At 49.5% G+C, this 108,195-nt stretch overlaps 1 protein-coding gene across 1 annotated transcript; it reads left to right on the top strand.

The window, feature by feature from the left end:
* The first annotated feature begins 6,950 nt into the window (after positions 1-6,950).
* haus5 (HAUS augmin-like complex, subunit 5) lies at positions 6,951-77,887 on the top strand. Its single transcript, XM_059958352.1, has 20 exons — positions 6,951-7,008; positions 13,922-14,013; positions 15,542-15,604; positions 17,643-17,675; positions 20,038-20,062; positions 22,168-22,282; positions 29,880-30,039; positions 30,512-30,602; positions 31,980-32,065; positions 32,778-32,835; positions 34,698-34,825; positions 36,959-37,037; positions 45,470-45,627; positions 47,482-47,644; positions 55,799-55,879; positions 56,528-56,673; positions 60,041-60,152; positions 63,173-63,311; positions 63,847-63,979; positions 74,662-77,887. The coding sequence occupies exons 2-20, from the start codon at positions 13,925-13,927 to the stop codon at positions 74,831-74,833; spliced, it is 2,031 nt and encodes a 676-aa protein (XP_059814335.1). The 5' UTR covers positions 6,951-7,008; positions 13,922-13,924; the 3' UTR covers positions 74,834-77,887.
* The last annotated feature ends 30,308 nt before the right edge of the window (positions 77,888-108,195 follow it).

Here is a 108,195-nt window from a genome sequence, read left to right as displayed (position 1 = left end):
TGACCCCTCCCTGTCTGTGTGACCCCTCCAACCCCTTCACCCTTCCGTCTGTGTGACCCCTCCAACCCCTCCGTCTGTGTGACCCCTCCAACCCCTCCGTTTGTGTGACCCCTCCAACCCCTTCACCCTTCCGTCTGTGTGACCCCTCCAACCCCGTCACCCCTCCGTCTGTGTGACCCCTCCAACCCCTCCCTGTCTGTGTGACCCCTCCAACCCCTTCACCCCTCCCTGTCTGTGTGACCCCTCCACGACCACCTGTAACCCCTTCACCCCTCCCTGTCTGTGTGACCCCTCCAACCCCTTCACCCCTCCTTGTCTGTGTGACCCCTGCAACCCCTTCACCCCTCCCTGTCTGTGTGACCCCTCCAACCCCTTCACCCCTCCCTGTCTGTGACCCCACCAACCCCTTCACCCCTCCCTGTCTGTGTGACCCCTCCAATCCCTTCACCCTTCCGTCTGTGTGACCCCTCCAATCCCTTCACCCCTCCCTGTCTGTGTGACCCCTCCAACCCCTTCACCCCTCCTTGTCTGTGTGACCCCTGCAACCCCTTCACCCCTCCCTGTCTGTGTGACCCCTCCAACCCCGTCACCCCTCCGTCTGTGTGACCCCTCCAACCCCTCCCTGTCTGTGTGACCCCTCCAACCCCTTCACCCCTCCCTGTCTGTGTGACCCCTCCACGACCACCTGTAACCCCTTCACCCCTCCCTGTCTGTGTGACCCCTCCAACCCCTTCACCCCCTCCTTGTCTGTGTGACCCCTGCAACCCCTTCACCCCTCCCTGTCTGTGTGACCCCTCCAACCCCTTCACCCCTCCCTGTCTGTGACCCCACCAACCCCTTCACCCCTCCCTGTCTGTGTGACCCCTCCAACCCCGTCACCCCTCCGTCTGTGTGACCCCTCCAACCCCTTCACCCCTCGTCTGTGTGACCCCTCCAACCCCTCCGTCTGTGTGACCCCTCCAACCCCTTCACCCCTCCCTGTCTGTGTGACCCCTCCAACCCCTTCACCCCTCCCTGTCTGTGTGAACCCTCCAACCCCTTCACCCCTCCCTGTCTGTGTGAACCCTCCAACCCCTTCACCCCTCCGTCTGTGTGACCCCTCCAACCCCTTCACACTTCCGTCTGTGTGACCCCCTCCAACCCCCGTCACCCCTCCATCTGTGTGATCCCTCCAACCCCTCCGTCTGTGTGACCCCTCCAACCCCTCCCTGTCTGTGTGACCCCTCCAACCCCTTCCGTCTATGTGACCCCTCCAACCCCGTCACCCCCTCCGTCTCTGTGACCCCGCCAACCCCTCCGTCTGTGTGACCCCTCCACGACCACCTGTAACCCCTTCACCCCTCCCTGTCTGTGTGACCCCTCCAACCCCTTCAGCCCTCCGTCTGTGTGACCGCCTGCAACCCCTTCACCCCTCCATCTGTGTGACCCCTCCAACCCCTTCAGCCCTCCCTGTCTGTGTGACCCCTCCAACCCCGTCACCCCTCCGTCTGTGTGACCCCTCCCTGTCTGTGTGACCCCTCCAACCCCTTCACCCTTCCGTCTGTGTGACCCCTCCAACCCCTCCGTCTGTGTGACCCCTCCAACCCCTCCGTTTGTGTGACCCCTCCAACCCCTTCACCCTTCCGTCTGTGTGACCCCTCCAACCCCGTCACCCCTCCGTCTGTGTGACCCCTCCAACCCCTCCCTGTCTGTGTGACCCCTCCAACCCCTTCACCCCTCCCTGTCTGTGTGACCCCTCCACGACCACCTGTAACCCCTTCACCCCTCCCTGTCTGTGTGACCCCTCCAACCCCTTCACCCCTCCTTGTCTGTGTGACCCCTGCAACCCCTTCACCCCTCCCTGTCTGTGTGACCCCTCCAACCCCGTCACCCCTCCGTCTGTGTGACCCCTCCAACCCCTCCGTCTGTGTGACCCCTCCAACCCCTCCCTGTCTGTGTGACCCCTCCAACCCCTTCACCCCTCCCTGTCTGTGACCCCACCAACCCCTTCACCCCTCCCTGTCTGTGTGACCCCTCCAATCCCTTCACCCTTCCGTCTGTGTGACCCCTCCAATCCCTTCACCCCTCCCTGTCTGTGTGAACCCTCCAACCCCTCCGTGACCGCCTGCAACCCCTCCACCCCTCCCTGTGACCGCCTGCAACCCCTCCACCCCTCCCTGTGACCGCCTGCAACCCCTTCACCCCTCCCAGTTGTGTGACCCCTCCAACCCCTCCCTGTCTCTGTGTATGACCCCTCTACCCCTCCCTGTCTATGTAACCACCTGTAACCCCTTCAGCCCTCCCTGTCTGTGTGACCACCTGGGACCCTTCACCCCTCCCAGTCTGTGTGACCCATCCAACCCCACCCTGTCTGTGTGTATGACCCCTCTACCCCTCCCTGTCTATGTAACCACCTGTAACCCCTTCAGCCCTCCCTGTCTGTGTGACCACCTGGAACCCCTTCACCCCTCCCAGTCTGTGTGACCCCTCCAACCCCTCCCTGTCTGTGTGTATGACCCCTCTACCCCTCCCTGTCTATGTAACCACCTGTAACCCCTTCAGCCCTCCCTGTCTGTGTGACCACCTGGAACCCCTTCACCCCTCCCTGTCTGTGTGACCCCTCCAACCCTCCCTGTCTGTGTGACCCCTTCAACCCTGCCTGTCTGTGTGACCCCTCCAACCCCTTCACCCCTCCCTGTCTGTGTGACCCCTCCAACCCCGTCACCCCTCCGTCTGTGTGACCCCTCCGTCTGTGTGACCCCTCCAACCCCTCCCTGTCTGTGTGACTCCTCCAACCCCTTCACCCTTCCGTCTGTGTGACCCCTCCAACCCTGTCACCCCTCCGTCTGTGTGACCCCTCCAACCCCTTCACCCCTCCCTGTCTGTGTTACCCCTCCAACCCCTTCACCCCTCCCTGTCTGTGTGACCCCTCCAACCCCGTCACCCCTCCGTCTGTGTGACCCCCTCCAACCCCTCCGTCTGTGTGACCCCTCCAACCCCTCCGTCTGTGTGACCCCTCCAACCCCTCCCTGTCTGTGTGACCCCTCCAACCCCTTCACCCCTCCCTGTCTGTGACCCCACCAACCCCTTCACCCCTCCCTGTCTGTGTGACCCCTCCAATCCCTTCACCCTTCCGTCTGTGTGACCCCTCCAATCCCTTCACCCCTCCCTGTCTGTGTGACCCCTCCAACCCCTTCACCCCTCCGTCTGTGTGACCCTTCCAACCCCTTCACCCCTCCGTCTGTGTGACCCCTTCACCCCTCCATCTGTGTGACCCCTCCAACCCCTTCAGCCCACCCTGTCTGTGTGACCCCTCCACCCCCCCCCGGTGTGTGTGACCCCTCCAACCCCGTCACCCCTCCAACCCCTCCGTCTGTGTGACCCCTCCAACCCCTTCACCCCTCCCTGTCTGTGTGACCCCTCCAACCCCTTCACCCCTCCGTCTGTGTGACCCCTCCAACCCCTTCAGCCCTCCGTCTGTGTGACCGCCTGCAACCCCTTCACCCCTCCATCTGTGTGACCCCTCCAACCCCTTCAGCCCTCCCTGTCTGTGTGACCCCTCCAACCCCGTCACCCCTCCGTCTGTGTGACCCCTCCAACCCCTTCACCCCTCGTCTGTGTGACCCCTCCAACCCCTCCGTCTGTGTGACCCCTCCAACCCCTTCACCCCTCCCTGTCTGTGTGACCCCTCCAACCCCTTCACCCCTCCGTCTGTGTGACCCCTCCCCCGTCACCCCTCCGTCTGTGTGACCCCTCCAACCCCTTGTCTGTGTGACCCCTCCAACCCCTCCGTCTGTGTGACCCCTCCAACCCCTTCACCCCTCCCTGTCTGTGTGACCCCTCCAACCCCTTCACCCCTCCGTCTGTGTGACCACTCCAACCCCTTCACCCCTCCGTCTGTGTGACCACTCCAACCCCTTCACCCCTCCGTCTGTGTGACCACTCCAACCCCTTCAGCCCTCCCTGTCTGTGTGACCCCTCCAACCCCTTCACCCCTCCCGGTGTGTGTGACCCCTCCAACCCCGTCACCCCTCCGTCTGTGTGACCCCTCCAACCCCTCCGTCTGTGTGACCCCTCCAACCCCTTCACCCCTCGTCTGTGTGACCCCCTCCAACCCCTCCGTCTGTGTGACCCCTCCAACCCCTTCACCCCTCCCTGTCTGTGTGACCCCTCCAACCCCTTCACCCCTCCGTCTGTGTGACCCCTCCCCCGTCACCCCCTCCGTCTGTGTGACCCCTCCAACCCCTTGTCTGTGTGACCCCTCCAACCCCTCCGTCTGTGTGACCCCTCCAACCCCTTCACCCCTCCCTGTCTGTGTGACCCCTCCAACCCCTTCACCCCTCCGTCTGTGTGACCCCTCCAACCCCTTCACCCCTCCCTGTCTGTGTGACCCCTCCAACCCCTTCACCCCTCTGTCTGTGTGACCCCTCCAACCCCTTCAGCCCTCCGTCTGTGTGACCCCTCCAACCCCTTCACCCCTCCCTGTCTGTGTGACCCCTCCAACCCCTTCACCCCTCCGTCTGTGTGACCCCTCCAACCCCTTCACCCCTCCGTCTGTGTGACCCCTCCAACCACTTCACCCCTCCGTCTGTGTGACCGCCTGCAACCCCTTCACCCCTCCGTCTGTGTGACCCCTTCACCCCTCCATCTGTGTGACCCCTCCAACCCCTTCAGCCCTCCCTGTCTGTGTGACCCCTCCAACCCCTTCACCCCTCCCGGTGTGTGTGACCCCTCCAACCCCGTCACCCCTCCGTCTGTGTGACCCCTCCAACCCCTCCGTCTGTGTGACCCCTCCAACCCCTTCACCCCTGCCTGTCTGTGTGACCCCTCCAACCCCTTCACCCCTCCGTCTGTGTGACCCCTCCAACCCCTTCAGCCCTCCGTCTGTGTGACCGCCTGCAACCCCTTCACCCCTCCATCTGTGTGACCCCTCCAACCCCTTCAGCCCTCCCTGTCTGTGTGACCCCTCCAACCCCGTCACCCCTCCGTCTGTGTGACCCCTCCAACCCCTTCACCCCTCGTCTGTGTGACCCCTCCAACCCCTCCGTCTGTGTGACCCCTCCAACCCCTTCACCCCTCCCTGTCTGTGTGACCCCTCCAACCCCTTCACCCCTCCGTCTGTGTGACCCCTCCCCCGTCACCCCTCCGTCTGTGTGACCCCTCCAACCCCTTGTCTGTGTGACCCCTCCAACCCCTCCGTCTGTGTGACCCCTCCAACCCCTTCACCCCTCCCTGTCTGTGTGACCCCTCCAACCCCTTCACCCCTCCGTCTGTGTGACCCCTCCAACCCCTTCACCCCTCCGTCTGTGTGACCGCCTGCAACCCCTTCACCCCTCCGTCTGTGTGACCCCTTCACCCCTCCATCTGTGTGACCCCTCCAACCCCTTCAGCCCTCCATCTGTGTGACCGCCTGCAACCCCTTCACCTCTCCATCTGTGTGACCCCTCCAACCCCTTCAGCCCTCCCTCTCTGTGTGACCCCTCCAACCCCGTCACCCCTCCGTCTGTGTGACCCCTCCAACCCCTTCACCCCTCGTCTGTGTGACCCCTCCAACCCCTCCGTCTGTGTGACCCCTCCAACCCCTTCACCCCTCCCTGTCTGTGTGACCCCTCCAACCCCTTCACCCCCTCCCTGTCTGTGTGACCCCTCCAACCCCTTCACCCCTCCGTCTGTGTGACCCCTCCAACCCCTTCACCCCTCCCTGTCTGTGTGACCCCTCCAACCCCTTCACCCCTCTGTCTGTGTGACCCCTCCAACCCCTTCAGCCCTCCGTCTGTGTGACCCCTCCAACCCCTTCACCCCTCCCTGTCTGTGTGACCCCTCCAACCCCTTCACCCCCTCCGTCTGTGTGACCCCTCCAACCCCTTCACCCCTCCGTCTGTGTGACCCCTCCAACCCCTTCACCCCTCCGTCTGTGTGACCCCTTCACCCCTCCATCTGTGTGACCCCTCCAACCCCTTCAGCCCTCCCTGTCTGTGTGACCCCTCCAACCCCTTCACCCCTCCCGGTGTGTGTGACCCCTCCAACCCCGTCACCCCTCCGTCTGTGTGACCCCTCCAACCCCTCCGTCTGTGTGACCCCTCCAACCCCTTCACCCCTCCCTGTCTGTGTGACCCCCTCCAACCCCTTCACCCCTCCGTCTGTGTGACCCCTCCAACCCCTTCAGCCCTCCGTCTGTGTGACCGCCTGCAACCCCTTCACCCCTCCATCTGTGTGACCCCTCCAACCCCTTCAGCCCTCCCTGTCTGTGTGACCCCTCCAACCCCGTCACCCCTCCGTCTGTGTGACCCCTCCAACCCCTTCACCCCTCGTCTGTGTGACCCCTCCAACCCCTTCACCCCTCCCTGTCAGTGTGACCCCTCCAACCCCTTCACCCCTCCCTGTCTGTGTGACCCCTCCAACCCCTTCACCCCTCCGTCTGTGTGACCCCTCCAACCCCTTCACCCCTCCGTCTGTGTGACCCCTCCAACCCCTCCGTCTGTGTGACCCCTCCAACCCCTTCACCCCTCCCTGTCTGTGTGACCCCTCCAACCCCTTCTCCCCTCCGTCTGTGTGACCCCTCCAAACCCTTCACCCCTCCCTGTCTGTGTGACCCCTCCAACCCCTTCACCCCTCCGTCTGTGTGACCCCTCCAACCCCTTCACCCCTCCGTCTGTGTGACCCCTCCAACCCCTTCAGCCCTCTGTCTGTGTGACCCCTCCAACCCCTTCACCCCTCCGTCTGTGTGACCCCTCCAACCCCTTCAGCCCTCCCCGTCGGACCCAGTTTTGGGGTTCAAGATTCAGGGTCACAGTTTAAAGTCAGGCTGGCTTCCCGATTCGGACTCAAGGTTCAGGGTTGAACGGCGACCGGGGTCAGAGTTCGGGGTCAGGACCCGTTGCCGCCACTCGGACTGAGCGCGCACGCAGCGGCCGCACGGCGCCGTGACGTCAGGCAGGAAGATGGTGACGAGGGCCGGGTGGTGCGCGTGACGTCAGCGCGTCGGGACCGTGGAGGAAAAGAGAGGCGGGAAAACAGGAGAGTGAAGAAGTGAGTGGAGGGAGGAGTGGTGGAGGCGGGTGGGTGAGAGAGGTGACTGACCCGAACCCCTCCCCTCTGATCATTCCTCCTCCAAACTCCTCTCCCCTCCCGTTCCCCGCACTTCTTCCTCCTCCATCTCGGTCAACACTCCCTCCTTCCGTCCCCTTACCCCCACTCCCTCATCCCTCCCCCTCACTACACCCCTCCCCTCTCCCTCTCACCCTCACCTCTCTCCCTCTCACCCCCTCCCTCATCCCCCCCTCACATCACCCCCCTCCACACTCCCTCCCCTTCACCCTCTACCCCCACTTCCCTCACCCTACCCCCACTCCTCACCTCCCCCTCACCCTCACCCTCCCTCACCCTCTCACCCTCACTCCCTCTCCCCTTACCCCCACTCCCTCATCCCTCCCCCTCACTCCTCACCCCTCCCCCACTCTCTCCCTCCCCACACCCTCACCCCCTCCCCTACCCCACACCCTCCCCCTCCCCCTCACCACCCACCCCTCCTCCCTCACCCTCACCCTCACCCTCACCCTCACACCTCACCCCTCCCCTCTCCCTCCCTCACCCACCTCTCTCCCCTTACCCCCACACCCTCATCCCTCCCCCTCACTACTCACTCACCCCTCCCCTCTCCTCTTCCCTCTCACCCTCACCTCTCTCCCCTTCCCCACTCCCTCATCCCTCCCCCTCACCACACCCTCCCCTCTCCTCTCCCTCTCACCACCCTCTCTCCCCTTACCCCCACTCCCTCATCCCTCCCCCTCACTACTCACCCCTCCCCTCTCCTCTTCCCTCTCACCCTCACCTCTCCCCTTACCCCCACTCCCTCATCCCTCCCCCTCACTACTCATCCCTCCCCTCTCCTCTTCCCTCTCACCCTTCACCTCTCTCCCCTTACCCCCACTCCCTCATCCCTCCCCCTCACTACTCACTCACCCTCCCTCTCCTCTTCCCTCCCTCACCTCTCACCCCTCACCCCACCCTCCCACTCCTCACCCCTCCCTCCCTCCCTCTCACCCTCACCACCTCCCTACCCCCTCCCTCCTCACCCTCCCCTCACCCTCCCTTCACCCTCACCCTCACCCTCACCCACTCCTCCCTCCCCCTCCCTACTCACCCCCTCCCTCTCCTCACCCTCTCAACACCTCTCTCCCCTTACCCCACCACCCTCACCCTCACCTCCCCCCACTCACCCCTCTCCTCACCCTTCACCCCTCTCTCCCCTTACCCCCACTCCCTCATCCCTCCCCCTCACTACTCCCCCTCCCTCTCCCTCTCACCCTTCACCTCTCTCCCCTTACCCCCACTCCCTCACCTCACCCCTCCCCTCTCACCCTCTTCCCTCTCACCCCTTCACCCTCTCCCTCTCCCCCATACCCCCACTCCCTCACCCTCCCCTCCCCCTCACTCCCTCTCCCTCTCTCACCCTTCACCTCTCTCCCCTTACCCCCACTCCCTCATCCCCTCCCCCCCCTCACTACTCACCCTCCCTCCCTCCCTCCTCACCCTCTCACCTCTCTCCCCTACCCCTCACACCCTCACCCTCCCCTCCTCACTCCTCACCCCCCCTCACTCCCCTCACCCTCCCCCTCACAACTCTCCCCTCCCCCTCACCTCTCCCTCTCACCCTTCACCTCTCTCCCCTTACCCCACTCCCATCCCTCCCCTCACTACTCACCCCTCCCCCTCTCCCTCACCCTCCCTCCCCTCACCTCACTCCCCTTCCCCACTCCCTCATCCCTCCCCCTCACTACTCACCACTCCCCTCCCTCTCACCCTCACCTCCCCTTCACCCCTCCCCTCCTCCCCACTACTCACCCCTCCCCTCACCTCACCTCCCCTCACCCTCACTCCCTCCCCCCCTCACTACCTCACCCCTCCCCCTCACTACTCACCCCTCCCCCTCCCTCTCCTCACCCTCTCACCCTCACCTCCTCCTCCCTACCCCCACTCCCTCACCTCCCCTCCCTCACCCTCCCCTCACCCCCTCCCCTCTCCTCTTCCCTCTCACCCTTCACCTCTCTCCCCTTACCCCCACTCCCTCATCCCTCCCCCTCACTACTCACCCCTCCCCTCTCACCCTTCACCTCTCTCCCCTTACCCCCACTCCCTCATCCCTCCCCCCTCACTACTCACCCCTCCCCTCTCCTCTTCCCTCTCACCCTTCACCTCTCTCCCCTTACCCCCACTCCCTCATCCCTCCCCCCCCACTCCCTCATCCCCTCCCCCCCACTCCCTCATCCCTCCCCCCCACTCCCTCATCCCTCCCCCCCACTCCCTCATCCCCTCCCCCCCACTCCCTCATCCCTCCCCCCCACTCCCTCATCCCCTCCCCCCCACTCCCTCATCCCCTCCCCCCCCACTCCCTCATCCCTCCCCCCCCCACTCCCTCAATCCCTCCCCCCACTCCCTCATCCCTCCCCCCCCACTCCCTCATCCCTCCCCCCACTCCCTCATCCCTCCCCCCCACTCCCTCATCCCTCCCCCCCCACTCCCTCATCCCTCCCCCCCACTCCCTCATCCCTCCCCCCCACTCCCTCATCCCTCCCCCCCCACTCCCTCATCCCTCCCCCCCACTCCCTCATCCCTCCCCCCCCACTCCCTCATCCCTCCCCCCCACTCCCTCATCCCTCCCCCCCCACTCCCTCATCCCTCCCCCCCACTCCCTCATCCTCCCCCCCCACTCCCTCATCCCTCCCCCCCACTCCCTCATCCCTCCCCCCCACTCCCTCATCCCTCCCCCCCACCTCCCTCATCCCTCCCCCCCACTCCCTCATCCCTCCCCCCCACTCCCTCATCCCTCCCCCCCACTCCCTCATCCCTCCCCCCCCACTCCCTCATCCCTCCCCCCCACTCCCTCATCCCTCCCCCCCACACTCCCTCATCCCTCCCCCCCACTCCCTCATCCCTCCCCCCCCACTCCCTCATCCCTCCCCCCCACTCCCCTCATCCCTCCCCCCCACTCCCTCATCCCCTCCCCCCCACTCCCTCATCCCTCCCCCCCCACCCTCCCATCCCTCCCCCCCACTCCCTCATCCCTCCCCCCCACTCCCTCATCCCTCCCCCCCACTCCCTCATCCCTCCCCCCACTCCCTCATCCCTCCCCCCCACTCCCTCATCCCTCCCCCCCACTCCCTCATCCCTCCCCCCACTCCCTCATCCCTCCCCCCCCACTCCCTCATCCCTCCCCCCCCACTCCCTCATCCCTCCCCCCCACTCCCTCATCCCTCCCCCCCCACTCCCTCATCCCTCCCCCCCACTCCCTCATCCCTCCCCCCCACTCCCTCATCCCTCCCCCCCACTCCCTCATCCCTCCCCCCCACTCCCTCATCCCTCCCCCCCACTCCCTCATCCCTCCCCCCCACTCCCTCATCCCCCCCCCACTCCCTCATCCCTCCCCCCCACTCCCTCATCCCTCCCCCCCCACTCCCTCATCCCTCCCCCCCACTCCCTCATCCCTCCCCCCCACTCCCTCATCCCTCCCCCCCACTCCCTCATCCCTCCCCCCCCACTCCCTCATCCCTCCCCCCCCACTCCCTCATCCCTCCCCCCCACTCCCTCATCCCTCCCCCCACTCCCTCATCCCTCCCCCCACTCCCTCATCCCTCCCCCCACTCCCTCATCCCTCCCCCCACTCCCTCATCCCTCCCCCCCACTCCCTCATCCCTCCCCCCCCACTCCCTCATCCCTCCCCCCCCACTCCCTCATCCCCTCCCCCCCACTCCCTCATCCCTCCCCCCCACTCCCTCATCCCTCCCCCCCACTCCCTCATCCCTCCCCCCCACTCCCTCATCCCTCCCCCCCACTCCCTCATCCCTCCCCCCCACTCCCTCATCCCTCCCCCCCACCTCCCTCATCCCCTCCCCCCCCACTCCCTCATCCCTCCCCCTCACTACTCACCCCTCCCCCTCACTACTCACCCCTCCCCCTCACTACTCACCCCTCCCCCTCACTACTCACCCCTCCCCCTCACTACTCACCCCTCCCCCTCACTACTCACCCCTCCCCCTCACTACTCACCCCTCCCCCTCACTACTCACCCCTCCCCCTCACTACTCACCCCTCCCCCTCACTACTCACCCCTCCCCCTCACTACTCACCCCTCCCCCTCACTACTCCACCCCCTCCCCCTCACTACTCACCCCTCCCCCTCACTACTCACCCCTCCCCCTCACTACTCACCCCTCCCCCTCACTACTCACCCCTCCCCCTCACTACTCACCCCTCCCCCTCACTACTCACCCCTCCCCCTCACTACTCACCCCCTCCCCCTCACTACTCACCCCTCCCCCTCACTACTCACCCCTCCCCCTCACTACTCACCCCTCCCCCTCACTACTCACCCCACCCCCCTCACTACTCACCCCCTCCCCCTCACTACTCACCCCTCCCCCTCACTACTCACCCCTCCCCTCACTACTCACCCCTCCCCCTCACTACTCACCCCTCCCCCTCACTACTCACCCCTCCCCCTCACTACTCACACCCCTCCCCCTCACTACTCACCCCTCCCCCTCACTACTCACCCCCTCCCCCTCACTACTCACCCCTCCCCCTCACTACTCACCCCTCCCCCTCACTACTCACCCCTCCCCCTCACTACTCACCCCTCCCCCTCACTACTCACCCCTCCCCCTCACTACTCACCCCTCCCCCTCACTACTCACCCCTCCCCCTCACTACTCACCCCTCCCCCTCACTACTCACCCCTCCCCCTCACTACTCACCCCTCCCCCTCACTACTCACCCCTCCCCCTCACTACTCACCCCTCCCCCTCACTACTCACCCCCTCCCCCTCACTACTCACCCCTCCCCCTCACTACTCACCCCTCCCCCTCACTACTCACCCCTCCCCCTCACTACTCACCCCTCCCCCTCACTACTCACCCCTCCCCCTCACTACTCACCCCTCCCCCTCACTACTCACCCTCCCCCTCACTACTCACCCCTCCCCCTCACTACTCACCCCTCCCCCTCACTACTCACCCCTCCCCCTCACTACTCACCCCTCCCCCTCACTACTCACCCCTCCCCCTCACTACTCACCCCCTCCCCCTCACTACTCACCCCTCCCCCTCACTACTCACCCCTCCCCCTCACTACTCACCCCTCCCCCTCACTACTCACCCCTCCCCCTCACTACTCACCCCTCCCCCTCACTACTCACCCCTCCCCCTCACTACTCACCCCTCCCCCTCACTACTCACCCCTCCCCCTCACTACTCACCCCTCCCCCTCACTACTCACCCCTCCCCCTCACTACTCACCCCTCCCCCTCACTACTCACCCCTCCCCCTCACTACTCACCCCTCCCCCTCACTACTCACCCCTCCCCCTCACTACTCACCCCTCCCCCTCACTACTCACCCCTCCCCCTCACTACTCACCCCTCCCCCTCACTACTCACCCCTCCCCCTCACTACTCACCCCTCCCCCTCACTACTCACCCCTCCCCCTCACTACTCACCCCTCCCCCTCACTACTCACCCCTCCCCCTCACTACTCACCCCTCCCCCTCACTACTCACCCCTCCCCCTCACTACTCACCCCTCCCCCTCACTACTCACCCCTCCCCCTCACTACTCACCCCTCCCCCTCACTACTCACCCCTCCCCCTCACTACTCACCCCTCCCCCTCACTACTCACCCCTCCCCCTCACTACTCACCCCTCCCCCTCACTACTCACCCCTCCCCCTCACTACTCACCCCTCCCCCTCACTACTCACCCCTCCCCCTCACTACTCACCCCTCCCCCTCACTACTCACCCCTCCCCCTCACTACTCACCCCTCCCCCTCACTACTCACCCCTCCCCCTCACTACTCACCCCTCCCCCTCACTACTCACCCCTCCCCCTCACTACTCACCCCTCCCCCTCACTACTCACCCCTCCCCCTCACTACTCACCCCTCCCCCTCACTACTCACCCCTCCCCCTCACTACTCACCCCTCCCCCTCACTACTCACCCCTCCCCCTCACTACTCACCCCTCCCCCTCACTACTCACCCCTCCCCCTCACTACTCACCCCTCCCCCTCACTACTCACCCCTCCCCCTCACTACTCACCCCTCCCCCTCACTACTCACCCCTCCCCCTCACTACTCACCCCTCCCCCTCTCCTCACCCCTCCCCTCTCCTCACCCCTCCCCTCTCCTCACCCCTCCCCTCTCCTCACCCCTCCCCTCTCCTCACCCCTCCCCTCTCCTCACCCCTCCCCTCTCCTCACCCCTCCCCTCTCCTCACCCCTCCCCTCCCCTCTCACCCTTCACCTCTCTCCCCTTACCCCCACTCCCTCATCCCTCCCCCTCACTACTCACCCCTCCCCTCTCCTCACCCCTCCCCTCTCTTCCCTCTCACCCTTCACCACTCTCCCCTCACCCCTCCCTCCTCCCACCCCCTCACCCATCCAAACCATCCTTCCTCTCCATCCACCCTTACCTCCTTGTCCCTCTCCACCCTTCCACTCTACCCGTCCCCTTTGGTCATTCCTCCTCCAAACTCCTTACATGTAACCCACCTCCTCTCCCCTCCCGTTCCCCGCACTTCGTTCCTCCTCCATCTCGGTCAACACTCCCTCCTTCTGTCCCCTTACCCCCACTCCCTCATCCCACCCCCTCACTACTCACCCCTCCTCTTCCCTCTCACCCTTCACCACTCTCCCCTCACCCATCCAAACCATCCTCCCTCCCCATCCACCCTTCCCTCCTTGCCCCTCTCCACCCTTCCACTCTACCCCTCCCCTCACCCCTTCACGCCCTCGCATCTCCTACCCCCCTCACCCAATCAACCCATCCTCCCTCCCCATCCACCCTTCCCTCCTTGTCCCTCTCCACCCTTCCACTCTACCCCTCCCCTCACCCCATCCCTCGCTCTTTCCGAACCTCACCCCCCTCCCCTCTCGCCATTTGTTACAGATTATGGAGGAGCCAGTGACTGTGCTGAGGAACTGGGTGTTGAAGATGGGTCGTCCCACCCGGGATTTGCCGTCGGATGCTGCTCTCCGCAAGTAGGCCCGATGCTAGGCTGTGTGTGTCAGTCCATTTATACACCCTCCACCCCACCTCACTGATATCCCCCGGGTTTGTGTGTCTGGGTGTCTCTCACTTTCTCCCCTTCCCACCCTCCTCTTCGCTTGTCTCACTACCTCTCTCCCATTCACCCTCCTTGCTGCTTTCCCTCTCTCACCCTCCCTATTCTCCGTAGGTGTCTCTCCCTTTCCCATGACATTGTGTGGTTCCTGGTCTTGATTATCGCTGGCGAAGGAAGTGCAGAGATAATTTGCTTCTTACCAGGACATGAGAGTGAAACCAGAACCAATGGCCATTGGTGTAATAAATTCGGTCTAGAGTTTGGGAGACATTTTTCAACTGGCCCTACTTTGGAGAGTGGTTCAGTTTGGAGGGGCGGAATGTGGGACCATTTCTCACAGGGAGTAGCAACAGGGTCTCAGCAAAAATGGGAAAGAGGAAGGTTGAAGGATTCCAGCATTCTGGAGTTTTGGGCAACTCTTCGTCCAAACATTTTGTATCTAGTTAATCCAAACAAATTAACTGGATCAGCTCAGATCAGAATTTAATGAAGGTTTGTATGATCAAAAAATGATTTCAATCTACGATTGAAATATCTGATGGGAATAGTTGTATGGATACCCCTACAAGTGGAAAGTTGCGCAGATCCACCTTTGATGGGAAAGTCTCAGATCCGTGCTGAAGCTTAATGTCAGTGAAATTCCTGTACTAATCTGCAGTTAATTAGCCGACCTGTGCCACTCTGAAAATCCACAGATGCTGGTGGTCTGAGCAACACACACAAGATGCCGGCGGAATTCTGCAGGCCAGGCAGCGTCAATGGGTCGAGGTTTTGGGCCGAAACCCTTCAGCAGGACTCGGCTTGTGTTCTTTTCCGTGGATGCTGCCTGGCCTGCTGAGTCCCTCCAGTATTTTGTGCGTGTTGCTACCAGTGCAACTGCTGTGATCCCATTCATCAGTGCTTCCAGCTTGTGGTGGCTTTGGGTAATGGGTAGGTCTCGGCATTCGCGAGTGTCCCAGGGAGCGCCTGTACTTTGATCACCTGCTGGGAAGCAGATGATTGAACGGTCCTGGTGATCTCCAGTGGCATGTTACCAGTCAGGTCCTGAGGGTGCAGGGCCAGGGAGTTTCAACCCGAAACCATTCGGGGATGGTGAACAAAATAGAGTAAGCAGGAGGTAAAACACCGGTGTGGAGGAGGTGTTGAACCCGGTGGGGTCATTGTGCTTTAGAGATCGGGCTGTCACAGTGCCTCCCTGCTCTGGCGATCCGGGTTTAGTCTTGTCCTACGACCAGGAGAGTGTGTGCGAGCCTGGGTGTTTGTGGAGTTTGCAGGTTTCATCTGGGTGCTCCAGTTTCCTCCCATGTCCCCAAAAAAAAACATGGTCTGCTGTGCATTGCCCCCTTGGGGTGTATGGGTGTGGGTTGGAACCTGCCAGTGCTGCTGGCAGGGTGTGTGACTGTCTTGAGTGAGCCTCTACCTGACTCTGCTGTGTTCTTTGGCAGCCTCTGCAGTGGCCAGGGCCGGGATATCTGGGAATACGTCGCAAAGCATGTCTTCCCGAAGGAGTGAGTGTTGGAACGCATCTCGGCGCTGGGGGTGTGGAAGGAGGGGGAGGATGGTTCTGTAGTTGGTGGATTTCTGTTCGAACCGAGCCAGCTGCCTCTCGGTTGACCATAAAAACATGTATTATCAGCAGGGATTGGCAATTTGGCCCATTGAGCCTCCTCCGATGTTCAATAAGATCACAGCCAATCTGGCTGTGTACTCAACTCTACCTACCTCCCTTTTCCCAGTATCATTAATTCCCCTGCTGTGCAAAAATCTATCTAACTGTGTTTTAAGTATATCTAATGGGGTAGCCTCTACTGCTTCCTTGGGGAGAGAACTCCACTGATTCATGACTTTGGGAAAAGCAGTTTCTTCAAATCTCCGTCCAAAATCTATTCCCCTGAATCTTTCGGCTCTGTCCACTAGCATCAACACGGGTGATGCCAACATGCTGAACAAACTGATTAGAAAGTCTGGCCCTGTTGTAAGAGTCAAACGGGACTCACTGGAGGCTGTGGTAGATCAAGGGTCCCTATGGAATATCAGACAGACATACTTTATTGATCCTGAGGGAAATTGGGTTTCGTTACAGCTGCACCACCAAGAATAGAGAAGAAATTTAGCAATATAAACCATAAATAATTAAATAATAGTAAGTTAATCGTGCCAAGTGGAAAAATAAGTCCAGGACCAGCTTATTGGCTCAGGGTGTCTGACAATCCGAGGGAGGAGTTGTAAAGTTTGATGGCCACGGGTAGGAATGACTTCCTGTGACGCTCAGTGTTGCATCTCAGTGGAATGAGTCTCTGGCTGAATGTACTCCTGTGCCTAACCAGTACATTATGGAGTGGATGGGAGCCATTGTCCAAGATGGCATGCAACTTGGACAGCATCCTCTTTTCAGACACCACCGTCAGAGAGTCCAGTTCCACCCCCACAACATCACTGGCCTTACGAATGAGTTTGTTGATTCTGTTGGTGTCTGCTACCCTCAGCCTGCTGCCCCAGCACACAACAGCAAACATGATAGCACTGGCCACCACAGACTCGTAGAACATCCTCAGCATTGTCCAGCAGATGTTAAAGGACCTCAGTCTCCTCAGGAAATAGAGACTGCTCTGACCCTTCTTGTAGAGAGCCTCAGTGTTCTTTGACCAGTCCAGTTTATTGTTAATTCATATCCCCAGGTATTTGTAATCCTCCACCATGTCCACACTGACCCCTTGGATGGAAACAGGGGTCACCGGTGCCCTAGCCCCCCTCAGGTCCACCATCAGCTCCTTAGTCTTTTTCACATTAAGCTGCAGATAATTCTGCTTGCACCATGTGACAAAGTTTCCCACTGTAGACCTGTACTCAGCCTCATCTCCCTTGCTGATGCATCTGACTATGGCAGAGTCATCAGAAAACTTCTGAAGATGGCAAGACTCTGTGCAGTAGTTGAGGTCCGAGGTGTAGATGGTGAAGAGAAAGGGAGACGGGACTGTCCCCTGTGGAGCTCCATAAAGGGTGCAGGGGCGATTTACCAGGATGTTGCCTGGACTAGAGAGGAAATGAATGAGGAAGGGTTGAGTAAGCCCGGTCTTTTCACTTTTCATCCCTCTTCACTGCAACGATGGAGGTGTGTAAGAGGCATCGGTAGAGTGAACAGCCACCTCCTTTTCCTAAGTTGCGATGGCTAATACTAGAGGGCATTCCTTCAACGTGAGTGGAGGGGGAAGCTTAGATTTCAGAGAGGTGGGTTTCATTTTAACAGAGTGGCAAATCCCTTGACCGCACTGCTTGGGTTGGTGCTAGAGGTAATACAGTCGGGACGTTTAAAAGGTGCTTGGTTGCAAGAAAGATAGAAGTAATGCGATGTGTAAGAAGGAAGGGTTAGATTGATTGAGGGGTAGGTTAAGTGGTGGGCGTATCATTGTGGGGTGAAGAGCCTGTACTGTTCTCTGTTCCTTGTTAGTAGAACTGAAACTGTTGTTGGGCCAGGTGACCCTAGACACTATGTTGGATGTTTGTGTGGCGTTAGCTTGCCCTTCTCATTACTTTCTGTCCCGGCAGGAAGGTGAAGAACGTGAAGGGGAACCTGGACTGGTATCCTTTGCATTGCTGACCCTGCATGCACTGCAGGGCTGTCGTACAACAGGAGGGAAGTATTTTCCTGCTGAGCCCTGAGCCGGGGATGGAAATCAATATAACCACAGGCGCCGTACATCTGAAATCAACTTTGGCGGGTCAGGCAGCGTCTGTGGTGAGAGTTGGAACCTCCCTCAGAGCGCTGGAAATAAAAAAAAGGATTGCAGGGAACACTCAACGGGTCAGGCAGCATCTGTGGAGAAGAGAAACAAAAACAAGAGATTCTGCAGATGCTGGAAGTCCAGAGCAATGCACACACAACATGCTGGTGGAATGCAGGTCAGGCAGCATCGATACAGGGGCAATAAACAGTTGAAGTTTCATAGAAACATAGAAAATAGGTGCAGGAGTAGGCCCTTCGGCCCTTTGAACCTGCACCGCCATTCAGTATGATCATGGCTGATCATCCAACTCAGAACCCTGTACCTGCTTTCTCTCCATACCCCCGATCCCTTTAGCCTCAAGGGCCATATCTAACTTCCTCTTAAATATAGCCAATGAACCGGCCTCAGCTGTTTCCTGTGGCAGAGAATTCCACAGATTCACCACTCTCTGTGTGAAGAAGTTTTTCCTCATCTCGGTCCTAAAAGGCTTCCCCATTATCCTTAAACTGTGACCCCACGTTCTGGACTTCCCCAACATCGGAAACAATCTTCCTGCATCTAGCCTGTCCAATCCCTTTAGAATTTTATACGTTTCAATAAGATCCCCCCCTCAATCTTCTAAATTCCAGTGAGTATAAGCCTAGTCGATCCAGTCTTTCTTCATATGAAAGTCCTGCCATCCCAGGAATCAATCTGGTTTCGGGCCGGGATCCTTCATCAGGACTGGGGAAGGGGGTGGAAACCAGATTAAGAAGGCGGTGAGGGGCCTAAAGATAGAAAGTGCCAGGTGAGGCCAGGTGGGTGGGGGAGGTGGCTGAAGTGAAAAGCTGGGAGGTGGAAAAAGGCAAACTGCCGGAGGAATCTGACAGAGCAGAGTGTACCATGGGAGAAAGGAAAGGAGGAGGGGTACCGGGGAGGTGATGGGCAGGTTAGATGAGGAGGTAAGAGGCCAGAGTGGGCAATTGAAGGGGGAGGGGAAAAATACTCAAAACTGGAGAAATTGATGTTCATGCCATTCAGTTGGAGTCTACATAGACAGGATGTTGTGGCATTAGGGTGGCTACAATTAGCTTATCTGGCCTAAAGTAAAAACGGGTGGAAGCACTTGGCAAGATAGGCAGTATCTGTCAAGAAGAGAAAGTAATTTTTTCACTACTAAAGATTATTATTATAGGTTTAGTGTCAGGTGTACTGAAGTCTGGTGTTTTGCGTACCAACCATACAGAGAGCTTCATTATAAGGGTGCATTGAGATAGTGCAGGGAAATGCAGAATAAAGTGTAGCAGAGTGCAGCACAGGCTGATAGTGAGCTGCAGGGGCCATGAAGACGGAGACCGTAGTCGAGTCCCTCTTGTTGTACTGGGGAATCGTTTGGTACTCTGATAATGACAGGCGAGAGGCTGTCCCTGAGATCTTGGATGAAGTGCAGGAAGAGGCCCGTTCTTTAACCTGGATGGGGCCAGACATCGCAGAGTGCTGGGTGTTGGCTCTGCAGACTCTTTTGATCACCTGGAGGGTGTTTCCTGTGGCAGAGAATTCCACAGATTCACCACTCTCCCACGGATTCACCACTCTCTGTGTGAAGTAGTTTTTCCTCATCTGTAGGGCTGGAGGAGTTCACAGACAGTGAGGGTTGCAGGGCTGGAAGGGGTCACAGAGATGGGGAGGGGTGTGGTGCTGGAGGAGATCACAGGCAGGGAGAGATGTAGGGCTGGAAGGGGTCACAGATGGGATGGGGAGGAGTGTAGAGCTGGAGGGGGTCACAGGGAGGGTGAGGAATATAGTGCTGGGGGGGTCAGAAATGGGGAGGTGTGTAGGGCCAGAGGGGTTCACAGACAGTGAGGGTTGTAGGGGTGGAGGGGGTCACAGATGGGGTGGGATAAAGGGCTGGAGCAGTCACAGAAATGGGGGGGGGGGTTGTTGAGCTTGAGGGTGTCACAGAGAGGGGGTGGGGTGTAGGGCTGTAGAGGGTCATGGAGATGGGGTGGGCTTGAAGGGGGTCAGTAAGGGAGGAGTGGAGGGGTATGTGCTGTAAGGGGTCTCAGAGATGGGTTGGGATGTTGGGCTTGAGGAGGTCACATAGGGAAGAGTGGAGAGGTGTAGGGCTGTCGGGGGTCACAGAGACAGAGAGGGGTGTTAATTTCAAGGACAAAGGCATTAATGATGACTTGTGATTGGTGTTCATTTCTTTGAGAATTCCTTGACATACGGTCCAGGAACCGTTACATGGAACATGCTGCGGTAAGTGAAATAAATCAGACACCAGGCTCAGCACAAAGGCCTCAACTTTACTGTTCCTGGTCAAGGAGGTTCACACTGTTACATCACACACTCCAGGGGTCAGACACAGAGTGAAGCTCCCTCCACACTGTCCCATCACACACTCCAGGGGTCAGACACAGAGTGAAGCTCCCCCCACACCGTCCCATCACACTCTCCCGGGGTCAGACAGAGAGTGAAACTCCCTCCACACCGTCCCCTCACACACTCCCGGGGTCAGACACAGAGTGAAGCTCCCTCCACACTGTCCCATCACACACTCCCGGGGTCAGACACGGAGTGAAGCTCCCTCCACACTGTCCCATCACACACTCCCGGGGTCAGACACAGAGTGAAGCTCCCTCCACACCGTCCCATCACACACTCCCGGGGTCAGACACAGAGAGAAGCTCCCTCCACACTGTCCCATCACACACTCCCGGGGTCAGACACAGGGTGAAGCTCCCTCCACACCGTCCCATCACACACTCCCGGGGTCAGACACAGAGAGAAGCTCCCTCCACACTGTCCCATTACACACTCCCGGGGTCAGACACAGAGTGAAGCTCCCTCCTCACCGTCCCATCACACACTCCTGGGGTCAGACGGAGTGAACATCCCTCCACACCGTCCCATCACACACTCCTGGGGTCAGACAGAGTGAAGCTCCCTCCTCACCGTCCCATCACACACTCCCGGGGTCAGACACAGAGAGAAGCTCCCTCCACACTGTCCCATTACACACTCCCGGGGTCAGACACAGAGTGAAGCTCCCTCCTCACCGTCCCATCACACACTCCTGGGGTCAGACGGAGTGAACATCCCTCCACACCGTCCCATCACACACTCCTGGGGTCAGACAGAGTGAAGCTCCCTCCTCACCGTCCCATCACACACTCCCGGGGTCAGACACAGAGAGAAGCTCCCTCCACACTGTCCCATTACACACTCCCGGGGTCAGACACAGAGTGAAGCTCCCTCCTCACCGTCCCATCACACACTCCTGGGGTCAGACGGAGTGAACATCCCTCCACACCGTCCCATCACACACTCCTGGGGTCAGACAGAGTGAAGCTCCCTCCTCACCGTCCCATCACACACTCCCGGGGTCAGACACAGAGAGAAGCTCCCTCCACACTGTCCCATTACACACTCCCGGGGTCAGACACAGAGTGAAGCTCCCTCCTCACCGTCCCATCACACACTCCTGGGGTCAGACAGAGTGAAGCTCCCTCCTCACCGTCCCATCACACACTCCCGGGGTCAGACACAGAGAGAAGCTCCCTCCACACTGTCCCATTACACACTCCCGGGGTCAGACACAGAGAGAAGCTCCCTCCACACTGTCCCATCACACACTCCCGGGGTCAGACACAGAGAGAAGCTCCCTCCACACCGTCCCCTCACACACTCCCGGGGACAGACAGAGTGTGAAACTCCCTCCTCACCGTCCCATCACACACTCCCGGGGTCAGACACAGAGTGAATCTCCCTCCACACCGTCCCATCACACACTCCCGGGGTCAGACACAGGGTGAAGCTCCCTCCACACCGTCCCATCACACACTCCCGGCGTCAGACACAGTGAAGCTCCCTCCTCACCGTCCCATCACACACTCCCGGGGTCAGACACAGAGTGAAGCTCCCTCCTCACCGTCCCATCACACACTCCTGGGGTCAGACGGAGTGAACATCCCTCCACACCGTCCCATCACACACTCCTGGGGTCAGACAGAGTGAACATCCCTCCACACTACTCAGGTCCATTATTGCATCACTGTATTGCAGGACATTAGTCTTTTGTAATGAAAATTGTTTTCTTCAGAGACATGAGACTACAGACGATGGAGTCTGGAGCAAAAAGAAACTGCTGAGGTAGTCAGCAGGCCAGGCAGCATCTGTGGGTGTTGATTTGAGGGCCAGGATCTGGAGGGGTGGTTTCACCTGAAGCATTGGCTGACCATTTCACTTCACGGGTGCTACCTGACCCACTGATCTCTTCCAGTGTCTCATATTTCCTGAGCTGGTTGCCTTTGCAATCATGATGTGCCGCAGCGCACTTTATCCGTGTCATTGCCTGTTCTCAGAACGCGTCTCCTGAGGAGCAGGAGAAGAAGAGATTGATGGACCTTGTTATCTCGTTGAGGGCAGACATCCAGGAACTTGATGGCATCTCTGACCCAGCGCAGCAAATGGCAGACGGTTAGTACCCATCACGAGTGACACAAAGCAGGTGAAAAACGGAAGAGGCTGTTCGACATGCTGACCTTCATAAGTCAAAGTGTACAGGAGATGTGATGTTATATTGAGGTTGAATGAAACAATGCTGAGGCCTAATTTGGAGTATTGTGTGTAGTTTTGGTCACCTTTCCACAGGAAAGATGTAGCTAAGGTTGAAGGAGTACAGAGAAAGTTTACATGGATGTTGCCAGGTCTGGAGGGCTTGAGTTATAAGCAAAGATTGAATAGGTTAGGACTTTATTCCTTAGAACACAGATGATTGAGAGATTTGATTGAGGTATACAATATATGAGGAGTGTTGATAGGGTAAATGCAAGCAGGCTTTCTTCACTATGGTTGTGTAGGACTTGCAACTGGTGGTCATGGGTTAAGGGTGAAAGGTGAAATGTTTTTGTGGAACATGAGGGGAAATTTCACTCAGATGGTCATGAGTGTGGAATGAGCTGCCAGCGGAAGTAGTGTATGCAAGCTCGATTTTAAATGTTGAAGAGAAGTTTGGATAGGTACATGAATGGGAGGGCTATGTTCCTGGTGCAGCTCGATGGACCTAGGCAGTTTAAATCACAGCAAGAGGCGGAGAGGGAGGAGGTAAAAGAAGCTCGGAGAGAATCGTTTTTTTTAAACTGATCGGGGCAAAGAGTCTAGACTGCACAGGCGCATAACGTAGCACACCAAAGGTTTAAATAGAAAGGCCGTCATATACAGCGGCCATCGTTGGGGTGGATTGAGGCAGAGTGGGACGGCTTTGGCTCAATCAGGCTTTGGTGAGAACAGGCAGAGGCGAGGTTGAACGGGGCACAAAGCGCAAGCGCGTGAAAGTCAGCCTCTGAGATCAGCGGGGAAATTTAAAAAGCGAGCAGAGGCTGAGTACGAGCTTCACTCCAGGTGAGGTAAGGCCAGGTAAGCTCCTTTAATTAATCTAATTAGATTAGGAGTAGGTAATGGAGGCAGCAGTTAGGACAGTCGAGTGCTCTGTTTGCAGTATGTGGGAAGTCAGGGCGAGCACAGCTGTCCCTGATGACTACACCTGCGAAAGGTGCATCCAGCTGCAGCTCCTGACAAACCGAGTTATAGGGAACTGGAGCTGGATCTGGATGAACTTCGGAACTTTCGGGAGGCAGAAGCAGAAATAAAAGGAGTTTCAGGGAGATAGTCACCCCGAGGAGTCAGCAGACAGGTAGTTGGTTGACTGTCAGGAGAGGGAAGGGGAATAGACAGGAAGAGCAGAGCACCCCTGTGGCTGTTCCCATCAACAATAAGTATACCGTTTTGGATACTGTTGGTGGGGACAACCTACCAGGGACAAGTTGCAGTGGTTGTGTCTCTGGCACCAAGACTGGACCCTCAGCTCAGAAGGGAAGGAGGGAAAAGAGGAGAGCAGTAGTGATAGGGGATTCGATAGTTATGGGGCAGATAGGAGGTTCTGTGGAAGAGATCGAGAATCCCCGATGGTCTGTTGCTTCCCTGGTGCCAGGGTCCGCGATATCTCGGATCGAGTACTCAGTATTCTCAAGAGGGAGGGTGAGCAGCCGGATGTCGTGGTCCATGTAGGGACCAATGACGTGGGTAGGAAGAGTGAGGAGGTCCTGAAAGGTGAGTGTAGGGAGTTAGGCACCAAGTTAAAGGACAGAGCCTCCAGGATAGCAATCTCAGGATTGCTACCAGTGCCACGTGCAGACGGGTTTAGAAATAGTAAGATAGTGCAGATCAACACGTGGCTGAAGACATGGTGCAGGACGGAGGGCTTCAGATGTATAGATAATTGGGCAGTTTTCCAGGGAAGGTGGCACCTGCTCCGGCAGGACGGTTTACATCTGAACTGGAGGGGGACAAATATTCTTGCAGGCAGGTTTGCTAGAGAGGCTCCAGTGGATTTAAACTAGATAAGAGGGGGGAGGCAAACCGGAGTGTCGGAACAGATGTATAGGAGAAGGAAGAAAATGAAGACAGTAAAGTTCTTTGTACTGTTAGAGATAAACAGAGAGGAAGAGGTGGAGAATTTCTTAAATGCATTTATTTTAATGCTAGGAGCATTGTAAGAAAGGTGGACGAGCTTAGAGCATGGATTGATACCTGGAAATATGATGTTGTAGCTATTAGTGAACCATGGTTACAGGAGGGGTGTGATTGGCAACTAAATATTCCTGGATTTCATTGCTTCAGGTGTGATAGGGTAGGAGGGGCAAGAGGGGGAGGTGTTGCGTTGCTTGTCAGAGAAAATATTACTGCGATGCTCTGGCAGGATAGATTAGAGGTCTCGTCTAGGGAGGCTATTTGGATGGAATTGAGGAATGGGAAAGGTGTAGTAACACTTATAGGGGTGTATTATAGACCACCTAATGGGGAGCGAGAATTGGAGGAGCAAATTTGCAAGGAGATAGCAGATATGTGTAGTAAGCACAGGGTTGTGATTGTGGGAGATTTAAATTTTCCACACATAGACTGGGAAGCCCATACTGTAAAAGGGATGGATGGGTTGGAATTTGTAAAATGTGTGCAGGATAGTTTTTTGCAGCAATACATAGTGGTACCGACTAGAGAAGGGGCAGTGTTGGATCTCCTGTTAGGGAATGAGATAGGTCAGGTGACGGAGGTTTGTGTTGGGGAGTGCTTCGGGTCCAGTGATCACAATGCCATTAGTTTCAATATGATAATGGAGAAGGATAGGACTGGACCCAGAGTTGAGATTTTTGATTGGAGAAAGGCTAACTTTGAGGTGATGTGAAAGGATTTAGAAGGAGTGGATTGGGACAATTTGTTTTATGGAAAAGATGTAATAGAGAAATGGAGGTCATTTAAAGATGAAATTTTGAGGGTACAGAATCTTTATGTTCCTGTTAGGCTGAAAGGAAAGGTTAAAAATTTGAGAGAGCCATGGTTTTCAAGGGATATTGGAAACTTGTTTAGGAAAAGGAGAGATATCTACAATAAATATAGGCAGCATGGAGTAAATGAGGTGCTCGAGGAATATAAAGAATGTAAGAAGAATCTTAAGAAATTAGAAAAGCTAAAAGAAGATACGAGGTTGCTTTGGCAAATAAGGTGAAAATAAATCCGAAGGGTTTTTACAGTTATAGTAATAGCAAAAGGATAGTGAGGGATAAAATTGTTCCCTTAGAGAATCAGAGTGGACAGCTATGTGTGGAGCTGAAAGAGATGGGGGAGATTTTGAACAATTTCTTTACTTTGGTATTCACTAAGGAGAAGGATATTGAATTGTGTAAGGTAAGGGAAACAAGTAGGGAAGTTATGGAAACTATGACAATTAAAGAGGAGGAAGTACTGGAGCTTTTAAGGAATTTAAAAGTGGATAAATCTTCAGGTCCTGTCAGGATATTCCCTAGGACCTTGAGGGAAGTTTGTGTAGAGATAGCAGGGGCTCTGACAGAAATATTTCAAATGTCATTAGAAGCTGGGATGGTGCTGGAGGATTGGCATATTGCTCATGTGATTCCATTGTTTAAAAAGGGTTCTAAGAGTAAACCTAGCAATTATAGGCCTGTCAGTTTGACGTCAGTGGTAGGTAAATTAATAGAAAGTATTCTTAGAGATGGTATATGTAATTATGGATAGACGGTCTGATTAGAAACAGTCAACATGGATTTGTGCGTGGAAAGTCATGTTATACAAATCTTATTGAATTCTTTGAAGAGGTTACGAGGAAAGTTGACGAGGGTAAAGCAGTGGATGTTGTCTATATGGACTTCAGTAAGGCCTTTGACAAGGTTCCACACGGAAGGTTAGTTAGGAAGGTTCAATCGTTAGGTATTAATATTGAAGTAGTAAAATGGATTCAACAGTGGCTGGATGGGAGATGCCAGAGAGTAGTGGTGGATAACTTTGTCAGGTTGGAGGTGGGTGACTAGTGGTGTGCCTCAGGGATCTGTACTGGGTCCAATGTTGTTTGTCATAAACATTAACGATCTGGATGATGGTGTGGTAAATTGGATTAGTAAGTATGCAGATGATATTAAGGCGGGTGCCATTGTGGATAATGAAGTAAGTTCTCAAAGCTTGCAGAGAGATTTAGGCCAGTTAGAAGAGTGGGCTGAACGATGGCAGATGGAGTTTGATGCTGATAAGTGTGAGGTGCTACATTTTGGTAGGAATAATCCAAATAGGACATACATGGTAAATGGTAGGGCATTGAAGAATGCAGTAGAACAGAGTGATCTAGGAATAATGGTGCATATTTCCCTGAAGGTGGAATCTCATGTGGATAGGCTGGTGAAGAAAGCTTTTGGTATGTTGGCCTTTATAAATCAGAGCATTGAGTATAGGAGTTGGGATGTAATGTTAAAATTGTACAAGGCATTGGTAGGCCGAATTTGGAGTATTGTGTACTGTTCTGGTCACCAAATTATAGGAAAGATGTCAACAAAATAGAGTACAGAGAAGATTTACTAGAATGTTACCTGGGTTTCAGCACCTAAGTTCCAGGGAAAGTTTAAACAAGTTAGGTCTTTATTCTTTGGAGGTTGAGGGGGGACTTGATAGAGGTATTTAAAATTATGAGGGGGATAGATAGAGTTGACTTGGATAGGCGTTTTCCGTTGAGAGTAGGGAAGATTCAAACAAGAGGACACGAGTTGAGAGTTAGGGGGCAAAATTTAAGGGTAACACGAGGGGGAATTTCTTTACTCAGAGTGGTGGCTGTGTGGCACGAGCTTCCAGTAGAAGTGGTAGAGGCAGGTTCGGTATTGTCTTTTAAAGTAAAATTGGATAGGTATATGGACAGGAAAGGAATGGAGGGTTATGGGCTGAGTGCCGGTCAGTGGGACTTGGTGAGAGTAAGGGTTTGGCACAGACTAGAAGGGCCGAGATGGCCTGTTTCCGTGCTGTTGTAATTGTTATATGGTTAAATGGTTCTGCAAAGACTAGATGGGCCAAAGAGCCTGTATCCGTGCTGTCCTTTTCAATGATAAGAGGAAGTCTCGGGCTTCCTAGAGTTCAGAAGGATGGGCTTTACTTGGAGGACTGGAAGCCTGTACCAGCTCTCAAAAAGATGACAAAGAGGAGATTTCCAGGGATAAGGGGCAATGGAAAATATCACGGGAGCTGGGCCGGTATCACATGCAGGTTAAAGTGGAGATTGATTTGTGTGGTGAGAATGGGGAGGAGATTTCAGGGCAGAGTATAGCGGGGTGAGGGAGAAGAATTGACCAGTGAGGGGGAGAGGTGAGGGTAATGTTTCACCATTGATTGTAAAGAGGGTGGGGATGCAGATCAGAAGAGGGAAACGATATGGAGTGGAGGGGTAGTTCTGGGGGGGGAGGAAGTGTAAGAGTGTGGAAGCTGTTGTGGAATTGCATTAGACTCTGGACGTGGAGGGGCTGCAGCAGAGAGGAGTGTGGGGCAGAGTGAATCACCTTCGGGGGTGGGGGGGGGGATCCTCACTGCCTGAAGCAGGTCCAGGAAGCTCCCAGAGAAGGCGGTGGGGTGGAGTTAGGGCAAGTGGGTGGAATGTCGGGACTGGTTTAATGAGTCCCCGCGCAGGATTGGGAACAGGCTGGCGTGCACTGTTGTAGAGGAGTGAGCTCCTGGCAGTGAGTGGGAGGAGGGTGGTAATTGGTATTGGTTTATTATTGTCACGTAATGCGATAGAGTGAAAAACTTGTTCTCACGCTGTACATACAAATCAGATCGTTACACAGTGCATTGAGATAGAACAAGGTAAAACAATAACAATTCAAAATTCATGATTTTTTAATATCATTTCCAGTAAAAACTGTAAAGGAGAACAAAATAGTTGTTACTCTGGATCCAATGCAGCACAGAAAAACCACAATAAATCTAAATACATAAGGAAGTTTATATGCAAAGATTGATTATGTGTCCTTAAAACGATGCTAGGTACACGAGTGTCTATACACGAGGTGACTGACAGGAAGTGATAAGGTCGTGGAGTTGGGCTGTGTAGGGGTGGGTTCGTGGGTGGAGATGTTGATCAGCCTTACTGCTTGGGGAAAGCTGGTTTTGAGTCCGGTGGTCTTGGTATACATGCTATGTTTGCCCTGATGGGAGTGGGACAAACAGTCCATATGCAGGGTGGGTGGGGTACTTCATGTCTCTGGCACTTTTCTGGACGTATGTTCTTGATGGCGGGTAGGCGGGGTCCGGTGATACATTGGGCAGTTTTGACTACCTGTTGTAGAAGGGGGAAATGGAGGAAGTGCCGTGCAGGTAGACAATGAGGTGCTCGATCATAACATGGTAGTTCAGGAGTTCAGCAGTCCATCATATCAAAACATTCAATAGTCCGATAACAGACGCTGACCCTGAGCCCGGTGGTATGTGCTGTCAGGCTTTTAGATTTTCTGCTCCTCAGCAGGGGGTTGAAAACAAAGTCTGGGGCTTGAGGGGTCTTTCATTACGCTGGATGCTTTACTGAAGCGGCAGGAAGTGAAGGTGCTGTTATGGACAGAGGCTGGTGTCTGTGACAGGCTGAGTAGGGAAGTGAAGGTGGTACAGGTTGACCTTCACTAATCCGGCATCATTGGGATCTGAGGAGTGCTGGATTAGTGAAAATGCGAATTACAGAAGGATCACATTAAGTAATAGCTGACCGCCTCGTCATACCTTTAAAATATCATGTAAGTTAGATAATAATGAAACAGAAATATTAAATGAGTAGCAAGTGAAATTTTAATAAAGTAATATACTGTACAGGCACGGATAAAATAAAGGGCACAGGTAAATATACAGGAATTAATTTATACAGAACAGTTGAGCACTTCCGCTTCTAAAGTGAGATGTTTAATATATCTTCAGGCAAAGTTACATGTCTGCAAGTGTGGGGTTGTCAGGATCATCAACATCTTCATCTTGAAAAATGAGTTAAGCATCAGGAACTGGTGCTGAAACTTGCACAACAGTTTCTTCAAAAACTGTTGATGTTGGTGGCAGCACATCTGGGTGAGCAGAAGCAGAAGTCGGAGAAAAGAGGTCCTCTATACGCCACATTTCACGCGACCGCCAGGCGGCCAGGGATTCGGCGCTGGGCTCTTCTCTCTTCACTCGCAGTTACTGAGGGAATCCTCATTAATTTCTTTTCCTCTGCTTAGTAATTGCTTAAATTCAGTGTGTTGCCATGTCTGATCTGAAGTCTTAGGCAGAAGAGAACGGAGCGCCCGCCAGGCGGACCGACCCAGTGTGCGCCAGCTCCTGTGCTGCTGATGAGTGAGACGGGCAGGTGCCGGGTGGTCACGCCTCATGCAAATTATATTAATAAATTCAGGAAAACAAGCAGGAGTCGCCCGCCTGTGATTACAAGAGTCTGCCAACACGTGAACAGATCTAGCGCAACCAAAACAATGCGCAGCAGATTGGTACGGTTGCCCAGGAAATTTGAGATTACAGTTGCGTGGAAAATTTGAAATCAGTGCTGGATTATTGAAGAAACTGGATTACAGGTGGTCGGATTAGTGAAGGTCGACTGTACATGGACAGACGATGGTTTCAGTGACAGGCCGAGTGGGGAAGTAGTGGTACGTGGACGGTGGGTGGTTTCTGGTACGGGGAGGGGAGGGAGATGCTGCTAATGAGTGCTGGTTCACAGAGCGAGCGGTGGTGGAGGTGCGGCGGAGACTACAGGACCTCAGGCAGCAGCACACGCTGTTGAAGGCGTACAGCCTGCGAGCGGCCAGTCAGAGGCAGAGTCTGCAGGAGCACAGCAGGAAGGTGGGCGAGAGACTGCGGGGGCTCTCTGAGGTCCGCAGGTAAGATGGGGGTGGGGCTGGCTCGGTAGGTCCACGCACAAGTTGTGCCCCCAGACCTATCTCCCTCTCTCGCCTTCCCCCTCCCTTTGTTGCTTACCCTCACCTGCCTCCCTCAAGGAGTGGTCATTATTACTGATTCACACCAACTTAATCTCCCTTTAACCACCTTGCTCTTAAGAGTGTAGAGAGCAGAGCAACAGGCCAAGAACACATCTTTGCAAAGTGCCTGTGTTGATCGTCAGCAAGGAGAACATATTCTTACCCACCCGCACTGGCTTCCTTCGCCCTCCTGTGCTGTAGGGGGTGGGGTACCTAATTGCCACATTTCCTCTGCTTGGCAAGATAAAGTGGGGGGGTGGATTTTACCTCAGTGTCCTAGGAACGGTTTAAGGTTCCTCCTGCACTTTCTGTGATGGAGGGTGTCCTAACCTGTGGACTGAGAGCTGACTGTCGGTCTCCTCCTCCACCGCAGTGCGGCCCAGCAGAGTGTCGGCCTCCTCCGGACCAAGGAAGGCCTGAAACATAGCGTGTGGCACCGCACGGGACCAGAGCCACGGGTACTGGTGAGTCCTGGGGTGGCATGGGGGGGGGGGGGGGGTGTTGAAGGACACAGTTTGGTTCTACAACTCCACGGGTGTGGGGGAGGGAGGACCACGCAGGGGAGGAGGGAGTGCCACACCGCAGAAGGGGTGGGGAATGGTCTGGCGGGGATAGGTCAGATCTGGTGAGAGTGGATGAGGGGTGGTTGAAGTAAGAAGCTGGGAAGTGTTTGGTGGAAGAGGTAAAGGGCTGGAGAAGAAGGAGTCTGATGGGAGTGGACCATGGGGGAAGGGGGAGCAGGAGGGCCACCAGAAGGAGGTAATAGGCAGGTGAGGAGAAGAGGAGGAGTAAGCGAGTAGCCAGAATAGGGAGCGGAAAGGGGAAGAAATTAGAGAAATTGATTTTCAAGCAGTCAGGTTGGAGACTGCCCATCAGAATACGCGGTGTTGCTCCTTCAACCTGAGAGTGGTGCCGTCTTGGCAGCAGAAAGGTGGTGGACAGACATGTCCGTGTGGGAATGGAAAGTGGAATTGAAATGGGAGGCAGCCAGGAGATGTTGCCTTCTGTGGCAAATTGAGCAAACGAGCTCGGCTTTGCAATCCTCCAATCTACATCAGGTCTCACTGTAGACGGGGCTGCACCGGGAACACGGAATACAAACGATGACCCCGACAGACTTGGATACTGAAGATCTGGAGGAACACATACAGAAGTGCTGGAGGAACTCAGCAGGTCAGGCAGTATCAATGGAGAGAAATGAAGAGTCGATGTTTCAGACCGAGACCCGCTGTCAGGTCTGGAAAGGACGGGAAAAAGCCAGACCAACAAGCCCTTCTCTTCTCACCTGCCCAATATGTCCCCAAGGTTCCTCTGGTGGACATGTCAGAATGGGACATGAATTGAAGAGACTGAGTTAGAGGGAGAGGACTTTATTCCTTGGAGCTAAGGAGATGTTACATATAGGTGTATAAAGTAAATTGGGACAGAGATGGTGTGAATCAAGAATTGAAGGACCCAGGTTTAAGCTGAGAGTACATAAATTTAGGAGAAACTTGAAGTGCAACATTTTTTTAAATATTAAGTGTGGTACATATATGGAATGAGCTGCCTGTTGAAGTTGACACAGGTATGATGATGACATATAAAATGTTGGACAGGTACATGGATAGGAAAGGTTTAGACGAATATGGGGCAAATGGAACTAGCTTGAATGGGGCATCTTGGTTTGTTTAGACCAGTTGTGCTGAAAGGCCTGTTTCTGTGCTGTGTGAGTCTGAGTTAAGGAGATAATCGGGAGCTCTAGGTGTGTCCTGCTCTCCGACCTTGGCTAAACGATGATTTTTCCCTGATCTCCTTCCTCCGTCCATCCCACTCACTCCATTTCTCCCATCAACCTTCAGCAAGACCTGCGGGCAGCGTGCTGCAGCCGGTTCCAGTACCTCAAGTCGCTGTACGATGAGAAGAGCAGATCGCCAGATAGTTGCGGGTAAAGAAAGTGCCCATCCTCAGTTTGTAGGGGGTCACAGTGATGGGGAGGGGTATAGGGGTTGGAGGGGTTCACAGGGACTGGGGGAGGTATAGGGGCTGGAGGGGTTCACAGTTAAGGGATGAGGTATACGGGTTGGGGGGGGGGGTTCCCAGTGAAGGGTGAGGTATAGGGATTGGAGGGGTTCACAGTGAAGGGGTGAGGTATAGGGGCTGGAGGGATTCACAGATGGGGTGGGGTATAGGGGTTGGAAGGGTTCACAGTGAAGGGGAGAGGTATAGGGACTGGTGGGGTTCACAGATGGGGTGGGGTATAGGGGCTGGTGGGGTTCACAGATGGGGTGGGGTATAGGGGTTGGAGGGGTTCACAGACAGGGAAGGGTGCAGGACTGGGGGGGTGGGGGGGGTCACAGAGATGAGAATGGGTGTCGGAATCGGAGAGGATCACATGGACAGGGTAGGGTGTATGAGCTGGAGTGGGTCACAGACGGTGATGTAGGGACAAGATAGGGTAATGTTAAGGGGCCAGTGGGGTTACTGATGGGGAGGGGTATAGTAACTGAAGGGAGTCACAATGGTGGGGAGGGGTGTAGGGACTGGATGGGATTATGCAACCAGGGAAGAAAAGGTCGGTAAAGTTTTGAGGACTTTTGTGAGTCATTCCATAGCACCTTTGATTCCTGAGGATTTATTCATTCTACCCCTGAAATCAGAGACGGAGATTCGAACAATCGGAGTTCCATCTATCAGCAATGGTTAAATCAAGTCGAGGTGAGTAGTGACCTGCACTCTGTCTCTCACACACTCACACTCTCAATCACGTGCTTCTCCTGATGTTTGCTCAATATGGTGAGAGTCTCTGCCTCCTCCTTCCCATCTGGGAATGCATTCCAGAGCCCAGTCCTTCTCTGTGTGGAAAAGCTCCCCCTCAGATCTCCTCCACACCTCCTCCTTGCCCTAACCTCTGCTCTTTTAGTTTTAGAAACTGCTGTGGGCAGTTGATCTGTTCTTCCTATCATTCGCTACACTTCCAAATGCCATCCCCCTCTTTCAGCCCCCTCTCCTGTGTCTCCTCATAATCAAAGTACTTCATCCCAAGCAATATCCTGGGGAATGTGCTGTCACCACCTTCCTGCAGCGTGATGTCTGGAAATGCACACCATACCCCTGACAAGTGTATGGTTATAGTCATATAACCCTGAAGCAGGTCCTTTGACCTGATCAATCCTTGCCAATGCAGATTCCCACTTAAGATGCTCATATGTGCCATTTTGTTTTGGCCTATATCCCTCTGAACCTTTGCTATTTATGTCCCTGTCCAGGCATGTCTTAAATGTTGTTACAGTGCTCCAACTGTTTTTCCGGCAGCTCGTTCCATTCGTTTACCACCTTTGGGTGAAAAAGTTGCTCCTTCGGTTCCTACCAAACCTTTTCTCTATCACCTTAAATCTATTCCCCATCCCTCAGAAAAAGACTGCTTGCATTCACTCCATTTATTCCCATGTGATTTTATGCACCTCTCATTCTGCCCTGCACCAGCCAACCTCTCCCATCCTCTCTTCATAAATCAGTTTCTCAAGTCCTGGCAACGTCCTTATAAATCTTCTCTGCACTCTTTCCAGCTTCAGGGCAAATAAAATTGAACACAATACTCCACGTGCGGTCTCATCAACGTTGTGCACAAGTGCAACATAACGTCCGAGCACCTACGTTCATTGCCCTGATAGACGAAGGCCACCATGTGAAATGCTGCTTTCACAGCCCTGTATACCAATGACTCCACTTTCAGGAAACCATGTACCTGTGTTCCTAGGTCCCTCTATTCTACAATGCTCCCAAGGGTCCTACAGTTCACTGGGAAAGTAATACCTTGACAGGGCTTCCCAAAATAGGATGCCTTGTACTTACCCATTCACCATTTCTTGGCCCGCTTACCCAGCTGACTGAGATCCCCCTGACAATCATCTTCACTCTCTGTCACTCCTTGACTGGATAAAATGAAGTGGGTACGTAGTGGTTAGCATGACTCTATTACATCTCAGAGAGTTCAGAGTTCAATTCCAACACTATTGGTCAGGAGTTGGTTTGTTCTCTCCATAAACTGTGTGGGTTTCTCCGGGTTCTCTAGTTTCCTCCCACGATGTAACGGCGTATTGGTTAGTAGGTTAATTGGTCATTGTAAATAGTCCTGTGGTTAGGCTGGGGTTAAATAGGTGGGGTTCCAGGCATTGCAGCTTGCTAAGCAAGAAGGACCTGTTCCTCATTGTATCTCCAAATAGATTGAATAAAAATTATTTTATTGCCATTGCTCTGCTGAATCGATGTTTCCCTATCTGTTTATAACACCACATATTGGTTTATTATTGTCATGTACTGTGAACAACTTGTCTTGCGTACGCTTCACTCAGATCAAATCATTGCACAGCTTATTGAGGTGAAGCAATAACAATGCCGAATAAAGTGACAGAGAAAGTGCAGTCCAGACAGACGATAAGGAGCAAGGGTCACAATGAGGTAGATCGTGAGCTCAGAAATCCATTTCAAATACTAGGGGTCAGTTTAGTAGTCTTAATAACAGAGTGGTTGTGTTTGCAAAATTTCTGCTTTATTTGTGTTTTTTTTCTGCTTAATAGAGAGCGCTGGCCGCTCATCCGCCGAAGCATATCCTGGCAGCGTTGGAAAGTCTTGCTGCAGAGAACGAAGAGGAACTTCTTGAGCTCTGGTCCAAGGTTAATGTGGCAAGGGACCTGGAAGAACTGAGGTAAGTTGCCTGTTACTGCCCCAGGAGACTGTGATGGTCAGTGTGGAGGGAGTTTCACTCTGTGTCTGACCCTGGGAGTGTGTGATGGGAGCTCCACTCTGTGTCAGACCACGGGAGTGTGTGATGGGACGGTGAGGAGGGAGATTCATTCTGTGTCTGACCCCGGGAGTATGTGATGGGATGGTGTGGAGGGAGATTCACTCTGTGTCTGACCCTGGGAGTGTGTGATGGGAGCTCCACTCTGTGTCAGACCCCGGGAGTGTGTGATGGGAGCTCCACTCTGTGTCAGACCCCGGGAGTGTGTGATGGGACGGTGTGGAGGGAGATTCATTCTGTGTCTGACCCCGGGAATATGTGATGGGATGGTGTGGAGGGAGATTCACTCTGTGTCTGACCCCGGGAGTGTGTGAAGGGACGGTGTGGAGGGAGATTCACTCTGTGTCTGACCCTGGGTGATGGGAGCTCCACTCTGTGTCAGACCCCGGGAGTGTGTGATGGGAGCTCCACTCTGTGTCAGACCCCGGGAGTGTGTGATGGGACGGTGTGGAGGGAGATTCATTCTGTGTCTGACCCCGGGAGTATGTGATGGGATGGTGTGGAGGGAGATTCACTCTGTGTCTGACCCTGGGAGTGTGTGATGGGAGCTCCACTCTGTGTCAGACCCTGGGAGTGTGTGATGGGACGGTGTGGAGGGAGATTCATTCTGTGTCTGACCCCGGGAATATGTGATGGGATGGTGTGGAGGGAGATTCACTCTGTGTCTGACCCTGGGAGTGTGTGATGGGAGCTCCACTCTGTGTCTGACCCTGGGAGTGTGTGATGGGAGCTCCACTCTGTGTCAGACCCTGGGAGTGTGTGATGGGAGGTCCACTCTGTGTCAGACCCCGGGAGTGTGTGATGGGACGGTGTGGAGGGAGATTCATTCTGTGTCTGACCCCGGGAATATGTGATGGGATGGTGTGGAGGGAGATTCACTCTGTGTCTGACCCCGGGAGTGTGTGAAGGGACGGTGTGGAGGGAGATTCACTCTGTGTCTGACCCCGGGAGTGTGTGATGGGACATTGTGGAGGGAGGTTCACTCTGTGTCTGACCCCGGGAGTGAGTGATGGGATGGTGTGGAGGGAGTTTCACTCTGTGTCTGACCCTGGGAGTGTGTGATGGGACGGTGTGGAGGGAGCTCCACTCTGTGTCTGACCCCGGGAGTGTGTGATGGGACGGTGTGGAGGGAGATTCATTCTGTGTCTGACCCCGGGAGTATGTGATGGGACGGTGTGGAGGGAGCTTCACTCTGTGTCTGACCCCGGCAGTGTGTGATGGGACGGTGTGAGGGAGCTTCACTCTGTGTCTGACCCCGGGAGTGTGTGATGGGACGGTGTGGAGGGAGCTTCACTCTGTGTCTGACCCCGGGAGTGTGTGATGGGACGGTGTGGAGGGAGATTCATTCTGTGTCTGACCCCGGGAGTATGTGATGGGATGGTGTGGAGGGAGATTCACTCTGTGTCTGACCCTGGGAATGTGTGATGGGAGCTCCACTCTGTGTCAGACCCCGGGAGTGTGTGATGGGACGGTGTAGAGGGAGATTCATTCTGTGTCTGACCCCGGGAGTATGTGATGGGATGGTGTGGAGGGAGATTCACTCTGTGTCTGACCCCGGGAGTGTGTGAAGGGACGGTGTGGAGGGAGATTCACTCTGTGTCTGACCCCGGGAGTGTGTGATGGGACATTGTGGAGGGAGGTTCACTCTGTGTCTGACCCCGGGAGTGAGTGATGGGATGGTGTGGAGGGAGTTTCACTCTGTGTCTGACCCTGGGAGTGTGTGATGGGACGGTGTGGAGGGAGCTTCACTCTGTGTCTGACCCTGGGAGTGTGTGATGGGACGGTGTGGAGGGAGCTTCACTCTGTGTCTGACCCCGGGAGTGTGTGATGGGACGGTGTGGAGGGAGGTTCACTCTGTGTCTGACCCCGGGAGTGAGTGATGGGACGGTGTGGAGGGAGCTTCACTCTGTGTCTGACCCCGGGAGTGAGTGATGGGATGGTGTGGAGGATGCTTCACTCTTTATAGATGACTAGATGAATGAGTATGCCCGGCTGAAATGAAACCATGGTAACAAGGATGCTCCTTCTTTCCCGCAGGTTTTCCTACTCAAGTTCTCATCTGCAGGACGTTTCAGAAGCCCCTCCCGTGCTGCGATCTGTCAAGTCCTTGCTCCAGGTAGCTTTCCCCGACAATCGTCTTACTTTATGTGACGGTGGGAGGGGTTGTGGTTCTGGAGGTTGTGGGGCTGTGGATTCACAGAGACTCTTCAGCCCACTTACACCAATCCCGTTTGCACTTGGTCCTGATACTTGATCACTGTGGTGAGAGTCTGTGCCTCCCTCAAGCCCTCAGACAGGGAGAGTTTGTCCTTGAGCCTGTTGGTACATTCTTTCGGGTGTTTGAATCTTCTGTGTGATAGGAGGGTGTGATTATGTTGGCTTCTTTATAGAGCAGTGAGAAGTGTAGACAGTCAGATTTCTGTGATATGCTGAGCTGTGTCTCACTCAGAATGCTGGAGAAACTCAGCAACTCGGGCAGTGTCTATGGAAGGGGTCAAACAGCCTGACCTGTAGGGATGTCACTTAGCTCAACTTTCTCAAACTAGAACTAATTTTCTGTTTCTTCTGTTGTGGGCAAAAATAAACGGAACAACATTAGTGGAGGTTGAGGGAAATGTAGTCTGAGGTAGGGATTTTTTGCGTGTTCAAGAACCTGGTGGCGTTGGGGAAGCAGCTGTTGTTGAACCTTGGGCTGTGCGTCTTTAGGTTCCTGTACCTCCTACTTGATGGCACCACTGAGAAGAGGGCATGACATGGAAGGCACGAGTCCCTGATGGTGGGTGTCACCTTTTGTGGGTCTTCCTTTGGTAGCGAGAGCTGTACCTATGATGGAATTGACTAAGACCCACCACTCACTGTAGCCTCTTGTGTCGCTGTGTATTGGAGTTCCCGTATCAGGCTGTAATGCAACTAGTCAGCATACTCTCTATCGTACATCTGTAGAGGTTTGATAGTTCTCAATAACATGCTGAATCTCCTTAAACTTCTAAGAATATTGAGCTGCTGGTGTGCCTTCTTCATGGTTGCCTCTTGAATGGATTCCTTGTATGTTCAAGATGAACTTTTGCTCTCTCAGTGCTCTATGTTGGGTCCAGGACTGGTTTTCCGAGATGTTCCTCAACCCAAGTTTCTTAAGCTTTCTCAGGAAGTAAAGGCGCTGGTGGGCCTTCTTGGGCAGTGGACTCTGCTTGGTTAGACCAAGTCAGGTAATTTGTGATATTCACCCCGAGGAACTTAAAGCTTTTGACCTGTTCCACCTGCGCACCACTGATGTAGATGGGGTTGTGTGGTCCGCTACTCCAGAGTGATCCAGAGTAGTTGCTGTACCAAGTCATGATGTATATGAATAGGATAATTTCTAATTTATATTGGTGAGTGTCAACAGGGACACCATCTGTCAGTTGAAGAGAGGCAATTGTCAATGGTTGGGAAAGGTGTATCAGCCTGGTATGGAAACACTAATGCTTGGGAATGGAAAGTGGTGAACAACCCAGTCCTTCCCAGTGCCAGAAAAAAGCATCATTTGTCATCAACGATTCCACCTCCACCCCAAGATCCAGGCCATGCCCTCTTCTCACTACTACCATTGGGAAGAAGGTCCCACACTACCAGGTTCAGGAACAGTTAGTACCCTACAACCATCAGGCTTCTGACTTACCTCAACTCTGGATGGATTCCACAGCCTATGGGCTTGCTTTCAAGGATCTACAACACATGTTCTCAGTATTATTTATTTGATTGTATTATTTACATGATTTGATGACTTTTGCACATTAATTATTTTTTTGGTCTTTGCTATGTATATTTTTCATGAGTTCTGTTGTATTTCTTCAATTTTCTGTAAATCCCTGTAAGAAAATCATCTCCAGGTGGTGACATGCACTCAGTGCCCACTTTGAGGTGTCACTTCATTTTTCAATCTTTTTTTTATTGATTTCCAAATAAAGAATATACAAATCGGAAGAGGAGTTTAACAAGTAGATAATATAAAAGACATATAAACAGCAATAGTAAAAACAAAAAGTATATATTATCAAAATCAAATAAGTGAAATATTATGTTGTTATATATACAATGGTACAAAAAAACTACAGCTCCTCATAACCATAAAAAAAATTGGCAATTTTATTGATAAGGAAAAACCCCCCACTAACTAAACTGAAACAAAAACAAAAAAAAAGAAAGAGAAAAAAGGAAAGAAAAGGAAAGATTGGGCAGTCCAATTGAGGATAAAATTAGAAAAAATAGAGAGAGAGAAAAAAACACATCCTTCCAGTCATCTCTGAACCTTCATGGAGAAGGATTTTCCCCAAAGAGAATTTAAAAAAAAATTAAATCATGTGAAAATATTGAACAAAGGTCGTCAGACTTGTTCAAAATTAAAGGATGTATCAAATGTCTGGCTTCTAATTTTCTCCAAGCTTAGACATGACATAATGGAGGAGAGCCAATAGAAAACAGAAGGTGGGTTAGATTCTTTCCAGTGTTACAAAATAGCTCTCCCAGCCAGTAAAGTTGAAAAAGCTATCACATGTTGGGCGGAGGCAGACACTTTGCTTGCTTCCTCTGGAATAATCCCAAAAATTGCTGTAAGTGGATTAGGTTGAACATCCATAACTATAACTTTAGATAATATTCCAAACACATCCCTCCAAAAATTATTTAAGCTTACACATGACCAAAACATATGAGTTAGAGTAGCCATTTCTGCATTACATATGTCACAGAAAGGGCTTATATTCAGAAAAATATGCGCCAATTTATCTTTGGGCATATGGGCCCTATGTACTATCTTAAACTGAATTAGGATATGGCGTGCACAGATAGTTGAATTATTGACTAAATAATAAATTTTACTCCATTGATTATCTGAAAGTGAATGTTGAAGTTCTACTTCCCAGGTAAGTTGAATCCTATCATTAGGCGACATGCGAGCATTCATTAGCTGTTTATAAATGATAGCTATTAATCGTTTTTGAAAAGGTTTAAACTGAAAAATAACATAAGCCAAATTTGAAGAGCAGGCCAAGGGGTAATTCGGTAAAAAATCACGTAAGAAATTCCTAACCTGTAAATACCTGAAAAAATGTGTATTAGAGATATCATATTTACCCATTAACTGTGAAAAAGACATCAAACAGTCTTGTAAAAACAAATCTAAAAAAAGTTTTTAATTCCCTTAATTTTCCATGTTAGAAAAGCCTTATCCAAAGTTGATGGTTTAAAAAAAGAAATTAGAATAAATAGACAATAGGTGCAGAAGTAGACCATTTGGCCCCTCGCGTCTGCACTGCCATTCTGAGATCATGGCTGATCATTCACTATCTGGCTGATCATTATCATTCACTATCAATATTACCAGAAAGTAAAAAATCATTTAATTCAAAAAAAATTCTGTGAAATTGAAACCAAATTTTTAAAGTATGTTTAATGATAGGGTTAAGAGCTTGTTTACCTATTCTGGAGAGCGAAAACGGAAGAGGAACTCCTAATAAAGAAGCTAACGAAAACCCCACTACTGAATTTTCCTCCAGCTGTAACCATGAAGGGTGATCTTGGTCGTCTATATCATAAATCCAAAAAGTAATATAACGAATATTAATTGCCCAATAATAAAATCTAAAGTTTGGTAAAGCCAGTCCTCCATCTTTTTTTGATTTTTGCGATAAAAGTTTATTCACTCTAGAGCTTTTATTATTCCAAACATAAGATAAAATCAAAGAATCTATTTGATCAAAAAATGTTTTTGGAACAAAAGAGGGAACTGCTTGAAATGTATATAAAAATTTCGGTAGAATAACCATTTTTATAGCATTTATTCGAACTATCAATGACATCGACATAGGTGACCATTTAGAAAGCGCCTGTTGAGTATATTCAACTAAAGAAGAAATTATACCTATATAGATCTTTAAAATTTTTTGCAATTTCGATACCAAGGTAAGTAAAATGTTTTTTGTCAATATTAAAAGGTATTTGATCATAATAATCAGAATAATTATTAATAGGAAATAATTCACTTTTATGTAAATTAAGTTTATATCTAGAAAAAGTACCAAATTCCATAAATATAGATAACATAGAAGGAATAGATTTCTTAGGATTTCAAATGTAAACTAATAAATCATCCGTGTATAATGAAACCTTATGTAATTTATCCCCTCTCCTAATACCCTGCACAGAATTAGAATCCCTAAGAGCAATAGCAAGTGGTTCTAAAGCCAAATTAAAAAATAAAGGGCTAAGGGGACCACCCTGACGGGTACCTCTATATAATCTAAAGTAAGGAGACTTTTGATTATTAGTTAAAACCACAGCTACCGGGGCATGATAAATCAATTTAATCCAGGAAATAAATCCTGGACCAAAATTGAACCTCTTCAAAACCTGGAATAGATAAGGCCACTCCACCCTATCAAAGGCTTTCTCTGCATCCAAAGATACAATGCATTCCGATTCTTTGGCTGAGGGGGAATAAATGATATTTAATTATCTTTGAATATTAAAATGTGAATACCTATTGTTAATAAATCCTGTTTGATCGTTTGAGATAACATTAGGCAAGATAGTCTCAAGACTATTTGCTAGAATCTTAGAGAATTTTAAAATCTACATTTAGTAAAGAAGTAGGTCTATAGGATACACATTCCAGTGGGTCTTTTCCTTTTTTTGGAATTAATGAAATTAGTGCTTCATTAAAAGTTTTAGGAAGGTTCTCAGAGGATGTGGAGTTGGTAAACGTTTGATGAAGATGTGGTATAAGCTTTCATGAAAGGTCTTGTAAAATTCTACCATATAACCATCAGGTCCCGGAGCTTTACCTAATTGCATAGAGGATATAGCTTGGCTATCTCCTCTTGTTTAATAGGTGCATCTAACATATCGGCATCTTGATTCGAAATTTGGGGTATGTTTAACCTTTGCAAAAATTTATTCATTGTCATAGTACTATCAGAGAATTCAGATTTATAAAGATTAGAATAAAAGTCCATAAATATCTTATTAATTTCATAAGGATCTCAAGTTTTTGTTCTATCTGGTTGGCGAATTTTTAAAATCGGTCTTCTGACCATCCCAGTCTTTAACTGACACTCTAAAAGTTTAGCAGATTTTTCCCCATGTATATAAACTAAACTTTTAGATTAAAAAATTTGCTGTTCAATGGGAAAGGTCAGAAGTAAATCATACTGTGATTGAAGTTCGACACTTTCTTTATATAGGTCTTCAGTAGGTTTAACTGAATACGCTTTATCTATCTGTTTAATTTTATTAATAAGCACTGACAATTCTGCTTCAGTTTTCTTTCTCAAGGCTGCTGAATATGAGATTATCTGTCCCCTAAGAAAAGATTTTAAGGTGTCCTATATAACCAGATTTAACATTCCTTCAGTTGTATTAAATTCAAAAAATATAGCAATTTGCTCCTTAATAAAATTAACAAAAGCTGGATCCTGTAACAATACGGGGTTCAATCTCCACTGTGAGATTTTCAGAAATCTATCTGAAAGCTTAAGGGTTAACTTTAAAGGCACGTGATCTGAAAGTGCAATGATGTCACACGTACATTCAATAACGGAGTTTAACAGACGTGTATCTAAAAAAAAAAGTAATCAATTCAAGAATATTTATGATGGACGTGTGAGAAAAAAGAGAAATCTTTATCATTGGGGTGTTTATATCTCCAAATATCGACAAGGCCATATTCTAATAAAGAGTTAATACAACCTGCCGCTTTATTAGGAAGTGACGGATTGGTTGATGACCTGTCAATCGCCGGATTTAAACAACAATTAAAGTCACCACCCATGATCAGCTTATATTCATTGAGATTCGGTAACTCTGAAAAAAGTTTCTTAAAAAAATCAGAATTATCTACATTAGGTGTGTATACACACACCAGAGCTACCTTTTGCTCACATAATAAACCAGTAACAATTAAATATATTCCAATCGAATCAGTAGCAGTATTAAGGTGTACAAAAGGGATTTTGGGGCTAAGAAATATAGAAACGCCTCTTGTTTTACTAACCGACAGTGAGTGAAATAAGGGTCCTTTCCAAAAGCGAAAAAATCTGTTCTCATCCTGTTTTTGTATATGATTTTCTTGCACAAAAATAATATCAGCATTCAGTGTTTTTAATTTCTTAAAAATCTTTTTACACTTAATGGGATGATTGACACCATTCCAATTTCAAGATATTGTATTGATTTTATTAACATTCATGTTTAAAATTGAGTTTAATATTGTATAAAAGAAATGTTACGCAAGTACAGATTAAACCAAAAGGCGCGGGTACAACCAGAGGGAGTGACACATTTACGAAAGAGAAATCCGTCAAAAGAACTGCCCAATCAAGAAAAGAACCTACTCTAATAGACCCCTCTCCCCTCCCCCCACCCAACAGATAGAAATGAAGGAACCAATAGGCTGGTCCCATGCTGCCTAATAACCTTTGACCCTGTTCTCCATCTTGCAGCTCCGTATAATTTAAAAAAAAGCAAAAATCCCACGGCAAGTAGCCATGATAAGAGGCACAAACAGAATTCAACTACTATAATGTTATGTCTAACATTAATAAAAACATAATCAACAACGGCCATCTTAGAATCAGCTAAAGTAGCTTAAACATATATTCAAAAGAAGGAATAAATCCGGGCGAATAATGTTATAAACAATATTCTTTCCCTCGAAAAAAATAAGAAGGTTAATACACAACAGGTCCTAAACGGACCACTAAAGTACAATACTATAAAGGTTCTCTACAAGACAGTTATATATGTACTCTTTATTAATAAGATAAAGAAAAAATTAAATTGACCACGTCCCATACCAGAGAATGAAAAAGTATAACTTAACTCAAAAGCTCAATAAATAACTCATACAGCAGATACTTCAAAATTGCCAATTGAGTAATCGGAGTAACTTTAATATTTTATTCAGTAGGCTTAACTTTAAGGTTTTTAATATACTTCCATCCCTCCTGAGGAGAGTAGATTCTCAATGATTGAGATTTTACAGGAAAAATTATCAGCTTTGCTGGAAAGCGAAGGGAGGGATTTAAATCTAATTTATACATTTCACTCATGATTTCTCGATATTTCTTCTTTTCGGCAAAGATCTCGGGTGGGTAATCTTCGACTATACGAATTTGTGTTGAATTGAAGAATAATTTCTGTTTCTGGCTTCTCGAAGAATAGCTTCTTTAGTCGTATAATATGCAAAGAAAGTACAACTGCTCGAGGACGTAATTCGGCTGAACGCCGAGAAAATGGAATTCTGTGAGCTCTGGTAATTAAAGGGCTAGTTTCGAGGGTCTCATTGAAAAGTGAGTACAGCATATCTGAAAAGAATTTTAACAGATCGCCAGCTTCAGTATTTTCAGGCAGTCACAGAATACGCAGATTCCTCCAATGCCCTCTACTACTAAATCAACCATTCTTTTCGTTTTAGATAGTTCCGAGGTAATTTCATTGATTTTCTTTTCCATTGAAGATATTTTCATTCCTTGATCTTTAATAGTTTGCTTGAATAGATGGTGCTCAGTCTTGATTCAGGTTGTAGTCTGCTAAAGTGTTTGAAGTTGAGAGTCCAAGTTTTCCAGAGAGTCTTGAATCGTAGAAATAGCTTTTTTGAGCTTCGTGTTTGAACCAGCCAGCTTATCAGTTTTAATATTAAGCAATCTGAATTCCGACTTCATGTCTTGTATTGAAGAAAATATTCCCGCTAGTGTAACAGGTTCCTCCATTTTCTTGGTTTATTCCATTTGCTCCATTTCAAGAAAAGTCTTGCCACTACGCAATTCAATACCAGAACGACTTTTTTCGGCCATTGTAATTAAGTCGTGAATCCTTCAGTAAAAATAATAAATCCTTCAGTAGAAGTAGTAAATCATCAAAACTAAAAGGGATCTGTTAGTGGGATATAAAATACAGTAAAAGAGAGAGCCACTAGGAATGCGACCTACTCCATATGCTGCAAGGTGGAGAATCCTGAGGTGTCACTTGTATGCGTGTATGTTTGTGGTCTTCTGCTGCTGTAGCCCATCCCCTTCAAGTAGTGTGTTCAGAGATGCTGTTCTGCATCCCCACTGTTGTAACATGTGGCTATTTGAGTTAGTAATTTTTCTGTCAGCTTGAGTCAGTCTGGCCATTCTCCTCTGACCTTTCTCATTAATAAGGCCTTCTTTCCCATGTAACTGCCACTCGCTGGATGCTTTTTATTTTTCACATCATTCTCTATAATCTCTAGAGACTGTTGTTCATGAAAATCCCAGGAGATCAGTTTCTGAGATACTCAAGTCACCCCATCTGACACCAACAATAATTCCACAGCCGATATCACTTAGGTTTCGTTTCTTGCCCATTCTGATGTTTGGTCTGAACAACTGAACCTCTTGACCATGTCTGCATGCTTACATGCATTGAGTTGCTGCCATGTAATTGGATGATTAGATATTTCCATAAGGAGACCACTGAGTGTCTTCCTGCTTTGATAATAAATTTGCTTTGAACTTTGTGTTATTGTTAACCGGACTTTTGTCTCTGCAGGAGGGCTGGCGAGATTGTGAGCTTCGAGCCGTGGAGAAGGTCAGGGCAGCAAGGAGGCAGATGCAGCTCAAGAGTCGTCTCCTAGTGCTGGGCCAGGAGTTCGAGCTGCTGTTGGAGGAGAGATTAGGACACAGCCCGGAGCTGCTGAACGCCACCAGGTAAGGCCCCTGCAGCCTAACCTTTCCCCATCAGCAGCCAGCCTTGCGCCTTCCCTCAGAGGGCTTCTGGGTGTCGGGGACCCCACCCTTCTCTGTAATCTCTACCCAACCCTAAACCCCTCCCTTCTCGATAATCTCTACCCAACCCTAGACATCTCCTCTGTAATCCTTACCCAACCCTAGATCCCTCCTGGTCTTTGTGACCCCTTCCCTTCTCAACCTGCTTCACCTCCTGGTATCCCTTAGCCATTCCCGTGTTTTCAAGCTCTGAGTTTTCCATTGTCCCACTGCATGGTTTTCCTGAGCTCCAGAGTTCTGCCCCGGAACTTGTGGCTCCCTTGTCTAGATTATCGAGAAGGGAGGGGTTTAGGGTTGGGTAGAGATTATGGAGAAGGGTGTGGTCTAGGGTTTGGTAGAGATTACATAGGAGAGAGGGGTGTAGGGACCAGAGGGGGTCAAGGAGATGGGGAAGGGGTATAGTAGACAAAGAGATTTATAAAGACAAGGGTTGGTGTAGGAGCCAGGGGTGAAAGTGACAAGGAAGGTTTTAGGGACTAGAGAGGACCATGGAGATGGGAAGGGGTATAGGAACTGGGTGGGTAGAAGGTGGAGAGTGCTGTAGGGGCCAAGTGTGACAGACTGAAAGGAGTGTAAGGGCCAGAGGTAGTAATGGAGATGGGGATTGTGTCAGGGTTCGAAGAACTGTCCATCACCTGAAGTCCTTTTGAACACCCATCTCCAAGGAACACAGAAGCAAACTATCTGGCCTCTCTCAATCCATACCACAAGTACAAGGGGAGCTGTGGGACCACACAATGCTGTCTGCAGTGACATTTGGTACCAGCCAAGTATGATTCAGCCGTAGGTTCATTCACAAGAAAAACTTTCATTAAGCATAAATGATGCGGAATTTTTATCTGCCTGTGATTCTCCTGTATCTCATTGCACCTGTGCATGGATGTGCATAAACAACTATGAATCCCACTGGGCATGAATTATATAGTAATATAATGTGGAAATGGGCCCTTCAGCCCAACTTGTTCATGCTGACCACTGCATAGTCTTCACTTTACAGCACCAGTCGGGCTCCATTTCCCACTGATGTCTGTACGGAGTTTATGTTCTCCCCGTGACCCTCCGGTTGCTCTGGTTACCTCCCACGTACAGGTTAGGGTTTGTAAGTTGTTGGCAAACTATGATGATGCCAGAAGCGTGATAACACTTGAGAGCTGCCACCCCAGCGGATCCTCGTACTGTTGGTCGTTGATGCAAGCAATGCATTGCACTGTGTGTTTCGATGTTGCAATGTTCATAGGATAAAGCGAATCTTTTATCTCAGTCTGATCCCAGATGCCTGCACTTGGCCCAAAACCCTATCCAAATGTCTCTTAAGTGCTGCGACCACTTCCTCTGGCAGCCTGTTATCCGGGTCATCATTACCCTCTGAGTAAGGTGCTTACCTCTCAGGGCTCTTTTAAATCTCACCCCTCTTATCCTGTATCTGTGTGCCGTCTAGTTTTCTATACACCAACCCTAGGGAAAGGACAAACTGCCCACCGCCACTATGGTTAACACCTTCACCACCATGTCTACTTGAGCGGCTGCTGTCCCAGGTCCCTCTAATCCATAACACTTGTCAGTGTCCTGCCATTTGCTGTACAAGTCCATTCCCCCCCATCCGGTTTGAATGTCCAAGCTGTGTCCCCTCACATTGATCCGAGTCAAAATCCATTTGCTATTCCTCAGCTCATCTCCCTGTCCCATCTAGCTCTTGGCCCACGAAACCGACATGGTTGTTTTTTTTTTGTTTTAAGTTAACCTTGCTGACTGTCATGTCTCCTCTGACCACTACAGGGAGCTCTTTGATCTGCAACTGGACCTGGTGGAGAGGCAGAGATACTGTCAGGAGCTGGTGGAGCAGGGGCACTTAATCAACAATGCCATCGTTGCCCGAAACCGGGAGATCCAGTCTCTTCAGCAGAAGCACAACCGTATCCTTGAGTTCCAGGGGCTGGTGGTAAGATGGGTCTTTCACGTTTCCTCCCCACCCCTGCAGTTGTGGCATCTCAATCAAATTTCTTATCACTTCAATTTATTGTTTTGAGACAGCGCTAGTGACTGTCTGTCGCATCTGACAGTGACAGGAAACGTGGGAGAGTTTTTAAAGCTATTGCACTGGGTCAGTTCCACTCTCTCACCCTCGGGAGTCTGGGTCCGCCAGCGTGAATAGTCATCTCAGCTGGGGTCTTCATTGGTTTGCAGTAGATGATCGACCTTTGTGCCTCATGAGTTCTGGCCGTTGGATCTCACTGTGATCTCATCCGCCCTGTCTGCTGGAGCTGACTTCACAGGCTAGGACAGGGCTGCCCTCACCTGATTTAGCCCGCCTGATGAAGTGGTGTACCGGGGTGTAAACTCTGTTGCACGCAGACTCTGTGCACTTGGATGCACAGGTGAGAACCAACGGGTGAGTGAGCTGCCCTGGAATGGACACGACAAACCCCTTCACCAGAGGAGCTACCCTTCCCAGTGGCAGTGGCATGTAACCTTAAAACTTGTACTGTAACAGAGAAAAGTACAGACTCACGATCAGTCAAGCCCTTCCTGCCTGCACAGCTTGAAACCCTCCCTCTCCGTGCCGATCTAAGAGTCTCTTAACTGTCCCTGCGGTATCGGCGTCTACCACCACCCACATGCATTCCAAGCACCCACTACTCTGCTTAGTAAAAACCCTTTCCTCTGACATCCTCCCCAAAATCTTCCCCCACTCACCTTAAATGGGTGTCCTCCGGAAATGGCCATTGTCACCCCGGAGAAAAGAACTGGCTGTCCACTCTGAATCTACACGTCACATCTTATACACCTCTATCAGAATCGGCTTTATTAGCACCGACATGTTGTGAAATTTGTTAACTTAGCAGCAGCAGTACAATGCATACTATAGAAGAAAAATAATAAGTAGATCGATTAGAGTATACATACATTATTGGATGGATTAAAATCATGCAAAAACAGAAATAATATATATTTAAAAAATTGAGGTAGTGTTCACGGGTTGAATGTACGTTTAGGAATGGCAGAGGGGAAGAAGCTATTGCTGAGTGTGTGCCTTCAGGCTTCTGTACCCCCTACCTGATGGTAACAGTGAGAAAAGGGCATGCCCTGGGTGCTGGGGGTCCTTAATCATGGATGCTGCCTTTCTGAAGATTCTTGAAGATGTTCTGGTTACTTTGTAGTCTAGTACTCAAGATTGAGCCGACTAAATTTGCAACCCTCTGCAGCGTCTGTGCAGTAGCCTTCTCCCTCCCCCCCCCCCCCATATCAGATAGTGATGCAGCCTGTCAAAATGCTCTCCACAGTACACCTCTAGAAGTTTCTGAGTATTTTTGTTGACAGAGCAAATCCTTTCAAACTCCTGATGAAGTATAGTCGCTGTCTTGCCTTCTTTATCGCTGCATCGATATGTTAGGACCACGGTAGGTCCTCAGAGATCTTGACATGCAGGAACTTGAAGCTGGTCACTCTCTCCACTTCTGATCCCTCTGAGGATTGGTATGTGTTCCTTCGTCTTACCCTTCCTGAAGTCCACAATTCGCTCTTTCATCTTACTGACGTTGAGGGCCAGGTTGTTGCTGCGGCACCACTCCACTAGTTGGCATATCTCACTCCTGTACACCTCTCATTTCCATCTGAGATTCTACCAATAATAGTTGTATCACCAGCAAATTTATAGATGGTACTTGAGCTATGCCTAGCCACACAGTTATGTGTATACAGAGAGTGGAGCAGTGGGCTAAGCACACATCCCTGAGGTACGCCAGTGTTGATCGTCAGTGAGGAGGAGATGGCATCACTAATCTACACAGATTGTGGTCTTCTGGTTAGGATGTCAAGGATCCAATTGCAGAGGGAGGTACAGAGGCCCAGGTTCTGTAACTTCTGAATCGGGATTGTGGGAATGATGGCGTTAAATGCTGAGCTATAGTCGATGAACAGTAGGTGTTTGTGTTGTCCAGGTGGTCTAAAGCCGTGTGGAGAGCCATTGAGATCATGTCTACCGTTTACCTATTGTGGGGATAGGCAAATTGCAATGGGTCCAGGTCCTTGCTGAGGCAGGATTTCAGTTTGGTCATGACCAACCTCTCAAAGTATTTCATCACTGTAGATGTGAGTGCTACCGGGTGATGGTCATTAAGGCAGCTCACATTATTCTTCTTAGGCACTGGTATAATTGTTGCCTTTTTGTAGCAAGTGGGAATTTCCACCCGTCAGTGAGAGGTTGAAAATGTCCTTGAATACTCCCGCCAGTTGGTTGGCACAGGTTTTCAGAGCCTGACCAGGTATTCCATTGGGGCCTTCTTCCTTGTGGGGGTTCACCCTCTTTAAAGAAGGCCTAAGGTCAGCCCCAGGACAGAGATGCCAGGGTCACCAGATGCAGCAGGGATCTTCACAGCTGTAGTTATATTCTCCCTTTCAAAGTGGGCATAGAAGGCATTGAGTTCATCTGGCAGTGAAGCATCGCTGCCATTCATGCTATTGTGTTTTGCTTTGTAGGAAGTAATGTCTTGTAAACCCTGCTAGAGTTGACGTACAGAGATGCCTCTCATCTTCCTTCCCTCCAAAGAGAAAAGCCATCGCTCGTGCAGTTCAGGCAGTATCTTGGGCTCTCAAGAGGTCTGTCTGATTTTTGCTTCCTAAACCAGCAGGTGGCGCAGTGGCATCAGCGCTGGACTTCGGAGTGAGAGGTCCCAAGCTTGAATCCGGCCGGCTCCCTTGCACGCTCTCCATCCGTGCTGAGTTAAGAGCTGGTGATCTCTGTATAAAAAACAACTCACCCGGCAGAAGGCAAAGGCAAACCACTGCTGTAACCTGTCACGTACATGATTTCCCAGTATGTCAGAGCGACGTGGAGGGAAATCGTCCGCCAACTGGAAATTCCAGATGCGACCTACTGACAACAAAACCTTAAGATGAGCTTCCTTCTTCCCCTTGACTAAATATTCCACATCTCTTGTCAACCTTCCTTCCTTCACCCCGCCAAATTATCCCTGCCACTGTGGGGTAGACCTATCCTGAACCCCATGCAAGTTCTACTTAACCAGCCTCCATATTTCCACTGAGCCTGTCTCTGCGTACATCAGTCCTCCATTGATGTTCCTAAATTCCTGCCTCATACCATTGTAATTAGCTGCTCTGTTTCTGCCCCCCCCTCCCCCCGCCTTTTGTTCCTGTCCTTGTCCATGGCTATGCTAAAGGTCAGGGAGTTGTGGTCACTGAGAGAGCTAACACACGACCAGGTTCACTACCCAGTACTGGATCGAGTGTGGCCTGTCAACATACTGTGTCAGAAATCCTTGAACATATTTAAAACTTCTTAGCCCCATCAAAACTTTTTGCACTAAGAAGCTGTCGATCACTATTAAGGAAGTTGACAACATGACAACAACCCTGTTATTTCTGTATCCTTCTACAATCTGCCTACTTATCTGCTCAGTGTCTCTGTTACTTTTGGGGGGGGGGGGGTCTATAGAATACTCCCGACAGAATGATTGCTCCCTTCCTCTTTCTGATTTCCACTCATGTTGACTTAGTAGATGATCCCTCTGCAACGTCGTCCCTTTCAGCAGCTGCAGCACTATCCCTGACGCAATAGACTTTTAACATCGTGAATCAGCGAGTTGTTTATGTCTCCCTTCTTGCTGTGAACCGGAGACATCTTTTTCCCTAATTAAGGAGAGAGAGGGGGATGTGGTATGTCGAGTTATCGGGTGAACGAGTAGTCTTTGATGTACTGCAAGTCTGTCTTTCTTGATGCTTTGCTGCATTCTTGAGTGCTTAGTGGGGGGACCAATGCTTTTTTTACTGGTGGGGGAGGGGGCTTCATTGCTACTGCTTATGTGTGGGAGGGGGAGCTGGGAGGGGTTTTGGAGATCTAACATTTAACTATCATTCATTATTTGGGGCACTCCTCTGTTTTTGTGCAAAGAAAAAGAATATCAGGATGTACATTGTATACATTTCTGTGACATTAAATGTACCTTTGATTAGCAATGGTACTCCCCCACCACTTTTACCTCCCTGTCCTTTTTGAAACATCTAAACCCTGGAACATCAAGCAGCCTTTCTTGCCTTTGTGACAGGCCACAATGTTGTAATTCCGCATACTGATCCATGCTCGAAGTTCATCACCTAGCACTTCTTGCATTAATGTCCAAGACAGCCATCAGGATATCTTCCATCTACTACCACCCTTAGAATTAATACTTTCCACACTATAAATTGACAAAAACAGAAGGAATACTGGGGCAGTGTTCATAGGTTCATGGACTTCTGAGAAATCTGATAGCGGAGGGGAAGAAGCTTTTCCTGAATCACTGGATGTGGGTCTTCAGGCTCCTGATGGTAGTAACGAGGAGAGGGCATGTCCCAGATGGTGAGAGTTCTTGACGAAGGATGCTGCCTTCTTCTGGCACCACCTCTTGAAGATGTCTGTGATGTTAGGGAGGGCTGTGCTGGTGACCGTGGGAGGAGGGTTGTGTCCGTGATGGAGGGGAGGGTGGTGTCCGTGATGGAGGGGAGGGTGGTGTCCGTGATGGAGGGGAGGGTGGTGTCCGTGATGGAGGGGAGGGTGGTGTCCGTGATGGAGGGGAGGGTGGTGTCCGTGATGGTGGGGAGGGTGGTGTCCGTGATGGTGGGGAGGGTGGTGTCCGTGATGGTGGGGAGGGTGGTGTCCGTGATGGTGGGGAGGGTGGTGTCCGTGATGGTGGGGAGGGTGGTGTCCGTGATGGTGGGGAGGGTGGTGTCCGTGATGGTGGGGAGGGTGGTGTCCGTGATGGTGGGGAGGGTGGTGTCCGTGATGGTGGGGAGGATTATGTCTGTGATGGAGGGTGGGTTGTGTCGGTGACGGTGGTGGGGGGGGTCATGTCCGTGACAGTGGGGGAGGGTCGTGTACGTGGCGGAGGGGAGGGTCGTGTCCGTGGCGGAGGGGAGGGTCGTGTCCGTGGCGGAGGGGAGGGTCGTGTCCGTGGCGGAGGGGAGGGTCGTGTCCGTGGCGGAGGGGAGGGTCGTGTCCGTGGCGGAGGGGAGGGTCGTGTCCGTGACGGTGGGGGGGGGGGTGTCGGTGACGGTGGGGGAGGGTCGTGTCGGTGACGGTGGGGGAGGGTCGTGTCGGTGACAGTGGGGGAGGGTTGTGTACGTGGCGGAGGGGAGGGTTGTGTCGGTGGTAGAGTTGGCTGAGCCTACAACCCTCTGCAGCCTCTTGTGATCCTGCGCATTGGAGCCTCCATACCAGGCAGTGATGCAGCCAGTCAGAATACTCTATGCCATATATCTGTGGTAATTTGCAAGAGTCACTGGGGGCATACCAATCTGCCCGCATGTGGGCTGTATCCCCTCCATTCCTTACCTGTGTAATTACCTCTTAAACACCTCTTTCGTATCTGCCATACCTGGCAACACAATCCAGGCCCCAACACTCTGTGTAAAATAAACACATGGTTTCTATAATGAGACATTTTGACCCTGGGGAAAAGATTCTGACTGTCTATGCCTCCATAATTTTATAAACCTCTATCAGATCTCCCCTCAGCTTCTGCTGCTTCAGAGAAAACAACCCAAATTTGTCCAAACCTGTGCCTTTTAGTTTTAGACTCCCTTGTGTAGACAGAAAGAATTCACACGAAGTCTGGGGTTCACCTTCAGAACAAAGTTCCTCTTTCTTACCAGCTGATGTCAACAGGGGAGCCACTTGTTGAATGGATGCTCCCCGTACAAAGTTTTCTTTATTCTTATACTATTTCTTAATCTATTTCCTCCCCTACCCCCACTATCTCTACCTGCCTTGCCCTGGATATGCACAGAGTCAGGTAAGACTTTTGCAGTGTTAAGCTTCAGCACCTATGCTTTATGTGAGCTGTGTGCAGTTCAGCTTTTACCCAGCTCTGGGTAACTAGCCCCACTACCTTGTGGGCAGCCTCGGGAGAGACGAACGCTGTGAGAGTAAATCCGGAGTGGAGCCCCTAGGGCAGCTGGACGTCATTGAACAGCCTCCCAGCAGCTCCTGCAGCCGAGCTGGTGCCAAACATATTGCTTCATAAGCTTTCCTTTGGACTACACCGGTGAGGCTGAGAGGGGATCTTGACGACTGGCCATTTCAGGATCTCCATACCTTCCGCCCAGGTTTGTGATGATGGTCATTATCACCCACCACCAACCAGGGAGGGGTAGCACCTCTGGTGAAGGGGTTTGCATGTCAATTCTGGGGCAGCTCAGTCACCTTTGGCTGAGTAACTGTTTGCACGTGACGACGGCTGCACCCTGATACACAGCTTCAACAGGCGGGCGAGGTGAGTGTAGTAGGAGGCCAGTCCCTTCCCTGGTGAGATAGGGACATGGCATGTGAAGTCAGCTTTGGCAGAGATCCCACGACCAGGGAGTTGGTTCTACAAAGCTGTGTAGAGAGGGAGGGACATGACGAGACGCAGAAGAAGTCCTGGTCGTCCACTGCTACCAAGGAAGACCCAGGTTGTGACTACTGCTCGTAACACTGGACCCGAACTTCCAAGGTGGAGAGTGTGGAACTGCACCCCGTGCAACGACGTTTCCATTTTAAAAACTCTCCCACACGGGTCCCCTGTCATCGTTCAAAATGACATACAACTCCTGTCCTGGAGTTTAGGAAGTTGTTGCTAGGCTAGTGGTTGAAGTGATGCAATCACTTGTCGAGTATGATGTTCTCCGAAAGGGTTGTTTGTTGGATGTAGAGGCCGATCCGGGATCCACATATTCTGGTGCAGCGTGGGCAAGAGTGAGCAGTTGTGTCAGAGTCTCCTTTCACAGCTTGTTCTTACGTAGCACAGCTCCCTCTTGAACAGATTTCCTCCAGGTGATCTATGTCTTCCCAGTTTTTAGATGTAATGCTGACTTCCTTTAGATTGATTTTGATATGATCTTTGAAGCATTTTCTTTGCCTTCTTGGGGCTCACTGACTTTCCGTCAACTGGAGAGTAAAGGATCTGTCTGGGTCTAGCTAGGCTGGTAACCAGGCATGAGTTCACTGTAGTTCACTTTAGTAATTTGTTATAGCTGGGGATGGTAATGGGGCCAGGCTTCCACTGTCCATTGAATCTCCCAGTGATGAGTATTGCAGACAGCCTCTGACGACTAAGTCCAGCTCCTGGCTTTCACCTGTGGCTTAGCAACTAAGCCTGGTAGAAATAGAAATCTACAGCACATCACAGGACCTTCAGCCCACAATGTTGTGCTGACCATGTAACCTACTCTAGAAGCTGCCTAGAATTTCCCTACCACATAGCCCTCTATTTTTCTAAGCTCCATGTACCTGTCGTAAGAGGCTCTTAAAATAAGCTACTGTATCTGATTCCACCATCACCACTGGCAGTGCATTCCACGCACCGCCACTCTCTGTGAAAAACTTAACTCTGATATCTCCTCTGTACGTACTTCCAAGCACCTTAAAACTTTGCCCCCTCGTGTTAGCCTTTTTTGCGGAGTTGCTTGGAGTGCTCTTTTGTCTTCATGGTGTAGTTTTCGCCAGGACACTAACTCCCCAGAAGTTGGACCTTCGAGATACAGGTGTAGTTTTACTACAATTAATTGAAACACTTTGACTGCACACAGTCACCAAAAACACATCTCCACTTAACTTAAAGCCAGTTAGTTGCACCAGCGCTGTTTTGGTGTGTATTTACTAAGTTATTTTGTATTATGCTTTTAATTAATTTAGATCACTTTGTAGAGATCTGTTTTCATTTTGACAAGAAATAGTCTTTTTCTGTTGATCAGTGTCACAAAAGCCTAATTAAATCCACTGTGATTAAATGTTGTAAAACAATAAAACATGAAAAATTCCAAGGGCAGTGAATACTTTTTTATAGGTACTGTATATATGTGCCTAAGATTTTTACACAGTACTGCATATGCTGAGGTGAGGAATCCATCCAGGGAACTATTCACAAGACTGATAACAGTACGATAGAAGCTGTCTTTGGGCCTGGTTGTACGTGTTTTCAGACAGGCATTTGAAAGGGAAGACTGACAGGATGCTGAGGACCCAGCTTGGCTGGACAGGGTACACAGTTAGTCTTGAGTCGATAATGCCTCAAGTGGTCTGCTCTCGATCTGTGATGGGCTCTAACTGTTCTGCTTTCAGGATGTTAAACAGGACCTCGTACGGGCTTTGGTGAAAGGGAACTCGTCCGCCAAGACCCACTTGATGTCAACACGGGCAGAGGTAACTCCACACCACCCCATCACACACTCCTGGGCTCAGACACGAAGTGAAGCTCTCTCCACACCGTCCCACCCCACCGTATACTCCTGGGGTCAGAAACAGTGAGGTTCCCTCCACTCTGTTCCAAAGCACAGTCCAGGGGTCAGACACTGTGAAGCTCCCTCCACACACTCTCGGGGTCGGACACAGAGTGAAGCTCCCTCCACGCTACCCCATCACAGATTCCTGGGGTTGGATAATGTGAAGTTCCCTCTACACCATCCCATCACACACTCCCGGGGTCAGTCAAAGAGTGAAGCTCCCTCCACACCGTCCCATCACACACTCCCGGGGTCAGACACAGAGTGAAGCTCCCTGCACACTGTCCAATCACACACTCCTGGGGTCAGACACAGAGTGAATCTCCCTCCACACCATCCCATCACACACTCCCGGGGTCAGACACAGAGTGAAGCTCCTTCACAAACTGCCCAGTTCCAGCTAGTTGACAGTTCCTCATTTCCACAGATCTGTTGCTGGTGGCCGTATCTTCAACTCCCCGGGCTCTGGATCTCCCTCTTTAGGCCAAGGCTGTCATTGGGTTCATGCCGTGGGTGTGTCAATCTCATGGGGACCCTGGCGGATCCATTCTCCTCTTTCATGTTGCAGATCATCTTGTTCAGGGACCAGGACCTACAACAGCACAAGGATATAGTCCGTGGACTGACCGAGCATCTGCGTGACTCCATCAGCCGTGAGCTGAAACTCTTCTCATCTGTCTCCCTGCCCTGCCTGGACCGCAGGCTCCTTCGCGGGTCAGTGTTTGCCCCCTCCTCGAGACCTCGAGTTCACACTGCATAGGTAGTCCAGTCACAGCTGGTTTGCAGCTCCAAGGTCCCAACCTCCAGTGAGGGCGTGTGTGTGTATCCCATCCCCCAGTGAGGGGCAGTGTGTGTGTGTCCCATCCCCCAGTGAGGGGCAGTGTGTGTGTGTCCCATCCCCCAGTGAGGGGCAGTGTGTGTGTGTCCCATCCCCCAGTGAGGGCGTGTGTGTGTATCCCATCCCCCAGTGAGGGGCAGTGTGTGTGTGTCCCATCCCCCAGTGAGGGTCAGTGTGTGTGTGTCCCATCCCCCAGTGAGGGGCAGTGTGTGTGTGTCCCATCCCCCAGTGAGGGGCAGTGTGTGTGTGTCCCATCCCCCAGTGAGGGGCAGTGTGTGTGTGTCCCATCCCCCAGTGAGGGCGTGTGTGTGTATCCCATCCCCCAGTGAGGGGCAGTGTGTGTGTGTCCCATCCCCCAGTGAGGGGCAGTGTGTGTGTGTCCCATCCCCCAGTGAGGGGCAGTGTGTGTGTGTCCCATCCCCCAGTGAGGGGCAGTGTGTGTGTGTCCCATCCCCCAGTGAGGGGCAGTGTGTGTGTGTGTCCCATCCCCCAGTGAGGGGCAGTGTGTGTGTGTGTCCCATCCCCCAGTGAGGGTCAGTGTGTGTGTGTCCCATCCCCCAGTGAGGGGCAGTGTGTGTGTGTCCCATCCCCCAGTGAGGGGCAGTGTGTGTGTGTCCCATCCCCCAGTGAGGGTCAGTGTGTGTATGTGTGTCACATGCCCCAGTGAAGGGGCAGTGTGTGTGTGTCCCATCCCCCAGTGAGGGGCAGTGTGTGTGTGTCCCATCCCCCAGTGAGGGGCAGTGTGTGTGTGTCCCATCCCCCAGTGAGGGGCAGTGTGTGTGTGTCCCATCCCCCAGTGAGGGGCAGTGTGTGTGTGTGTCCCATCCCCCAGTGAGGGGCAGTGTGTGTGTGTCCCATCCCCCAGTGAGGGTCAGTGTGTGTGTGTCCCATCCCCCAGTGAGGGGCAGTGTGTGTGTGTCCCATCCCCCAGTGAGGGTCAGTGTGTGTATGTGTGTCACATGCCCCAGTGAAGGGGCAGTGTGTGTGTGTCCCATCCCCCAGTGAGGGTCAGTGTGTGTATGTGTGTCACATGCCCCAGTGAAGGGGCAGTGTGTGTGTGTCCCATCCCCCAGTGAGGGTCAGTGTGTGTATGTGTGTCACATGCCCCAGTGAAGGGGCAGTGTGTGTGTGTCCCATCCCCCAGTGAGGGGCAGTGTGTGTGTGTCCCATCCCCCAGTGAGGGTCAGTGTGTGTATGTGTGTCCCATCCCCCAGTGAGGGGCAGTGTGTGTGTGTCCTATCTCCCAGTGAGGGTCAGTGTGTGTGTGTGTGTCCCATCCCCCAGTGAGGGGCAGTGTGTGTGTGTCCCATCCCCCAGTGAGGGGCAGTGTGTGTGTGTCCCATCCCCCAGTGAGGGGCAGTTGAGTGTGTATTCCATCCCCCAGTGAGGGTGTGTGTGTGTGTGTGTGTGTCCCAGCCCCCAGTGAGGGTCAGTGTGTGTATGTGTGTCACATGCCCCAGTGAGTGAGTGAGTGTGTGTGTGTGTGTATATGTCCCATCCCCCAGTGAGGGTCTGTGTGTTTGTGTGTTAGTGAGAGAGACAGATACAAACAGACACAGAACCCAATCACTGGCTTCTGGCCCATTGACACTACACTGGGGAGGAGACTAGATACATGCTGATGTTGATTAGAGACACAGCTTGCCCATGCTAGGATGCACACACTAGCTGCTGAGAGGGGAGGGAGGCATACTATATGAGCTGTAAATCATGGAGGGTGAGCTGTGGGAAAGGGTCTCTGTTGTCTCTCCTTCCTGTCACGATGAAGGGTGTCAGCCCAAAACAGTGACTGTTCATTTCCCTCTATGATGCTGCCTGGCCCGAGTTCCTCCAGTATTCTGAGATAACGTAGCTGTTCATTGGCGGCCATTGACGATATCAGAGTGAGCCCAGGAAAGGCTTGAAGTGCACCTGAATTGCTGGCATATGTCGTGAAACCTCTTGTTTTGTGGCAGCAGTACATTGTCGTTATAGTTTTTAAATTGTGGATTGCAATTAGAAGTACATATATAAACGGAATTAAATCAGTAGTGCTGAAATAAGAGAACAAAAAGTGAGGTAGCGTTCACAGATTCATGGACCGTTCAGAAATCTGATGGCAGAGGGAGAAGAAGCTGTCCCTGAAACATTGGTTGTGCATCTTCAGTCTTTTGTACCTTCTCTTGATGGTTGCAATGAGAAGAGGTGATAGGAATCCTTAATGACGGATGCCACGTTTTTGATCATTGCCTTTTAAAGGTGTCCTGGATTCTGGGGAGGCTGGTACCCGTGATTACAACTTTTTCTGATCCTGTGTAGTGGCCCCTCCTTAACCAGACCGTGATGCAACCGGTTAGAATGCTCTCCACAGTACATCTGTAGAAACTTGCAAGTATCTTTGACATACCAATTCTCCTCAAACTCCTAAAGGAATATGGCTGTTGCCCTGCCTTCTTTGTAATTGATCAATATGTGAGCCTGGGATATATCTTCAGTGATGTTGACACCCAGGAACTTGAACCTATTCACCCTTTCCGCTGTTGATCCCTCGATGAGGACTGGTGTGTGTTCTCTCGACTTCCCCTTCCTGAAGTCCACAATCAATTCCTTGGTCTTACTGACACTGTAGGCAAGGATGCTGTTGAGACTCCAATCAACTAGCCGATCCATCTCGTCACCTTTTGAAATTCTGCCAACAATAGCTGCGTCATCGGCAAATCTATAGATGGTGTTTGAGCTGTGCCTAGCCACACAGTCGTGGATGTAGTGAGAGTAGAGCGGTGGCTAAGCAAGCATCCTTGAGTTGTGGCAGTGTTGATTGCTAGTGAAGGGGAGATGTTATTTCTGATCCACACTGACTGTGGTCTCTGGCCACCTCTGGCATGTTGTTAAAGGTCAATCCCTCCCACTGATTGCACAGTTCAGGATAGGTCACTGTGGTCACTTTATATTCTGGCTCGTTCTACATTCAGGAACTGTCCCTCAACACTAACATGATGGGGTGTCTGAGCTTTCATAAGCTTTTGGAACTGACAGCTATATTGAATATTGAAAGGGTGAAACTGACATAGACTGACACCAACAGACATAGACACACAGATGAAGACAGGCACACAGACGGACACACAAGTCTCCTGAGCCAAGAGCAATATCCCTCGTTACCAGTTGCATGGGACGGGAGCTGCTGACTGTCTCCCTCTCCACCCCGTACCGCCCATCAGCACCCCCGGCTTCGCTGTGTTGATGTGTCTGCTTCTTCTCCAGGTCTCAGAGGGTTCCCGCGCACACCCTGTCAATCTACAGAATGGATAGCTCAATGAACAACCCACCGTTTTACTGGCGCCTCATGGATCTGCTTTCATTCCCCCTCTACAAGGTTCGGAAAAGCTTTATTAGATGAAGAGTGGTCTTATTTGTCGCACGCGCATTGAAACACACGGTGAAATGCATCGTTTGCATCAAGGTGCAGCCCGCGGGTGTCACCATGTTTCCAGCACCAATGTAGCATGTCCACAGCTTACTAGCCTGACTCGCCTGACCTGGGAATGTTTGAGGAATCCCGCACGGTCACAGGGAGAATGTACAACTCTTTACGGATAGTGGTGGGAATTGATCCCCAGTCGCTGGCACTGTAGTAGTGTTATGCTAACCACTACGTTACTGCGCTACATACACCAATGTCACATGTAACATTTTCTTCTTAAGCCCGTCGCCCCTGCTGGACCATAGGCCGCCAACAACGGCTCACCAGCTCCTGGGCCCACGGAATGTTGACCTGCCCCGTGGCTTCCAGTTTCACCACACGACTTCACAGGTCGTCCAGGTCAAGATCCTTCCTCTCCAGGGATGAGGATTTTGGAGCTTCTGTTGGTGTTCCTGTAGCTCTGGGCCCCATGCCCAACCCTCCTCCTTTCGCAGCTGGGCTTGGGACCATCAATTAGTTCTGCACACCATCCGTACAGACTGCAGTACAACAATGTGGCGAGGGAATACATGGGAAAAGCTATATATGCGGAAATAGAGTCTCTGAGAGAATGCAGTGCAGGTAGACACAAAATGCAAGCTCCACCAAGTTAGATTGTGAGGTCAAGGTTGCATCTCATCGTACTGGGGGACCATTCGGGAGTTATAACAGTGGGTTAGAAGCTGACTTTGAACCCGTTGGGTACCTGCTCTCAGGCGTCTGTATCTTTTGGCCGATGGGAGGCGGGAGAGGGAAGAGTGTGCAGAGGTGTCTTTGATTATGCTGGCTGCATTACTGAGGCAGTGAGAAGTGTAGAGAGAGTGCACGGAGTGGGGAGGCTGGGGAAGCTAGTTTCTGCTCCAGAACTGTGTGGTTATTATTAACGTGCCAGTATTGATATGGAGTTAGAATGTAGATTATTATTAACGTGCCAGTATTGATATGGAGTTAGAATGTAGAACAGTACAGCACAGGGACAGGCGCTTTGACTCTCCATTTCATGCATATTCATCTAGGAACCTCTTGAACGCCTCTATCATATTTCCCTCCACCACTGCCAGTCCCGACAGCACATTCCAGGCATCCGCAGCTCTCTATACCTAAATAAACTTCTCCTTTGAAATTACCCCCTCTCACCTTAAGTGCCTCCCCTCTGGTGTTAGACATTGAGACCCTGGGGGGAAAAAACTGACTGCCTTAACCTATGCTTTTCCTAATACTCTAATTTGTGAGTATCGTAATCTTATAAACTTATCAGGTCTCATCACAGCCTCCACTGTTTCAGAGAAAGTAATCCAAGTTTGTCCAACCCCACCCTCTCCACATCCTTTCTGTAATGGGACAACCAGAACTGAATACAGTACTCCAGATGTGACCTAACAAGGGTTTTATAAAGCTGCAACGTCACTTACTGACGAATGAACTCAGATCGTCAACTAATAAAGGCAAGCATGCCATATGCCACCTTAACCTCCCTTTCGACCTGTGCAGCCGAAATTAGATGAAGCCTTGCACTGGAACACTGATGGAATAGGTAGACAGGGTGGTGCAGAACACACTCTGGCCTTCATCGTTTAGGGTAATGAGTACAGGAGTTGGGACGTCATGTTTCAGCTGGACAAGGCATTGCCGAGACCACTCTTGGAGTTTTGTGTGCTGTTCTGGTTACCAGACGGATGCCATTAAGCTGTAAAGGGTGCAGGAAAGATTCACAAAGATGTATCCCGGACCATAAGATATAGGAGCAGAATTGAGCCATTTGGCCCATCGAGTCTGCTTTGCCTTTTCATCATGGCTGATCCATTTCCCCTCCGTCCCAACCTCCTGCCATCTCCCCATATCCCTTCATGCCCTGACTGATTAAGAATCTATCAACCACTGCCTTAAATATATCCAATGACTTGGTCTCCATAGCCACCTGTGGCAATGAATTTCACAGATTCACCACTCTAACTGAAGGAATTCCTGCACCTCCGTTCTAAATGGGGCTCTATTCTGAGGCTGTGTCCTCTGTTCTCAGACTCCTGCACCACAGGAAGCATTCTCTTCACACCCACTCTATCAAGGCCTTTCAACGTTCAATAGGTTTCAATGAGGTACCCATTATTCTTCTGAGTTCCAGTGAGTATAGGCCCAGAGCCATCAGATGCTTTCCATATGATAAGCTTTTCGATCCCAGAAGCGAAGGGGGCTAATAGACTTTCATAAAGCCATGAGGGGCTAGAATAAGGCGGATGGATGGTCATTGACTTTCCCGCCAGGGTAGGGGAGTCTAAAACTAGAGGGCACAGGTTTAAGGTGAGAGGGGAAAGATTTAAAAGGAAAGTTTATCCACACAGAAGGTAATGGGTTTCTGGAACAAGAAAGTAAATGATCAATGATTAACAGCATTTGAAAGACTCTTGAACGGGTTCATGCTTAGGAAAGATCTGGAGGGATTTGGGCCAAACTCGGCAAATGGGACTGTAAATCAGGAGTGTGATGAGATGCAGTTCACTTGCCTGGGTGGAGTTAGTTCTTGCACTCCACATCCACCACGTTACCTGGCCTGCACCTACAGGTCAGGAGTGTGATGGGGCACTCCCTACTTGCCAGGGTGAAGTTAGTAGTCCTTGTGCTCCACGTCCTCCATGTTACACAGGCAAATGGGACCAGGTCACCTGGTCAGCGCAGACAAGTTGGGCCAAAGGACCTCTTTCCCTGCAGAGAGACTCACTCTCAAACACACATGGGGGAGGTCCCTGACTCCCCACCCCGAGCAGGGCACTGAAGCCCATCTCGTGGGGATTTCGAGGGCAGGATGAATCAGTCACGGAGGTGGAGTGGGAACAGGACCTTTGAGTGCCAAGAAATAGCATTTTGTCTGGAAGCAGGCTGCAGGACGTTGGGGTCGAGAGCCTGGACTGACTCTCTGGGATTGCCCTCTTCCACAGGCTCCTGAACACCTGATTGATGAGGCAGCCGAGAGGAAGATGGAGAAGGAAACCCTGCAGACACTGCTAGCCCAGCAGAGAGAGGCGCTGGAGGCCGTACAACAGCGGTGGGCAAACCTGTCAGTCACTGACACCCAGGGTGAGTCACAGCACCAGGCCAGGAGGGAGGGATGCGGTACCCCTCACCTGCCATTCCCAGTGATCCCCACCTGGTGAAATCCTGTTACTGTCACTCAATGCCCTGACATGGGGCAAGGGGTGTGTGGTATTTGGTGTCTGACGGCTGGGATGAGTGATCACTGGTTTTGGAGATAGGAAAGGGGTGAATCTCTGACCCTGCGACATCGAGATTAACTTTATTTCCCACCAACTCTCCCAGTGAATTTCAGTTCCTCCCAGTTCCTCCAGTGAATTTTGACAGGAGATGGATCTGATCTGGATGCCTTGTGTTTCACCCCCCTCGCCACCACTCCTTCAGCACTCCTTCCCCCCCCCCCCCCCCATCCCACAGTGTGGCACTCTCTCATTTCCAGAGGGGTGAGGAACTGGGGTAACATTGATCCCTGTCAAAGCCCCGAATTCAGGGTTGGGAAGTGTTCGGGTAAGTGTTTCCCAGTGACTGGTGCGTGCTTTGCCCCTGCCTCGAGATGCTGATTAGTGTGCCCTCTCCCTAGCCCTGGTGGAACGTGTGCAGGAACTGGACGAGCGCTGTGTGAGGGAGACCATCCCAGCCATCCACAGAATACTTGAACAGTGCCAGCAGGCTCTCAACTTCACCCACACCCTGAACCAGGAGATCAGTGATTGGTGAGTGTCAAATTCCAGCTGTTACTTTTGCCACGTGGATTTCATTAGGTCAGGTTTAATTGTCATTCAACATGAATACAGTCAAACAAAACTGTGTCCCTCCAGGGCTCAGGTGCAAAACACAGAACCAACAGTCTTACACAGTACACAGCACATGTCAGTGTTGAATATTGTCTCCTAGCTGTCTACGTGATACGTAAGCCAGGGCAGTACGATATAGAGAATATTCCCATGTAGCAGGCTCCCCCTCTCCACCCAGGGCAGGGCAGTACGATATAGAGAATATTCCCATGTAGCAGGCTCCCCCTCTCCACCCAGGGCAGGGCAGTACGATATAGGGAATATTCCCATGTGCTGCCCATGTAGCAGGCTCCCCCTCTCCACCCAGCTGATGAATGTAAAACAATGTTAGTCAGCATGCAGTGCAATGTAGGACTACCTTAGGGACTCCAGCTTCAGGTTTTTCTCTCAGTTTACTTCTGAAGCCTTCTCTGTAAGTGGGTATAGCCGCAAAGCAGTGGAGGTTTGAGATCAGAGTTTTACTCCTCCAAAATGAGCTGCCAACCACAGCTGGCGAGCCCCTTGTGCCTGAAGCAGCTGGTTTTAAGGTGCAAGTAACTCGCCTGTGCCCCTTCTGTTCTGCCAGGCTTGGTAACTGAGCCACACGCGAAGGCCAGGAGCAGGGCTTGGTTGTCAGAGGCTGTTTGAGCGGCATACACCATTGGGAGCATTTAATGGTTCCTTAAGGGAAGGGGGGGGAAGAGGGTAAGCGCCTACGTATAATTACAATGGGTAGTTATAACGGGGGGGGGGTAGAGGGAAGTGGGGATAAGCTTTCACGTGTACGTTGTTATAACTGGGGGTGGGGGGAGTGAGGTAGGGATAAGCTCCCACATATAATTACAATAGCGACCTGCAACCCCAGGGTACGCTGCCTCCAGGCCTCTAATTCTTGGCCCTGGATCCTCAGACTTGAGGATCTGGGATCGTCAACCTCTGGCTCCTAGTCTGGCCACTGTGCCAGATGTAGACATAGTATTAGGCTGTTCAACCCATTGAGTCTTCTCTACTGTTCGAACACAGCTGATTCTCTTTTTTTCTCTGTCCTATTCTTCTGTCTTCTCCCTGTAACCCTTAACCCCCTTATCAATCAAGAGCCCATCAATCTCTGCCTTAAATACCCCAGTGATTTGGCCTCCACATCTAATGAATTCCACAGATTCACCATCCTAAACAAATCTTCCTCATCTTTATTCTAATGGGACATCCTTTTGAGGCTCTGCTGTCTGGTTCCCATTGGAAACATCCTCTCCGTGTCCGCTCTATCCAGGCCTTTCGGTATCCGGTAGGTTTTAGTGAGATCCTTTCCCCATCATCCTTATGAACTCCAATTAGTACAAGCCCAGAGACGTCAAATGTTCCTCATACATTAGGCTCCTTATCCCTGGGGTCGCTTTTGTAAACCTCCTCTGGACTTGTTTACACCTGCTGGCTGATGGGGGTTGCCTTTTTGAGGCATCAAATTTTGTCCTCGATGATGGGAAGGCTAGTGCCTTGTTTTTCTTTTTGCACATTACGTGTTTGCTTTTTTTTATATATAATGTTGAGTTTCTTTGTTTTGTGGCTGCCTGTAAGGAGACTAATTTCAATGTTGTATGTAGTATACATACTTTAAACTTTACCCACGATGGAGCTGGCTGAGTTTACATCTTTTTTGCAGTTTTTTCCGATTCTGTGCAGTGGTCCCTCCGAACCAGACAATGTTGTGACCTGTCAGAATGTTCTCCATGGTATATCTAGAAATTTGCACGAATCTGAACACATACCAAATCTCCTCTGCTGTGGTCAGCTTGGACCAGTTAGGCTGCCGGGCCTGTTTCTGTGCAGCATTGACCCTCTCTAACACCAACACATCCTTCCTTGTATCTGGGCCCCAGAAATGCTCAAAATGCTCCACTCGACTGGAGCACACGGAGCAGAGAAGTATCGCCATTCTGTTCCCACCCCCACCCTCCCGGCTGATACTCAGAGATAGTCCATCCCCTCAGACAAATCCCATTCCCACTCTGCTCAGCTCCCTCTCCCCTCACACACCCATTAACCATGACCTTGGCGTTATCTAATTTTAGGTCTTCACAGAGGGGGGAGGGAATCCTGGACTCCGGGGGCCGATACCACACTTCTAGGGTTTAAATCCCTGAGGAATGTGAGGACACAGCTGTCACACCCAGGGTGTGATGTGGAACAATTCATAGGAGCAAGGAGGTGTAACTTTTTTTTGAGCTTCTCAGGATCATGGCTAGTGTGTTAGCATAACACTTTACAGCGCCATCTTTAACTCTATGTACCATCTCACAGCCCACCTCTCTTGGAACATAAAACACTGAGCACAGGAATGGGGGAATGGGGGGGGAGGGCTTTAGCTATGTCCTTGAATTTCCCACAATTACACTGCTGCCTCTCTGCCCTGCCCTCTGAGGACAGCACAGGAACTGGCGATTCAGCCCACAATGTTGCCTAAACCAATCACTGCTGCTGATGCGATGCCCGTTCCCTGCACGCCCATGTGCCTGTCTAACAGCTTCTTAAACGCCTCCGTCTTCTCTGCCTCCACCACCCCCTGGCAGTGCATTCCAGGCACTCCCCACTGTTGTGTAAAATCAAGCTTGCCCCATCTCCTTTGAATATACCCCCTCACCTTAAGTGCATACCCTATAGGGAAGGGTATAAGGGTAGTAGTAATCTCAATTTGCTCAGACTAATTAATCTTCTGTACCTTCTGCCCGATGGGAGAAGGGGGAATGTCCAGGGTAGGATTATGATGATGCTGGCTGTTTTACTGAGAAGTGTAGACAGTCCATGGAAGGGGAACTGTTTTCTGTGATGTGCTGAGCTGGTCCTTTACTCCCTGAAGTTCCTGTGGTCACGGGTAGAGCAGCTGCAATACCAGATAGGATCCTTTCTAAAGTTAAAAGTTTGAAGTAAGCTTATTAAAATGTGTTCTGTATGTAACACTTACCCAACAGGCTGGTATATGTCTCGGGGAAAAAGGAGATCCAGCCACTCTCCAACCCACCTCCCGTACACACAGGTGCTGTGAGAATCGAGTTAATGCCTCGCGCCCACCAACAGTATCAAACCCACAACAAATACCGTTATGAAATACACTTTAAAGAGTTTACTAAAATTAAAAAAATAATAGGCAATACAATATATATACAAGGAAAAAAAACAAAAGGTGCCAACTTATCAAAGTTCAGTCTGTTTCGTGCACTCGTTGGAGCTCAATCCACGAACCAATCGACCCATCCGGCTGTCGCACCTGGGACCACCCCGGTGGTCTTACGAGCAGTCCAGCACACGTCCACCTTCTTCAGTGTCTTCCTCGGCCTCTCCCAAAAAAACCCGCGAAAACCCCTCCCCCAAGTTCCCAGCATCACAAGACATAATGACATTCCCCATTGATTAACAAATGAATACAATTACCATATCAGCCATTCTAAAGTGAAACTTTGGCTAGAGAAACACTTATCCGACAAAGAAACATTCCTACTTGTAACAAACCAAAGAGGCCATTTTGAGTAACATACCCAGGACATTGTACATTCTCTCCCCACCAGCAAATGTCATGCCCTCATGGCATTACTAGAGGTCCCCAAAGCTTCTTGCAACACACAAAACCCAACCCAGGTGCAGAAGGCAGTGACATAACTACCCAGAGCAGTAGAAATCACACTCGGTTCTCCCGGTACCACATATGTCAACCGCTCCGGGGGCGCCTAATCCTCTGAGATCTCCATACCCCTTCTGCCCCACTGGGCTCCCTCTTCATGTCGGACACGTACTTTAGATGGGACTTCCCGGGAAATTCACCCACTCCACCTCCAAAACACACGTCAATGGGCAACCTCGCTTCCCGCCCAAACATCAGATAATAGGGCGAATACCCTGTAGCGTCATTGCGAGTACAATTGTAACAGTGAACCAGTTGTCTAATATGACGACTCCACCTGCTTTTCTGCCCAATCTCCAGCGTCCCGAGCATATCCAACAGGATCCTGTTAAATCTCTCTGGCTGAGGATCTCCCTGTGGGTGGTAAGGGGTAGTCCTGGATTTCTCAACCCCAAGCATAGTCAGTAATTCCTGGATAAGGCGGCTCTCAAAGTCCCGCCCCTGATCACTATGGATTCGCCTGGGAAGGCCGTAATGCACAAAGTACTTCTCCCATAACACCTTCGCCACTGTCGTCGCCTTCTGATCCTTGGTGGGAAATGCCTGAGCATAGCGAGTGTAATGATCGGTGATGACCAAGACATTTGCGGTGTTGCTGGTGTCAGGCTCAATCGACAGGAAATCCATACATACCAGGTCCAGAGGTCCCGCACTCTGCAAGTGCGACAGTGGAGCCGCCAACGCTGGCAGGGTCTTCCTCTGGATGCAACGATGGCATCCCCTACAGTATTCTTCGACGTCCCCCCTCATCCGGGGCCAGTAGAACCGGTCTTTGAGCAATCCATATGTCTTTTCCACCCCCAAGTGTCCAGAATCATCATGTAAGGCCTGGAGTACAGTCTGGCGATACTCCTCCGGCAGGACCAGTTGCCAACAGCGGGGTTGGTCTGGAGGCGTCGTTACCCGGTACAAGATTTTGTTCTTTAACTTCAACCGAGACCACTCCTTCAACAACAGAGGCACGCATGGGTGTTTCGCCTGCTCAGCCAACGCCGCATCCCCCTTCTCGACTGCTCTCCACACTGTGCCAATGCCCGGGTCATTTTGCTGAGCAGTTGCCACTTCCCCCGGACTCAGTTCCGGCAACTGTTTAGTCCCCAGTGCGGTCAGGTCACAGTAAACTAGGGGTATGGCGTCGTCAAAAACCCCCAAATGGTCCACGGCTCGTTCCAGCCTCCCTCTTCCCTCGGCCCTCACAGTGATAGCAAACTGACACATTGCCTTCACTCCAGGGGCAGGGACATTCTCCCACTCCTCGTCCCTCTCCTCCTCCCCCGGCTCCCGACGAGACAATGCATCCGCATCGACATTCTTGCTTCCAGGGCGGTACCTCAGGCTGAAATCATATACCGACAAGGCCGCCAGCCACCGATGTCCGGTGGCATCCAGCTTCGCCGAAGTCAAAATATAAGTGAGAGGATTGTTATCCGTTCTCACCTCAAACTTGGCTCCGTACAGGTAATCGCCTAGCTTGTCCACCACCGCCCACTTCAGCGCCAGGAACTCCAACTTGTGAGTGGGATAGTTTCTCTCCGATGGCGACAAGCTTCGGCTGACAAAGGCTACCGGTCTCAATGCTTTGCCATGCTCCTGGTACAGAACAGCCCCGAGACCCTCTCGGCTGGCATCCGTGTGCAGCACATATGGCTTCTGGGGATCGGCAAAAGCCAACACCGGGGCCTGGGTCAGTGCCCTTTTCAAAGATCGGAACGCCTCTTCACATTGATCATCCCGGACGAGCCCCCACAAATGTAACACTTACCCAACAGGCTGGTATATGTCTAGGGGAAAAAGGAGATCCAGCCACTCTCCAACCCACCTCCCGTACACACAGGTGCTGTGAGAATCGAGTTAATGCCTCGCGCCCGCCAACAGTACCAAACCCACAACAAATACCGTTATGAAATACACTTTAAAGAGTTTACTAAAATTAAAAAAATAATAGGCAATACAATATATACAAGGAAAAAAAACAAAAGGCGCCAACTTATCAAAGTTCAGTCTGTTTCGTGCACTTGTTGGAGCTCAATCCACGAACCAATCGACCCATCCGGCCGTCGCACCTGGGACCACCCCGGTGGTCTTACGAGCAGTCCAGCACACGTCCACCTTCTTCAGTGTCTTCCTCGGCCTCTCCCAAAAAAACCCGCGAAAACCCCTCCCCCAAGTTCCCAGCAACACAAGACATAATGACATTCCCCATTGATTAACAAATGAATACAATTACCATATCAGCCATTCTAAAGTGAAACAACCGCTAGAGAAACACTTATCCGACAAAGAAACATTCCTACTTGTAACAAACCAAAGAGGCCATTTTGAGTAACATACCCAGGACATTGTACATGTATATGTTTCAAAGGTACATTTAATGTCAGAGAAATGTATACCAGATACATCCTGAAATGCTTTTTCTTCGCAGCCATCCATGTAAAGCAGAGTATTGCCCCCAAGAATAAATGCCAGTTAAATGTTAGAACTTAGAACTCTGTCCCCCCAGCTCCCCTCTGTCCCACGCTTAAGCAGCAGCAAGCAACAATCCCCCCCCCTCCCCTCACCGGCAAAAAAAATGTAGTCACCCACCACCGAGCACTCAAGCGTGAGCAAAGCAACAGCGGGGGCAATTGCAGTTACCCCAGACAGGTACTTGACATACCATACCATAGGCTCTCCCTTCCTTATAAGGGAGAAAGGGGTGTCTCCGTTTCACAGCGAGAAGGGAGACATAACTAACAACTTGCTGGTTTACGATGTTAAAAGTTCATTACGTCGCTTTTTCCCAGCTCTGTGCCCAAAGATCTCGAGCCTCTGGGCACTCAGCCTTAGATCTTCCATCTCCGATGACACACCGACCTCTGATCCACACCTGTCTCCAGAGTCATGAAATCTCGGACATCGGAAGGCGAGTGAGGCTCCCAGGCTGCGCCCTGGAATAACAGCCATTAGTGAAACCCCGAGAGCAGGTCCCATTCCCGCAAAGAACTGTAGTCAGTGTGTAATTCCAGGTCAGGGTCTTCAAAAGAAACCTAAAAGGGGCAGAAAGAGGTATTAAAGATGGAAATAGAGCTGCTTCCGAAGATGCAAGCAAAGGAGTCACCGTTAGGTGCCATTGTCTCCTCCGATACCCTATACTATCCTGAGATTCATTTTCCTGGGCACATTTGCAATAGAATCAATGAGACTGAATCAATGACACAGAGACTGATAAACAACCAATGTGCAAAAGAAGACACTGTAAATCCAATAAGAAACGAATAATAGTAATAATAAATAATACTGAGAACGTGAGGAGTCCTTGAAAATGAATCTGTAGGTTGTGGAATCAGTTCCGTGTTGAGAGAAGTGAGAGAATTTAGATCAGAAGGCATAGGAGCAGAATCAGGCCATTCAGCCCATCTGGTCTGCTCCATCACTTCAACATGGATCATCCATTTCTCTCTAACCTCATTCTTCTGCCTTCTCCCTGTAACCTTTCATGTCCCGACTAATCAAGAACCTGTCGTCCTTACCTTACTAACACCCAATAACCTGGCCTCCAAAGTTGCCTGTGGCAGTGAATTCCATGGATTCCCCACCCACTGGCTGGGGAAATTCCTCCTCATCTCAGTTCTAAATGGATGTCCCTCTACTCTCTCTGGTCCTAGATTCCCCCACCTTAGGAAACATCCTCTCCACATCCACTCTGTCTACGTTAGATAGGTTTCAATGAAATTCCCCATTCATTCTTCTAAATTCCAGTAAAGGCCCAGAGACATCAAACACTCCCCAAATGATAATCCTTTCATTCCCAGAACATTCTCATGAGCCTGCTCTGAAACCTCTTCAACGTCAGCCAGTTTTAAATAAGGGCCCCAGAACTGTTCACAATGCTCCAAGTGAGTCCTCTTGAAATGAATGCTAACTTTGCATTTGCCTTCCTCACCACTGACTCAACATAAAAATGAACCTTTAGGGAATCCTGCACAAAGACTCTCAAGTTCCTTTCCACCTCAGATTTTTGAAATTTCTCTGCATTTAGAAAATAGTCTATGCTTTTGTTTTTTTTCTTCCAAAATGCATGACCACACACTTCCCAACACTGTATTCCATCTGCCATCTCTTTACCCATTCTCCTAATCTGTCTGTCCCTCTGTAGCCTCTCTACTGCCTCAAAGTTGCTTGCTCCTCCAGCGGTCTTTGTATCATCCATAAACTTGGCCACAAAGCCATCAATTCTATCATCCAAATCATTGAAATATAATGTACAAACAATGAGGTCCCAACACAGACCCCCGTGGAACACCACTATTCACCAGCTAACCAGGAAAGTCTCCCTTTATTCTCACTCTTTGCCTCCTGACAATCAACCAATGCTCTATCCATGCTAGAATCTTTCCTGTAACACCCTGGGCTCTTAACTTATTAAGCAGCCTCATGTGTGGTACCTTATCAAAGGCCTTCTGAAAATCCAAGTACACAACATCCACCATTTCTTTTTTGTCTATCCTGCTTGTTATTCAAAGAGTTCTAACAGATTTGTCAGGCTAGGTTTTCCCTTGAGGAAACCATGCTGACTACAGCCTATTTTATCATGTGCCTCCAAGTACTCCCTAACCACATCATTAACAATTGACTCCAACATCTTGCCAAACTCTTGAGGTTAGACTAACTGGTCTATAATTTTGTTTCTTCTGCCTCTCCCTTCTTGAAGAGTGGAGTGACATTTGCAATTTTCTATTCCTCTGGAACCATACCAGAAACAACTGAGTTTTGAAAGATCATTATAAATCCATAATCTCTTCATCCACCTCGTTCAGAACTCTGGGGTGTACACCAGCTGGTCCAGGTGATTTATCTACCTTCAGACCTTTCAGTTTCCCAAGAACCTTCTGCTGAGTAATGGCAACTTCACACACTTCTGCCCCATGACACTGTCGAACTTCCTGTGTCTTACACAGTGAAGATTGATGCAAAATACTTATTCAGTTCATCTGCCATTTCCTTCTCCCCAACTACTACCTCTCCAGCATCTACATTTGCATCTCTTTTACATATCTGAAGAAAGTTTTGGTATCCTCTTTAATATCGTTGTTTAGCTTACCTCCGTGTTCTATTTTTTCCTTCTTTGTTGCCTTCTATTGATTATTTTAAAAGCTTCCCAGTGCTCTAACTCCCCACTAACTTTTGCTGTATTATATGCCGTCTCTTTGGCTTTAACTTGCCAGCCACGGTTGTGTCATCCTGCAATTAGAATATTTCTTCTTTGGGTTGTATCTATCCTGCATCTTCCAAATTGCTTCCAGAAACTCCAGCTATTGCTATCTATGGCCAGCTCCTCTCTCATATCTCTGTAATTCCCTTTACTCCACGGTAATACTGATAATCTGATTTTAGCTTCTCCCTCTCAAATTGTAGGGTGAGGTCTTTCATGTTACGAACAGTAACCCTACTGTTTCCTTTACCTTAAGCTCCTTAATCAATTCCTGTTCATTGTCAATATAGAATAGCTGCAGTAAAAAGCCAACTTGTAGGTATTGTTCAAATTCTCTCTCTTGGGTCCAGCACGAACCATACTTTCCCAATCTTGCTTTGTATTGAAATCCCCCATGACATCTCCTCAGTTTCCTGTCGGAGCCGAATTCAGCTCCCAGGATTCCCATGTCTCACACAGCCCCTGGAGCCATTCTCTCTGCTCTAACTATGGATGAATGAAAATAAATTTACCAGAGAGGTACCTTGCCCAAGCCTGTTTTCACCAAAGCTTGATGAGCCAAAGCCTCCCCACTCCACTCACACAATGGCCGTTCTGCACATCCCTGCCTTATTTTTATTTGTCTTTGTTGATGCATGAGGTCTCAAGTGCTGATTCAAAGTACATTTGTAATCGAAGTACTTACGCAGCTTACAAACCTGAGATTAATCTTCCCAAAGGCAGCCACGAAACAAAGATGACCATGGAACCCATTCAAGGAAAAACATCAGAGACACCCATATGCAAAGGAAAAAACAAATTTGCGCAAATGTCAAAAAAAATTGAGAAAAAAAAACAAAGAGAAGCACAGCACAAAACACAACCACAAAGTCGCCTCTGGTCGCCTCACTATAGGAAGGATGTGGAAGCATTGGAAAGAGTACAGAGGAGATTTACCAGGATGCTGTCTGGTTTAGAGAGTATGCATTATGGTCGGAGACTAAGGGAGCTAGGACTTTACTCTCTGGAAAGGAGGAGGATGAAGAGGAATAGATAGAGTGGACAGCCAGCGCCTCTTCCCCAGGGTACCTGTGCTCAATACAGGAGGACATGGCTTTAAGGTAAGGGGAGGAAAGTTCAAGGGGGATATTAGAGGAAGGTTTTTTACTCAGAGAGTGGTTGGTGCGTGGAATGCACTGCCTGAGTCAGTGGTGGAGGCAGACACACTAGTGAAATTTAAGAGACTACTAGACAGGTATATGGAGGAATTTAAGGTGGGGGGTTCTATGGGTTTAAGGGTCGGTACAACATTGCGGGCCAAAGGGCCTGTACTGTTCTAAAGTCATCGAAAGAGTCCATGCGTATCCACCCAGTTCAGTCTAGCACTGATTCACTTGCTGTCTGCAGGCCACCCTGATCAAAATAGCAACAAGTAAAAGAGGTGAGCAGGAACACATCATAACATGAACTACAGAGTCCCATCCACAAACCGTGTTGATTAAACTTTGCCAAGACCCAGGACTCTGGCAGCACCCTCCAAAAACAGCAAGGAAGAGACAATGCAGGCACCTTCCCTTTGGGAGCAGCAAACAAAGGGGGGGGGGGAGAGAGAGAGAGCGTCACACACAAACACCTTCCTCCTGCAGCCGTGAGCAAGAGGTTGTCAGATGGCAAGAAATGGAGTTGATTATGGGGCAACATTGTTAAAGAGTGGGGTGAGGATTATGGTAACCCAACTGCTAGGGAGCACTGACCGCCGTTATCTCTCTCGCCCCGCAGGTGGGAGCAGCCAGCCCAGCTCTTGGTGCCCTGGGTGAAGAAGGAGGGGAGGAACGTGCAGGACTGGCTGCAGCGGTGGAATCAGCTGGTGCAGCGGAGCCAAGACTACTTCTGGGAGCTGGAGAGGCAGAGACCCCAAGCTGTCCGGGACCCCCGCCAAGGCGGACTGTAACCTCCACCCTGCCCGCCGTCCGCCATACCCCACTGCCCACACTCAGAACTCATCCCTGCCACACTCCACAAATTCTCCTTCTCTCCCCAGCAGGTTACGGCAGTGTGAACTGCCTCCCAATGGGGATGACTGTGTCCTGTGGTCCCGGCTATAAAGGGTTGAAGGCTTCAGGAACTCTGAGTGGATCTGGGTGAGTGGTGGTGAGGAGAGGGCTATCTGCTGCACTGCAGGACGTGCGAGCGAAGCTGTTTGAACCCATCGAGTATTTGAGAGATTCATTGTATGTGGTCTGTCACTCCCCCGAATGAGGACCCCAGACTTGTCCTTCGCCACTCACCCTCTGTAGTGGTGAGATGAGAGACCACAGGCGTTGGAACCAGAAGTAACACACTATCTGCCAGAGGCCCTCAGCGGGTCAGGCAGCATGTGAGGGAGGAACGGATGGAGACCCTCATCTGCATTGGTGGTGCAGAAGGGAGCTTGTCGGTTCGGAGAATGGAGAGAGGCCAGAAGGTGATGGATGAAGCGAGGAGGTGTAAGGCGATGGGCATACCAGCTAGTAGGTTAATTGGTCAGTAAGTTATCCCATGATGAGGCTAGAATTAAATAGATAGGTTGTTGGGCAGTGTGACTTGTTGGACTGGCGGGGCCTGTGTCATGATGTATCTCTGAAAGAATGAGTAAATTGGTGTGTGTTCCTCTGGTTTACATTTGGCCACTCCTTGGCATTGGAGTAATGGTGGGCAAGAGTTGGAATTGGTTTATTATTGTTATGAACCGAGAAACTGAAAGTTTGTCTTGCACACTTGTTTATACAGATCAGATCATTAAACCGTGCAATTAGGTAGAACAAGGTAAAACAATAACAGAATGTAGAACAGAGTGCAAAAGCCACAGAGAACATTCAGTGCAATAAGGTGCAAGGTCATTGGTACTTTGTGAGGTCAGGAGTTCACCAGTGTGGAAATGGAGTAGGGGAGTTGAAATGATGTGCAACTGAGAGCTGGGAATGGCTCTAGTGGGGGTGGGGGGGACAGGATCTAGGAGCTGCACAGGATGGTCGTCCAGTCTCACTATCATCGAGAAGGCCTCATCCAGAGAATACAATACAGCGGACGAGGTTGGTGGAGGTGTGCGTGAATCCCTGCCTCATCTGAGGGTGCCGTTCACCTTGGCTGTGAGGGCTGAGGGGAAGTTTTAATTACTTAGAAAGACAGTGTGGAACAGGTTCTTTGAGCACCTAGCATAATCACAGGACAATGTACAATGACCAGTTAACCCACTAACCGGTAACTGAGGGAGGAAACCCATGTGGCTCACAGGAGGAATCTATAAGCTTGCTTACAGTGGTTGCTGGAATTCCAATGCTCCGAGTTGTATGTGCCAGGAGTTAGGAAGTGGTCCCTGTGGAAGACAGTAGGGAGGGGGAGTTGCAGATGGTGGTGGGGGGCGGTAATGACGTGCTGGAAGGGGAGGCTATTGGGGTGAAAGTTGAGTGCCGGGGGAACCCTGTTCAGTTTGGAGGGAGATTAGGTGAGAGCAGAATCAGGGTAATGGCGAGAGCTTCAGCTGCAGGAAAGCAACATTTCGTGAATAGGGAAATCATTTCCGATATCCTGGAGTGGAAAGGCTTGCAGAACGGTACAGCACAGGAACAGGCCCCTGCAGCCATGATGTCTGTGCCAAAATAGATTAAATCCCTTCCGCCTGAGGGATTCCTATCCCTCCATCCCCTACATATTCATGTCTTATCAACACCTCTAACACGTCTTGTCTCCACCACCACCCCGGCAGCACATTCCAAAATCTTGCCCCGCACGTCTCCCAAACTTTCCTCCTCTCACCATAAAGATGTGCCTGTAGTATTTGATGTTCCAAGAATCAAGATTCTTTAATATCACTGCCTGTGCACGAGTGTAAGGAGAGCGACATAATTGTTACTCCAGTCCCGATGCAGTGCAAGGACACAGAGTTCAATAATATAAATACGTATGAAGCTGCTATACAGCACTGAGATGGATTGATGCTAGGCTGCACTTAAAGTCACTGATGGGAAATAAAGTAGTGGCGAAGGTGTTGATCAGTCTTACTGCTTGGACAAAGTAACTTTTTGAGTCTGGTGGTCCTGATGTGGGTGCTATGTAGCCTCCTCCCTGATGGGTGTAGGGCAAACAGACTGAGCAGGTGGGTTACCGGCCCTTTCTGCGTACATACCCACGATGGTGAGTAGTTTGGTGCCAGTGATGTGTTGGCAGTTTTGACTGCCCACTGTAGAACTCTCCTGTCCACCACAGTACAGTTTCCGTACCGCGCACCTACATTTTCTACTGCACATCTGTAAAATGATGTGAATATAGACGTGCAAGTCCAGTTCTCTTCAGCCTCCTCAGAGAACTCCAGAGGAGTTTTTTTGACTGCGTAGAATGTGTCCTGCCTGGGACCATGAGAGATGGTGTGTGATGTGCTCTCCCAGGAGTTTGAAACTGTTTACAGTTTCCACTGCTGTCAAAATGGCACTGGTGAATCATGGTGACGTATTGCAGGCTGCTTACTGATCTTGTACATGTACTTCTGAATTACTCTCTGCAGTCTTTAATTTCTCCTTAAGCAATATACTTTCGGACCGTCTTAATGAACCAGCGATTTCACGATCTTGTGAAGGTCTCGGCAGACTTGACTGTCAAGCATGCAGGTACAAATGGATGAAGTTACATCACCATGACTGACAGAGAGGGAGGAGGGGAGGGCTCAAAGCTGAGGTAAAATACGGAGGAATGAAACTCCCTCAACACAGCATCTTGCTAATGAAAGAACAGTCACTGGAGAACAAGATCGAGGACCTCAGGGCAAGATTGCTGAATCAGAGGGAAGTGAGGAATTGCACCTGTTGTGTATTTCATATGTCAGTAATATTTGAGTAATCTTGTAACAATAGTTCAATCTTGTTTCAATAATTGATTAGGTTATATATATTAAAAAGTGAATTACACATGTCATCACACTACCACATGATATGTATGCACCTTGCTCAAAGTAAACCCAAAGTTAAATTCATATTTGGGACTCCTGTATCATCCTTTGAATTAGTTTAATGTTTTGAAGTTACAATACATAATAGCTGCATTCACAGAGATATGCATCACACCAGAAACTGGACAGTACATCAGTAAGACCCAAAGGCTTCTCAGTACTGACGGACCAAACTGATTCGGAGAAGGCAAAATTTGGGGGTCTGTGTTACGTGATGAGCTCTTTGTGGTGCTATGATGCAGGAGTCTTGTTCCCCCAGACCTGGGACATCTGATGATTAAGTGCCAATATTTCTACTTACTAAGAGAATTCTTCCTTTGTGATCCTGACTGCAGTTTACATACAGCCAAATGCAGATATTTGATGTACTGAGCATCATGATTAGCAAACAAGAAACAGCCTACACTGACACCTTTCAGATCATCGTCCGGCTCTTCAAGCAGGCTTGTTTGAAGAAAGCTGCCCAATTATCATCAACATATCACTTGCAGCACCAGTGATCCCGAAGTGTTCGACAACTGCTATACTACGATAAGGAATACTTATCATCTGCAGTCTATTCCTAGACTACACTTCAGGAAATCTGATCACTTGGCTGTCCTACCTGCTAAAGAGCAAGGCTCCGGAGGGGAGGACAACAAAGAGGTGGCCACGGGAGGCTGAGGAATGGCTATGAGATTGCTTTGAGTTGGTAGATTGAGTTGTTCAAGGACTCGTCACCAACTTTATAAGAAACAGTTGCAGACGAGTGTGTCCCCCCACAATCATTCAGAGTCTTCCCCCAACCAGAAGCCCTGTATGAACCATGAGATCTGCGATCTGCAGAGTGCCGGATCAGTGGCATTCAAGACTGGCGACCAAGTTAAATGCAAGAGTTCCAGGTGTGATCTTCAGAAAACTGTCTCACATGCAAAGTGGCAATTCTGGACAAACAAATCTCTAAAGGATGCTGAACGGCTGTCCACGGATGCTGCCCAACCTGTTGGGTTCCTCCAGCTTGTATGTGTTGCTCAACAGCTGTGGCAGGGCTTGAATGCCATCACCTCCTACAAAGTGAAACTAGATGACAACAAGACTTCAATCACAGATGAGCTCCAAGTCTTTCATGCTCACTTCGACCATCAAAATGTGGAGGGACCTTCATGAACTCCCACAGCCCCTCATGACCCTATGAATTTGGTCTCTTGAGAGCATCCTTCAGGAGACTGAACCCATGGAAAGCATCTGGCCCAGTCAGGATAACTGGACAAGTACTGAAGGCCTGTGCTGATCAACTGGCAGGAATGTTCACTGAGATCTTTAACCCCTTGCTTTTGCAGTCTGAGATGCCCATCTGCTTCAACAGGCTTCAATTACTCCAGTGCCTGTGAAGACCGTGGTAACCTGCATCAATGACTATCATCCAGTAGCACTTACATCCACTGCAATGCTTTGAGAGGTTAGTGATGAAACATGTCAACAGCTGCCTGAGAAGCAACTTGGATCCACTTCAGTTAGTCTACTGGCCCAACAGGTTCATTGCAAATGCTATTTCAGTGGTTCTTCATTCAACCCTGAAACATTTGGACAGCAACGATAAATACACCAAGATGCTCTTTGTTGACTATCATCCATTCAAAACTAATCAATAAGCTTCAAGTCTTAGTCCTTAATAATCTCCTTGTGCAACTGGATCCTCAATTTCCTCCCTTGCAGACCCCAGTCTGTTTGGATTGGCAACATCTCTTCCACAATCTCTATCAGCACAGGTGCTGATAGAAAGCTGTGTGTTTATTCTTGCTGCTCAGTTTATGCTTATGACTGTAGCTAACCACAGCTCCAATGTCATATACAAGTTTGCTGATGACACCACTGTCATTGGCTGAATCAAAGGTGGTGACGAATCAGCATCTAAGAGAGATATTGAAAATCTGGCTGAGTGGTGCCACAACAATAACCTCTCCCTCAGCATTAGCAAGACCAAGTAGATGATTATTGATTTCAGGTGAAGGAAACGGGAGGTCAATGAGCCAGTCCTCATTGGGGGATCAGAGGTGGAGAGAGTCAGCAAAATTCCTTGGTGTTATCATTTCTGAGGATCAGTCCTCGGTCCAACAGGTTAATGCAGTTACAAAGAAAGCACAGCAGCATCTCTAGTTTTTCAGAAGTTTGTGAAAATTTGGCATGTTATCTAAAACTTTGACAAACTTCTATAGATGCATAGTGGAGAGTATATTGTCTGTTTGCATCATGGCCTGATGTGAAATCACCAATGTCTTTGTAAAATGCAATGGAACCGTCCAATCCACCACAGGTAAACACATCTATGTAGACGACTATTGCACATATCTATACAGAGTGATGTCATAAGAAAGGAGCATCCATTATCAAGGACCAATACCATCCAGGCCATGCTCTCTTCTTGCTGCTGCCATGAGGCAGGAGGTATAGGAGCCTCAGGACTCAAAACCACCAGGTTCAGTTATTACCCCTCAAACATCAGGCTCTTGAGCCACCTGGGATAACTTCATTCACTCCATGGGTTGTTTCCACAGCCCATGGACTCACTTTCAAGGAAAGTGAAATGTTGATATTTATAGTTTATTTAATTACTTCTGTATTTATTTATTATTCCGTCATATATAGGAGCAGAATTAGGCCATTTGACCCATCAATTCTGCTCAGCCATTTCAACATGGCTGATCTATTTCCCTTTCAGCCATAATCTCTTGCCTTCTTGCCATATCTCTTCATGCCCTGACTAATCAAGAACTGCTTCTTCTACCCAATAACTTGGCCTCCATAGCCACCTCAGCAATGAATTTCAGAGGTTCACCACTCTCTGACTAAAGAAATTCCTCCTCATCTCTGTTCTAAATGACGTCCCTCTATTCTCAGGCTGTGTCCTTTGGTCTTTGACTCTCCCACCATAGGAAATATTCACTCTATCAAGGCCTTTCAACATTTGATAAGTTTCAATGTGATCCCCCCCAACTTCATTTGGATTTTGGTGGGTACAGGCCCTGAGCTATCAAAGACTCCTCATGTGATAAGCCTTTCAGTCCCAGAATAATTTTCATTAACCTCCTTTACACCCTCTCCAATGTCAGCACAGCCTTTCATAGATAAGACATAAGAGCAGAATTAGGCCATCTGGCCCATCAAGTCTGCTCCGCCATTCAATCATGGCTGATCCTATTTATTTTTTTAATCTCCTCCTCAACCCAGTTCCTGGCCTTCTCCCCATAGCCTTTGATGCCATGTCCAGTCAAGAACCTATCAACCTCTGCCTTAAATACACCCAACAACTTGGTCTCCACAGCAGCGTGTGGCAACAAATGCACCATTCTTTGGCTAAAAAAAAATTCTCCGCATCTCTGTTTTGAAAGGGCGCCCCTCTATCCTGAGGCTGTTCCCTTTTGTCCTAGACTCTTCCACCATGGGAAACATCTTCACATCTACTCCATCTAGGCCTTTCAACATTCAAAAGGTTTCAATGAGATTCCCTCCTCATCTTTCTGAATTCCAGCGAGTACAGACCCAAAGCCATCAAACATTCCTCGTATGATAACCCTTTCATTCCTGGAAGCGTCCTTGTGAACCTCCTCTGGACCCTCTCCAATGCCAGCACATCTTTTCTAAGACTGTTCACAATATTCAAGGTGAGGCCTCACCAATGCCTTATGGTGGGACTCAGCATCACATCCTTGCTCTTGTATTCTAGACCTCTTGAAATGAATGCTAACATTGCCTTTGCCTTCCTCACCACCAACTCAACCTGCAGGTTAACCTTCAGGGTGTTCTGCACAAGGACTCCCAAGTCCCTCTGCATCTCAGATTCCTGGATTTTCTCCCGATTTAGAAAACTGTTCACACGTTTATTTCTACTACCAAAGTGCAAGACCTTGCATTTTCCAACATTGTATTTCATTTGCCACTTTCTCGCTCATTCTCCTAATCTGCCTGTCCTTCTGCAGCCTACCTGTTTCCCCAACACTACCTGCCACTTCACCAATCTTCGTATCATCTACAAACTTGGCAACAGAGCCATCTATTCCATTATCTAAATCATTTATATACGGCATAAAAAGAAGCGATCCCAACACCAACCCCTGTGGAACACCACTAGTCACTGGCAGCCAACCAGACAAGGATCCTTTTATTCCCACTTGCTGCCTCCTACCAATCAGCCATTGCTCTAACCATGTTAGTAACTTTCCTGTAATACCATGGGCTCTTAACTCGGTAAGCAGCCTCACGTGTGGCACCCTGTCAAAGGCCTTCTGAAAGTCTAAATATACAACATGCACTGCATCCCCTTCATCTATTCTACTTGTAACCTCCTCAAAGAATTCCAATAGGTTTGTCAGGCCGGATTTTCCTTGAAGGAAGCTATGCTGACTTTGTCCTATCTTGTCCTGTGTCACTAAGTAGTCCATCACCTCATCCTTAACAATTGACTCTAACATCTTCCCAACCGCTGCGATCAGGCTAACTGGTCTATAAATTCTTTTCTGCTGCTTTCTTCCTTTCTTAGAGTGGAATAACGTTTGCAATTTTCCAGTCCTCTGGCACCATGCCAGAGTCTAATGATGTTTGAAAGATAATTTCTAATGCCACTACAATCTCTAATGCTACCTCCTTCAGAACCTTAGGGTGCAGTTCCTTTGGTCTGGGTGACTTATGTACCTTTAGGTCTTTCAGCTTTTTGGCACCTTCTCTCGTAACAGTAACTGCACCCACTTCTCTTCCTTCACACACTACAACATCAAGCATACTGCTAGTGTCTTCCACAGTGAAGACTGATGCAAAATACTCATTTAGTTCATCAGCCATCTTCTTGTCCCCTGTTATTACTTTTCCTGCCTCATTTTCTAGCGGTCCTATATCCACTCTCATTTTTCTTTTATTTTTTAACATACTTGAAAAACTTTTACTATCCACTTTGATATTATTTGCTAGCTTGCTTTAATAAATCATCTTTTCCCTTCTAATGATTTTTTAGTTGATCTCTGTAGGTTTTTGAAAACTTCCCAATATGCTATCTTCCCACTAATTTTTGCTTTGTTGTATGCCCTTTGTTTTTACAACGGCTTTGACTCCCTTGTCAGCCACGGCTGTACTATTTTACCATTTGAGTATTTCTTCATTTTTGGAATAAACAAGTCCTGCACCTTCCTCATTTTTTTTTACCAGAACCGCATGCCACTGGTGCCCTGCTGATATTCCTGCCAGCAGTTCCTTCCAATTTACTTCGGCCAACTCCTCTCTCATACCACTGTAATTTCCTTTACTCCACTGAAATACTGCTACGTCAGACTTTATTTTCTCCCCTTCAAATTTCAAGTTGAAGACAATCATATTGTGATCACTGGTTCCTAAGGGTCCTTTAACCTTAAGCTCCTTAATTGCCTCCAGTTTGTTACATAGCACTCAATCCAGTATAGCTGATCCCCTAGTAGGCTCAATGACAAACTGCTCTAAAGAGCCATCTCTTAGGCATTCTGAAAACTCAATCTCTTGAGATCCATTACCAACCTGATTTTCCCAATTGATATGCATGTTAAAATCTCCCATAACATTGCTCTTCTGACAAGCCTTTTCTATTTCCTCTTGTAACCTGTGGGCCACATCCCAGATACTGTTGGGAGGCCTGTATATAACTGCCATCAACATCCTTTTACCTTTGCAGTGTGACCTTGGACATTCAGCTCCCAATAAGGGGCCCAAACTGCTCACAATACTCCAAGTGAGGCCTCACCAGTGTTTTGTAAAGCCTCAACATTGCATCCTTGCCTTTGTATTTTCATCCTCTTGAAATGAATGCTAACATTGCATTTGCCTTCCTCGCCGCTGACTCAACATGCAAATTAACCTTGCAGGAGTCCTGCATGAGAGCTCCCAAATCCCTTTGCACCTCAGGTTTTTGAATTTTCTCTCCAATTAGAAAATAGTCCATGCTTTTGTTCTTATGCCAAAGGGCATGATCTCACACTTCTCAACACTGTATTCCATCTGCCACTTCTTTGCCCATTCTCCTAATACGTTGAGGTCCTTCTGTAGCCTCTCTGCTTCTTCAGCACTACCTGCCCCTCCACCTGTCTGTGTATCCTCCACAAACTTGGCCACAAAGCTATCAATTCCATCATCTAAATCATTGATAGATAACATAAAGTGAAATGGCCGCAACACAGACCACTGTGGAACACCACTAGTCACCATCAGCCAACAATAAAGGGCTCCCTTTATTCCCACTCTTTGCCTCCTGCCAATCAGCCAATGCTCCATCCATGCTGGAATCTTTCCTGCAATACCACGGACTCTTTAACTTGTTAAGCAGCTTCACGTGTGGCACCTTGTCAAAGGCCTTCTGAAAATCCAAGTGCTCAATATCAACTGATTCTCCTTTGTCTATCCTGCTTGGTGTTTCTTCAAAGAATTCCACAAGATTTATCAGGCAGGATTTTTTCTTGAGGAAGCCATGCTGACTTCAGCCTATTTCATCATGTGCCTCTGAGTAACCAAAACCACATCCTTGACTATTGACACCAACATCTTCCCAGCCACTGAGGTCAGATTAACTGGCCTATAATTTTCTTCTGCCTCCCTCAGTTCTTGACGAATTGAGTGACATTTGCAATTTTTAAGTCCTCTGGGACCATGTCAAAATATAGTGATTCTTGAAAGATCATTACTACTGTCTCCATAATCTCTTCAGCCATCTCTTTCAGACCTCTGGGGTGTAGTCCACCTGATCCAGGTGACTTATCCACCTTCAGACCTTTCAGGTTCCAAAGCACCTTCTCCCTCATAATAGCAACTGCACTCACTCTGTCTCCTGACACTCTTGAACTTCTGACATACTACTAGTGTCTTTCGTGTTGGCACGTGGCCAAGTGGTTATGGCGCTCGTCTAGTGATCTGAAGGTTGCTAGTTCGAGCCTTGGCTGAGGCTGTGTGTGTATTTGAGCAAGGCACTTAACCACACATTGCTCTGCGACAACAGTAGTGCCAAGCTGTATGGGTCCTAATGCCCATTCCTTGGACAACATCAGTGGCGTGGAGAGGGGAGACTTGCAGCTTGGGCAACTGCCAATCTTCCATAAAAAAAAAACCCTGCCCAGGCTTGCGGACGGGAAACTTTCCAAGGCGCAAATCCATGGTCTATCGAGACCAACGGAGGCCTACTACTACAGTGTCTTTCACAGTGAAGACTGATGCAAAATACTTATTCAGTCTATCTGCCAATGCCTTGTTCCCCATTACCACCTCTCCAGCAATATCCACTTTCATCTCTCTTTTACACTTTATGTGTCTGAAGACAGTTTTGGTATCCTCTTTAATATTACTAGCTTCATATTCTATCTTTCCCTTTATGACTCTTTAGTTGCCTTCTGCTGGTTTTTAAAAGCTTCCCAATCCTCTAAGTTCCACTAACTTTAGCTCTATTAGGTGTCCTCTCCTTGGTTTTGACTACTCTTGTCAGCCATGGTTGTGTCATCCTGCCTTTAGAATACCTCTTTGTGAAGTACCTGCCTGCTCCTTCTGAACGGCCACCAGATACTCCAACCATTGCTGCTCCGCTGTCATCCTATAAATGTTCCCGTCCATCAGTTTTGGTCTGCTCCTCTCTCGTGCCCCTGTAATTCCCCTTACTCCACTGTAGTACTGATCTGACTGTAGCTTCTCTTTCTCAAATTGTAGAGTGAATTCTATCATATTATGAGCACCATTTACCTTAATCTCTCTAATCAATTCCAGTTGATTGCACAACACATAATCCAGAATAGCTGATCCCCTACCGTGAGCTGCTCTTAAAATCCATCCTGTAGGCATTCTACAAATCCCCCCCCCCCCCCCCGGGATCCAGCACCAACCTGATTTTCCTAATATTCCTGCATATTAAAAATCCCCGTGACTATCATAACATTGCCCTTTTTGTGTGCATTTTATATCTCCCTTTGTAATTTGTAGATCACATCTTCACTAGTGTTCCGAAGTCAGTATTTTACCGGAGTAGTTTCTTAACTCTACCCACAAAAATTTTACATCTTATAATCCTATGTCATTTTTTTCTAAGGATTTGATTTCATTTTATATCACCAGGGCCACCCCAGCCCCCTCTGCCTACCTGCTTATCCTTTTGATACAGTGTGATTTCCAGGAGCATTAAGCTTCCACTACAACCTCCTTTCAGCCACAGCTCACTGATGCTCACAACATCACACATGCCAGTCTGCAACTTCACCTACCTTATTACTATTTGTTTTTAATTTTTCTCTTTCTTTCTAGTGTTTAATTGAGTAAAGGTAAATATGAGTCTATCAGGCAGGAACTTGGAAGTATAAATTGAGAACAGATATTCTGAGGGAAATGTACAGAAGAACTGTAGCAAATGTTCAGGGGATATTTGTGTGAAGTTCTGCATAGGTACATTCCAGTGAGACAGGGAAAGGATGATAGGGTACAGGAACTGTGGTGTAGAAAGGCTGTTGTAAATCTAGTCAAGAAGAAAAGAAGAGCTTACAACAAGTTTAAAAAAAAAAGTACTGATAAAGGTCTAGAAGATTATAAGGCCAGCTAGAAGGAGTTTAAGAATGAAATTAGGAGAGCCGGAAGGGGCAAGCAGGATTAAGGAAAACCCCAAGGCATTTGACAAGTATGTGAAGAGCAAAAGGATAAGATGTGAGAATGGGACCAATCAAGTGTGACAGTGTGAACGTGTGTATGGAACCGCAGGAGATAGCAGAGGTACGTAACGAATACTTTGCTTCAGTATTCACTACAGAAAAGAACATATGAGAACATAAGAGATAGGAGCAGGAGTAGGCCAATCGGCCCCTCAAGCCTGCTCCGCCATTCAACAAGATCATGGCTGATCCAATCTTAACTCTAGTTATCACCGAATCCCACAAGGCAACAGTGCCAACCAACAGGGCACCATGCCGCCCATTTTATTTTATTATTCATCCCACCCATACCCATGTGATCACCCGGGGAAAAAAAAAACGATTTGCCAATTGAGGAGAAAAAATCTGGAAAATTCCTCTCTGACCCATCCAGGCTATCGAAAACTGGCCCAGGAGATCACATGGCTGATCTAAACCTTGCCTCATGTCCACTTACCTGCTCGCTCACCGTATCCCCTAATGCCACTTTTATCCAGGAAAATGTCTATCTCCGTTTTGAATTTATTGAGTGTAGTAGCTTCCACAGCTCTTTGGGGCAGTAAATTCCACAGCCCCAAGAGGATCTTGGCGACTGTAGGGATGACTTACAGTGGACTGAAAAGCTTCAGCATGTAGATATTAAGGAAGAGGATGTGCTGGAGCTTTTGGAAAGCATCAAGTTGGATAAATCACTGAGACCAGTGAGATGTACCCCAGGCTACTGTGGGAAGTGAAGGAGAAGATTGCTGAGCTACAGGCGATGATCTTTGCATCATCAATGAGGACAGGAGAGGTTCCGGAGGATTGGAGGGTTGCGGATGTTGTTCCTTTATTCAAGAAAGGGAGTAGGGATGGCCCAGGTAATTATAGACCAGTGAGTCTTACCTCAGTGGTTGGTAAGTTGATGGAGAAGATCCTGTGAGGCAAGATTTATGAACATTTGGAGAGGCATAATATGATTAGAAATAGTCAGCATGGCTTTGTCAAGGGCAGGTCGTGCCTTATGAGTCTGAATGAATTTCTTCAGTGTGTGACTAAACACATTGATGAAGGAAGAGCAGTAGATGTAGTGTATATGGATTTCAGCAAGGCATTTGACAAGGTACCCCAGGCAAGGCTTATTGAGAAAGCAAGGAGGCATGGGATCCAAGGGGGCATTGCTTTGTGGATCCAGAGCTGGCTTGCTCACAGAAGGCAAAGAGTGGTTGTAGACGGGTCATATTCTGCATGGAGGCCAGTGACCGGTGGTATGCCTCAGGGATCTGTTCTGGGATCCCCTCTCTTTGTGGTTTTTATAAATGACCTGGATGAGGAAGTGGAGGGTTGAGTTAATAAATTTGCTGATGATGCAAAGGTTGGAGGTGTTGTGGATAGTGTGGAGGGCTGTCAGAGGTTACAACAGGACATTGATAGGATGCAAAACTGTGCTGAGAAGTGGCAGATGGAGTTCAACCCAAATAAGGTTGAGGTTCATTTTGGTAGGTCAAATATGATGATAGAATATAGTATTAGTGGTAAGACTCTGGACAGTGTGGAGGATCAGAGGGACCTTGGGGTCCGAGTCCATAGGACACTCAAAGCTGCTAAGTAGATTGACTCTGTGGTGAAGAAAGCGTATGGTGTATTGGCCTTCATCAATTGTGGGTTTGAGTTTAGGAGCTGAGATGTAATATTGTAGCTATACAGGACCCTGGTCAGACCCCACTTGGAGTACTGTGCTCAGTTCTGGTCGCCTCACTACAGGAAGGATGTGAAAACCATAGAAAGGGTGCAGAGGAGATTTACAAGGATGTTGCCTGGATTGGGGAGCATGCCTTATGAGAACAGGTTGAGTGAACTTGGCCTTTTCCCCTTGGAGTGATGGAGGATGAGAGGTGACCTGATAGAGGTGTGTAAGATGATGAAAGCCATTGATCGTGTGGATAGTCAGGGGCTTTTTCCCAGGGCTGAAATGGCTAGCACGAGAGGGCACAGTTTTAAGGAGCTTGGAAGTATGTACAGAGGAGATGTCAGGGTAAGTTTTTTACGCTGAGAGTGGTGAGTGCGTGGAATGGGCTGTTGGCAACGGCAGTGGAGGCAGAAACAATAGGGTCTTTTAAGAGACTCCTGAACAGGTACATGGAGCTCAGAAAAATAGAGGGATATGGGTAACCCTAGGTAATTTCTAAGTTAAGGACATGTTTGGCACAGCTTTGTGGTCCGAAGGGCCTGTATTGTGCTGTAGGTTTTCGATGTTTCTGTAATGTCATAAGATATAGGAGCAGAATTAGACCATTTTAGAATTAGAATAAAAAGTAAATGGATCAGGTGTAGGGATTTTCAGGAGAATTGAGGCCCTGATTAAGAAAACAGGGAAGCAGATAGCAGGTACAGGTAGGGAGGAATAGATGAGGTGCTTATGGAGTATTAGAAATGCAAGAGACCTCTTAAAGGAATCAGGAGGGTTACAACAAGGCATGAAATTGCCCGAGTGAATGAGGTCTGTGACTAGTGGAGTGCCACAGAGATCAGAGCTGGGTCCATTGCTTGTCATCTATATCGATGATTGGGATGATTATGTGGTTAACTGGATCAGCAAATTTGCAGAAGACACCAAGATTGGGGGTGTAGTGGACAGCGAGGAAATCTATCAGAGCTTGCAGAGCGATCTGGACCAGCTGTGAAAATGGTATGTCTATCAAAATACTCATATATCCAGTCCCTTAGAATATGTTCCACTTCCTGAGTAAATACATATTCAAAAATATTCATTTAAGATCTCCCCCATCTCTTTTGCTCCACACAAGGATCACCATTCTGATCTTCCAGAGGAGCTCTTTCATCACTCATAATCATTTTGCTCTTAACGTGTCTGTAAAATCCTCCTTCACCTTGTCTGCTCGGCAGTGGCGTATCTAAGGTATGGCACGAGCCCTGGGTGCCACTTGAAGGGGGGTGGGGGGGGGGGCTCCACTGACCAGTTTCTATTAAAGTCAGACAAGCCATCCTCGGACAGTGAAAAAATAATTTTCTTCAGATGTGTGATCTGTCTTTGATTATCATGGGTGAGAAGCACCAGGACGGCCTTATTTCAGAGCATTGTGTACGAAGACCATGAAATGTTTCTTCACGAAGCAGGAGGAAAGTGGAGCTGAAGGACGGAAGAGACGAAAGTTGAAGGCGGAGGAAGCCAAGAAGTTGAGCAAGTTCTTCACGTCCTTCTTTGAAAAGCCCTGAACAAGTAGTTGGACATGTTCCATGGAATCGCCTGCACCTGCTACAAGTTTGTTAGAATCTGAAGGTGGATCAAGTACAAATACGTCACAAGCCGAGGAGGAAGTCAAGTCAGATAAATCCGAGCATGACGAGATTAAGAGTGAGGCTGCCACAGAGAACGTGGACATGACAGGAGGGGAAGACAATGGTGGTGGTGGTGATGTTGAGTTTATTGACGAGATTTTACCTGACAAGATTGAAGCTGACGACACTGAATCTAGTGAACTGGATGGTGTCAAAGAGCCTCGAATTGTCATACCAGAAGTGATTGAACAGCATAATATTGGACTTCTGAAGTTTGACAAGGATACTGGAAAAGTAATTCTGCCTGATGCGTTGAGAACAGAAATAATAAAGCTGGGTTTGATGTATTTCCAGAACAGTGATGGGCTTTCCTACCAACAAAAAAACTGCTCAAAAAAACTTGGTTCAAGAGGAAGTTGAGATATGGTCATGGTGAGGAAGTGACTCGCTCATGGCTGGTCTATTCCCCTTTTAAAAAGTCTGCAGTTTGTATCTGTTGTCTTCTCTATTCCTGGTCAGACCATCAATCCTCATTGGAGCAGGAAAGTGGATTCAACCAGTGAAAAGCACCTGAAAGGATAGTGTTCATGAAAATGCCAAGAATCATCGGGAATGCTTCACACAGCGAAAGAAATGGAAAGAAATTTAGCTGGAAACAGAAGTTATTGACACAATATTTCAGTCACAGATTAATAAGGAAAAGCAGAAGTGGTGTGATATCTTGACCAGAATCCTTCACTGCTTAAAATTCCTTGTGACTCAGAACCTGGCTTTGCGAGGACACAGGGAGTCACTTCAGCAAGACGATGACTCCAATGTGGGAAATTTCCTTGGCTTACTGAAACTACTGGCCATCTTTGACCCTGTCATAAAAGAACACCTCACTCATTTGGAAAGTCATCCTGGATCCACGTCTTATCTTCCACTGGGTGTCCAGAACGAATTCATCCACATGATGGCATCTACCGTTCCCCAGAGTTTACTGAGAAATATTTGTAAAGCCAAGTACTATGGTCTCCTGTTCGACTCGACTCCTGATCAGGCCCACCGTGAGCAGATGTCAGAAGTAATGAGGTATGTGGAAGTTGATTTTGAGAGTCCTTCCTTGGTTTTATCCAGATAAGCCAGAAGGATGCTGAGAGTTTGGTTGAAGACATCTTGAAACAGCTAGAGAAGGACGAAATAGAGCTACAAGATTGTCGGCCACAGTGCTATGACAATGCTTCTGTGATGGCTGGACACAGAAGTGGCGTTCGTCAAAGAATAAGTGAGAGAAACAACCTGGCAGTGTTTGTCAATTGTGACAATCACTCACTCAACTTAGTGGGTGTACATGCAGCCAAGCAGGATACAATGATGGTCACGTTTTTCGGAACCATCAAAGCTCTCTACGTGTTTTTCTCTCATTCAGCACAGTGCTGGGAAAAACTCAAAAACGCCATGCCTGCGATTGTTAAGTCAGAGTCTGAAACCAGGTGGAGTGCAAAGACAGAAGCAGTGAAACCCGTTAACAAGTACCTTGAGGAGATACTTCAAGTTCTCCAGGACATGATAGACAATAAAAACAAGACCAGTGAAACAAGAAGTGATGCAAGGCAGCTGTACAACCGCACGTTGAGTTACATTTTCTGATTTTGCTAGGATTTTGGAACAAAGTACTCATTTGCATTGACCGTACTCAAAAGAGGCTGCAGGATCCTGGCATGAACTTCCATGATGCTGCCCTGGATTTGAAAGCCCTCTTGAGATCATTTTTATGATGAAAGAGAAGTGTTGGTCAGTGAGTCACTCGAAGAAGGAGTTGGTCTCTGTCAAGGATGGAATATTGAAGTTGAAAGACGTCAGAGACGAAAGAAACGAATGGCTGATGACTGGTTTAACAGCTAGGGAGAAAATGGAAAGAGTCATGAAGGGAACATTCGACTGTCTTCACAGAGAAATGGACAAAAGGTTCACTAGTTTGCACGACACTGACGCCAAGTTTGGGTTCCTTGATGTCAAGGGACTGTTTTAAGGCACCAACAGTAATGACTTAAAGAAGAAGTGTGAAAATTTGGGCGAATTGTACAGCTCTGATGTTGATGGACAGCAGCTATATGAAGAAATTTTGGATTGCAGAATGTTGCTATCAAGGTGGGTCAACATGAAAATATCAAGACCTGAAGAGCTTCATGAATTTATTGTTCAATATGGAGATGAGAGCATCTTCCCCAATCTTCGCATTGCTATTCAGATAATGCTAACCATCGCAGTTTCCATCGCCAGACCATTCTGCAAGTTAAAACTAATACTTTAGTAATTGAGAGCCTCCATGGGTCAAGGCAGACTCTGTCATCTTGCTCTGCTGAGTGTAGAAAGAGAAGAAACTGAAAAAACTGACTTTGATCACATCATAGACCAATTTGCATCAGTGAAAGCAAGGAAGGTGCAGTTATAATTTTCATGTAGTGTCATAATTTGTTAATTAAAAGATTAACGAGCTTGACTTGTATTTTGAGCTGATATTATGGTAAAGTTATCCAAAAGATGGGTGTCAGATATTTGGACAGGGGCGCAATTTCAGTGCTTGCCATAGGCATTATTTTCCTTAGACATGCTGCAGCTGCTAGGGCAACCTTTTGGCTTCTTTTAACCCTCCTGATTGCTTTGTGTCCCTTTGCATTTCTTATACTCCATTAGCACCTCATTTGTTCCTGTCTGCTGTGCACCTCTTTTTCTTTCTCAGCTAGTTCCTCAATATTTCTTGAAAACCAAGGTTCCCTAAACTTGTTATCTTTACCTTTTATTCTGACAGGTACATACAAGCTTTGTATTCAACCAAAACACACGAAGTGCCGGTGGAACACAGCAGGCCAGGCAGCATTTATAGGGAGAAGCACTGTCGACGTTTCAGGCCGAGACCCTTCGTCAGGACTAACTGAAGGGAAAGGTAGTAAGAGATAGTAGTCCTGACGAAGGGTCTTGGCCCGAAACGTCAACAGTGCTTCTCCCTATAGATGCTGCCTGGCCTGCTGTGTTCCACCAGCATTTTGTGTGTGTTGCTTGAATTTCCAGCGTCTGCAGATTTTCTCGTTTGTACTCAACCTTTCAGTTTTGGAAGTACGCCTACCAAGTTCACTTACCAAGTACACCTTTGCCAGAAAACAGCCTGTTCCAATTCACACTTGCCAGATAATTTGTGACCCCATCAAAATTGACCTTTTTCCAATCTAGAATGTCAACCTGTGGACCAGACCATTTTGCCCCATATTTACTTTGAAACTAATGGCATTTTGATTACTAGATGCAAAATGTTCCCGAACGCAAACTTCTGTATCCTGCCCTGTCTCATTCCCTAATAGCAGATCCAGTATTGCATGCTCTCTCATTAGGATTTCTTTGCACTGATTGAGGAAACTTTCCTGAACACATCCAGCCCTTTTTACAATAGGAGGAGGCCCAGTCAATATGTGGAAAATTAAAATCATCTACTACAGCAACCTTAAGATGCTGGAAAAGAGTAGAGAGATGAAGGGTCTCGGACCGAAACGTCAACTCTTTACTCTTTTCCATAGATGCCGCCTGGCCTGCTGGGTTCCTCCAGCATTTTGTGTGTGTGTGTCTATAACAACCCGGTACTTCTTGCAACAGTCTCCAATCTCTTTGCAAATTTGTTCCTCTAAACCCCACAGTCTGCTGGCAGGTTTGAAGGTCTTCCACCCTTTGTCATTGGTACCTCTGCCTGCTCACCCTCCTATGTTAGAATACTGCGCACCCGATCCAAGATATCCTGGACCCTGGCACGCAGGAGGGAACCTTGTTCTCATGAACACAACCTCCTTTCTGTTCTCCTAACTAACAAATCCCCTCTCACCAAAGCCAGAGATCTGACCGCTGTGCTCACTAGGTCATCACCCCAATGGTATCCAAAGTTGTATACCTGTTGTTGAAGCGGATGGCTACAGGGGTACCCTGCCTTTCCCCTTCCTGACTGTCAGCCAGTCTCTTGTGTCCTGCACCTCTCTATATGTCCTATCTATCTCCCCGTCAGCATCCCTACTGATCCAGATTTCATCCAGTTCCAGCTCCAGCTCCTCAATGCGTGGTGTTAGAAGCTGGGTGCATTTCTCACCAGTGAAGTCATCAGGGACACTGGAGATGACCCTCCCTTTCCACATTGCGCAGGAGGACCATTCAACTCTCCAGCCTGTGCAAATATAGGGAAGGAAGCAATGACTAGTGGAAAAATAGTCAACCTACAGCTTTTTCACCTTCTCACTCACAAGCCTCTTCTCGCTAAAACCACAAAGAGCTAAAGCCTCAAATAGCCACTCTGACACTATCCGCTCTAATAGAGGATGCTGAGTCTGTGAAATCCATTGTCACAGACTGCTGTGAACTCCAAGTCATTTAAAGCAGAGTTTGATCGTTTAAAAAAAATCAGTAAGGGCATCAGGTTATGGGGAGAAGGCAGGAGAGTGGGGATGAGAGGGAAAATAAATCAGCTATGATTGAATCTTGGAGCAGACTCGATGGGCCAAATAGCCTGATTCTGCTCCCACGTCTTCTGACCTTCATGGACAAACAAACAGTGGGTTTGTCAAAACAGTGTTCTCTATCGGTAATTGGGATTAATGTGGTCATTGTGTCAGGGCAGCTGCACTTGGGCGGGTGTGTCCTGTTCCCCGCTCCACTCCCTCAGTAATCACCCGGGAGCCCTCAGTTTATCCGGAGGTCTATGATGGAGTGAGCCTAAGGATCATGGTACACGTCCCCTGGGAATGGGGGCTAATGAGCACCAGAGAGTGGTTATATCAGAGTGGTGTGTGGGTACCAAGTGTCGCAGAGGTTCTCTCTGTCGGTGATGGATGACCCACGAAGCAGCGTCCCAGTCAGCTGGGCATTGCCGTTTTCCTCCTTTGTTGAAGAGAACAAAACCTTTGATCACAAGTCCATCGGGCAGTGGTCAGCACACAACATCCCGCCGCCTCTGCTTGGTGGAGGTCGTGGGGCAGTTCCTGAGCAAACGGTCCAAACTACCTGGCAGAACGCTTCGTCTTGTTAACAGGACTAGAACGTAAAGGTTACACACAATTTCGTCTTTGATACATCTATTTTAATGCAAATAAAGTCTACTTTGCAAATATAAGAATTTCCTGGTGAAGTTAAGGGGAGCGGGAAATAGGGTCCCGGTGGATTTAAAGGGAGCGGGAAACGGGGAACAAACGGGGGTCCCGGTTGGTTTAGGCAGTGGGAAATGGGCTAGGATTTCCCCGAAGTCATGTTGAAAGGAGAAGTTAGCTGCCGTGGCTAACGGTCTCCGCCCAGGATTTCCTTTTTGTATTCTGTGACCGACACAGAGCTGGAGCAGCATCACTTGAGCAACGGCGACCATTGAGTTCACCACCATGTACAGAACCAGCCTCCCAGCCCTGGTTATCTTCTCCACCCTTCTAGGTAAGGCCATTCCTTCCTGTATGATACCATCCCTCCCAGTCTCTGTAACCCCCTCCAGCTCCTCCATCCCTCCCCACCTCTGTGACCCCTCTGGTCCCTACACCCCTCCGGTCTCTGTGACTCGATTTGGCACCTACATCCCTCCCAGTCTCTGTAACCCCCTCCAGCTCCTCCATCCCTCCCCACCTCTGTGACCCCTCTGGTCCCTACACCCCTCCGGTCTCTGTGACTCGATTTGGCACCTACATCCCTCCCAGTCTCTGTAACCCCCTCCAGCTCCTCCATCCCTCCCCACCTCTGTGACCCCTCTGGTCCCTACACCCCTCCAGTCTCTGTGACTCGATTTGGCACCTACATCCCTCCCAGTCTCTGTGGCCCCTACACTCCTCCCTAACAAATGACCTCATCACTCCTTTGTTAACGGTTGTGTCTTCACACCTCCTTCCTTGACGCTCTTCACTCCCTGACCCCCTCCCTCGATGACTGAAAGTTGGAATGCCAGTCCAACAGATCTGTGTCAGCACTGAATGAGACCATTGACCCCTCCTGGGGGAAGCAGCAGTGTCTGTGCCTCTGGCACTGAGTCTGGCCCTGTGTGTAGGGAACCGAAGAGGATGGCAGCGGTAATAGCAGGCACTACAGTCGGGGGACAGACAGGTGATTCTGTGGGTACAAAAAAGAAACACGGGTGGTAGTTTGCCTTCCAGGTGCCAGAGTTCAGGATGTTTCTGGACGTGTCAACAATATCCTGAAGTGGGAAGGAGAACAGCCAGAGGTTGTGATACATATTGGTACCAACGACATAGGTAGAAAAAGGGCAGAGGTCCTGAAAGCAGAATACAGGGAGTTAGGAAAGGGGCTGAGAAGCAGGATCTCAAAGCTGGTTCTCTTGGGATTACTGCCTGTGCCACGCAGCAGAGAGGGTAGGGATAGAATGAGGTGGCAGAAGAATTGGAGCAGGGGGCTGGGATTCAGACTCCTGGATCATTGGGACCTCTTGTGAGGCAGGTGGGACCTGTACAAAAGGGACGAGTTGCACTTGAATCCGAGGGGGACCAATAGTCTTGCGGGCAAGTTTACTAGAGCTCTTGGGAGTGGTTTAAATTAATACGGCAGGGAGATGGGAACCAGTATGATAGAGCCAGCAGGTTGACAAGTAGGTGATGGGTGTCATATGAATGTAACGAAGGACAAGCCAATGACTGGGTACAAATGCAGAGAGAGCACAGAGTGGAATTGTACCAAAGAGGCAAAATTCAAAAGGGTGAAGAAAGCAAGACTGAAGGTGCTGTATTTAAAGATGCGTAGCATTAAGAATAAGGTTTACAAGCTCGTTGTACGATTAGAGATCAGTTAGTCTGACGTTGTGGTTATCACGGAGTCATGGCTGAAAGAAGGTCATAGTTGGGAGTTTAACATTAAAGGATGTACTTAGTATGGAAAGGACAGGCGGGAAGGCATTGGTGATGGTGTGGCGTTGTTGATAAGAGATGGAATTACATCTTTAGAAAGAGGTGACATGGGGTCAGAGAATGTTAAATTTTGTGGGTGAAGGAACTGCAAAGATAAAAAAATAAACATTACGGGAATCATGTTTAGGCCTCCAAATAGCAGCCAAGGTGTGGGGTTGAAATTGCAAAGGGGGCTGGAAAAGGCATTTAATAAACGTAATGTCACAATTGTAATGGGGGACTTCAGTACGCAAGGGGATTGGGAAAATCAGGTTGGTGTTGGATCACAAGAAAGGGAATTTGTTGAATGCCTACGAGATGGCTTTTTAGAGCAGCTCATGCTTGAACCTACTTGGAGAAAGTATATCTTGGATTGGGTGTTGCGTAATAACTCGGGTCTTATTAGGGAGCTTAATGTAAAGGAACCCTTAGGAGGCCGTGATCATAATATGGTTGAATTCATACTGAAACCTGAGAGGTAGAAGCATCAGTATCGCAATGGGAATTACAGAGGCATGAGAGAGGGGTGTGTCCAACTGGACCGGAGGAGGATGACGGCAGAGCTGAGGTGGCTGAAGTTTGGGGAATAGGTCACAAGGCTCAGGATAGATATGTCCGACAGAAGAATGGCAGGGTAGGCAACTGTGGCTGACAAGGGAAGTTAGGTTAAAAGCCAAGGAGAGAGCATATAAGGTAGCAAAAGTGAGTGGGAAGTTGGATGATTGGGAAGCCATTAAAATCCAACAAAAGACAACCAAAAAAGCTGTAAGAAGGAAAAGATGAAATATGAGTGAAACCAGCCGATTTCAGCAGGATGCTGAAAGTTTCTTCAGATATATAAAGGGTAAAAGGGGGTTGAGAGTTGATATTGAACCACTGGAAAACGATGCTGGTGAGGTAGTAATGGGGACAAAGAAATGACAGATGAACTGATGGGTATTTTGCATCTGTGGAAGACGCTAGCTATATACCAGAGGTCCTTAAATGTCAGGGAGCAGGAGGTGAATGCCATTGCTATTACAAAGGAAAATGTGCCAGGCAAGCTCAATTTTCTTACGGTGGATAAGTCACCTGGACCAGATGGGCTACATCCCAGAGTCCTGAGAGAAGTTGCTGAAGAGATACCGGATGCATTGGTCGTGATCTTTCAAGGATCACTTGATTCTGACAAGTACAGCCTTTCCTCTTGTAGGCTTATCTACATATTAGGTCAAGAAGCCTTCTTGAACACACCTAACAAACTCCACCCCATCTAAACACCTTGCTCCAGGGAGATGCCAATCAATATTTAGGAAATTAAAATCTCCCACCACGACAACCCTGTTATTATTGCACCTTTCCAAAATCTGTCTCCCTATCTGCTCCTCAATGCCCCTGTTACTATTGCGTGGTCTATAAAAATCACCCAGTAGAGTTATTGACCCCTTCCTATTCCTAACTTCCACCCACAGAGACTCCGTAGACAACCCCTCCATGACTTCCTCCTTTTCTGCAGCCGTGACACTATCTCTGATCAGCAGTGTCACTCCCCACCTCCTTTGCCTCCCTCCCTGTCCTTTCTAAAACATCTAAAGCCTGGCACTCTAAGTAACCATTCCTGCCCCTGAGCCATCCAAGTCTCTCTAACGGCCACAACATCATAGCTTCCAGTACTGATCCACACTCCAACCCATCCTCTTTGTTCATAATACTCCTTGCATTAAAATAGACTCATCTAAAACCATCTGTCTGAGTGCGTCCTTTCGCGATCACCTGCCTATCCTCCCTCTCGCGCTGTCTACAAGCTTTCTCTACTTATGAGCCCAACTGCCTCTTCCTCTGTTTCTTCAGTTTGGTTCCCACCCCCCAGCAATTCTAGTTTAAACTCTCCCCAGTATCCTTAGCAAACCTCCCTGCCAGGATGTTGGCCCCCCTGGGATTCAAGTGCAACCCGTCCTTTTTGTACAGGTCACACTTGCCCCAGAAGAGGTCCCAATGATCCAGCTCAAGGAGCGTTTGGCAGCTTTGGACCTGGACTCAATGGAATTTAGAAGAATGTGGGGGAGGATCTCATTGAGACCTACCGAAGGGACTACATAGGGTGGATGTGTAAAGGATGTTTCCTGTAGAGGGGTATCCAGAACCAGAGGTCACAGCCTCCAAAATTGAGGGGCAACTTTATAGAACAGGGGTAAGGAGACTTTTTATTGACCAGAAAGTAGTGAACCTGTGGAATGCTCTGCCACAGACTGCGGTGGAAGCCAAGTCCGTGGGTATATTTAAGGCAGAAGTTGATAGTTTCCTGATCAGTCAGTGCATCAAAGGATATGCAGAGAAAGCAGGTGTATGGGGTTGAGTGGGATCTGGGATCAGTCATGATTCGATGGGCTGAATGGCCTAATTCTTCTCCTATGTCTTATGGTCTTCCTAAAGGTGCTGCAGGTGAATAGTCACAGGTGTTCTGCTGCTGTAGTCACAGCGACTAGGACTCGGTGACTGGGGAATTGACAAGGTCCTGTGGTCAGTTACCCAGTGGTTTGATACTATCAGGGCATTGGTTTGAGAACAGAAGAGAGAGAGGAAGTACCACATTTTTCAAAGAAAACAAGATGTCAAAACTGACTCCGATCAGTTCCACAGAATTTGTGCAAATTACACACTTCCCCTTCTCCCTCTGTGTCTGACCCCGGGAGTGTGTGATGGGACGGTGTGGAGGGAGATTCACTCTGTGTCTGACCCTGGGAGTGTGTGATGGGATGGTGTGGAGGGAGATTCACTCTTTGTCTGACCCCGGGAGTGTGTGATGGGACAGTGTGGAGGGAGCTTCACTCTGTGTCTGACCCTGGGACTGTGTGACGGGATGGTGTGGAGGGAGCTTCACTCTGTGTCTGACCCTGGGAGTGTGTGATGGGATGGTGTGGAGGGAGATTCACTCTTTGTCTGACCCCGGGAGTGTGTGATGGGACAGTGTGGAGGGAGCTTCACTCTGTGTCTGACCCTGGGAGTGTGTGATGGGATGGTGTGGAGGGAGATTCACTCTTTGTCTGACCCCGGGAGTGTGTGATGGGACAGTGTGGAGGGAGCTTCACTCTGTGTCTGACCCTGGGAGTGTGTGATGGGACGGTGTAGAGGGAGCTTCACTCTGTGTCTGACCCTGGGAGTGTGTGATGGGACGGTGTAGAGGGAGATTCACTCTGTGTCTGACCCCGGGACTGTGTGATGGGACGGTGTGGAGGGAGATTCACCCTGTGTCTGACCCCGGGAGTGTGTGATGGGACGGTGTGGAGGGAGTTTCACTCTGTGTCTGACCCCGGGAGTGTGTGGTGGGACTGTGTGGAGGGAGCTTCACTCTGGGTCTGACCCGGGGACTGTGTGATGGGACGGTGTGGAGGGAGCTTCACTCTGTGTCTGACCCCGGGACTGCATGTTGGGACAATGTGGAGGGAGTTTCACTCTGTGCCTGACCTGTACGCGTGAGTTAATCTGAAACTACGTTTGGTGTGTCATGTCTGAACGTTTTGGGTGATACTGTATATGGTTGAAATACTGGTGTAGGGTTTTGAATGAAGAGCAGTTTTTTTAAACAGTTGGGGAAATGAGTGAAAAGAGTGGTTGTAGAAATCAAGGAGAGGAGAATTTAATTTATTTAAGACTGGCTGTACATCACTACGATCCTATTCTTTTGGCATACACCCACCACCCTCTGCGTGAAGAAGTTGCCCCTCAGGATCCTGTTAAACCTCCCCCCTCACCTTAAATCTAATCCCCCAACCTTGGGAAGCAGACAATAGGAGCAGGCTATTCGGCCCTTCGAGCCTGCACCGCCATTCACTGGGATCATGGCTGATCATCCACAATCAGTACCCCGTTCCTGCCTTCTCCCCATATCCCAGACTGTGCACAGTCTCCCTATCTATGCCCCTGTGATTGTATACACATCTATCAGATCACCCCTCTTTCTCCAACACTCCAATAAATAAAGTCCCGACCTCTTTCCATAACTCAAGTCCTGGGACATCCTTGAAAGTCCCTCTGCACTCTTTCCAGCTTGTTGGTTGTCTGTTGTATCCAACAATGATAGTTTTTTTTGAAGAGAACAAGCCGTTTCACTGGAGCAGTTCTCTTGATCTGACAGTGGTATGGGTAACCGTCTTCCCTGTTTCCAGCTTAATACGAATCTTTCCAGTCTTAAAGTCCTTCCAGTTTGATATCTGGAAATATAACCCCTCAAAGTTTTAAGCTGCTGTGGACAGTGTGGAGGGTTGTCAAAGGATGCAGTGGGATATAGAATATTTACAGATATGGACATACGTGAGGTGCTGAGAAACCGGCAAGTGTCACACTTTGCGAGATCGAAGGATTGTTAATGATAGGACCCTTAAGAGTGTTGACGTAAAGAGAGATCTCGCAGTGCAAGTCCACAGCTCCCTGAAAGTGGCTGTACAACGAGGGAAGCCATTTGCTTTTATTACTTGTGGCATTAGGTTCCAAGAGTCAGTAAATCCCGTTGCAGCTTTGTAAAGTACGGGTGATCTGCCTTCTGGAGCTTTATGTTGAGTTCTGGTCACCCCGTGAGGAATCTTGAGGCTTTGGAGAGGGTGCAGAAGTAGAGGCTATGTCTTATCAGGAGAGGTCAGACAAACAGGTTGTTTTCTCTGGGGTGGCAGAAGCTGAGGGTAGATCTGATAGGAAGTTTATAAGATTGTGAGAAGCACAGATAGAGTACACAGTCACTATCATTTTCCACAGGGTCAAAATGTCTGACACCAGAGGGCCTACATTTAAGGTGGGCGGTGGAAGTTGAAAGGTGAAAGGCAAGTTTTTTGGAAAAGGAGGGCACAGTGGGTGCCTGAAATGCGCTGCTGGGGGTGGTGGTGGAGGCAGATTCGATAGAAGTGTTTAAGAGGCTCATAGGTAGGCACATGAACGTGCAGGGAATGGAGGGTTATGGAGATTGTGCAGGCAGAAGGAAAGTTCAAACTTTGAAGTAAATTTATCGTCAAAGTAGATGTAATAGTCACCATTTCCTGTGGGCATTCAGGGTAAATACACAGAAACACAAAACCATACACAAGATGGACAAACAACCAATGTGCAAAAGGCAACAAACTCTGCAAATATAAAAAAAATTAATAATAATAATCAACAATAAATATCGAGTGTGAATTGTAGAGTCTGTTGAGTGTGGGGCTGAGTGAAGTTATGCCGTCTGGTTGAGAGCAAGTTGCGCTGAGCACAGTGAAACACAGACATTGTGCGGTAAAAGGGCCGATCCTGTTCTGTGTTCTGAATACCCGGGGGCAAACACTGCGACTATTTTCACCCCTTGTGGTCACCCCAACAATCCCTTTTATTTATTGTGATACACTGTGGAACAGGCCCTTCTAGCCCAACACTCAGCGCTGCCCAGCTGCCCCCCGATTTAACCCCAGCCTAATCACAGGAGAATTTACAGAGACCAACTGGTACATCTTTTGACTGTGGGAGGAAACCAGAGCACCCAGAGGAAACCCACCACTGAACTGTTCCCACAATCTATGGACTCATTTTCAAGGTCCCTTCATCTTGTGTTCTCAATATTCATTGCTTATTTATAGATTGTTGTATTTTTATTTTTTCTCGGCTCAAGCTGGTAAAGCCTCAGGTTTGGACATAGCCAAACACACTCATTTCTCAATTACTAGGAACTTTCAGACTGTACTAGTGGTGTTCAGTATTATGGCTTTCTGAAGATTTACATAGATATTACTGTGTGGCCCTAATTGTTTAATGCTATTTAGGATGACTCCAGTTGTAGATATTACTACTGGGGCAACGTATACCCAGTCCATGTTCCATAGTCTTTCAACTTCCTCTTTTAATTCAGCATATTCCTGGCGTCTGTCACTTATTGGTTTCTGTAAGTTGTGTGTGTTTGGAATGGCGATATCTTTTAATAAGTTCTTGCTTGTTGATCCTGTATTATTATATCTAGAGGGTTATTATGGATTGTCCTTTCTGTAAAATGGATTGGTTGTAATATAACTTGTGCTATTCTGTCTCTAAAACTGGATCAGACTTGTATTTATAGTAAGGTATGATTTCTTTTATGGGTTTGTGGTTTAAAGCAAGATTTTGGTGAATGACGCTTGCCTCTTGATTGTGCCCATCAGCTTGAGTTAAACTGCTACGGGATCTTGTAATGAATTGGATTGTTTCTGATTAATTTACATTTACCTTCTTGAGCTTGTTGGTCTTTTATTCTGTATTTTCAATCATTTTTTTGTGTTAACCGCTTGGTCCTTTACTGGCACAAGGAACCCTTCTGTTTCTGGGAAGAGGTCTCCGACCCTGAGCCAGGCGTTTGATGCTTCCTTGTCGGCATTTGGTCTGCTCAGATCGTGGGGATGGTTACCTTCTTCAATAGTGATAATTTCCTCACTTTTCTGAGTTGTGCTGTCATGTACCTTTAGTGGTTGGGGTCAGAGTTAGTGTACTGCTTATCAGGATTGCATACGCCGGGGTGGAGAACCAGAAACTGTTTCCGCTGATGAAAATACATCCTTAGACAGCTTTATTCGACTCCCGTGTAGATCTTTAATGTCTGTTATTCCGCTTTGTCCTTCTATCCTAGCTAGTGTTAATCTGAGCACATTCCTGTCTACATAACCTTTTCTGAAATTTGTTACTTCAGTTCTTATTTTTGTATGTAGATTTTCCAAATCGTTATTGTTATTTTTTTAATGTTTGTATTTGGACGGTTTGTTGCCTTTTGCACACAAGTTGTCTGCCTGTTTCTTTGACTCTAATACAGTTACTGGATTTATTGAGTACGTCTACAAGAAAACTCTCAGGGTTGCATTTGGTGACATATTTGTACTTTGGAAATAAATTTACTTGGTACTCTGAAATTTTGGAGAAGGAACAGACTCTTACAGAAATTGTTAGAATTGAACTTTGAACTCCAACACGGTGAGCTGTAACAGTGTCACATTAACCGCTACACTACTGCGGTGTCCCGGAATTCCCAACAGAAGCAGAGGGAATGGAGGGCGTTGTGCGGGAATGGCGATGGGGAAGGGATTGTTGCTCTCCCCTAACCACTCTGGCTTGATTTCCTTCCAGGGGGCGTGACTGGATACGATGGTGAGTGTCAGTTTAATTTATCACCCGGAAAGCTGCGATTCACCTCCCCCACCTCCCATCCAGACCCTGTCTCTCTTCCCCTGAACCCGTACCCTCCCTCCCCCCCATTAACCCCCGCTGGATTCTACCCTCACCTGCACATTAACCCCTTTACCTCATCTTTTTGGAAACCCACAGGGAGGACGTGCACACACACACACACTCTCACACACTCTCACACACTCTCACACACACACATGTGCCAGATGTTGGATTTGAACCCACGAGCCAGGAGTCAGTGGCTCGACCCACACTGTGACTGTGCCAACCCAGAAACGGTGCTACATCTATGCAAGTAGTGCTGGAAGAGGCATGAGTTTTAATGAACTTTACAGAGCACTGGCTAGGAGGCAGAGTCAATTTGGCCAACGTGATTCTTTAACTGATCTACCACAGAAAACATCACGGCTTGGTACAGCTCTGCTCGTGACCACGAGAGAGAGAGAGTTGTGGACACAGCTCACAACATCACAGAAACCAGCCTCCCCTCCACGGACTCTCACCGCCTCGGTAAAGTAGCCGGCATAATCAAAGCCCCCACCCACTCCAGACATTCTCTCTTCTCCCCTCTCCCATCAGGCAGAGGACACCGAAGCTTGAAAGTGCAGAGTCCCCAGGCTAGAGGCCCCACTGTTTTAATGGTCCCCTATTAGAATAAATTGGGCACCTACCTCTTTATGACCTTGCACCTCACTCTCCCTGTAACCGTTACACTTTATTCTGCATTTTATTATTGTTTTCCCTTGTACTGGTGAACTGTTGTGATGAAATGGTCTGTGTGGATGGCAAAACTATACCTCAGTCCCTGTGACAATAACGAACCGATTTGGCAACTGTATTTGTGCAGCGTCAGGTTGCCACAGGACGGCTACTGGTATTGGTTATTGGTTATTGCTCCAGTTTCCTCCTACAGTCCAACGACACGTGGGTTATGCTCGGTAGGCTGTGGGCATGCGAAGTTGGCACGGGGGCATGGCGACACTTGTGGGCACATCCTCTGACCGTGTTGGCCGTTGTCGCAAACGATGCATTTCTCTGCATGTTTTAATGCCCATGTGACAATCTTTACAGTAAGGGGCATGTAGACCAACACCTTAATAGATAATGGGTGGGGAAGTACAGTCCCAGCGAATATGAATAGAGCTGGTGTATGTGGGCGAGGTCAGCATGGATGAGATGGGCCAAATGGTCTCTTTCTGTGCTGCACCCCTCGATAAATATCTGAATCAGAATACAAAGGAAGGGAGTTTACGGTACAGATTTATACAAAACTGGACCTGCCGTAGCTGGGGTATTGTGTGTAGGTCTGGTCACCTGACTGTGGGGAGGAAGTGACCGCTCTGGAGAGGGGGCAGAGGAGATCCCCCGGGATGGGGGAGACGGAGTCTGTTCTCACTGGAGTGCAGGGGACTTGCGGGGGAATGGGAGATTCCTGATAGGGGTGGGCAGAATCGCGACAGGGACAGACAGGGTAGATTGCAGGAAGCCCTTTCTTCACAGTGCCATGGCCGTTCAAGTGCCCATCTGGGTACACCTTCAGTTTTCTCAGGGTTTCTGCCCCCACCGCCCTCTCAGCCTCTGTGCTCCAGATTCCAGCTTCTCTCTGCGGGGGGAGTATCCCACTAGGGTCCCCTTCACACCCCAATCCTCTGGTTTTCGAAAGGAGGAGGGAGTGTGGCGTCTAGTTCCTGTGAATCTGCCACCCTGGCGTCTACTCCGACCATTTCCAGTCAGGTCGAGACAGCTGAGAAAGGGCTGGACTGAATGGGATCAGTGAACTAGGAACTGGATTATTTTTGACATGTGTACAGTGAAAAGCTTTTGGCTGCGTGCCATCCAGACAGATGATCAGCACTTCGAGCTCGGACAGAGTGCAGAACTGAGTGTTACAGTTAGACGGAAAGTGCAGTGCAGGCAGTCAACAAGATGCAAGCCCACAGTGAGATGGATTGTGAGCTCGAGGGCCCAGATGGTCGTATTAGGGGGCCTGAATCAGGTATCTTATCTGTGACGTGTGTCATTTGTTGTTTAGTAGCAGCAATACAGTGCGAGGCATGTTACAAACAGTAAATAGTGTGAAAGATGGTGCTGATGGTCCACGGGGAGTTCAGAGTCCTTTCGGTGAGGAGAAAAGGCTGTTCCTAAAACACTGAGGCTCCTGAATCTCCTCCCTGATGGCAGCAATGGGAATGGTGGGGCACCGTCGTGATTAGAATAACGCTTTACAGATCCAGCAACCGGGGTTCAATTCCCACCGCTGCCTGTAAGGAGTTTGTACGTTCTCCCTGTGACCGCGTGGGTTTCCTCCCACAGTCCAAAGATGTAGGTCAATTGCTCGTTGTAAATTCTCCCGTGATGAGGCTAGGGTGAAGTCAGGGGTCGCTCAGCAGCACAGCTTGAAGGGCCGAAGGGCCTGTTCCACGTTGTATCTCAATAGATATGCAGAATGGTGAGTAGGGGGCATGATGCAGATGGCGTGGGTCCTCAGCGATGGATGCCACCTTCTTGACTTACCATCTTTTGAAGACGTCCTCCATGGTGGGAGGGTTGTGCCTGTGATGGAGCTCGATGAGTCCACAAACCCTCTGCCGCTTCTTGTGACCCTAAACACACCACAGCAGGCAGTGACGCAACCGATCGGAATGCTCTCCCGGGTGCAGGTCGATGGGACGAGGCAGTTTAAATGATTTGGCACGGACAAGATGGGCCAAAGGGCCTGATTCCATACTGTACTTTTCTGTGATTCTATATAAGGTTAAAAATGCTAGCAGGAAGCAGTTGTGCAAACCTATGTGTTTGTAAATGGCACCTTGCAAGTAAGAATGTGTAGAAATACAGGAAGGAGAGAGAACCTCGCAGTGACAACATTGCCCTGAGTTTCAGTGAAATAAAAGAGCAGGCCATTGACTTCAGGAATGAGGGTGGATTACGCACCTCTGCCTGTATCTGTGGGCAGGACAGATCGAGAAGTTCAAGTTTCCTGCTGTGAGCGTCACCCATAGCCAGCTCCAGACGTTGCCACCAAGAAAGCTCACCAGCACCTCTACTTCCTCAGGAGGCGGTGGGAGTCTGGCGCCTCCCTGAAGTCCCTCACCGATGCATCACGTCTTGGCTGGCAACTGCATTGCCCAGGACCCTGCTGAGAACATCACAGAAATCAGCCTCCCCTCCATGGACTCTTGTCAGCTCTTCTCACTGCCACAGTGAAGCAGCCAGCGTAATATCAAAGAGCCCACTCACCTCAGACACTCTCTCGTCTCCCCTCTCCTGTCGGGCAGGAGATACAAAAGCCTGAAAGCATGTCCCACCAGGCTCAAGGACACCTTTTACCCCGCTGTTAAATGGTCCCCCAGTACCATAAGTTGTATTCCTGACCGCATAATCTACCCTGCATCCTGCGTCTTATTGCCTGCTGCGCTGCACTTTCTCTGCAGCTGTTACACTTTATTCTGTACCCTCTCGTTGCTTTCCCCTTGTACTACCTCAGTCCTCAGTCCTGACGAAGGGTCTCGGCCCGAAACGTTGACAACGCTTCTCCCTATAGATGCTGCCTGGCCTGCTGTGTTCCACCAGCATTTTGTGTGTGTTGCTAGAATTTCCAGCATCTGCAGATCTCCTCGTGTTTGCTACCTCAATGGGCCGCTTTGAGATTACAGCAAACAAAACAGACGTTTTCACTGTATCTCAGTGCATTTGTTAAGAACAAAGCCCCCAGCTTGCCACACAGAGGCTAGTAAGCCCATCAAGCTGTCCTAGCCCCCTTCATCAATAATTGAGGAACAGTTTCTTCCCCTCTGCCATCTGATTTCTGATTGGTCCGTGAACAGCTTCTTCCCCTCTGCCATCTGATTTCTGATTGGTCCGTGAACAGCTTCTTCCCCTCTGCCATCTGATTTCTGATTGGTCCGTGAACAGCTTCTTCCCTTCTGCCATCGGATTTCTGATTGGTCCGTGAACAGCTTCATCCCTTCTGCCATCGGATTTCTGATTGGTCCGTGAACAGCTTCTTCCCCTCTGCCATCTGATTTCTGATTGGTCCGTGAACAGCTTCTTCCCCTCTGCCATCTGATTTCTGATTGGTCCGTGAACAGCTTCTTCCCCTCTGCCATCTGATTTCTGATTGGTCCGTGAACAGTTTCTTCCCCTCTGCCATCTGATTTCTGATTGGTCCGTGAACAGTTTCTTCCTCTCTGCCATCTGATTTCTGATTGGTCCGTGAACAGCTTCTTCCCCTCTGCCATCTGATTTCTGATTGGTCCGTGAACAGTTTCTTCCTCTCTGCCATCTGATTTCTGATTGGTCCGTGAACAGCTTCTTCCCCTCTGCCATCGGATTTCTGATTGGTCCATGAACAGCTTCATCCCTTCTGCCATCG

Source organism: Hypanus sabinus, unplaced genomic scaffold (assembly GCF_030144855.1).
Source record: "Hypanus sabinus isolate sHypSab1 unplaced genomic scaffold, sHypSab1.hap1 H_11, whole genome shotgun sequence".
In the NCBI taxonomy this organism is placed as follows: Eukaryota; Metazoa; Chordata; class Chondrichthyes; order Myliobatiformes; family Dasyatidae; genus Hypanus; species Hypanus sabinus.
The sequence above is the reverse complement of the archived record's forward strand: the minus strand, read 5'-3'. Positions and strand labels throughout refer to the sequence as shown.

What these genes read in the sequence shown, in the direction of transcription:
- haus5 (XM_059958352.1), top strand. Translation starts at nt 13,925, where the DNA reads ATGGAGGAGCCAGTGACTGTGCTGAGGAACTGGGTGTTGAAGATGGGT. An exon ending in AAGCATGTCTTCCCGAAGGA is followed by an intron (nt 15,605 to 17,642) that starts GTGAGTGTTGGA and finishes CTGTCCCGGCAG; the next exon opens with GAAGGTGAAGAACGTGAAGG. An exon ending in GACCGCAGGCTCCTTCGCGG is followed by an intron (nt 56,674 to 60,040) that starts GTCAGTGTTTGC and finishes CTTCTTCTCCAG; the next exon opens with GTCTCAGAGGGTTCCCGCGC.